This window comes from Planococcus citri, chromosome 4 (assembly GCF_950023065.1).
Source record: "Planococcus citri chromosome 4, ihPlaCitr1.1, whole genome shotgun sequence".
NCBI classification, from domain to species: domain Eukaryota; kingdom Metazoa; phylum Arthropoda; class Insecta; order Hemiptera; family Pseudococcidae; genus Planococcus; species Planococcus citri.
Genome location: NC_088680.1, coordinates 59,962,572 through 60,106,173, shown reverse-complemented (window position 1 = coordinate 60,106,173; position 143,602 = coordinate 59,962,572). Strand labels below are relative to the sequence as shown.

The window sequence follows — 143,602 nt, the reverse complement described above, 5'->3', positions numbered from 1 at the left end:
AATCTTCCATATGGATTAGGCTGTGTTCTTGAGCGACTTGACGTATCTGTAGGTTCTCAATGGCACCTTCAGTGTATTCCCACGTTTGTTCAAATAACGATCTCAACGGATTGTCAATTTGAACGTCAGTGGAAATTTCAGGTCGCTTGACTTCGATTTTGGATTTACCTTGTTCCACGGTTTCGTCTCTATATTGCTTTAGATGACGTACTCTTACTGGAGGTGGATCCGGAAGATCTGAGCCATGAACCATGTGGTTTGGATTTTGAGGTACGTAATCGTCATCTTCTTCATCTTCGTCATCTTCATCGCTGAATTCTTCAGTCGAGAATACCGGCGATGGATGACTACTGAATAACGATTCTGCCAAGTTTTGCGGACTCGTTTGTAGATCACGTTGTTCTAATTCAGGACCTTCTTCAGGAGAATTCTTACGATTCTTCCTTCTAGGTTTACTGTTCGGTTTTTTCCACGTTTTGCAGGACTCTTCATGATTTTCACCAGTGCACATGCAGTGGATTTGGTGTTGCAGTAGAGCTCCAGTCTTACTTCTGGTGCTCGCTGCTGGTCCTGAAGTTGCCATGATGTTTGGCTTGAATCTCAGCTTTTTTGGATGGTATTTCAACGAATACTGTCCGATTTGTGACGATATTTATTCTAAACATCTAGTCACAAATTTGTAGTGCAATGCTGGTTTTGATTCACGAGTTATTTCTGCAAGAAATCTCTTCGTCGCGTAATATTCGCGATTCGTTGATGCTACGTGTGATTAGTTGAGTTATGCAAATCGCTAGATTACTTCAGCGAGTAATCCTGACAAGATAAAAAGCGATGAGTGTGTTTCAACTGAAGACACACGTGCTCGGAAGGTTTTACTTAGTGAGTTTCAGGTGCAAGTTACCTCAGCGGGTAACTCTGACAAGATAAAAGCACTGAAATTCAACTAAGATGAGTTTCAAGTACCAAGTTACCTCAGCGGGTGACTCTGACAAGATAAAAGGTATTGAATTTCAATTAAAATGAGCTTCCAAGGTGTCTTGATATATCGCAAAGAGTGACGCTGTTGACGGATTCAGATGCTAAAAATACAAGAGCACTGAATTAATATTAAGCTGAGTTTTTTGGTTTGAAAATTTTATATAAAAAGATACTTGCGTTTCGGTGGTTGTAGTTAAGACCACACTCGCGATCGTAAATAGTAATTTTTAACTATATTACTTACCAGATGCTGCTTCAAAATATAATTTTATAACGAAAAAACGTGGTAGCGATTTCACACGTGAGGTGTGAAAAACCGAGGTGTTAGAAATCACCTAAAACGCTATTGAAAAATTTTACGTCAGTAAACAGTTAGTTCACTTTAAAAATTTAAATGTGAACAACAATTTATTGACTGGACACACAATAAAAACGCGCGCAAAATTGAACACGATAAAGCTGAGAGCTACTACACGGAGGAGCGTTGCTATTACCGTTGTCGCACTTTGAAAGAAAAACTTGGAATGAGAGCCGCGGTAGCTATCAACTCAGCGGTTGGTGGCTACCAGAGTTGGCGCGATTCCTCGGTTCGTCAGAATCGGATTCCTGAATTACGATTCCCATACCTGAGAGAATCGGGATTCTCCACTCTCGATTCTTTCACAGAGTGAATCCGGTTCTGAATCCGATTCTTTAGCGGTTCTCGATTCCCTCCGATTCCGATTCCCAAATACTAATTTTTTTCAACTTCAGGACTTGACAAATGAATTTTAAATGAAATCAGTAATTTCCCCAACTAGGTATATGATCATTTTTCATGTTCTATTCTTTCGTTTGTGGCTGTGAGTAGGGAATTGCAGAGAATCGCGAGGGCGCGATTCTCCATTAAAGAGAATCCGATTCTTGCATTGCGCGATTCTTTCACTGCATAGAATCACTGATTTGCAATATTATCACACAACAGCCAATCTTTAAAAAAATGTCACCAGTCTCAAACTACAAAATGCAAATGCATCACTAAAAGCCATTAAAAACAGTGCATTTTACTGTTTCAACACGTGAATAATACCTGCAAGGAATCGCAGGGAATCGAGAAGGTGCGATTCTCTATAAAAGGGAATCGGATTCCTGCGTTTTCCGATTCTTTCGACTTGAAGAACCGCGATTCGAATCCGATTCGAATCGTGAGAATCGGATTCTTTCTCGATTCTTTCGCGCGATTCGAATCGCGCCAACTCTGGTGGCTACGCAGCTGCTGCGGCAACATCAAAAGATGGCGGCTCGTGCGGCGTGTGTGTGTCTGTCCTTGGGTGGTGGTAGGGGTCACGCAATGATGTGGCGGACAAGCTGGAACTCGTTTTTCACGTTTCAACGAACGGATTGAGTTCTGAGAAATTTCCAACGGATTTTTTATCCATCGGTGGATTTCATCATCTACCACCACGTTTACATAAGTGAAAACGTGTTCGTTTTCGTCAAATTCCAAGTAATTTGACTTGGTGTGTGTGTGTAAGATATAATCAACTTAATACTTTCGTGATCATTTACGTTGAAAAATTCACAAGTATTCTTTTCGTTCCTATTCTCGGACACGTTGATCCGATAATATTCCCGAAGTGAATTATGGCACAATTATAATCATACTCCATGTATGATTTTCCAAAGTTCGGTCGCGATCTGAACTTTGTACTCGTCATAATTTACTTCCTCCAAGCTCAGATTTCAACGAATCTGTGCTCTTTGGACACTCGGAAGGGCGCCAATGTAAGAGGGGGTAATGACTTAAAGTACTGATTGGATTGTACCATAATTTGCATTGCTACTGGCACACCCAATCATACTGTTGTGTTGTTTCCCAGAAATATTCCTTAAAGTCTTTCTACGAAATACTTACCAGAATACCTCAAATGCTCGGCTAGGGCGTGAGGTAGGAAAGGTTGACATTACACTCTTAACAAGATGTTCACACTCACCATAAATAACTACAGTTGTACACAAAGAAATATATAATGAGCATGAGATTAACAACACTTTACATGACTTATTCAATTAACACACGTTGGTGTACATGAAAGGGGTTAACATGATAAATGGTTACTTACATTTACATACGTCGATGTAGAATAAGTGTCAACTCAATGCACCTTTCGCACATTGGCGAGGTTTCATTCGCACATTGGCGAGGGGGTGGTCTTACAGTATCCCTCAACGGAGATTCCGGTACGTTCGTCGACGTAATCTAACCGTGATGGCGGCGAGTAGATCATCAATCCTTCTCGCCTCACTCCGACGACATCGTGAGTGCATCGACCTTAATGAATAAGTAACCTAATTAAAACTAAATGAAATTATTAACACTACACTTAATACTCGAGAATAAAACTTATATACTAAATGACTGCATTAACCGATTGACTGTGAATAACATACCCGCGTGCACTCGAATACGTTACTGACGATCGCTACTCTCGTTGCTTGGCTCGTATGGCTAGCTGACGAGAACGCGACGCAGTGTTGCCTTAGTGCAACGCAGTGTTACCATGTGGGCGTGCCCTAAACATACCACGTACGGCATAGTAGTATATCACACAATTAAGTATACTCAGTCCAGTAGTGATGTGAGAATTCTCCTAATATATATTTTCTGTTAAAATAGTTCATGGTGGGTATATTCAAAAGTTATAGGTACTTGTAGTTTTGAAATTTTGAATTCTCTCGCATATTCTCACATTTTAGGGCGAATGAAGGAAAGGGTGGGCTCATTAGCACATCTTATACGAAACTAGATATTTTTTTACGAGATGTAGCAACTTTTGGGATTACACCTAATTCATTTCTTTTCAGTTATACCGTCAGAAATCGACAAAAACATAGCAGAAGATACTCACGACCGAACACGAAAAATTCATTCTTCAGAAAAATCCCAGGACAGGTCTTGTAATACGGAGGCACTACCTGAAAAATATTACGAAAAAGGTTAGTACAGGAATTTATGAATTCGTAAGTAAAAGAAGCACGTTAAAAAGTAATCAAAAATGAAAGGGATTTAAAAATAAGGTGAAATATAATAATCAGTACCTAGGTTAGGTACCTACTCACAGGGGAAGCTCTTGAGGTTTCACCATCCGATTTAAACGGGGCCGCGATTTTTAGAAAGAACATGGTCTAAAACCTTCAAAACCAAATTTTCAGCTACCCAATTTCATTTTTCGATTTTTGGCCAACGAATGCATATGCAAATTCAAAATTGACTGTTTTTGGTGATTTACCTATGCTTTTTAAAAAAAAAAGTACGTACCTACTTACATGATCAGTAAAAATGATCAAAATAAGTCCTAAAAGTGATATTAATTCCCCAAATCCAAATTTCACCATTTCCAGCAATTCTGGAGCCTCCAGTGCAATTTTTCAATTTCTACGGAATTTTGAATTTGCTCCAGAAAGCGTGAATATGAAGTTGAGGCCACTAGAATCAAAAGTCTACTTCTCCATTTTCGAACATTTTGAGAAAAACGCAAAAAAACTCCCTGGCATTGATCGTGACATAAAATACCGAGGTAATACGTCGAATATTTTCGTACCAACATGACATGAATAGGGACCCACATGTTTGTTTTACCCTACGCGTTGCCGTAAGAGTTCCTAAGCCGGTTCAAGTTTGGAGAAGTGAAGTTTTCACTCCAACCTTACACTTTGTACATCTTTGTAGGGTACTTCATCAAAAATTTTTCTAGTAATATGGTGCTAAAAGTTGAATAAGAAAGCTTGGAAAGTTTGAGAAATTAAAATAATATTGCATTTTTAGACCATTTACTTGGAAATTGAAATAATTTTCCTTTTTTTTCAACGTAAAAAAAAATAATTTTTATTAATAAAAATGAAAGATGTTTTTTGGGGAAAGGGTCCTCACTTGATCGGATGCGGCACATGTTGTAGTATACCAAACCATGCTTAACTCATTTTCAAAAAGAAGTGGAGAAGTAGACTTTTGATTCTAGTGGCCTCAGTTGGCCAGCTAAAAATCGAGTTGTTGTTGAAGTGATATTAGGAAAGACTGACTATGGGGATTATTATCATAACTTTTGCCTTGGGGGAATTCCAATAAATATTCCTTAGAGAAGTAGTATTTATGAGTAGGTACCTATCTAGCTCAGAGAAGAGGCTTTCAATCTTTCTCAATTCAATTTAAACACCAGTTCTAAATCTACCTATGAAATGAAACACAGTAAACAAACCATATAAAATGACTTAGCGTAATATTATACCAAATAATCTGAACTAGGTTAATATTACTTTGTGTTGACACGGAATACTGTCGGCAGCATAATCTGCCCAGATTATGCGGATGATGTGAAACTATCTCAGGAATAAACCTGGCTTGTAGTTGATTAGCAAATTAGTCCAGTTGGTAAGGAGTTGGACCCAAACAAAATTGCTAACAAAGGTTTTTTTGCTTTAAGATCTCTAGGAGGGTGTCCTAAACAACATATCTCGACCCGTCCCCGATCCACGTGGAGCTTTCTCCCCCACAGTGGATTTTAGCCCCCCAAAACACGTTTTTCGCCATTTACTCCCCCGCATTGCATTTTAGCGAAAAATATGTGGTTACATAAAAAAATCTACGTCAAATTTCCGATCTAATGATGTATCAACTTTCCTTGTACGCTCAAGGGGGGTGGAACTACGGCCATTTAAAAAGGGGGGTTTCTTGAAAAATACATAATGGCTATAGGTGCCTAAGAGGGGTGAAATGGTCTCCGAAAGCGTTCGAGTTGATATTAGCATGTAAGGTGAGTACCGTAGAGAAACTTCCGCATGAAAAATTTCAGATCCACACCCCCTCCCCTTTTTGGAGAGACCCCCTTTTCTGAAATTTCAATTACACTTTTCTCAGCCCCATGTTGACCGATTTTGAAAATTTTCCAGTATGTTATGTATATCCTTATAGAGGCAACACCAACATAAAGGATGTTAGCCCAAATACCCATTTCGGCATAAGGGTACGCGTTGATTTGTACGCGATACCACCACGAGCGGTTATACGACTCGATGATGATGTATATCCTTAGTACGTATCCCCACAAAAATTTTCAACCCCCTCCCCTCATATTTACCCCTCAAAATAGCGTTTTTTAATTTTTTTATGCTTTTCAACAGTAGTGAAAATTGAAGGGACTAAGTGCTCTGGAGAGAGCTAGATGAGGGTAGCAAAAAATCTGATGTCATATTCGTGCTCAGTGGTATCGAATCATGAGAAAAGGACACCCTGCTTATTGATACTTGTTTATTATCCCCAAAATTCCCATTTTACCCCAACCCTCCTTAAGACACATTTTTACACCATTTTGAGGGGTAAATATGAGGCGAGGGGGTTGAATTTTTTTGTGGGGATACGTACTAAGGATATACATAACATTCTGAAAAATTTTCAAAATCGGTCAACATGGGGCTGAGAAAAGTGTTATTGAAATTTCAGAAAAGGGGGGCTCTCCAAAAAGGGGAGGGGTTGTGGATCTGAAATTTTTCATGCGGAAGTTTCTCTACGGTACTCACCTTACATGCTAATATCAACTCGAACGCTTTCGGAGACCACTTCACCCCTCTTAGGCGCCTATAGCCATTATGTATTTTTCAAGAAACCCCCCTTTTTAAATGGCTGTAGTTCTACCCCCCTTGAGCGTACAAGGATAGTTGATACATCATTAGATCGGAAATTTGACGTAGATTTTTTTATGTAGCCACATATTTTTCGCTAAAATGCAATGCGAGGGAGTAAATGGCGAAAAACGTGTTTTGGGGGGCTAAAATCCACTGTGGGGGGGAAAGCTCCACGTGGATCGGGGACGGGTCGAGATATGTTGTTTAGGACACCCTCCTGGACATTTTAAAGCAAAAAAATCATTGTTAGCAATTTTGTTTGGGTTTGCCCTCATAAAGTGCTTTACCGACTGGACTAAATGGTATTAATTATAAAAGTGGGGTGCAATTACAACTATTTCATAATTAATAGGGCTGTGAAGGAAACTGGATAAGATTTAGGGTACATCTCTTACCTCAACACTGTACACGTTCCCACCTCGTCAGGGTGCCCCTAATACTAGGCGCTTTGGTAGGTATTGGATAAAAGTACAGATTTCCATGGGTCAAACCCCAAAGAGTTGACACAAATTGGGGTTCTTCCAAAATTCCGCGGACGAATCAGCATAACGTCGAATGTGTAAAATAAATACTAATTAACCACACAATGGTAACATTATAAAATAGGGAGAGTGGAACTGGGCTACTCCAGCCTTTTGTAGTATTAACTCTGTGACATTAGAACAGGCGAGCTTGAGTTACTTGAACCAAGTGATTTAATGAGGTTCATGATCAGAGCTTGGAACCTCGGATAGAGAATATATTTGTACATGTAACCTTCGGTCCCCACCAAGTAGTAAGTTTAATAATCTTTGCTGCGAGAGTATTATACCTATTATGAACCATCTAAGGTGGTTGAGCCATATCTCATCCTCACATTGTGTGTTATATTTGATCTGTTTAACGAGTTTATATATGCCCAAATTTCCTGACATGTGGGCCACTCGAGATCCCTGAAATAAATTTTTTTGAAAAAATTTTGGAAAATTTCCGAACTGATTTAAATTTTGAGTGAATAAGTATTCATATCATATAATAGACTGACTCTTATCAAAATGTTCGATTATAATAATTCTGCCATGGAGCAATAAAATACGGAGAAATCACAAGTAAAATTTTTTGTCTTGTACACACAATTTTGGTATGATTACACATACTTACCTCAAGCAGTGTTTCCCATTCTACAGGCTACACATTAATTGTAGACTCGACACTCATCTCCGCGACTCGATTTTTAAACTGTGCGCCACCTAGCAGAAGTTGATGAAACAGGGTGGGCCACTTTGTATGTAGCCTATACATTTGACAATCTGGCCCTGGGCCACAATACGTCAAAAGCCTTATTGTCGACTGGGCCAGATGTTATGTTACATTTACACGTAGCATGGGCCACATGGAAGGAAATCCAAACCTATCCGCATTCTAGTGGATTTTGAGAGTGACACCTCAAGCCAAAAAAAAAAACAAAAAAAACACAATAGGTAGGTAAATCAGGCGACTCAGTAGTGTTGCCCCCCCCGCTGGTGGCGGTAAGGCAACACCGCGGAGTAATATTCTCAAACTATTTTGGACAGTTTTGGACACCTAGCCAATGCAATTTTCTCGACAAATATGAACTTATTTAAAAAAGTAAGAAGACCAATGTTTTTATTTTTTAAAAACCTTTCAGAAAATATGTATAACAATTGTTATACGACAAACAGTTGCAAAGTGTCAAGCATCATTTTGGCAGTGTCAAGCAGCATTTTCGCTGTTTTTTTGGTAATTTTCTTTGTCAACACTTAACTCAATACCAAGAGATTGGTCGAACCAAATTTTATGAAATTTGAAATGTAGACTCCATTCATAATTTGTTATACAGTATAACAAAAAAATTGTCAAAATCTTGAAAATTCAACCTTCACTCCCTCATTTGGCCCACTATAAATGTTAAAAATGTGTTGAAAATATCAAAAGGAGCTAGCTCTATCTTCAAAGCATATATACCTATTTAAAATTTCAGCGTTTTCTGATTTGTAGTTTTTGCTGTAGCCTTGTCTAAAGATTCAATTTTTCATGTATTGAATCATGAAATCAGTGTTGTCTCATATTGAACCAAAAAACATTGAACTGTCCAACCTTTTTTTAATTTTATTTTTTTTATTAGAAAATATTAATGTAGATTTTTCTACACATAACAAATTTGAATCATATATATTTATCAATCAATTATAAGAATTGTTTTATTTTCTTTGACATTAAATTCATCATTTATGCAGTCATTATTTTACTGAATTACATTATTAAAATAAATATTCATAATTAAATAATTTTGTAATGCCTTAAATGGCAGGGTCACACTCTCTTTAAGTATATCAGTAAATTTTATATTGAAATTTTTATCTTTTTTCATTTTTTTTTTTTTTTTTTTTTTTTTTTTTGAAGAAAGGTATTTACTGAAATGTTTTCTGTTAATTTTTAAGGTCATGAATATCCCTCAAGTGGGTGGGCGGGGGTAAGAATTCTTTTAAAAGATTTTTTGGTTATTATTTCTTTTAATTTTCAGTTGCGATTGCAAGCACAGAAATGGTCAGAAATGTTACAGAAGTTGTTTGTAACGCAAATTTGACCATGTTTTCTGAAGCAGAGTGTAACGACAGTCTTTCTAATGCAGAGGTGGAGAAGCCTAAAGACCATCCAGAAAAAGGTACCTAATTAGATAATGGATACCTACTTAATACTGTACCAAGCATCAATAGGTACATTGACAAATGTATAGCGCATTTTATGATTGAATTTCAGAAAATTGTTTCATCGGATGAATATGTACTTGTTTGATCGTCTGAACAGGGCAAAAGAAAAAATTCCGAACTTCATAATTTTACCCTGTCTTTTGAACAGCTGTTTTGATATTTGAACACCTTCATACTCGAGCGTTCCTAATTATGTTTTTCAGTTGCGCTCGTAGAATCTGTCAAAAGGATTGCCGAAGATGGTTACTCTACAGATTCAGGTATACTACTCCTGGAAACATCGAGTCGTGACCTTCATCGTTCGGAGGATTTACTTGAACAATTTGCTGAAGAAGAATGTAGTAGATACTCAGCACAAGGTATCTAAATTATACGTAATTTAGTATGTGTTTTTTTGTTTCAAAAAACAGTACCTACCTATCTACCTAAGACAGTGCCGATTTTTTTACTCCTAAAAAAACAATTCTTAGCTCATAAATTCATTTGTTTTTCAGTTGCGCTCGTTGAATTTATTGAAAAGGTCACTGAAGATTATATTTCCGCAAAGTCGTTCATGCTTCCTCTAGAAATATCGAGTGACGATCTGCATAACCCTGAGAAACAACTTGAAAATTTTTTTGATGAAGGTTGGTAATTTCATAATATTTTTATTTTTTAGTGAAACTGACATTCTCTTGCACTATTTACATGTAAGTATGTAATTTAAACGCAAAATCAAATGATGGGAAAACTACTTCGGACTCATATACCAGTACCTAATTTTGTTTTTCAGTTGCGCTCTTAGAAACTGCTCATGATGTTGCCGAAGATGCTTGTAACACAAATTTGAGTACCTTTTCTCAAGAAAAGTCGAATGACAGTCATGATACGAATACAGCACCTGAACAATATTCTACAGGAGGTTAGTAAGTCTGCTCAATACCCATTCACGTAATTTGGTGTTCATATATTTTCCTTCTCTATTCTTCGACCGAATTAGAGAGTATAAAATTACTTCTCACATCACAAATGATGTTGCTTATAACTTGAAATTCTCCAAAACTAAAAAGGCTCTTCCAATGTAATCCAGTAAAAATTACCAGAAAGTTCCAACTCTCGCTGAAATTAATTACCTACTAGCTTACTTATTTCTGCAATAATCTCTAACTTGTAATGTTACTGTACCAAAATTAATTGTGGTGGTATCCCTAGCCTTAGTAGCTGATTTTTTGTCAAAAATTCGGAAACAATAATTTCTAATTTTTCTTAAATTGGTTGTTTAAAAAATATATATATAAAAACTAGACATGTCCTGAACAAAAATCAAGAATTGTGAATTTTTGAGAGCTATTGTCCTCGTTTCACTCGGACCTTTATTCCTATTTTTGAAAGAATTACCATTTCCTGAGAGCTATTTTCAAAATAGGCCTATTTAAATTTTGAAGCTATGAAAATCAACTTTTTGCATCATTTACTTATTTTACGTTTCGAATTTCTCACCAATTCTTTTAAAGCTTTTGCTCTCGCATCGCTCGGGCAGATTTAAGTGCCCCTGTGAAATTTTTCAAATTCAAACTCAAAAAACGTAACCCAAAGGAATAGGTATCTACTTAAGTTGATACCGGTGCAAAGAAGTGCCAAATAAGGAAAAAAAGCGCGAAATTTCATTCCAAAATACTAAAAAGTACAAAATGTTGGCGTTGAAACTTCTTATATGTATTGAAAATGATTTTTTTGGTACCTCACAAGTTGTAACTTTTCTGAGGCTTTCACCATCGCTTCGATCAGTGAAACTATTCCATTCTCTTTTCAAATTTGATTAAGTAACAAAGACAAAATTCTAAAAAAAAAAAAGTAAACACAAAAAATAGGTAACACTAAATAATGGAGAATTTTTGAAATCAGTGCCAACCTTGCAATGGAACAATTTATTCAATTCAAATATCATTGTAAATTAAAATATTTAAAACTATTCAACATTTTGGGAAAATTTCAGTCATCATGCCTGCCTCTCAATACATCAATTCTTAACTCCTCTGAGTAACGTTTAGGTACCTAGTACCTACCTATCCCATTGAATTTTGTATTTTTATTTCTCAGCAGCACATGTGGAACTTGTTGACGAAGATAGTCAATTTTCCGATTTGACCGCTCTCTTCCCACAAAAATTGAATGACAACGGTCCTTGTAACACAGAAGCGCAACCTCAACAATGTTCTGAAAAGGGTAAGTAGAGTCGGTTCATTTTTCATTTTCAGAGTAAATAGAATGATTTTGTTTCAAAAAAATTATAGTATGAAAAACTTAGCTCGTAGGATTTCATACCTATCATACTTAGGTTCATTTTTAAATTTTCACGAAATTGTTTTCTAGATCCCGCTTCAAAAGATTCACGGAAACGTTTCTCTGATCCGACTAAAGGGACCGATTATACTATGTTCGAAAATGCACCTATTTCTGTCAGTCGTCAAATTAACTGCCAATTGTAAGCGATACTTACATACTCTACTCGGATTAAGTACATGTTTTTATATTGAAAACCTAAAACATAATAAATTACATTTATAGCTTTTTAATTTTTTCCACAGAAGTACGAGTGATACCGCTGCCAGTTCAAATAATGAACATTTTTATAAAGCATATGTTGGGCGATCACTGCGGGTGAAACTAGTGAGAGTGACATCCCAACAATCAAACTTTAATGATGCGGTAAATGTGAGCCAGGTTAGAGTAACTGGTATGTTTTCAATTAGCCTTAGAGCAATTACATTTTTAACACAACATTTACGTTGAAAACTTTAGCGCAATGGGCAGATTTCTTCTTCAGCTCAGTGTTCAAAACGTCGAAAAAATAGTGGTGGGGACCGGATAACTCGATCTGCCAAAAAGAAAAAAGAACTTCCTAACGTAGCTACCATGACACACACCTCAGAAAGTGTTCCAAAAAAGGTCAGTATATTTACATATTTATTGTACCTTTAAGAAGGTATCTTTGTGTGATGTGTTTAGCACCACCATGAAAATACGCTTCACACCAAGTAAATAAACACTTACGAACTATGCTGGTATTGCTGGTGCACTTAGTGTTATTAGAAAGATTAGAATACCTATCCACATATACATAGCTCCATGAAATACCCTTTATTTCACATCAAATAGGTAAGCACATACCTACTATGCTGATCCACTCTCATACTTGATATGCAATACATAATAAGATACGATATGCATTCATTTGTATCTTTCATTTCCATAAAATCGGTAGGTAGAAAGCACAATTTTTCGGTTTTAGATATTATCTGAATCTCTGGAGAAAACGTTCAAAACATTGGGGTAGAAATTTCATTTTGAATGCTGGAAAAACTTGTTTATACCTAATTGAATCTTTCAAAAGAACAATAGTTCAGAGGCAAAATGTATTTTTTGGGCGATAAACGGCAAATTATGATAAAGCTTTGAAATTTGGTATGGTGAACAAGGACACCAAAAGAAAATTGTTAAGCCCGGGAGGCAGTCGCCAAGTCCCATAGGAGGGAAATGGGGGTGATTTGGGATGCGTTTTTATTTTAATAATAGGTACCTAGTCATTTCTATTTATTTTCACTGAATACCTAATTATTATTCATTATCATTATGAATGGTACGCATGGATACGAATCCACTTGTTGCCTCGAATTTAAACAATAATTAGATCGTGACTTGAAAGGTATTGTGACATGGCATGTGGTTTTAAATCTCAACTATTAGTCCAGGAAAAATAACATTCCATAGAGAAAACGTGAGGTAGAAAGCTGAATTTTGGTATGATACATTTTTATGTGCTGAACACAAATCCGATGAGTCCCCGCGCGTCCCTGGTGATCGTTCTCCCCTATTGTGGATCTAAGTTCCCCAAAGTCAGTTTTTTGCAATTTTCTCCCCCGCATTGCATTTTAGCGAAAAATATATGGGAAGATAACAGAATCTACTTCAAATTTCCGATCTAGTGAATAGTGATATATCAACTTTCCTTCTACCCCCAAGGAGGTGGAGCTAGAACCATTCAAATGAGAGGGGGTTTCTAAACAGCTATTGGGGCATGGGAGGGGTGAAATGTCCCCCAAGAGTGTTCTAGTTGATACCAGCATGGAAGGTGGGTACCATCGAGAAACTTCCACTTGAAAAATTTCAGATCCACACCACCTCGTCTTTTTGAAGGACCCCCCTTTTCTGAAATTTCAATAATACTTTTCTCAGCCCCATTTCAACCGATTTTGAAAATTTTTCCTGGAAGTTATGTATATCCTTAGTAGGTATTCCCACAAAACTTGTCAACCCCCTCCCTTAATATTTACCCCTCAAATTGGCGTTTTAAACTTTTTTATGTTTTTTAACAATAGTAAAATTTGAAGGGGCGAAGTGCTCTGGAGAGGGCTAGATGAACGTAGCAACACATCTGACGTCATATTCGAGCTCAGCGGTATCGGATCATGAGAAAACAACACCTTACTCATTAATACTTAGTTATTTTCGCAAAAATTCCCATTTTACCCCAACCCTCCCTAAGACACATAGTTCTTTTACACCATTTTGAGGGGTAAATATGAGAGGAGAGGGCTGAAAGTTTTTGTGGGGATTCCTACTAAAGATATACATAACTTCCAGAAAAATTTTCAAAATCGGTTGAAATGGGGCCGAGAAAAGTGTTATTGAAATTTCAGAAAAAAGACGAGGTGGTGTGGATTTGAAATTTTTCAAGTGGAAGTTTCTCGATGGTACCCACCTTCCATGCTGGTATCAACTAGAACGCTCTCGGGGGAAATTTCACCCCTCCCATGCCCCAATAGCTTTTTAGAAACCCCCTCTCATTTGGATGGTTCCAGCTCCAACCCCCCTTGGGGGTAGAAGGGAAGTTGATATATCACTAGATCGGAAATTTGACGTAGGTTCTTTTATCTACCCATATATTTTTCGCTAAAATGCAATGCGGGGGAGAAAATTGCAAAAAAACTGACATGGGGGCTTAGATCCACAATAGAGGAGAACGATCACCAGGGACGCGCGGAGACTCATCGGATTCGTGTTCAGCACATAAAAATTTTTTAGTCTAATTTTCCTGGACTGTATTATTTCGGATTTGGTTTATTACCTACTTGTATCCATATCATTTGTATCAGTTGTAAATACTCATCTTCAGGTACTAATAGCTTCAGCTGCTGCAGATCAAAGATCTCATTAGGAGAAACAAACTTGAAGCTTATACATATGTACCTACATGTACATATGTACTTACCTACTTATTTATGTTTATTAGTTGCGCGCTCAGAAACTCCCAGTAATATTACCGAGGATGATCGCGACGTTTTGACTGTCCCTTCTTCAGAAAATTCGAATTGCAGTCCCTGTAATACGGAGACACAATCTCAGAAAAACTTCAAAGAAGGTTAGCACCTGTTCATTGATTTTCAAAACTGGAGGGATGGAGAAAACACACCTTATCCATCCTATTGTAATAATTTGTATTTTTATTTCTCAGAAGTGTATGTGGAGCATGTTGATGAAGATAATCAATTTTCCAATTTGACCTCCCTCTTCCCACAAAAATTGAACAGCACAGGCTCTTGTAACGCAGAAGCGCAATCTCAACAATGTTCTGAAAAGGGTAAGTACAGTAGGTTCATTTTTCAGCGTAAACAGAATGATTATTTTGTTTCAATAAAATGTATGAAAAACTTGACTCATAGGATGTCATGTTATAGGTTCTTTATTTTATAAATTTTCATGAAATTGTTTACTAGATCCTGCCTCAGAAGACTTACAGAACTGTTTCTGTGATCCGACAAAAGCGACCAATGATAGCGGTACTTCTGTCAGTTCTCATATTAACTGCCAATTGTAAGCAATACCTATTCTACTCAGATTCAGTAGCCTACATACTTTTATATTGAAAATTAAACCATTTTAATAAACTATTACGCTAGGTGGCGTGATGGGATGAGCCATGGCTTTCTGAACAACAGGTTGTGGATTAGAATCCCACTACAGACGCAAGCGTTAACATTTACCCTATTGACAAAAATTGTGCATACAACAAGCTGAAATGCATGCTTTTTTGCATATCACACTCATGCATGAATTTGGACTTTTTCAAAAAATCGCACAATATTCAGCTAGAGAATAGCATGCTTAAAAGTAAACCAAAAGTATGTATGTACATTGTAATAATAATGATGAATAAATTTGAAATTTGAAAAATGCGGGAATTTTAGCAGAAAAATTGCTCATACTAACTGGCAATACTTTCTACCGATTAATTGTGAATCTTGAAGACATTCTAATAAGTAGGTATATAATTTTTTCAAAAAAGTTGAAAAAAAATTTAAAAATTTCTGGCGGGTGCGGGGATTGATCCCAGGTTCCTGCGATGTGCGGCCACATAACTCACTCGGCCACCTTGCAGCTTAATAGATTAGAGGTTATTTTTGCATAAATGTTATCAATTTTTGGACTTGAAAAAATTTCTACTCACTGGTGCATTTTGCTGAATGCTTCTGTTTAGCATGTGAAAATGTACATTTTTAACGCGATAATGCACACTTTTACACCAGTCCAAAATCACGCACTGTTATGCATGATTTTCAGCATAATTTTGTCAATAGGGTAACATCTATTACAGTATTACACATTAAAGCCCCCGAGCACCAGAACAGCAGATGTAACAGAAATGCATGCAATCTGTTGCCAGTATTGAAAAGCGGCAACCTTGTGGCTGTAAAAACCTGGGTAGCGATGTGTCAATTACTCTATAGATAGCATAGAAAGCAACAGGAAACTACTATGTGAAAGCTCATAAAACGTTGATTTCTTAAGGCTCGTTTACACTATGACAGCACTGTCTGTCGTGACAGCAACTTTCATAATGTAAACTGAACTGTCAGCACTTTCACTGTCACTGTCGCACTATCATGCATGCATGATAGTGTGACAGCACTGTCACATAAGTGGAAGGTGTTTGAGTTTTCTTCTTATCTTTATAAATGATGAATTATGACTAATGTAAAATGAATTCAAATGTTTAATATTTTCATATTTCTGGTCATATTTTATGGTTTAAAGACAAAACAAGCTCGTTAGGTCAGATTGAAGGATTGAAAGTGTACGTTGTGTGTAAACACCTCTGTCATGAGAGCATGAAAATCAACAGCTTTCGCGAAAGCACTATCACAACAGCGCTGTCATAGTGTAAACGAGCCTTTTGAATAATGCTGTGGCATAGGCATTTGCCTCACCCTGTCAGGGTACCACTAAATGCGATTTCCAATGTCCTGAAAAGGATATGGAACCCCGACGATGAATAAACTACATGTACAGCTATTCAAATTTTTCCACAGGTGTAGAAATGATATCGCTGCTAGTTCAAATAATGAACAATTTGATGATGCACACTTTTGGCAAACACTGAAGATGGAACAAGTGCAAGTGACAACCCAACAACCAAACTGTAACGATGAGCTACATGTACGCCAGGTTAGCATAGATCATATGGTTTCAATTAGCTTTAGGGCAATTACATTTTTAGCACAAATTTTATGTTGACAACTTCAGCGCAATGGGCAAGGCTTTTCTTCAGATGGATGCTTAAAACGCCGAGAAAATAGAGGTGTGAGCCAGATTACTCACTATGCAAAAAAGACCAAAGAAATTCCTAGCATAGCTACCACAGTACAAACCTCAGATAGTGTTATTAGAAAGGTTAGTACCTACACACATCCACACAGCTCTATGAAATTCCCTTCATTTCACATCAAATAGGTAAACATAAACACCTACCTACTATGCTAGTCCACATACTTGATATATTATAATACATAATAAGGAGATACGATATGCATACCTTTGTTTGTATCTTTCATTTCCATAAAATTGGTGGGTAGGGAATACAATTTTTTGGTTTTAGATATTTTCTAAATCTCTGGAGAAAATGTTCAAAACATTGAGATATAAATTTCATTTTGAATGCTTGAAAAACTTGTTTATAGTTACCTAATTGAATCTTCTTTTAATAGAAATTTGATGCTGGGTAAAAATTGTTCTATTATCGTGCGAGTTCTCGATCTCAATTATGTACAATTATGTAGGTACATGGAACAATCAAGTAGGTAGTTGATCAACGTTGTTATGAATGTCTACTGGGAATTGTTACAGAAATATTGGTCAATATACATACATCTAGTGTAGAATATAGAATTATGTAGGTAGATGTGCAATATGTATTAGTTTCTGATATTGTACCTACTTTTTGAATAGCTGGGAATAATTTTTTCTCACAATAAGCTGCACAATCGTTCAAAAGAACGGGACTTGTAACTTATTGCGAAATGATGAGGACCAATAAAATTTATACAATCGTTTTCCCCTGCAGGTACCCGTACGAGAAGTATTGATGGGTGATATACCACCATACTGTTGCAAAATTTGTGGTAAATCGTTTTCATTAAAATCTCATTGGACAAGACACCAGCTGAAACATGATGAAAAGAGACCATACAAATGCGGTTTTTGTGACGCACAATTCAAGCGCAATTACAATAAATTGCAGCACGAACGGAGTATGCATACGGAAGTCTCTTGTTTTGAGTGCGCTATTTGCGGGAAAATGTTTAATCATAAACGTTCTCTTATTCCCACCTGCAAATACATTCTGATGATAAACCGTTTCGTTGCCGAACATGTTGCGCAAGATTTTCTTGCAAAGACCACCTCGTTTCACATCAAAAGATGCACAGTGAAGAAAAAAACTTCAAATGCAGCATATGCAACAAGCTATTCAAACACTGACAGAGTAGGATAACGCACGAACGTTTACATGTGGAGGGTGCTCGTTTTGAATGCGCCCTATGCGGCAAGAAGTATCCCCGGAAGCAGAATCTAGCCCAACACATATCATACAAACACAATAATATTATACATGTGGTGGGTGCTCGTTTTGAATGCGCCTTATGCGGCAAAAAATGTCGTAGGAAACAGAGTCTAGCTTATCACATATTATCATCCAATGTGCACAAACGTTTACATGTGGAGGGTGCTCGTTTTGAATGCGCCCTATGCGGCAAGAAATATCGCCATAAATACGGCCTTGCCTATCACATATCACATGATTGCTGTTAGATTTCAATAATTAGTATTTAAACGCGTGCAAATTTGAATTTTGATTTCCTTTGTTTTTTGTGCTTCTGAGTTTATACTCAACCATGGTGAAAGAATCGAAAAATTGTTTCCAAATTCTTGTATTGCAATGGTAGATACTTAGACTTGCCTATGTGTTCTTATTTTAGTAATAGCCGTAATAGGTATTTACCTATTTTTATTCATTTTTACCTAATTGGTACCTACTTAAGTATACATAATTGAGGAGCTTGGAATCAAAACTCACTTTTGACACCAAAAATCGATATGCGTTTTTTTTTTTGCGGATTCGGATACTTCTTCGATTTCTCTATCACCCTACAGAATCCATTTTTCCGAATTCGGCCCCAGGTCTTCACAATTTCGTGTTAAAAAGTATCCTTGGAATCAAAACCTGTATTTTCAAGGTCGCATGGCAGTCTACAAAGCCAAAATAATCCAATTGCAACTTCGGAAGCATTTTGTAATAGTGGAAATTGTGAAAATGGTCGTTTTGAATTTGGAAGTTGTACAACTGAGGAGGTAAAAAATTGGAAGCATTGAGCGCTCAAAACTTTTAAAGCTCTCTGGAGGCGGAACAAAATACTCCACGAAAAATGGAGCCGAGGAAAATTGTAGAGCATTAAATTTCCAATATGTCCTTAGTTTTTTTCTACACTGAGAAAAATTTATGTAGTATAAAGTGCTATAGTTGAAGCAAATCACCTTCATTTGTGGCATCATAGTTAAAAGAACTATACTTGTAGTTTCTGAAGTGCTATACTTGTAGTACTTCCAAATCATTTATAGTATTATTTGCTATAATTGAATCGGTGGGTGCAGAAAGGGGCTGAGTCCATTTTCGCACTTTTCAGGAATAACAAAAAACTGATTCATTTGAAAATCAAAAATTTTTGATAAACATGCTTAAGGTCATTGAAAGAGGACCCCGAGACACAATTTTTAGCACTGTTTAGAAAAAAAAAAAATATTCAAGTGCGCCGGCCCTGTTGCTGCCTAAACAAATGGGACTTAGACGACCCTTTCTGCACCCAATCCACAAAATTTCTTTTGAAATTGCTCGGGCACGAACGGGGCTTGATTCTACATCTAAGTACATCATTTAGACTGCTATCTCGTTTAAATTGACCAAAAACCCCCTGAGGTATCAGACTTTTTGCCAAAGTTGTCAATTTTTTCATCATTTTTTAGTTCCGAGATTCACTTAAATTTCAAAAAATGGTCTTCTCAAAAATGTTAGTTATTTTTCAAGGAATTTAAAAAATTTTACAAAAAAGTCATAAATGCGGATCCGCCCTTTTTCTGAGCTCAAATACCATTTTCCCGGCAGTTTTGCGGAAATCTGACATCACATGTCGATCCGCCGTACTTTGAAACCCCTATATCCGTGGAAAAAAAATTTCCAAAAAGGTGACTTGGTCCCTTTCTGCTCCCACCGATTTAATTATACCATTTTGTACTACAAGTACCTATAGTACTTTCAATCACTACACTTATAGTAAGTTTGACTATAATGTCACAAATGAAGGTAAATTGCTACAATCTGTGGTGCTTTGTACTACTTATTTTTCTCAGTGTAGGATGCTTAGTTTTAGATATACTTGCAGAAGAAAGTACAATTTTTGGAAAAATTCAGCGCTGAAAACTTTTAAAGCTCTCTGGAGGCGGAATGAAGCATTCTACAGAAAAATTTGTAAAGACATTATTTTGCGCTTCGTGCTAATAAGCTCACATGGTCCAACTTTACCCTACGATTGCGTTGGACCTATACCTAGTGCTATGCACAGATAGGCACTGGCGATTTACTGCCTCGTATAAGGGTAAAGTGCCCTGTTGCGGATGCCGACCAGGTGCCTAAATCCGACCACCAGCATATCTCGTCCAATAATGCCTTAACTATCCGGGAGAAAATGTTTTCTTATGTATTTTTCACAGATAAAACGATTAAGACTAAAATCACAACCCAAAACCCAAAACTCGTGAAATTATTGCCAAAAAATGAAATTCAGGAAGTGAAAATTAACTTTTCCGGCAACTTCAATCGCCTGTTGCGTAAATGTGTGATTCTTCCTAAAAAAAGCTCCGATTAATTTTAAAAGTTCCTAGTTTTATGAATAAAAGGTGATAATTAATTTTTGGATCGATTAAAGGTAAGTTGCATAAATTTTCCATCAAATTTATTTTCATAGGGTGCCCTAATTCCGACCACCAATGATTTGGCTATGTACTTGAAATTTTTATTTTCCTGGATTTTCGAAAAAAAACGCCAAAATGTAAAAAATGGTGTGCTGATGCAATGAACAAAGCTGTAAAAGCTGTAAGGAAACGAGAATGTGGGTATCTAAAGTTGTATAAACAATTTCCAAGTGTTTCAAATGGGGACATAAGATTTGTGATGAGGGGTCAGAAAAATGTAAAAAAAAATTGAATATTTGTTCCCCTTTGCTTAAATAATTAATTGCCTTTCTATTTGTGTCATTTCAATTAATAAACAAGGATGTTGACATATTATTTACCTTCTTTTTTTCAATTTTTTTGGGGTGGTCCGAATTAGGACACCATTTTTGCAATTTTTGATTTTCTCTGTTTTTGGAAAAAACGTCATAAAAAATTTGTGGGGGGGGGGTTTAGGTTTAGTGGCTTTATGGCATTAAACTAGAGGTATGTGGCTATCATTTAAGCCATTGTGCGCGCAGCTACGTCAATTACAGGTCTCATAATTCCAAAAATAAACTAGGTGGTCGACAATAGGGCACTTTACCCTTACCTACTCTTCGGATATAAGAGTATAAAATATTTATGCACACTGAATAATAATAAATAAACACTCGGACGACTATGTATTGATACTTGCTTTATTATTCATTAAGCTATTGTATTCACATAGTCTAATTGTTTAAAGGTTACGTAATAGAATTACGATTATAACAGGAATCGAATACTCAGTAGGTATTTGTATTTGCGTGTAAAAACACCACCCAGGGAAGAAGGGCATTTATGCCAGATAGGGCAGGCCCGTCATTTAAAGATGACTGCAGTTCATCTTGAGTAACCACGGCCACAGCTTACGATCCGATTAATGTTACGTAAGAGAATATAATATATTCTAGCAACCGATAGGTGGAAAGTACACACCCCATATTTAGAATGTACTGATAGGGCTCCGCACTTCGACCTATCTCTCGAATGGAAACCAAGCTTCCGCTTAGTGAGTCCGTGATTGACTAATGAACTGATCGGATAACGTGAAACACTTCACTGACGCGAACTAAACCGCTAGACAGCGTGGTTACATAATAGAACTGAACTACATTTGAAAAGAATAAAAAGAGAACAATTTTCTCTCGCCTAAGCGATAGAAAATGGCGCAATTCCTCCCTTTACAAATTAAATCGAGTAGTAGACCTAATGCCGTTAGTTTTCTTCTAGGAGGCATATTTTTTGATATATTTGCAAAAGAAAGTAAAATTACCCTACCTTAGAATCAAAACTCACTTTTGCCAAACTTGATAGCCATACCACAACGATATGGCAACTTGAAAAAAAAAAAAAAATTGGAATCCTATTTAGTAGTCTTACTCAAGAGCTCGACACACTTTGTGGCGTTTTTTTCATCAACGCACTAGGCGAAATCAGTTATTGTCCATTTTATCAAAACTATTGTCCGATGGCAAAAGTGAGTTTTGATTCCAAGCTCCTCAATTGTCTAACAGTCTGGTAAAATAATGTACTTAATTAAGAATTAGTAGCGTTGATTATTGCATTATCTTCATGTTAAAAAACTGGGATAAGTAATACATATACTTACCTACATTATAATGTTTGTAGAAACTATAAAGTCGACGGATTTTGACAAAATTCTTAAAAATCCTTAATTTTAAGTTGAAAGTTACCCAGAAAAATGTTCAGCTCTGAAGGTTCCCTTGGATGAAAGATCCAAGCCCTCAAAGAGAGAGCATATCCAAAAAAAAAATCGCGGTTTATTTCGATAAAATTTGAAAATGTAACAAAACGTATTTTCGTCCAATAATCAACACTCATCTCTTCTTAATTCAATTTTTATATGGAAGACACGCTTCAGAATGATTTGGATCACAATTTGAAACAGAAATTTCGTGATTTGATTCGTGATTAGAATCATTCTTCTACATAGCCCCGATTTATTAATTGAGATTCATAACGATAAACCATGAATTTTCGAGTATCACAGATATGTAGGTATTTTAAATGATGCATCAAGCAATAATTGTTATCAAGTTCACACAATAAATGTTCTCCAATTTATGACAACGTTTAGTCATTTCTATGCCCATTTCACAGATTCCAACTGCATGAATAAGTTTTGACAAATTCACTTTGATGGCGTTCAATCAATATTATTGGGAATGTTTTTCATCATGTACACAATTTTCAGAAAATGTCGTTCAAATTCTGAGATGCTTCATCAATTTCAGGTCATTTTTAGCTTTGCAAAATACAACAAAATTTCGTCAATTTGTTGGTTGGAAAATTGCCTACCTTCAAATCAGTAGGAGCAAATTTGATTCAAAATTTTCAATTGTGAGATGCACAAATATTGACGATTTCAAATTTTTAAACTGTGTTGGTGCCTTTAATTGTAAAGACAGGTAATTAGTCATAATAATATGTTTTGTTTGTCCATTCGAGCACTATAGGTTACTGAAGTCACCATGTATCGCTGCTTCAAAATCTGTAAAAACTTCCGCGCTGGGGCAAAACTGAGATTCAATGTAGAGCAATAATGAATGACTGAATTGAAATCCAGTTGTAGGTGGGTTTTTGTGTTTTGCTATTCAACAAGAAAAAAACGAGAGGTACGAATACTGAGTTTTTGTACTTACCTAAGTATCCATGTGAATACTTCATAATAGTGAAAATCTGAGGAAAAAATTTCGGTCGGGATTTACGTGGGAATCAATTCGTACATCTGTCAAAACGACAGGGGAATTAACTTACGAAACGTTATGCTACGACAGAAGTGCTAGATTTGTAGAAACGATGCGAGCTCCGCAAGTGGTGCACAGATGTGTAAATCTTTGCGTAATTTCTCGAACGAGAAGTTAATGTGTAAAAGACCATGAGCATTCGCTGCCATTCATTCAGTAGTGAAAAATGCTTGTTCGGAAGACGTTAATTTGAAACAGAGTAGAATCGTTGATTCGTTGTGTAATTCTATCGAAGTTATCATGTTTTATCAATATGAATTTACTAATAAATACCTTAGTTCGTTGAAAGAAGAATCCGCGAGACGAGGACTTGACATCGGCTGTTCTACCTCACATCCCTTTACAAACCATACCGAGAGGAAGTTCAAAGAAGATGATGCTTGTTCATCTGATCTTAAGAGGTATGTAAACCCGATTTTTAAAAACTAATCGTCACCTATTAGGTACCTATTCAATATTTTATTCCGACATTTTGTTTGCAACTGCGCATAATTTTCACAGTGAGAATTGTGAGGCTGAAAGGGAAACTCTCATATTAAGAATCCGATGTTCTCTTCTCGAAGACACTGTAGCCGAATTGAGAAAAAGAATCGAGCGACTGGAGGAGAGATGCTTTGGTTAGTACCTATCCTAAGTATGATTCTTCTACTTTTCGTGAACGGATGGATACGTTTATTCGTTCAATTACTCAGTCCAGCAGTGATGTGGAGAATTCTCCAAATATACCTATTTTCCGTTGAAATAGTTCGTGATGTTTACATTGAAGGATTATAATTTTGACTTGTCTCGCTTATTCGCACATTTCAGGCCGAGTGAAGGATTGAGTGGGCTCATTAGCACCGCACCTTTCATTTGGAAGTAGATAATTTTTCACAAGATGAATCAACTTTGGGATTATATTATTTCCTTTTTTTCCCCAGTTGTACTAGCAGAAATAGACAGAAACGTAGCAGAAGATACCGGTGACCGAGCACTTACCATTCGTTCTTCAGAAAAATCGGAGGACAGCTCTTGTAATACGGAGGCACTACCTGAAAAACATTACGAAAAAGGTTAGTAGGTATGGAATAATTTATTTGTAAATACATAAAAGAAGCACGTTAAAAAAAATCAAAAATCAAGGGTTTTTAAAATAAAGCGAAATAAATAATAATTAGTAAGTAGGTACCTACTTAAAGGTATTCTAACAAAATATATTTCATGAACTACTAAATTTATGAGGAACAAGGAAATATTAGGACGGGTCGCCCATAAAAATTCATTTTAAATAAAAACGTAATGAAAAATTGCTACGCAAAGTTTCATAATCCGCTAATTTTTCCTCTTTTTTTTTTGTATATGTGACCGTCCGCGATAAAACCGACCATCCGTCGCAAAAAATCAAAAATGTTTTTTCGCCTATTTTTGGGCCTTGTATGGTTTAGGGAACAAAAATTCGCGAAAAAAAAATGTTCGATTTTTTGCGACGGATGGTCGGTTTTATCGCGGACGGTTACATATTTCAACTACCTTATAGTCCGGCATATGACAATAGGAGTAATTGCACCCCCCCCCCCGTCGATCATCCGGGACAACTTTTTTCTTAAAGGGGACATCCTAAGGAACATTTTAATGCAAAGTTGCCAAAAAAAAAGTTGGCCTTACTTACAAAATTGCGGCCATTTTGATTTTCAGGTCAGCCGAAATCGCAGATTTTGCGTTTTAACATAGGACTTGCACAAACTTTCTCAAACTTTACAAAGGTAGATCGAAAGAACATGCAAAAATTTATCACCTGTCTAAATTTCAAGTGCTAAAGTGCGTTTTTCGATTTTTGGTTAATTTTTGAAAATCGAATTTAGGCCAAAAATGAGGGAAAAAATCAAAATTTCACCAAATTGACCAAGAAAGCTGAAATTTGGGATATACCCTATTTTCGACATGCCAAAACGATTGGAAACGGTTTCAACCCGTTTTGAGCAGTTCTGGAGCCTCCGCGGCAGATTTTTGAAACTCGAAATTCCCACAAAATTCCATCAAATTGGAGTTGTAAAGCTAAAATTCATTCTAAAAACTAGTTTCAATACGCTACGAAGTACTGCAGGTGAATTTCAAGTTGTTTTGGAGCCTCCAGCGACTTTTTGAAAATTCCTGAAGCCTCCAGCAGATTTTGAAAACTTTAAATTTTCACAAAATTTCATCAAATAGAGATGGAAAGCTGACATTTACTCTACACTCCAATTTTAACACCCTCTGAAAACGACTTCTGGTGGATTTCAAGTCATTTTAGAGCCTTCAACGACTTTTTTGAAAATTACTGGTGCCTCCAGTAGATTTTTGAAACTTGAAATTTCCCCAAAATATTGTCAAACCAAGATGGAGAGTCGAAATTTATTCTGCACACTAATTTCAATACGCTACGAAGTTTACTGCTGGTGAATTTCAAGTCTTTTTGGAGCCTCCAGCAACTTTTTGAAAGGTTGTATGACGTTTTTTATTGAAATTTCCTAAAAGTAGCTGGAAGCTTCAAAACCATTTGAAACCACCATGTGTAGTCTGCGAAGTAAATTTCAGCTTGCCAACTCCATTTGATAAATTAATGTTGGGGAAATTTCAAGTTTCAAAAATCTACTGAAGGCCCCAGTAATTTTCAAAAAAGTCGCTGGAGGCCTTAAAATGACTTGAACCCACCTGAAGTCGTCTTCAGAGAGTGTTAAAATTGGAGTGTGGAGTAAATTTCAGCTTTCCATCTCCATTTGATGAAATTTTGTGAAATTTTAAAAGTTTCAAAAATCTGATGGAGGTTTCAGGAATTTTCAAAAAGTCGCTGGAGCCTCCAAAACAACTTGAAATTCACCTGCAGTACTTCGTAGCGTATTGAAACTAGTTTTTAGAATGAATTTTAGCTTTACAACTCCAATTTGATGGAATTTTGTGGGAATTTCGAGTTTCAAAGATCTGCCGGAGGCTCCAGAACTGCTCAAAACGGGTTGAAACCGTTTCCAATCGATTTGGCATGTCGAAAATAGGGTATATCCCAAATTTCAGCTTTCTTGGTCAATTTGGTAAAATTTTGATTTTTTCCCTCATTTTTGGCCTAAATTCGATTTTCAAAAATTCACCAAAAATCGAAAAACGCACTTTAGCACTTGAAATTTGGACAGGTGATAAATTTTTGCATTATCTTTCGATCTACCTTTGTAAAGTTTGAAAAAGTTTGTGCAAGTCCTAAGTTATGTTAAAACGCAAAATCTGCGATTTCGGCTGACCTGAAAATCAAAATGGCCGCCATTTTGTAAGTAAGGCCAACTTTTTTTTGGCAACTTTGCATTAAAATGTTCCTTAGGATGTCCGCTTTAAGAAAAAAGTTGTCCCGGAGGATCAGCGGGGGGGGGGGGGGGTGCAATTACTCATATTGTCATATGCCGAACTATTACCTTTAAAGTATGCCCTCGCTTTCCTCTTTTGATGAAATTTCCACTTTCATAAGTTATATAGATATGTATACTTAAGTATGAAAGGCTAGAGATCCAACCATCCACCAGAAAATTAAATTCAGCATCCCAAAAAGCCCATAGGTATATTCATAATTTCATACCCATGTTGAATTTTTCGTAATTTCATGTTTTGCCCCCCTCCCTCATTTGAAGATTCTTCACTCATAAACAATTTTTTTTGCTCAAAATTGTTATTTATTTCCTTTTTGAAGGTTTCTCCTTCTCTTCCTATACCTACCTACTTGAGAAATTTCTGAAAATTTTATAGTAAGTGCACCTTGATCGTCAACGCACCGCGTACCCTTCTCCGGTTTGCTCATTGAGAAATTTTCTGCTCAAAATAGCAAAATTTTTGCATTGCTTAGGAATTAGGAAATATTCGGCAACGAATTGAAAGCACAAAGTCAAGTGACGTCGCAAAAACATTGAAGCTTAATTACAGCTTTTTGCGGGCCCTAATAATTGCAAAACGAATAAAATGTATGAAAAACTCGACTTGCAGGATTTCATATTAAATTTATAGGTTCTTTCTTAAATTTTCACGAAATTCTTTACCAGATCCCGGCTCGAACGATACACGGAACAGTTTCTCAGATCCGACAATAGCAACTGATTATGTGTTCTCGAACATACTCGACGATGATAACATTTTCAATGGAATTTCTGTCAGTTCTCAAATTAACCGTCAATTGTAAGCGATACCTATTCTACTCAGATTAAGTAGGTACAATGTTCTTTTATATTGAAAATTAAATCATTGTAATAGGTATTCAATTTTTTCCGCAGCCGTAAAAATGATATTGCTCCCAGTTCAAGTAATGGACAATTTGATGAAGCACACGTCGGGCAAACCCTGAAGATGAAACAAATGCAAGTGACAACCCAACAACCAAACTGTAATGATGAGCTAAATGTGTGCCAGGTTAGAAAAACTGGTACCTATGACTTCATTTAGCTTTAGGGCAATTACGTTTTTTGTACAACGATAGGTAAATATGTTGAACATTTCAGGATAATGGGAAGGTCTCTTCTTCAGCTGGGTGCTCAAAACGCCGAGGAAATGGAGGCGAGAATCGGATTTCTCGATCTACGAAAAAGAAAAAAGAATTTCCTAGCGTAGCTACCATGATACAAACATCGCACAGTGTTCCAAAAAAGGTTTGTAGCCTACATCTACATTTATACCAAACACAAATACATATTACTTAAAAAGGAAATGACAATTTTTCCAATTGAAGTAACAAAACCCGTCTATAAATAGCCAATTCACCAGACTAAAAATTAATTTTTCAAAATGGACATAGGGCGTTTTGGAATATCCATCCTCAATTGTTTTTCTACAAGTTATACAAAAAGTTGAGTACACCAATGTGTTCCTGAGACTTAAGGCTACAAGTTGAGGACACAAGCTATACTCAATCAGTGAACTAGTCTTTCCGCTACATTGAGCGCTACGGATAAGGACATGAAGGTTCCTCTTGTGACCCAAGATTTTTTAGACCTCATTTCAAACCAAAATTTCACTATCTTCTAGAAAGTTGAAAGTTCAACGTTTCCAGTCGTGTATTTACAATCCCTGTACAACAACATTTCTCTCTGCGTTAGAGCACAATGTGACTAATTTTCTGGACAACATTTGTATGTAGGTAGTTGTAAAATATGTACATAGATACATACTACAAGGCTGTGATATTTTATTTACATACTTTTTGAATACCTAGCTAGGAAATATATTTTTCTCTCATTTAGGCTACACAATCGTTCAAAATAACAGGACTTATGCAACTTGCAAAATTATAACAACCACAAAATTAATTCAATCGTTTTTTTCCTACAGGTAAAAGGAGTATTGACGCGAGATTCGCCTCCGTACTGTTGCAGAATTTGTGATAAATCGTTTTCCTATAAATCTAAATGGACAAAACATCAGCGAATACATGGTGAAAAGAGACCATACAAATGCGGTTTTTGTGACTCACGATTCAAGCACAATTGCAGTAAAGTACTGCACGAACGAGATATGCATACGGAAGTTGCTTGTTTTGAGTGCGCTATTTGCGGGAAAATGTTTAATCATAAAAGATCTATCATTCTCCACCTAACTATTCATTCTGGTCAGAAACCGTTTCGTTGCCATACCTGTGGCACAAGATTTACTCGCAAAGATCATCTCGTTTCACATCAAAATATGCATAGTAAAGAAAAAAACTTCAAATGCCGCATATGCAACAAGCTATTCAAATATAAATACAATAAGGCAAGGCACGAACGTTTACATGAGGAGGGTTCTCGTTTTGAATGCGCCCTATGCGGCAAGAAATATCGTCAGAAAAGAGGTCTAGCCTGTCACATATCTCGTGATTGCAGAGTTAGATTTCAATAATCAGAATCAAAATCAATTCGGTTTTTCTTTGTGTTTTTGAGCTTGTGCTTAGGTAACGTAATAATTAGATACGATAAAACTATGAATACCTTTGTACATATCTTTTATTTCCATAAAATTGGTAGGTAAATACAATTTTTCGGTTTTAGATACCAATTTCTGAATCTCTGGAGAAACTGTTCAGATCACTGGGAAAGAAATTTTATTTTAGAGGCTTGAAAAACTGTACATAATTGAATCTTTTTTTTTTAGAAATTATGGTGATCGGTATAAATTGTTCTATTATGGTGCGAGTTTTCGATCTCAATTACAAATTACGATTATTTAAATTGGTCATTCCATGTCAATTCAACTAAAAAAAAGCGATTTTGAAAGACATGTCTTTCATTTTCGCTCAAACTTCTTTTACAATATCTATACTTACCCACCCAATGAGTAAGAAACCCGCAATCAGTTTGGTCCCAGGCCCTTCGGGGGCGGGTGGGGGCTTCCATTATTTTCACATTGTCTCGAGGTACTCAACTTCAGCAGCACATTCCTCCGAATCTACGAGTATGATACTTTGATCGAAACTGATTTCCAAGTTCAAAAGGGCATTGCATTTTGAACTTTTTAAGCATTTTGAAATTTTCAAAAGTTGAATTTATAGACACTGGACCTGCGTATAAGACAACCAACTGGCAGCCATCTTGGCAAAATATCCTGTGTAACGCCAATTTATCCCGCTGGGTGCTCTTTGCAGCGCTGTAGTCGATTTTGCTGGCAACAGGGAAAAGGGAGGGTTGTGTAGTCCGCGAGGAACTCCTGACTGCGCGCGCAAGCAGCTGAAAATTTTGTGGTAGACTATGTTCGATGTCCTCTATCCAATGGTGCAAGAATCATTAAAATCGGTGCATGTCACCTGGGGCACCTCCCTTGTTAGCTATATTTCATGATTTTTCTGGTAGAAATAATAATTGAGGCGGTAAGGGAGTTATCAATATTGGGGGGTGCGCCTTCGGGAAAGGGGGAGGGGTAAAGATTGGAATACAAGCAAAGTTTACTTATTTCAACGTGAAATGTAATTCAAGCGCTTGTTGCAGGGGTTAGCGGGGGTCAAATCAAAAAACCAATTACGCCATTCGATTCGTCATCTCAAATCGCAACTTTTGAGTGCTACCCGTTTTCGAAAAAAATGGCTATTGGTACTTTTAAATTCGAAAAACAGCGTTTTTTTCCAAAATGGCCCTACTTTGGGGGGCCACAGTTCCACCGCAGGGGCACGTGGGTGGCTGAAAATTTTTTTGGGGTCATTTCAACTCAAAATCTCACACATACTTCAATTTCAGCGAAATCGAAGACTATAAATTTTTTCCGCTCCACCCTAGTACACACCTATTACTCATACAACATCTACCTCTTCCTTTAAAAAATAAGTGACCTCACTTATCAATACTTAGTCTATTATTGTAAGATTCTAAACATCTTATGCCAAGTTTTTACAAACAGTTTACATTTTTTGATGCTTATGGGTAAAAAAAATGCTTATAAAATGAAAACAAGAATATTTAAAATGAAACAGTGTTTTTCTGGTCAGTTTTTGAACATTATTGTTTACAAATAATGAGTAAATAAATGAATATTGATCAAGTTTGGTTCTATACTAAAAATTATAGGTTGAATAATTTCTCAAGCTATTATAATTTACCAATTTATAAAATGTGACCAGTTTTTTTTTTTTTCTCAAAGAAATAACTATATACAATGGATAGGTACTAAAAAATATTACTTAGTAACCATATAGGCATATTTACAACTTACAATCTGATTTCTGATCAGATGACCTTCAGGGATTGTGGTAATAGGGTACTCTACTTTTCCCCTAGTACCTCCCTTCTAGTTCATACTGTCATGGTAGGGCCTCAGATGGTCCATACCATGTCCCTAAGGTTTCTTGATAGGTAGGTATTTTGTCATATTTGAGTAAATTTCTACACAAACTTATAGTAGGTATACTAAAGTTTCTAATAGGTAGGTATTCTAATTTTTTCTCTCTTTGTCATTTTTCTTTTTTCTTTTTGCTTTTTTCACCTATAAAGGTGGGTAGCTTTTTCTCTCTAATTTTTTCTCTTATTTCTCTCTTTATTTCTCTCTTATTTCTCTCTTTATTTCTGTAGGCCTACATTTCTGCTGATTTTTCTTATTCAAATTTTTTATAATTTTAAAATTCTATTCCTATTATAATTCTAGTCTACTTATTCTATCCACACTGCGCATTATGTGGAGCCTTATTATAATATAAAATAAAAATTCTTAACCTATTTGTAATCCTATTTATTTCTTATCCTATTTTCTCAGCAGTTTTGATTTGGATTTCTCTGAATATATTTTTTCAATCTTCGTACATGTACTGTATCTTCTTTTCCATCAACTTCAATTTGGTAATTTAATGGAGTTATTCTTTTCAGTACTGTATGAGGTCCTGTGTATTTTGTTTTCAATTTTCCCAAGTGTTTCCATGGTTTTTCCAAGAGTACGAGATCACCAGGGTTGTATAAAACCTCCCTATGTTTTTGGTCGTAACTCTTTTTGTATTCATTCTGATTTTTCAAAATCAGTTCAGGAATTTCTTTTCTGATTTTTTGGATTTCATCTATCTGGGCTTGTCTGTCTTTTTTATCTTTTGTATTCAATCCAAGCTTGTTATCAATTGGTAAATTTGGTTGTTGGCCATATAAAATGTAATATGGACTCAATCCATTAAATCTAGCTACTGGAGTGGTATTGTAGGAAAATACTACAAATTTTATAAATTCACTCCAATTTGTCCTATTTTCATTTACGTAATGTGAAAGGGAGCTACAAAGTGTGCCATTTTTCCTTTCTACTGATCCTTGGCTCTGAGCTGAATAGCTAGAGCTATAAATTAACTCAATTCCTAATTTTTTGCACACTTCTTGAAATTTTGAATTTTTAAAATGAGTTCCATTATCGCAGGATATTTTTTTCGGGCATCCATAGATACTTATGAGCTCATATAAAAATTTTATCACACTCTCAGCTGAAGCACTGCATACAGGCTTTGCTATGGCAAATTTTGTAGCCTGGCAAGTACCTACTAAGATGTATTCATGACCTGAGCTTTTTGTGAGTGGGCCAACAAAGTCCAACTCCAGGTGTCCAAAAATTTCACAATTTTTCACTTCAATTGGTTTCAATAATCCTGGTTTTTTCCCAGTATCCTTTTTCCTTAGCTGGCAGGAATGGCAGCTTTTGATGTAATTTTTTACATCTGATATCATTCCTGTCCAGTAGTACTTTTTCTGGATTTTTTCAACAGTTTTATTCATTCCATAATGACCTCCCCCAAATGGGTTATCATGGAGAGCTTCTAGTATTTTTGGAATTAATTTTCTTGGAATAACAATTGATTTAATTAGGCCATATGGTGTTTTTTGGTGAAATACCAAAATTCCATCTTCATTTATGTCATATCTTCTACTGGCTCTCATGTATTTTTTGTAATCTGGATTTGTGCTTTTCAGTTTTCCTAGTTTGGCTTCATATTTTTGGATATTTTCTCTCAGTTGTTTCAAAGTTCCATTTTCTCTCATTCCAATGGCAGAAATTACCTCAGGTTTTAGGCCTTTTAGGATAAACCTACAAATTCTTCTTTCTTCCATTTTTTCTTCACAAATTTTGCACAATTTAATCACATCTGTCAAGTATTCCAAAATACTTTCATTTTCTCCTTGGCTTCTTTTCATCAATTTCATTTCAGCCAAATCTTTACTTGCACTGCCATTAAATTCTGATAAAAATTGTGCTTTTAAATTTTTCCAGTCTTTCACTTCATTTTTGTCCATGTTATAGTAAACATTTAATGCCAAATCTGTTAAATAGGCAGGAAAGTATTTGAATTTTTTCACATCATCCCAATCATTTATACTGGCATATAGTTTAAATTTTTGAATAAATTCATCTGCAGTATTTTTCAGGCCAGAAAATGAACCTGGATGGAAAATGAGAGTTTTGGTTGTGGTTGGTGTATCTCCTATCATTTTTATAGAAAACTTGAGCTTTACTGATCCTGGATTTTGCTCAAAATTTCAGAAATGTCCTTGGTTGGTTTCTTGAAAATTCACTTTTGGTGCTTTTTCTTCACTTATGATTAAAATAATAATTACGCGAATGGTGCGAATATAATAATATCACTCAATAATTAATTAATTCAACGAATTATTTACCATTGTTCTCGGAGTATTTATACCTTGGTTCTTCCTTGTTGGGTGCCAATTCTGTCGTATGAAATAATAGGCAGGTTCTATCCAAAACGATGTATTCGTCAATATGTACAATATTCAACTGTTAAACTGTCTCAGTACATACTTATGGTCTAGCTTGCTATGTACTAAATTAATAAACGATATAGAATTGTCATGTTTGAGTGTCCTACTTTTCATTCTCTCACTCCTCAACCTATTCCTCGAATTCTGACTCATCCAACTAGCTCACTCTCTGTACACACCTATTACTCATACAACAGAGTCCTACGAGTTTTCGAAAAAATTGGGAACTGGTGCTTTTCAAATTCAAAAAACAGCGATTTTTTCCAAAATGGCACCACTTTGGGGGGCCACAGTTCCACCGCAGGGGCACCTCGAGGGCTGAAAATTTTTTGGGGGTCATTTCAACTCAAAATCTTCAACATACTTCAATTTCAGCGAAATCGAAGACTATGAATTTTTTCTGCTCCACCCTACTACATACCCATGTGTTCTTGTTATTGTAATACTTCTTTTTATTCATTTTTACCCAATACTTACATACCTACCTGATGCATAATTATTCAACAGTTGGTAAAATAATTTAATTAAAATTTAGTACTGTTGATCATTGCATACTACACTGATTTAAAATTCGATTTTTACTTTTGGAGAGAAAATATATCTTCATGTTAAAAATCTGGTAATATGTCGGTAGGGTTGTGGAATTTGTATTTATCTAATAATGTAAGTGGGTACCATTACATAGTTCGTTAAAAACTTCACATAGGTATTCGTAAGATCACACAACACGACATTGTGTTTCATCTTTCATGATTTTGTAAAATGCAAATATCAAGCTCAATTTAGTAGGTGTGGGTAAGTACACTAATTGCATAGAATTCATGTAATAAAGTTCAATACAGCATACAACACCCATATCGCACCTCGGAAGTAATAAGGTGACAGGCATCTCAAAAAAAATTGATTTTGATGATTTTGCATTTTTGGGGCTTGTATGACCCCCCTCAACCAAAAATAACACTTTGAGTTGGGTATCATCTAGATCTTGTAAAAAACGCAAATGGCCTAACTCAAAATCTCAACAACATTGCAAGTTGTTTGGAGTTATAAGGTGACATCTCAAAAAACTCCACCTTTTTTGAGCAAATTTCGTACATACAAAGTGTTAACAAACAGTTTTCATTGTTTTGAATGTTTGTCAGTTAGAAATAGTCACAAGGAGTGCATTTTTTATTGGTTTGTACCAAACGGAAAAAAAATTTTAAATTGATCACTTTTCAGAAAAATGAATTTGCACACATAATGAAATTTTAGTTTTTTGAGAAAAACTCAAAAACTAAGCACTCTAGAAAAAAACTAACGACATTATGTCGATTGGAAATTTAATTCTCTACAACTTTGTTAACATGAAATTTTTTTGGAAGCTTCCTTTCGCCTCCACATCAACTTTAATGAAAGGTTATAACTCAAAATGTTTTCCAAACATTGAAATATTTCCTCTTTAAGATTTTATTTTTCAAAGTGTTCTTATGCTAAATAAAGGTAGGATACCAGATCTTTAAAATGAGGTGCTATTCATTCCTCACAATTAATTATAAGTTGATAAAAATAATGAATAAAGTTTAAAAAAAAAATAAAATCACTCTCCTGTAAAATTTCACTTTTTTGAGATGTCACCTTATTACTCCCGAGGTGCGTTACGTGCTTGCAGATTTTATTGTAATGAGTAGACTCGCTCCGTTTTCTCAATAGCGCTTTACGCGATGAATGGATCATCTATCTTGATAACTTACTGGGTGGTCAATAACATCAAACATGTACCTATACAATTTCTTCGACTAAGAAAATAATAGAATTAGATTTCATTTCACCTCTTCCCCTAACACATTTCAATAAACACCTCTTTTAGATAATTTTGTATCCTCCATCGAGTTTTCAATTTTGTCTAAACAATCATTTCAAGTTGCTTTAAAGGGGCCAAAGAATCAACTGAAGTGCCTGTAATTTTGGTTGGTGCTCATTGAGCATCTTCTCGGAAGGTTCACGAAATTACCATGAAATTTCAAGAACTGCACCAATAAATAAATATGGTAATGAAATTTTAGAGTTTGGACTAATTTGTAGGGTAAATTGCAGAAAAAATGGACAAAATGATGCATAACCATTTTCAAAACTAGCACACCATGAGCAGATTTTTTTCATTAAGATATACCGTACTCGTATTTTCGTATCAATAAATGACTTCCCTCCCCTCTGATTCAATTTCGGTATGTAGAAGCAATGTTTAAGGACGACTTAGATCACAATTCGTATCAATTCGGATCAGAAACTCATAAGAAAGTAAGTAAGTAAAAGTAATTGATGAAATCGGGCTTATTTGAAAGGAAATCTTCTGAAACGTAGATGAAATGATTTTGTTACATTCGTAATTGGAGTGCTACAAAAAAACATCCAACAAAATATATTGGGTTGCCCTAGTTATGAGAGAAGAGCTAGAATTGTAGAACGATGCGAGCTCCGCAGATGATGCACAGATGTTGACTACCTATCTATAAGAAATTTCTTTAACGAGAAGTTATGTAAAAGACCACGTGCATTCGCTGCCATTCATTCAGTAGTGAAAAATGCTTGTTCGGATGATGTTAACTTGAAACAAAGCAGAATCGTTGAGTCGTTGCGTAATTCTATCGACGTTATCATGTTTTATCAATATGAATTTATCAAATAAGTACCTTAGTTCATCGAAAGAAAAATCCGCGAGATTAGGGCATGACATCGGCTGTTCTCCCTCACATCAGTTTACAAGCCATATCCTGAGAAAGTTCATAGATAATGCTGGTCCACTACCATCTCGTCGTAAAAGGTATGTGAACCCGATTTCAAAAACTACCTATCATTGTGATTCAATAGATATTTTATTCCGATATGTAATTTGTTTGCAACTGTGTATATTTTTCATAGTGAGAATTGTGGAGCTGAAAGCGAAACTGAAGAGCTATTCAAGAAACATGAAGACCTACGCCGATCTGCAAAATGCGTAGCTGAAACAAATAATTATGTCGGCGACGTTCCTTCTAAAGCAAAAAAATTGGCGTTGAAGAGAAAACTCAAAGTTGAACAGAGTAGACAGCAAACAGAATGTCTTCGATCTGAAATTCTCAGATTAAGAACCCGATGTTCACTTCTCGAAGATACAGTAGCCGAATTGAAAAAAAGAATCCAGCGACCAGATGAGAAATGCGTTGGTTAGTACCCTATGATATGATTCTTCTACTTTTCATGACCAGATAACTTTATTCGTTCAATTACTCAGTCCTCCAGTGATGTGAGAATTCTCCAAGTATATTTTCTGTTAAAATATGTATGTAGTTCGTGGTTGGTACAAATATTGAAGGATTATAATTTTGAAATTTTGAATCCTCACACCTGAATGAATGGTAGGGTGGGCTCATTAGCACCTTTCTCCTGGAACTAGATAAGTACCTACCTATTTTATTAGAAGATGAATCAACTTTGCGATTACATTTTTTTTTCAGTTGTACCAGCAGAAATGGACAGAACCTTAGCAGAAGATACTGGCGACCGAGGACTTACCACTCATTCTTCAGAAAAATCGGAGGACAGCTCTTGTAATACGGAGGCACTACCTGAAAAACACTACGAAAAAGGTTAGTAGATAAGTACCTATAGGAATTTATTAGTATGTACATAAATGAAGCACGTAAAACACAATAAAAAAGAAGGCTTTTCAAAATAAGGTGAAATATTATACTTATTAGTAGGTACGTATAGGTATCCTAACAAAGGAGAGGAGAAGGTACAAATATGGATCCCCTCTAGCTTTTTGGCTTTAAAGGGTAGAAAAAATTATCAACAATTTTTTTCGAATATACCATTCAAAAGGCAAAAGACTTTAGTATATTGTGTAATTTTGTTTTTTTTTGTTGAAAACTCACGGAGAAATTTTAAATTTGGAAAAGTGACATAAAGTGGTACAAATATGGACTCGGGTACAAATATGGACCCTCTCAAAAAATGAATAAAAATTTCAGAAAATTGTACAAAAATTTATTTAAAGATGTTTTTCGATGCTTTGGACTTGTCTTCTTTTCTTGGTATTCGAAAAACCATTGAATCAAAATTAGATGGGAAAAAAAATTTAGGGGCCCATATTTATACCCATGCAAAAAATTGGCTAAGTTGATGAAAAATGAAAAAAATTATGAAAATCAGTTGAAGTAAAGACAAATGGGCAAAACGCGCGTTCCAGGTTGCATACACGCGCCTTGTGAATGGTAGGCTAAACCTTACAAGTCTAGCTGTAAACAATGCCGTTCACTTCTACTTTTCAGCTTGTCAAGTCAATTTTCTGGAGGACGACCTTTGAGGATTTCAAAAAATGTAGCACCGTTGGAAAGGGAACAAAATTCTCTACAATTTTGAGCCATAAAATAATGGGGTCCTCGAGATTGTGGTGTCTTTAGATAATAAAATTTGGATAAAGTTTTGGGACAAGGAATGTAGGTTTCGGAGATATAGGAAATTGAGTGGATTTAACCAATAGGTAATAGAGACATAGAAGATAGGTAGATGAAGAAGTATGAGACAAGGGAAATAGGAAACGAGTAGGAGGAGACAAAACCTTCAAGACAACACATATACGACTATCAATATCAAATCTCATCTAATTAAAAGATTCTTCTACATTTTAAATAAAAAGAATTTTGGTAGGTATAACCAAGAAGGTACGAGTTAAACTCGTATGCAATTTAGAATATCAAAGATATCACACAACGTATGATCCATTACAATTCTCATTAGTTCCAAGAAGGGTTTCTCAAAATCTCATAATTGAGATATATCAATTCAATTTAGATAAGTAGGTAAACCTACTGGAGATTTGTAATTAAACCATATCGAGACAAGTGAATATTCTAAGTCCTAAATTAGACTATCTCATATTATACAAATAGGTAAATCATGTCGCATATAAATAAATGCATATCAAACCTAATGAAGGCTTTGGGGTTCTCACTACATATCGTATACCATTGGCACCTCTGTGCTAGGCTTTTAAGCTGCCATCATGATACACATATTGAAATAAAGAATATTCCACCAAAACACTTCGCGGTAATTCAATTCAATAAAAAGTTCAATTCAACTAAATCATTGTAATAATTGATTTCATTTTACAATGATCACACTATTCATTTTACACATTTTAAATCAAATATAATACACAAAAAATAGGAACGCATAAACAGACGTTATTTCATTACAACGGAAAATCAAAAGTTAGTTGATCTGGTTTCTGACATATGAGTATCTCAATATAATTTAGCCAGAATCAACTAACGAACTCTGGTATCGTTTTTCTTTACCTATAGGAATCCTATATAGGCAGTCTAGATAGGTATCTATACTACAAGATGGTTTAAAAGTTCTGCCGCCTCAAAGTTCAAAGTGGATGAAACAATATGTTAAATTGGCTACCTTTTTTAACTTGTCAAGTCAATTTTCTCAAGGAAGACTTTTGCGGATTTCAAAAAATGTAGTACCGTTGGAAAGGGTATAAAATTCTCTACAATTTCAAACCATAAAATAATGGGGTCCTCAAGATGGTTTAAAAGTTTTGCCACCTCAAAGTGCAAAGCTGACAGAACAGTGAGTTGAATTTTGCCGCATTTTTCTGCTCCTTAAGTAAATTTCCTCAAGGAAGACTTTTGAGGATTTCAAAAAATTTATTACCATTGGAAAGGGCACAAAATTCTCTACAATTTAGAGCCATAAAATAATGAGGTCCTCGAGATGGTTTGAAAGTGTTTGCATATCAAAATGCAAAGTGGACAGAACAATCACTAGCTTGAAGCCTACAGAATGTAAGGGGAATCAAGATCCGCAACCACTTATACGCTGTGTGACGTCAGAGCGGTTTGCCCTATATGAAAGTATATTTTGAAAGTACTCATTGTAAGCTACTTACTTCGCTAATAATTTTTTTTCCAAACTTTATTTGAAGTTGATGATTTGCCGAATGAAAAGCTTGTAAAATTTTCCATTGGGAAGAAAATAATGCGCAAAAAAAAAAAACAATTGCTGATGAGAGACACCCAAGTATGCATGGATCCGAAATAAGTACTTGGATCATCGATACTACACTACTAGTATAATTTTTGAAGTCACTCGCTTATTCGAAAATTTCAGGGCGAATGAAGGATTGAGTGGACTCATTAGCATCTTCCATCTGGAACTAGATATTTTTTCACAAGATGAATCAACTTTGGGATTACATTATTTTTTTTTTTTTCAGTTGTACCAGCAGAAATAGACAGAAACGTAGCAGAGTATACTGGCGATCAAGGTCTTACCATTCATTCTTCAGAAAAATCGGAGAATAGCTCTTGTAATACGGAGGCACTATCTGAAAAACATTACGAAAAAGGTTAGTAGGAATTTATTGGTACATCAAAGAAGCACGTTGAAAAACAATCAAGAATGAATGGTTTTCAAAATAAGGTGAAATATTATATTAGTAGGTACCTAAGTATCCTAACGAAATATAAATTTCATGAAATAATTCATGAGGAATACTATTACGGTACACTCAGAGTATATTGGACGATTTTGTACATATCAGCTAAAAAAAAAATGTAGGTGAGAAGTAGGTAAATTTATTTTTCAGGAAATTGCCGGAAATGTTACAGAAGTTACTAATTTTGTGAAACAAAATTTATCTATGTTCTCCAAAGTTTGATAGGACGAAAAAACTTGTCTTATTATGTGAAATTATATCATAGAAAATATTTATAAGTAACTATTTGATTCTAGGTACATAGACAATGAGCAAAATACAGAATTCATCTTTTGTGACACGTCGACCCTCATACTTAAGTGTTCCTATAATTCTGTTTTTCATTTGCGCTCGTAGAATCCGTCGATAAGGTTGCCGAAGATGGTTATTATACAGATTTGAGTATGGCTACCATAGAAATATCGAGCGACGGCCTCCATACTTCGGAGGAACCACCTAAACAATTTTCTGAGGAAGGTTGCAGTAGATACTCAGCACAAGGTACCTAAATTATAATTTTAGTAAGTGCAAGTTTTAGTTTCAAAAAAAAATATCTACCTACCTAACAATAGGACATAGCCGGTTTTAAGGGGAAGAGAGATGACGTAATATAGTTTTCCATTATTTTCGTATAGAAGCTATACTACCTGATTCGAAAATTTGAAAAATAATGCTCTACTCGAAAGAAAAAGAAACTAAGGTTTTTTTCTTCCTGAGAAGAAACAACTTTGAGCTCATAAATTCATTTGTTTTTCAGTTGCGCTCGTTGAATTTATTGAAGAGGTCACTAAAGATTATATCACCGGAAAGTCGTCCATGCTTCCTCTAGAAATATCGAACGACGGTCTGCATAATCCGGAGGAACAACTTGAAAAATTTTTTGATAAAGGTTGGTAATTTCATAATTATTTTCATTTTTTAAAGTGAAAATTATACATTCTCTTACATAGTTGTAGATATACTTATGTAAAAAATAATGGGAAAACTATACTTTGGTCTCATGCCAGTAACTGTTTTTTTTTTTTTTTCAGTTGCGCTCGTAGAAACTGCTCATGATAATGCTGAAAATGCTCGTAACACAAATTTAAGTATCTTTACGCAAGAAAAGTCAAGTGGCAGTCATGATGTGAATGCAGAACCTGAACAATATTCTGAAGGAGGTTAGTAGATACCTATTTATGTAGGGTTCACACATCGCTTGACTCTGTGCTAAAAAAAAAAGTGATTCTGAATACCTACTTAATGTGTTTGCTCTCGCTTCGTAGCGCAAATTTGAATTCTACAGTGTAATTTTTCATAAATTGTTCATGAACGAAAAATTGACTTCATAAATTTAACAAATAGGTACATATAAGTACCTATCCAAATTAATACCGACAGGGTTGGTACTGGTGCGAAAAAGGACAAAATGACGAAAAAAGAAGAAAATGTATCACTTAAAAATACCAAAAAACACAAAATTTTGGCGTTGAAAATGATTACCTACATTATTGCAAATGATTTTTTGTACCTCTCAAAATTGTAAAATTGCTGAAGCTTTCGCTCTCGTTTCACTCCGGCAAAATCGAAGATGTTCTGTTCTACTTCTATTTTTGAATTTGACTTTCAAAAGCCAAAAAAATGAAAACAAAAAATGTCAAATTCTGAGTTTTTGATTCAAGTAAGTAAGTACCGCAACCTTGCAATGGAACAATTCAAATTTTTTGTCTAGTAGGTATAATACGTAAAAGCATAGTTTTTGAACATTTAAAATTATTCATTATTTTTGTTTCGAACTCCTGTTCCAAAATCTGTAAGATTTGTTCGAACTACATACATATGGCTTATTGGCATGAAAAATACTGTAGAGGGGTGGTTTGGAGGTAAAAAAGTGGGAAAATCTGTCGAATAAATTTAGGAAATTTAAGTCACCCTTGTGCCATCCCCCCACCCCCCCCCCCACAATACATCTCATCGTCATGCCTCTGATGAGTAAAGTTTTAAGCGAATAATGGGGTGTTACTCGAACTAATATATCTCAGTCATAATTTATGTAAATGCTCCTTAGACACAAGTTTTTAATTTTTTTTTTAAACAGCTGAAAGACTCGTAGGATTTCATTTATAAGTAAGTAGTAAGTAGTAAGTACACTTCATTTTTAAAATTTTCACGAATTTGTTTTCTAGATCCTGCCTCAAAAGATTCACAGAACTGTTTCTCTGATCCGACGAAAGATGCCGATTATGTGTTCTCGAACGTACCTGACGATGACGAGGTTGTCAGTGGTATTTCTGTCAGTCCTCAATTCAACCACCAATTGTAAGCGATGCACATACATAATATACTACTCAGATTATTTTTATACCTATGTATTGAAAATTAAAGAATTATTACAGGCAAACACTGCGAATGGGACAAGTGAAAAATATAGTGACAACCAAACAACCAAACTGCAATGATGATGAGCTGAATGTGTGCCAGGTTAGAGTAACTGGTATGGTTTCAAGTAGCTTCAGGGCAGTTAAATTTTAGTACAATTTTTATGTTGATTACTTTAGCGCAATGGGCAGGCCTGTTCTTCAGCTGAGTGCTCAAAATGTCCAAAAAATGGTGGCGAGGGCCTGATTACTTGCTCTGCGAAAAAGAAAAAAAAAGAACTTCCTAGCTTGGCTACCTTGATACAAACCTCGGATAGTGTTCCAAAAAAGGTTAGTACACCTACATATACTTACCTCTAAGTAATGGTGTGTATTGAGTTTAGCACCATCATGAAATATACTTCACAATTCACATCAATTAAGTAAATACCTAGGTACCTATACAATTATACATATATGTGAACCCGCCTGACAAAATCGACCATTTCGACAAAATTTCAAAAAATATTTTTTTTTTCAAAAATCTGATCTTGCAATCCTTAAGATTCATTTTAAACGTCATTAGTATTTTGGGTACTTTTTTTTGTCGAAATGGTCGATTTTGTCAGGCGGGGTCACATACCTATACTGATGCATTTTCATACTTGATATGTATTAATAACAATATATGATACCCATGACTTTGAATCTTCATTTTTTAATTATTTTTTCCTGTAGGTACCAGTAGTATTGAAGCAAGATTGGCCTCCATACTGTTGCAGTATTTGTGATAAATCATTTTCCTATAAATCTCTTTGGACAACACATCAGCGTAAACATAGTGAAACGAGACCATACAAATGTGGTTTTTGTGACACACGATTCAAGCACAATTGGAATAAATTACGACACGAGCGATATATGCATACGAAAGTCGCTTGTTTTGAATGCGCTATTTGCGGGAAAATGTTAAGTCGTAAAACTTCATCTATTGTTCGCCACCTGCGAGTACATTCTGGTGGAAAACCATTTCTTTGCCAAACCTGTGGTACAAGCTTTTGTACGAAATCAGATCTTGTTAGACATCAAAATGTGCATAGTAAAGAGAAAGAATTCAAATGCCGCGTATGCGACAAGCGATTTAAACACCAATGGTCTAAGACAATGCATGAACGTTTACATGTGGAGGGCCCTCGTTTTGAATGCGCCTTATGCGGCAAGAAATATACCCAGAAACATAGTCTAACCAATCACATATCATCTAATTGCAAAACGAGTAAAAAAATGGTTTCCAAATTATTCCATTGCAATGGTAGGTATACCTAACAGATCTTATCATAGTAGTACCTGGGTAATTCTCAAAAAAAAGGTCAATTTTGATGTGCATAATTTTGAAAAACAAAAATCATTTTTTTTAGAAATTTTCAAGTGAGAATCATTTGTATAGGTGTCCCAGGTCCCAGATCCCCATTTTCTAGTGTTGACGCGAATTCAATCCCCCCCCTGTGGGCCCTGACAACCCTAAAGCGGTTATAATTAGGATTCAACCTTCATTGATGTGTAATATGTCGATTGATATGTTTTCGAGGTCGTAGAATTCGAATCTGGAGTTATTTTTTATGTAGAGGTGGAGGGTGAGGCGTGGGGAGAGGGAAAATGTCAAATTTTGCTTCTATTATCGTGTAAGATGGCGATTTCTGTTTTCTAGGCTGCAGAGTTCGAATCTGGACTTATTTTTTTGGTAGTGGTATACAGGTGAGGCTCGCAGTTCTCATGGTAAACGGGTAGATGGCGCCGTGTGACGATTTTTAGGTGATTGTACTATGTATGTACTTACTGTTGAAACCCCGGTAGGAAAACCAAGAATATCACCGGACCGGATAATTTTCTGATCTGTGGCTTGCTTTTTTGTAAATTTGATGCCAAAAAAAAAAAAAAAACGTCATGTTAAATTGATCACTGTTTGGAAAACTGCTGTAATTTATAATAAGGGCAAAAAAAATCATAGGAGATATGTTTCCTGTAGTAAATTTAATGCAGATTTCAATGCGATAAACCGTTTTTTGTTATTTCTCAAAGTATGTATTGAAATGTTGAAAAATATACAGACGTACCAATGTTGAAAATTACGCCACGTGCCACTTCAACAAAACACTCTTTCAGGACTTTCACATATTTGTACAAAATGCTAAGAAATAATTTCTAATGATGTTTTTGTCAATAATTTTAAATAATTTTTTGGGTTGAGGGGGGGAATGGCGGAATTACCTGCATATGTTGATGATTATGCTACTTTGGTGAATAATTTTCAGAAATGGACAGTTGGGAAGGGGGAGGGGTAATGGAAAATGTTTTTTTTTTTTTTTTTTTAGGGAAAGGTAGCCAATAAGATGTACTTTGAGGTGGTTCATTCACATTTTGTCCAAAGATGCATTTTAACCCCACTAAATGACTTCAAACCTTAGCGTAGCGTAATTAGCTGCACTTACCTTATGTCGACTTGCTCGATAAAAGTACAGCTGTCTGAAATTTGGTAAAGTCGAAGGACAATTTCAACGTTTTTTCGTTTCTAGCCTTACCTACTGGACATTATTCGATTTTTAACACGTAATAAATGTGTACTTATGTAGAATAACTTCCCTTTCTCAATTATCGTTTTTGGCAGGTTCATCAGGATAAATAAAAAGGCAAGCCGAAGGACACCGATTTTTCTAAATATCAAATTTTCATAGATAAGTACGATCAGAACGAGCCGTTGCGTAGGTTTTGAAAATAACATTGCGGGGTAACATTTCTATGAGAACAGTGAACCAGTGCAGCCACTCACCAGAAAAAAATGTTGGATTGGAAAGCTACCAAAAATAATTGAAAGTTGTTCTGAAATTTGTGCAAAAAGTGTGTGACAGTTTTCCAATGTGAAATGTGAGCTTCCTATGGACTTATTGCAATTGCAATTTGCACAATAATGGACCTTCGTGTCCTATGATAATGAGAATGTGTCAATTTTTCCCAAAAAAGATGAAGTTCATGACACTTTATAACATTCATTTTCAAAAACATGGCGTGTGACAGCCAAGTTGAAGGACATTTGGGGTATAAAATCGAATGTACACCAATGAAAGGAGTGGCTAAAAATCTGAATACCATATGTGAAATGTGTGGGGATGATCCTTGAATGGACCAAAAAAAAAAAATTTCAGCCCAAAACCTTTGAGAAATTTGCCATGTACACGATTTTTACCTTTTTCTGAGAATTACCCATGTACACGATTCTTACCTTTTTTTGAGAATTACCCACCTACTTATTTTTATTTATTTTTATTTAGTATCAAATAATTGTTCATTATGAATGGCACGCATACGAATCCACAATGTTGCCATGTATTTAAACAATTAGGTTGCACACTCAGAAACTTCCAGTAACGTTACGGAAGATGATCGCGACTTTATAACGGTCTCTTCCTTAGAAAATTCGAATAATAGTCCATGTAATACGGAGATACGATCTCAGGAATACTTCGAAGAAGGGCAGTTTGGATTGTGTGTTGATCACCTGTTGATTGATTTTCAAAACGGGAGGGATGGGAGAAAATTGTAGAAAATTGTAAAATAATGGTCTCTTTATTTTCTCAAAAGAAGGAACAAGGTTAGACTTCTACATACCCACCATATTGTAATTTGTATTTTTATTTCTCAGAAAAGTATGTGGAACATGTTGATGATGATAATCAATTTTCCAATTCGACCGCCCTCTCCCCACAAAAATTGAATGACAACGGTCCTTGTAACGCAGAAGCGCAATCTCAACAATGTTCTGAAAAGGGTAAGTGCACAGTAGGTTTATTTTTTAGCGTAAATAAAATGATTTTGTTATTTTTGTTTCAAAAAAATGTGTGAAAAACTTGACTCATAGGATTTCATGTCATAGGTTCTTTATTTTTAAAATTTTCACAACGTTGTTTACTAGATCCTGCCTCAGCAGACTTACAGAACTGTTTCTCTGATCGGACTAAAGCGACCGATGGTGTGTTCTCAAACATACTCGGCGACAATGACATGTTCAGTGGTATTTCTGTCAGTTCTCAAATCAACGGTCAATTGTAAGCGATACTTACCTAGATATAACCAATTCTACTCAGTGTTTAATATGTACCTACTTTTATATGAAAAATCAAAGCATTATAGGTCTAATTACATAGGTATTTACATTTATAACTTTTCGATTTTTTCCACAGGCTTAAGAATGATACTGCTGCCAGTTCAACTAATGAACAGTTTGATAAAACACACGTTATGAAAAAACTGCGGATAGAACTTGTGCGAGTGACAACCCAACAACTAAACTGCAACGATGAGCTAAATTTGTGCCAGGTTAGAGTAACTGGTATGGTTTCAATTAGCTTTAAGCCGATTACACGTTTAGCATAACATTTACATAGGTACCTATCTATCTACTCGTATGTTGAAACTTTAGCGCAATGGGCAGATTTCTTCTTCAGCTGAGTGCTCAAAACGTCGAAAAAATGGTGATAGGGGCCGGATAAATTGCTCTGCGAGAACGAAAAAAGAACTTGCTACTCGTAGCTTAGCTACTACGATAGAAACCTCGAACAGTGTCCCAAAAAAGGTTAGTACCTACATCTTTACATAATAATAAGATTCGATATGCATACCTTTGCATCTTATCATTTTCATAAAATCGGTAGGTAGGAAAATACAATTTTTCGGTTGTAGACATTTTCTGAATCTTGGGAAAGAAATTTTGTTGTAAATTCTTAAAAAAAACTTGTGTATGGTACCTGTGTAGAATGCAGAAGTATGTGTAGGTAGATGTGCAATAATGTACAAGTTTCTGATATTTTACTTTTTGAGGGTAGCTCAGAATAATTTTTACTCATATAGTTGCACAATCGTTCAAAAGAACGGCGCTTGTAACTTATTGCGAAATGATAACGACGAACAAAATTAATTCAATCGTTTTTCTCTGCAGGTGCTTGTACGAGAAGTATCGATGGGCGATATACCACCATACTGTTGCAATATTTGTGATAAATCGTTTCCCTACAAATCTCAATGGACAAAACATCAGCGAAATCATAGTGAAAAGAGACCATACCAATGCGGTTTTTGTGACACACGATTCAAGCACAAGAATGGTAAATTGCAGCACCAACGATATATGCATACCGAAGTCGCTTGTTTTGAATGCGCTATTTGCGGGAAAATGTTTAGCCATAAAGCTTCTCTCATTGACCACCTGCGAATACATTCTGGTGGAAAACCGTTTCGTTGCCAAACCTGTGGCACAAGCTTTTCTCGGAAATCAAATCTTGTTGCACATCAGAATTCCCACAGTGAAGAAAAAACCTTCAAATGCCGAATGTGCGACCAGCTATTCAAATATCGACATCAGAAGACAGAGCATGAACGTTTACATGTGGAGGGTCCTCGTTTTGAATGCGCCCTATGCGGCAAGAAGTATCAACAGAAACAGAGTCTAGCCTATCACATATCACGTGATTGTAGTTAGATTTCAATAAACAGTACCTATTCAAATGTATGCAGATTTGAATTCTGGGTTTCTTTGTTTTTGTGTGTTTCTGAGTTCTTACTTACCCATGATAAAAGAGTCCAAAAGTTGTTTCCAAATTCTTGTATAGCAATGGTAGATAGATGTATCTGTATGTTCTTATTTTAGTAATAGGTATCTATATATCTATTGTATTCATTTTTGCCTATGTAATTGGCACCTAATGTATAATTATTCAACTGTTTGGTAAAATAATTTAATTAAAAATTAGTAGTGCTGATCATTGCATTCAACACCGATTTGCAGTTCTATTTTCTATTTTATTATGTAGGAAAGATATCTTCATGTTAAATAACTGGGATAGGTATAGGTAATATACATTATATGGCGGTAGAAAGTCGACGGATTTTGACAAAATTCTTCAAAAACCTTAATTTTAAGTTGAAAGTTACCCAGAAAAATACTCAGCTCTGGAGGTTATTCCCTTGGATGGGAGATACAATCTCTCAAAAAGAGAGCATATTTCTGGAAAAAATCATGGTTTTTTTGCTTTCAGGTTATTCTTTCATCGAGTTCTGAGAACAACTAGGCTTATAAGACGTGATAGTGGAGCAATTCCCGAATGATGCTCATGAATTTGTGGCAGAACAAAAAGAATTGAAGAGCTCTATTCCAAAGTGGGTTAAGTCAAATTTAAAAAAAATTGAGTTAGCACCGCCATCTAATAGTTCAGAGAGGTACTTACAAAACATAGGTATCAGAACTTTCATACCTACCTCATATCAGTGTTGCCAGCCCTTTAAAAATTCACATTTTTCCAAAGTGGGTTAAGTCAAATTACTTTTGGTTTCCAAAATGGGTTAAGTCAACACTGCGTGAGATTCAGCTAATTCGGATTCAACCCTCATTGATGTGCAATACGTCGAATAATACATTTTCGAGGTCGTAGAATTCGAATCTGCACTTATTTTTTTTGTAGGGGTGGGGGGTGAGGCGTGGGGAGCGGGAAAATTTGAAATGTTGCTTATATTATCGTGTAATATATCGATTAATATGTTTTCGAGGTCGTAGAGTTCGAATATGGAGTTATTTTTTTGGTAAGGGTGGGGGGTGAGGCGCGGGGAGGAAGGAATTTCAAATTTTGCTTATATTATTGTGTAATATGTCGATTGATATGTTTTCGAGGTCGTAGAATTCGAATCTGCACTTACTTTTTTTGTAGGGGTAGGGGGTGAGGCGTGGGGAGCAAGAAAATTTCAAATTTTGCTTATATTATTGTGTAATATATCGATTAATATGTTTTCGAGGTCGTAGCGTTCGAATATGGAGTTATTTTTTTGGTAGGGATTAAAACTGAGGCGTAGAGAGGTGAATTTTGCTCATTGTGTCGTTTAATATGCCGTTTGTTATGTTTTTGAGGTTTTTTTCATTGTTGATTTGAAAAAATCATTTTATAACTCAAATAATGTATTTCAATCAAAATTGAATCGAGTATATCATGTTTCGATCTTAAAATTGCGATAGGTATATCCGCAATTCTGAAGAAAATTGATGGATTTTTATTAGAAAAAGGAACCTGCAAAGCAATGGGGCAATTTCGGGCAAAAAATCGCTAAAACATAATATACACTACTCCTAAATACACATCACTATGCAGAAGAGAACACACGATATTGCGCGATTATATGAGTTTTGTTCCAAAATGTGTTCTGATTTTGTGTAAAAAACTGCAAACTTTAAAAATCAGTGGTATAAGAAAACATCAAAAAGTAAATTTGGAATTTTTCACTCCCCCACGCCTCACCCCTCACCCCTACAAACGAAATAAGTGCAGATTCAAGTTCTACGACTTCGAAAACATATCAATCGACATATTACACAATAATATAAGCAAAATTTGAAATTCCTTCCTCCCCGCGCCTCACCACCCACCCCTACCAAAAAAATAACTCCATATTCGAACTCTACGACCTCGAAAACATATTAATCGATATATTACACGATAATATAAGCAACATTTCAAATTTTCCCGCTCCCCACGCCTCACCCCCCACCCCTACAAAAAAAATAAGTGCAGATTCGAATTCTACGACCTCGAAAATGTATTATTCGACGTATCACATCAATGAGGGTTGAAACCGAATTATCGCCGTTTTTGGGGGTCTGTGGCCCACTGTGCGACGATTTTTATTTCCAAAGTGGGTTAAGTCATTGATGTTTCAACTTCATATTTGACAGTACAAAGTTGTGAAAGGAAGACTTGACCAATTTCAGAAGAAAAAAACACGAAATGTGCAGTTTGTAGGGTTCAAAACGGCGGATTTCATTCTTACGGCGATTCTTATTTCCAAAGTGGGTTAAGTCATTGATTTTTCAACTTCAGTGGTGCAAAATGGTCGAAAAAATAACTTTTTCTACGATCGATTTTTTTTGTCCAAAGAGAGGAAGGATGTATCAACCTTCTACAATTGGTGCCACTTCAGGAACAGAACAAATTCTACATCAAAAATTTCAAATGCGTTTTATGAAAAATGAAAAAATTTGACTTAACCCACTTTGGAATAGAGCTCTTCAATTCACAATGGGGTCAACACAACCCATCAGTTGTCATTGACAAAGCATAGCCTTCATATCCTGCACTTCTCACAACAATGCTTTGAACGGCGGAATATAATTTTTTTTTCAATCTTTGAGGAATTTTAAAAATTGGCCGAAGTAGCGCATCAACCACATCAATTTTTCAAAAAAAGAATGAACGAAACAGAAATTTGAAAAAGTTTAAATTAAAGCAGGTACTGAGGCTTCGAGGTGACAAATTGAATTTTATTTTCGAAGTTTAAAAAAATCTCAAGCGAACAAATACTCTCCGATTTGAGCGAAATCAGATTAAACCAAAAGAGCACACATATATCAAAATTTCAGATGCTGTATTTGACTTTTAAAATTTTGATAAATTTTTACAAAATTGAAAAAAAAAGGTTTTTATAGTGATTTTTTGCCTTAGAAAATGTAGGACCATTTGCATCACAATTCGAATCAGAAATTTTGTGATTTGATTCGTGATTCGAAGCATTTTTTAAAGACTGGATTCATGATTCATGAATTGAATCATTTTTCTTCATAGCTGCGATTCATTATTCGAAACATGTAGGTACCTATTTTAAATGGTGCATCATTTGGGAACCCCTGGAGCACAAAAAATGGTCATTTTGGGTTGACTAACCACGGATTCGTATTTGGGACATTTATTACAACATTTTAAGAGTGGTTGAGTCGATAACTGCCCGGCACCCAAAAAACGGCCTAATCGGGACTCCTCCTGTATGAAAATATTATAAAAATAACGTTCAATTCATGTGACAAGGTTCAGTACAGCATAAAAATACCCATTTATGTACATTAGGTACAGGTAGGTTTGTATGTACATATGAGTGGAATCGCTTCGTTTTCTCCAAGCTTCCATTCAGCTATTTACACGATGAATGGGTCAGCTATCAGATTGTACCATGTTCTTATCACTGTAATATCTTATCAGTCCGTGCCCCAAAAGTGATTGTATATATTATGGTTGCGTAGGTGATACAGAAAACTTCTATTTTGTAAACGTATCTATGTCCAATTCCTTGACAAGAAGTTGTTTAAAAGACTATGCGCATTCGCTGCCATTCATTCAGTCGTGAAAAATGATCGTTCGAATGACTTTAATTTGAAACCAAGTAGAATCGTTGTGTAATTTCCCCAAAGTTTTCATGTTTTATCAGTATGAATTTATTAAATAATTTTTCGAAAGACGAATCCGCAAGACGAACGCATAACATCGGCTGTTGTCATTCTTCCTCACATCAGTTTATAAATCATAACTCGAGGCAGTCCCAAGATGATGCTTTTCCATCTGATCTTAGAAGGTATGTGAACCTGATCGAAAAACCATTCTTATAGGTACCAATTCATTATTTTACCCGATAATTTGTTTGCAACTGAGCATAATTTTCACAGTGAATGTTGTGGAACTGAAAGCGAAACTGAAGAACATTCCAAGAAACGTAAAGACCTATCCGAATCTGCAAAATGTGAAGCCAAAACAAGTTGAGTGAATGTTACTTCGAAACGTGTGTAATGTAGTTTAATACCAACTTTGAGACCACCCTCATACTTATAGGTGTTCCTATTTTTTTTTTCAGTTGAGCTTGTAGAATCTATCGGAAAGGTTGCCGAAGGTGGTTGCTCAATAGGTTTGAGTGTGCCTTCCCTAGAAATATCGAGCCATGATCTTCATCGGTCGGAGGAACCACTTGAACAATTTTCTGACGATGGCTGTATTAGACACATAACACAAGGTACATATATCTAAATCATAATGACATAATTTTTTAGTTTCTGTCCGTGGGAAAACTTGATCCCTCATCCCCTCATCCCTCACCCAAAAATGAGATGACAAAATCACTTGTTTGGCCGAAATTATTCCCACTCTACCCCGTTCTTCTTCTAAGGAAAATACGCCGAAGAAAATACAGACTTTTCCAATCAAGTGCAGCAAATGAATGATGTAATACCTACGAGCTAAATGTGTACAATTTTGTCTTATCAATTTGATGAGATATTATAGGATGAGCGTCCTGAGAAGAAACAAACTTTGATCTCAAAAATTCATATTTTGTTTTTCAGCTTCGCTCGTTGAATTTATTGAAAAGGTAACTGAAGATTATCGCTCTACGAATTCGTTCAGGTCTCCCCTAGAAATATCGAGCGACGATCATCATAATTCGGAGGAACAGCTTGAACAGGTTCCTGGCGAAGGTGGGTAATTTCATAATATTTTCATTTTTCATTTTTGGAAACTGACATTCTCTGGCACCATTGAGGAAACAACTTTGGGGTCATACGAATAATTTTGCTTCTCAGTTGCGCTCGTGGAAACTGCTCGAAATATCGCCACAGATGCTGGTAACACAATTGTTGCACCGACTGAAACTTCCACGTATAATCATATAACTGAAAATGCTTCCAATACTTTCATCATACTTGTACCTTCCGCAGAAAACCCCAACAACATCCTTCATAATTCGGATGCACAACCTGCACAAGATTTTCAAGGTTAGTATACGGTCTAGCGATAGGTACCTACTCACTTTGTCACAATGTACTTACACTGTTTAAAACTAGTGTTTGAAACAGACACTGTTTACACCACTGTTTAAAACCAGTGTTTGAAACAGATACTGTTTACACTGTTTGAAACCAGTGTATGAAACAAACACTGTTTGAAACCAGTGTTTGTGACAGACACTTTAAAACCAGTGTATGAAACACACACTGTTTAAAACCAGTGTTTGTGACAGACTCTGTTGTTCAAAACCAGTGTTTGTGACAGACACTGTTCTTCAAACCCAGTGTGTGTGACATACACAGTTCTTCAAAACCGGAGTGTGTGACAGACACTGTTCTTCAAAACCAGTGTTTGTAACAGACACTGTTTAAAACTAGTGTTTGTGACAGAAACCATTTGAAACCAGTGTTTGTGCAGACACCGTTTAAAACCAGTGTTTGTGACACTCACTGTTTAAAACCAGTGTTTGTGAAAGACACTGATTAAAAATAGTGTTTGTGACAGACATTGTTTAAAACAAGTGTTTGTGACAGACACTGTTTAAAACCAGTGTTTGTGACAGACACTGATTAAAACAAGTGTTTGTGACAGATACTGTTTGAAACCAGTGTTTGTGACAGACGCAGTTTGAAACCAGTGTTTGTGACAGACACGGTTTGAAACCAATGTTTGTAACACACGCTTTTGTTCAAAACCACTGTTTGTGCCAGACACTGTTCTTCAAAACCAGTGTTTGAAACAGATACTGTTTACACTGTTTGAAACCAGTGTATGAAACAAACACTGTTTGAAACCAGTGTTTGTGACAGACACTTTGAAACCAGTGTTTGTGACAGACACTTTAAAACCAGTGTATGAAACACACACTGTTTAAAACCAGTGTTTGTGACAGACTCTGTTGTTCAAAACCAGTGTTTGTGACAGACACTGTTCTTTAAACCCAGTGTGTGTGACATACACTGTTCTTCAAAACCGGCATGTGTGACAGACACGGTTCTTCAAAACCAGTGTTTGTAACAGACACTGTTTAAAACTAGTGTTTGTGATAGAAACCATTTGAAACCAGTGTTTGTGACACTCACTGTTTAAAACCAGTGTTTGTGAAAGACACTGATTAAAAATAGTGTTTGTGACAGACATTGTTTAAAACAAGTGTTTGTGACAGACACTGTTTAAAACCAGTGTTTGTGACAGACACTGATTAAAACAAGTGTTTGTGACAGACACTGTTTGAAACCAGTGTTTGTGACAGACACAGTTTGAAACCAGTGTTTGTGACAGACACGGTTTGAAACCAATGTTTGTAACACACGCTTTTGTTCAAAACCACTGTTTGTGCCAGACACTGTTCTTCAAAACCAGTGTTTGTGGCAGACACTGTTTGGAACCAGTGTTTGTGACAGAAACTGTTGTTCAAAAGATCAAAACCAGTGTTTGTGACAGATGCTGTTGTTCAAAACCAGTGTTTGTGACAGACACCGTTCTTCAAAACCAGTGTTTGTGACAGACACTGTTTGAAACCAGTGTTTGTGACACACACTGTTTAAAACCAGTTTCCAAAATTTGTTCGAACCATTTCTACCTAATTAGCAACAAAATGCGATTTCCGATGTCCTGTAAAGGACAAGGAACCACGACGACGACTAGCATGAAATATACTCCGAAGCGCAGGTCTAGGGGGGTAAAAATTGGGGAAATTCTGGTGAAAATCGTGAAGAAAATTTCAGTCATTCTTTTTTTCATTTCTTTAAGAGAAAGTATTATAGAGAGACTCGTATTGCTGTTCATATTTTTAAAACTTCAGAAGCTTATACCTAGAACTAGATAAATAAGTACCTACTCATGTTTTTGTTTCTCAGTTGCACGTTCAGAAACTTCCAGAAATATTACTGATGATATTCGCGACTATTTGACTATCCCTTTCCCAGAATATTCGAATAGCAGTCTACCTAATACAGCGACACGTCCTCAGAAAGAATATAATCAATTTTTAAATTTGACCACCCTCTCCACACAAATATCGAATGACGAAGTTCGTTGTAACGTAGAAGAGCATTCTCAACAACCATCTGAAGAGAGTAAGTAGGTTCTTATGGTGCAGCGTAAATAGAATGATTTTGTTTCTAAAAAAAAAGTAAGGTTATGAAAAACTTGACTTGTATAGGATTTCATAATATAACTTATAAAATTTCCATGCAATTTTCTTCTAGATCCGGCCTCAGAAGATTCACAGAGCTGTTTCTCTGACTCGACGAAAGCGAACAATCGTGTGCTCTTGCTCGTACTCAACGAACAATTTGTTAAAACACACGCTAGGCGAACACTACGGATAGAACAAGTACAAGTGACAACTCAACGCCCAAACTGTAACGATGTGCTAAATATGTACCAGGTAAGAGTAAATGGTATGGTTTCAATTACCTTCGTGCCAGTTACATTTTTAGCACAACATTTATGTTGATCTGCACTTTAGGGCAATGGGGAGACATCTTCTTTAGCTGGATGCTCAAAAAATCGAGAAAGTGATGGCGAGGGCTGGATTTCTCGCTCTGTGAAAAAGAACAAAGAACTTCCCAGCGCAGTTACCTCGATACAAACCTCGGATAGTGTTCCGAAAAAGGTTAGTACATACAATTACATATCTACCTTCATGTAATGATGTGTTTTGTGTTCTGCTCCATCATGAAATGCGTTTTACTTTAACACCAATTGAGTAAATACCTATACCTACATATGCTGATGCACTCTAATATTTACGTCTTGATACCATATGTAATAATAATAAGATACTCGCATGATGAAAAATTTGAAAAAATTCCTTTACACGATGAAATGAACTCACCACAAAAAAATTGAAATTCGAAAAAATTCAAAAAATAAATGAATTTCAATTTGTTTGGTATGAGTGTAATTTTTATCAATTTTTTTCATGTAATACGTCAGAAAGAGGTCAAAATAAGACAACTGAATAAATTTAAACTTTTTTTGATGTTTGGAATTGAAAATTGAACTTTTTCGAATTTTGATTCTATTGTGATGAGTTCATGCATTCATCGAGTATTTGGGTTTTTTCAACTTTTTCAACGGATACGTAAGAATAGGGGACTAGGGGTCAAATGGGTCAACTTCACCACTCAAAACTGATAACAACCACAAAATTAATTCAGTCGTTTTTTCCCTGCAGGTACCCAAAGCATTGACACGAGACTCGCCTCCATACTGCTGCAATATCTGTGATAGAACGTTTTCCTACCAATCTGTTTGGAAAAAACACCAACAAGAACATTTGAAGCCATTCCTGTGTCCAAAATGTAACATACCGTTCGCTGAAAAACAGTATCTCATTGAACATCAAGCAACTCATCGTGAAAAGAGACCTTACAAATGCAGATTTTGTGATGCACGATACAAGCACAGCCGAGGTAAATTAAAGCACGAACGTCACGTGCATACAAACGTCTCTCGTTTTGAGTGTGCTGTTTGCGGTAAAATTTTTGCATTGAAAAGTTCTCTCATTAACCACCTGCGAATTCATTCTGATCAAAAACTGTTTTGTTGCCAAACCTGTGGCGCGAGCTTTTCTCAAAAATATAGTCTTGTTAGGCACCAACAACGGGCTCACAATAAAGAGAAAAACTTGAAATGCCGCATATGCAACCAGCTATTTAAATACCAAAAGGCTAAGGCACAGCACGAACGAGTACATTTGGAAGGTCCTCGTTTTAAATGCACCTTATGTGGCAAGAAATATCAACAGAAACAGGGTCTAACCCATCACATGTCCAAACACCATCAAGACAGTAAAGTAATGCATGAACGGATACATGTGGAGGATCCTTGTTTTGAATGCGCCCTATGCGGCAAGAAATATAACCAGAAAAAGGATCTAACCAATCACATATTCAATCACAAAGAAAGTCAAGTAATACATGAACGCCTGCCAGTGGAGGGTCCTCGTTTCGAATGCGCCTTATGCGGCAAGAAATATCACCAGAAACAGGATCTAACCAATCACATATTCAATCACAAAGACAGTCAAGTAATGCATGAACGTCTACCTGCGGAGTCTCCCCATTTCGAATGCACCTTATGCGGCAAGAAATATCACCAGAAACAGGATCTAACCAATCACATACTCAAACAAAAAGATGGTAAATGTGATTGGACAAGACATCAGCGAAAACATCTGAAGCAGTTTCACTGCCAAAAGTGTGGCAAACATTATGCTTTCAAAACCCATCTCATTAGGCATCAAGCAACTCACTGTGAAAAGAGAACCTACAAATGCGACATTTGTGGCGCAAGATTCAAGCACAACAACACTAAATTACGTCACGAACGCTATATGCATTCGGAAGTCACTTGTTTTGAGTGTGCTGTTTGCGGGAAAAAGTTTAACCATAAAAGTTCCATCTTTCTCCACCTGCGAGTGCATTCTGGTCAAAAACCATTTCGTTGCGAAACCTGTGGTAAAAGATTTTCTTGCAAACCCGAACTCGTTTCACATCAATGGACGCACAGTAAAGTAAAAAAATTCAAATGCCGCATATGTAACCGGTCATTTAAGCACAAACACACTAAGACAACGCACGAACGTTTACATGTGGAGGGTGCTCGTTTTGAATGCGCCCTATGCGGCAAGAAATATCGCCAGAAAATTGGTCTAGCCTATCACACATCCAAACAGGTTTGCAGCAAGTCAGTAGAGGACCTTTATTTTGAATGCGCCCTATGCGGCAAGAAATATAGCCAGAAAGTTGGTCTAGCCTATCATATATCCAATCAGGTTTGCAGTAAGTCAGAAAAGGAACGTTCAAATGTGGAGGGCCCTCGTTTTGAATGCGCCGTATGTGGCAATAAATATCGCGAGAAACGTTATCTAGCCAAACACTTATCCAACCAAGTTTGCAGTAAGTCAGCGCAGGAGCATTTACATGTGAAGGGCCTTCGTTTTGAATGCGCCCTATGCGGCAAGAAATATCGCAAGAAATATGGTCTGGCCTACCATATATCACATAATTGCAGTTAGATTTCAATAATCAGTGTCAACATGTGTACAGATTCAAATTAGGATTTTTATTTGTGTTTTTCGGTTCTTGCTTAACATTGGCAAAAGAGTTGAACATTTTTTTGCAATTTTTTGTATATTGCAGTGTTAGACATACCAGATGTGTTCTTATGTTAGTACTTAATAGGTACTTATTTCTATCATTTTTACCCATACATAATAATATGTAACTGCTTTGGCAAATTATATTCCACTTAATTGGCGTTTGATCAATTTTTGGGGATTGTTTCAATATGTACCCAATTTTCTGAAAATTTCATTCAAATTCTGAGATGTTTTAGATTTTACAGTTTTTATTTATCGTACTATTTTTTAAATATTTAACACAAATTTTATGATAAGTACTTCATCTAGTTTTAGCGTTTTCCGCGCAATTTTCATGACATTTCAACAGTTTGTTTTTTGTTTTCATCGATTAGGATATGTAAACCTTGTTAAGTTGAAGAATATTTGATATTTTCTGAAAACTTCTCAATATACTCATGTGATAAGGTTCAGTATCTACATAGCATACAATACCTGTACATATGTATGGGGAGTTGAAGGGCGGAGCGGAGGTGGGGTATTTCGCCTAGGAACTGCGCAACTCATACTGAGTGTATGTAGATATGTTTGCCTAACCTGCAGGTCACAATGGCTGTATGAGACTAGATTGACATTTTCTGGTTGTATGAGACTCATATACAACAATAGCTAAAGGTATGACGAATTGAATTTTTTTTTTTCAAAGTTTAAAAAATTCTAAAAGAGCTTACTTGTGCAGCAAAGTTCTCGCATATTTCTTTACCTCTCGGATACACTCTTGAATGAAATCAGACTTGAATCAAAAGAGCACTCACAATCAACATTTTAGGCGTTGCACTTAATTTTCATAATGTTGGTGAATTTTCAAAAATTGAAAAAAAAAGGCTTTCATTATGATTTTTAGCTCTGGAAAAATCAGCACGGATAATTATTTAATTTTACCTCTCCTCCTAATAGTCCGGCATATGACAATAGGAGTAATTGCACCCCCCCCCCGCCGATCTTCCGGGACAACATTTTTCTTAAAGGGGACATCCTAAGGAACATTTTAATGCAAAGTTGCCAAAAAAAAGTTGGCCTTACTTACAAAATGGCGGCCATTTTGATTTTCAGGTCAGCCAAAATCGCAGATTTTGCGTTTTAACATAGGACTTGCACAAACTTTTTCAAACTTTACAAAGGTAGATCGAAAGATCATGCAAAAATTTATCACCTGTCCAAATTTCAAGTGCTAAAGTGCGTTTTTCGATTTTTGGTGAATTTTTGAAAATCGAATTTAGGCCAAAAATGAGGGAAAAAATCAAAATTTTACCAAATTGACCAAGAAAGCTGAAATTTGGGATATACCCTATTTTCGACATGCCAAATTGATTGAAAACGGTTTCAATCCGTTTTGAGCAGTTCTGGAGCCTCCAGCAGATTTTTTAAACTCGAAATTCCCACAAATTTTCATCAAATTGGAGTTGTAAAGCTAAAATTCATTCTAAAAACTAATTTCAATACGCTACGAAGTACTGCAGGTGAATTTCAAGTTGTTTTGGAGCCTCCAGAAACTTTTTGAAAATTCCTGAAGCCTCCAGCAGATTTTTGAAACTTTAAATTTTCACAAAATTTCATCAAATAGAGATGGAAAGCTGACATTTACTCTACACTCCAATTTTAACACCCTCTGAAAACGACTTCTGGTGGATTTCAAGTCATTTTAGAGCCTCCAGCGACTTTTTTGAAAATTACTGGAGTCTCCAGTAGATTTTTGAAACTTGAAATTTCCACAATATTAATTTATCAAATGGAGTTGGCAAGCTGAAATTTACTCTACACTCCAAAATGGTTTTAAAGCTTCCAGCTACTTTTAGGAAATTTCAATTTTCCAAAAAAACGTCATACAACCTTTCAAAAAGTTGCTGGAGGCTTTAAAACGACTTGAAATCCACCAGCAGTCAACTTCGTAGCGTATTGAATTAGTTTGCAGAATGAATTTCGACTCTCCATCTTGGTTTGATAACATTTTGGGGAAATTTTAAGTTTCAAAAATCTACTGGAGGCTCCAGTAATTTCAAAAAAGTCGCTGGAGGCTCTAAAATGACTTGAAATCCACCAGAAGTCGTTTTCAGAGGGTGTTAAAATTGGAGTGTAGAGTAAATGTCAGCTTTCCATCTCTATTTGATGAAATTTTGTGAAAATTTAAAGCTTCAAAAATCTGCTGGAGGCTTCAGGAATTTTCAAAAAGTTGCTGGAGGCTCCAAAACAACTTGAAATTCACCTGCAGTACTTCGTAGCGTATTGAAATTAGTTTTTAGAATGAATTTTAGCTTTACAACTCCAATTTGATGAAATTTTGTGGGAATTTCGAGTTTCAAAAATCTGCTGGAGGCTCCAGAACTGCTCAAAACGGGTTGAAACTGTTTCCAATCGATTTGGCATGTCGAAAATAGGGTATATCCCAAATTTCCGCTTTCTTGGTCAATTTGGTAAAATTTTGATTTTTTCCCTCATTTTTGACCTAAATTCGATTTTCAAAAATTCACCAAAAATCGAAAAACGCACTTTAGCAGTCGAAATTTGGAAAGGTGATAAATTTTTGCATGATCTTTCGATCTACCTTTGTAAAGTTCGAAAAAGTTTTTGCAAGTCCTATGTTAAAACGCAAAATCTGCGATTTTGGCTGACCTGAAAATCAAAATGGCCGCCATTTTGTAAGTAAGGCCAACTTTTTTTTTGGCAACTTTGCATTAAAATGTTCCTTAGGATGTCCCCTTTATGAAAAATGTTGTCCCGGTGGATCGGCGGGGGGGGGGGTGCAATTATTCCTATTGTCATATGCCGGACTATAACATACTTCAAAAACCACCTGTTTTAGACCATTCCGAAGTCTCAAACGAGTTTCAAACTATCGCCTAACATTTAAAGTTGCTTAATAGGGGCCAAATATCAACTTACGCGTCTGTAACTTTGGTTGGCGCTCGACGGCTCATTCAAGCAAATCGACTAATTTGTATGGTAAACTTCAGAAAGATTCAGTCCATGGTGAGCTTGCAGTTTGGGTCACGAAATGGTCGGAAAATGTGGATTTTCACATTTCGATAAGTTTTTTCCAAAATTCCGTTTGTTTTTGGAAAATTTAAGAAATTTTCATATGCGAATTACGTACATAACATTTTTCACTGCATTCGTGATGCCTCAAGTTTAGATGAAATGTACGAGTATTTCTTGCACTATTCAACATCGAGATCATCAGAATTTATTTCAACTCTGGGCTGCTATCGTTTCTTATTTCTGTTTGTTTTGTAAAAATATTTTTTGCATTTTTCCAAAGATATTTTAAACAGCTGATTTATGAAAATGAGTAGGAACAAAGCGTTCCGTTTCGTCAGAGGCATTAGACCACAATCCATACGCGAAAAAGTGCTAAAACGCGCTGCCAAAATAAAGGTACTATGTGCCCCATTCAGAAAAGTGCAATTTTGAAAATTTTCCCTAGCACAAATGGAGGGTGGACCCTCAAAAAGGTGATTTTGGGGACATGGTCGGAACCACAAAAACTCGACGGGGTTGTGTTGGGGGACTTCTCCCGATACCAAATATGTGATTTTTTTCCGTGACATCCTGCACAACTGCATATTTTATGGCACTTTGAATGCGATTTTTATGCATTTTTGGCCAATTTCGACGATAAAACGGCTCTTATGACCAGAGTATGGCCTCGAACCAACGGATTCTTGGACGTGTGTTAAACGAGGATATTTGAAGCCCAACTACGCAAGAACGGTGAAAAAATACTTGCACAACGCGATTTTATGCGCACTAATGGGTTTATCAGCTACCCCCCACCACCAGAATTCAACAATGCATTATATATCCGATAATATCGATGCGACCTATCAAAATGGTATAAAATTTCGCGCTGAACTCTAAAATCGCAGACTTTTTTCATTTCCATCTCCGCATGATGACCTTTTGCCCCCCAAACTGAATCCAACTATGATATTGAACATATTTTGCATATTTCGCGTTGATGGTGAGGATTTATGTGTACGCAATCAAAATGAATCTCATATTCGTTATTTGGGAATATTTTTGCTTCAAAATTTTTCATTCAACCTTCACCCCCACCCCTCCCATTTCAGGACTATGTTAGAACATAGATTTTGAAACATAGACATGACCCATCGAAATGGTATACAATTTTGCGCTGAGCTCGAAAATTGCAATCATTTTTCATTTGCACCTCCTCGGTGCAGTTTTGCCCCCTCCCTCCATAAAGCAAACTATGAAATTGAACACTTTGCACATTACGCGTCAATATATGAGGATTTATGTGTACCTAATTCAAGTGATTCTCACATTCGTTATCTGGGCATGTTTGTTTTTTTTTTCATGTTTCATTTTTGTTCCAATTTTCTTATTTTTTCGTATTTTCTCTCGTTTTTCTTAATTTTCTGTTTTTTTCTCGTTTCATTTCGTTTTTTCCGTTTGTATTTTTGGAATTTTTTATTTATGTTCCATTTTTTGTTTGTATTTTTAAAATCACTTTTTTCTACTTTTGTTTTTACTCATTTCACTTTCACATAATTTTTTTTTTCATTTACATTTTTTTGTATCTTTCACTGTTGTTCCATTTTTTGATTTGTAAGTATTTATTTTTTATTTTTCTATTTTTTCTGATTTTATATCATTCTTTTTCATTTATACTTTTTTCATCTTTCATTTTTGTTCCAATTTCCTTATTTGTTTGTATTTTTTTCTCGTTCTTAGTTTTCAGTTTTTTTTCTCATTTCATTTCGTTTTTTTCGCTAATTTTTTTGAAAATTAAGAACAACGAGAGAAAATACGAAAAAATAAGAAAATTGGAATAAAAATGAAACATGAAAAAAAAAACAGAAACATGCCCAGATAACGAATGTGAGAATCATTTGAATTAGGTACCTACACACATAGTACCTTCATTTTGGCAGCGCGTTTTTTTGGTTCCCGAAAAAAAATACAAAATCAACTTCTAGAGCACTTTTTCGTGTATGGATTGTGGTCTACATAAGCTGGACCGAATACCCGGATTAGTGGCATCGTCTTCATCAAACTGATAACCCGGAAATATTAGTGACTAACGTGTAAGATTTGCTTCAGCCGATTACTTAAGGTTACATACCCGTCTCTGTCCGAGCTCTGCTAGGTACCCAGATGAGTAAATATGTACATGTTCTTATCACTGTAATATCTAATCAGCCCGTGTCCGAGGGTGATTGTATTATGGTTACATAGGTGATACAGAAAACTTCTTTTTTTTGTAAACGTACCGTGCCCAATTTCTTGAACGAGAAGTTGTGTAAAAGACTACCTACGTGCATTCGCTGAAATTCATTCAGTAGTGAAAAATTATTGTTCGGATGACGTTAATTTGAAACGAAATAGAATCGTTGTGTAATTTTATCAAAGTTTTCATGTTTTATCAGTACTAGTTATGAGTTCATTAAATAATTTTTCGAAAGAGGAAACCGCGAGACGAACGCGTAACATCGGCTATCGTCATTCTGCCCCACATCAGTTTAAAAACCATAACTTGAGGCACTTCCGAGATGATGCTTGTCGATCTGGAATTGGAAGGTATATGTGAAACTGATTAAATACTCATTGTTACCAATATTTTACTCGATAATTTGTTTGCAACTGCGCATAATTTTCACAGTAAATGTTGTGGAACTGAAAGCGAAACTGAAGAACGTTCCAAGAAACATAAAGACCTATCCGAATCTGCAAAATGTGAAGCTAAAACAAGTTGAGTGAATGTTATGTTGAATGTTATGTACTTCGAAACGTGTGTAATGTACTTAGTTTAATACCAACTTTGAGACCACCCTCATACTTATAGGTGTTCCTATTTTTGTTTTTCAGTTGAGCTTGTAGAATCTATCGAAAAGGTTGCCAAAGGTGGTTGCTCTATAGGTTTGAGTATGCCTTCCCTAGAAATATCGAGCCATGACCTTCATCGGTCGGAGGAACCACTTGAACAATTTTCTGACGATGGCTGTATTGGACACATAACACAAGGTATCTATCATAATGACATAGTTTTTTAATTTCTGCCCATGGGAAAACTTGATCCCTCTTCACCACTCACAAAAAAATAAGATGACAAAATTACTTGGTTTGGTCCAAATTATTTCCACTCTACCCCTCTCTCCCTCTAAGGAAAAGACGCCGAAGAAAATACAAACTTTTCCAATCAAGTGCAGCAAATGAATGATGTAATACGAGCTAAATGTGTACAATTTTGTTTTGTCTGATCAAATAGGTGTAGTATCACTCCTATTTGATGACATATTATAGGATGAGCGATGAGGAAACTCTTTTGAATGAGGTGATGTGTGTAGTTTTCCATTAGCTATGATTATAAAATTTGAAAAATAAAATTCATCTCGAAGAGAAAAGAAACCAATGGATTTTTCCCTCCTGAGAAGGAACAACTTTGAGCTCATAAATTCATTTGTTTTTCAGCTTCGCTCGTTGAACTTATTGAAAAGGTTACTGAAGATTATCGCTCTGCGAAGTCATTCAGGCCTCCCCTAGAAATATCGAGCGACGATCATCATAATTCGGAGCAACAACTTGAACAATTTCCTGACGAAGGTGGGTAATTTCATAATATGTTCATTTTTCAGTGAAACTGACATTCTCTGGCACCATTTAAAATCTTAATTAAAACGCAAAATCAAATATGTAATGGGAAAACTATTTTGGGCTCATACAAGTAATTGTGTTTTTCAGTTGCGCTCGTAGAAACAGCTCAAAGTATTGTCGAAGATGTTGGTGTCACAAATGTTGCACCGATTGAAATTTCCACAAATACCCATATTACTGAAAATACTTCCAACACAAGTTTCATCATAGTTGTACCACCTTGCGTCGAAAACCCGAACAACATTTTTCATAATGCGGATGCACGACCTGCACAATATTTCGAAGGTTAGTGTATGGTCTAGAGATAGATACTCAGTAAGTACTGATGCCCAAAAAATTATGGTGGAGGGAGGCAGAGAGTCAGAGGCGAGCTGAAGAAAGAATGGGTGTATTGAAATTTATTTTGGGAAAAATGTAAAGAAATAGTGTAATCAAAGAATTATACCAAAAACAATGGGGTCTTGCTTCTTAAATTATGAATTTTTAAAAGTTTTCGCAATCGTTTCTCATTATTCTTTTCCTTTCTCCGCCAAAAGGCGGAGAGAAGAAAAATTACTTCTCACATCAAAAATAATGTTGTTTTACTTGAAATTTTTCCAAAAAAAGGCCTCTCCAGTGCATTCTAGTTAAAACTGCCAGAAAGTGCCAACCTCTGCTGAAATATCAAAAAATGCCCAATTTTTCACCAAAAATTCGGAAATAATAATTTCAAACTTTTGCCAAAATGTGTCGGATTTGAAAATATAAAAATTATGTGCTGAAAAAATGAAGAATTTTTAATTTTCGACAGTTTTAGGCCTCGCGTTTCCCTTCAGCGTTTATTCCTATGTTTGAAAATAAGTATTATCATTTCCCAAAAATTATTTCCAAAATTTTCAAATAATGAAGCAATGAAAATTAACTTTTTTGCATCAGTTATTTTACTCTCCAAATTATCAATTCTTTCGAAGCTTTTGCTCTCCTTTCGCTCTGGCAGATTTGAATTCCACTGTGCTATTTTTCAAAAATTTTCACGCGATGCAAAAAATTGCAAAATAACGAAGAAGGTTGCAAAATTTCATTCAAAAATACTAAAAAAGCACAAAATTTTGGCGTTGAAACTTCTTACGTATATTGAAATTGATTTTTTTTTTTTTGTAGGTACCTATACTAGATACACAAATTGTAAATTTTCTGAAGCTTTCGCCCCAGCTTCGCTCAAGAAACATTCAAGGTGTTTGTTTTCAAGTCCTCCTTTCAAAATTTGTTCGAACCACATCTGGCTTATTAGCATGAAACATACTCAAAAGGGCAGGTCTGTGGTAAAAATTTGAGAACATCTGGTGAAAATAGTCGGGACAATTTCAGCCACTCGTTTTTTTTTGTTTTTTTTTTAAGAGAGTATAGAGAGACTTGTCTTGCACTTCATATTTTCAGATGCTTATATGTACTAGATACCTATGTACAAAAGTACATGTATTTTTGTTTCTCAGTTGCACGTTCAGAAACTTCCAGAAATGTTATTGAAGATATTCGCAACTATTTGACTGTCCCATTCCCAGAATATTCGACTAGCAGTCTATTTAATACACCGACACGTCCTCATAACGAAGATAATCAATTTTTAAATTTGACCACCCTCTCCACAGAAATATTGAATGATGAAGATCGTGTAACCAACATGACGATAAAAAAGTAAAAATCGTCATTAGATAAATTCATTTAAAAAGAAAATATGAAAAATACATGAAAAAATAGACATTTATAAATTTCGCGAATTTGCGTACATAAAAAATTATAAGAAAAAATTAAAGAACATTGAGGTACAATGAATTGAAAAGGAATGAGAAAAAAAGACAAAATTTTAGCGAGTACATAAACAAAAATCAAAAAACCAAGCGCGGCCAAATATTATTGAGAAAATTCGCGAATGCCTCGAAAAATTGGAAAATTTATCGGATAAGTTTGGAATCACAATTTTGGCCGTTGCAATCGTTGTAACGTAGAAGAGCAATCTCAACAACCATCTGAAGAGAGTAAGTAGGTTCTTATGATGCGACTTAAATAGAAAGATTTTGTTCAAAAAAAAAAAAAAAAAAAATCGTATGAAAAAATTGACTTGTAGGACTAGGACTTCATATTATAACTATGTATATTAAGTACTTCATTTTAAAATTTTCACAAAATTTTTTTTCCAGATCCCTCCTCAAAAAATCTACAGATCTGTTTCTCTGACTCGACGAAAGCGACCAATGATGTGTTCTTGCTCGTACTCAACGAACAATTTGTTAAAGCACACTCTGGGCAAACACTCCGGATAGAACAAGTACAAGTGGCAACCCAACGCCCAAACTGTAACGATGAGCTAAATGTGTGCCAGGTTAGAATAACTGCTATGGTTTCAATTGCAGCTTTAGGTCAGTTACATTTTTAGCACAACAATAATTTATATTGAACATTTTAGCGCGATGGGCAGACCTCTTCTTCAGCTGGGTGCTCAAAAAGCCGAGAAAATGGAGGCGATGGCAGGATTTCTCGCTCTGTGGAAACGAGAAAAGAACTTCCCGGCGAAGATACCATGATACAAACCTCGAATAGTATTCCAAAAAACGTTAGTACATTTTTACATAGGTACCTACCTTTAAGTAATGATGTGTATTGTGTTCAGCTCCATCATCAAATACGTTTTACTCTAACAAACCTTCAAAAGAACAATATTTGTAGGTACTTACCTTGGAAAATGAAAACAACCACCAAATTAATTCAGTTGTTTTTTTCTTACAGGTGCCAGCAGTATTGATACGAAATCCACCTCCATACAGTTGCAATACTTGTGATATAACGTTTTCCGATAAATATGATTGGGGAACACATATGCGAAAACATCCGGAACCATTCGTGTGCCCAAAGTGTAACAAACCGTTTAGTAAAAAAGCTCACCTCATAGAACATCAATCAACTCATAGTGATGAGCGACCCTACAAATGCGGAATTTGTGACGCACGATTCAAGAACAGCAGAAGTAAAACAGTACATGAACACACCGTGCATGCGGAAGGCACTCCTTTTGAGTGTGCTAATTGCGGGAAAATGTTTTCCTATAAACTGTTACTCATTGCCCACCTTCGAGTTTATCCTTCAGGAATGTGCTCAAAACGCCGAGAAAATGGTGGCAAGAAAAAAGAACTTCCTAGCATAGCTACCAAGATAGAAACATCGGGCAGTGTTTCAAAAAAGGTTAGTAAATTTACCTACAACTTACATACATACAAGGCAAAAAAATTTGCGATTTCTTCTGCTCCCAATCCTCAAAGTAGTGATCTCTGCAGATGAGAAAATAATTCCCTTTCTTTTATTTTTTCCATTTTTGAAAAATTCAGGCTGCGGCGGGCTTCTCAATTTTCAAAAATTCAAGTTATAACACCTCTGAAAAGTCTCTTTTGAGTGTAATCATGACGATATTGGCCCCCTCCTTAGAAAACCAAGTTGGTCCCCTAAAATAGCCGAAATTAGTAAATCACATTGAGACATGTGACCCTCTTCCCCCTCCTCCATCATCATTATAACGAGATGTTGATCTTGAAAATAAATGTGATAATTTGGTAAAAAATTAAATAATGAACAGGATTTAAAAATTCATTAAGATGAATCTGTTTATTATTAATAAGGGAGAGAAATTTATGAAAAAATTTTTGGTGTAGCTGTAGGGGATGAAAAGGCCCTCATAGAAAATCACTACTAGCGACTTCAAAAAATTACTAGCGTTTCTGAAAAAGTTACTAGTGATACCGAAAACGTTACTAGCGCTTGTACTGACGCTACTAGCGACCAACTCGACACTACTAGCGACCAGCTCGACACTACTAGCGACCAACTCGACACTACTAGCGACCAGCTCGACACTACTAGCGACCAACTTGACACTACTAGCGACCAGCTCGACACTACTAGCGACCAGCTTGACGCTACTAGTGACTGACTCGGCGCTACTAGCGATCAGCTTGGCGCTACTAGCGACTGTCTCAACATTACTAGTGAATGATTTAACGCTACTAATGACCAAGCCCACACTAGTAACGATTAAACTGACGCTACTAACAGCTATGGCAGGTACCTACAATTGGTGAAAAATAAAAATTAAAGAATTCCCAAAAACCATGTTTTTTTTTGAAATTATGAATTATTGAAAAGTTTCCGCTTGGGCCAGATCATTTTCATTTTTTTTTTTCTCCGACCAAAATTAGATAGTAGCAAAATATGACTTCTCACATCACAAATAATGCGATTTTTTTACTTGAATTTTTTTTTTTAAAAAGGGTCCTCTGCTGCATTTCAGTCGAACTACCAGAAATCCTCAATCTAAAACTTCCTTTTTTTCACCAAATATCTGGAAACAATCATTTAACATTTCAATTTTTTGCATATAGAAATTATATCCTGAAAAAAATGAAGAATTGTCAATTGTCACGAGCTTTTGTCATGGCTTGCTCAGTCGCTCGGGCCCCATTTATATTTTTAAAATTCGGAGAGGAAGGGGAGGGGAGAGGAACGGAAAAAGTCCATAATTTTTGCGAATAAACCCTAAATTCCAGTCGAAAAATGAAAAAAAAATTGAGGTACCAGCCCCCTCAGAGGAGGAGAGGAGGGGAGAGGAGGGGAGAGGAACTGAAAAAAGTCCATTTTTGCGAATAAAGCCTAAATTCCAGGCGAAAAATGAAAAAAAAATTCGAGGTACCAGCCCCCTCGGAGGGGGAGAGGAGGGAAGAGGAGGGGAGAGGAACGGAAAACAGTCCATTTTTGCGAATAAAGCCTAAATTCCAGTCGAAAAATGAAAAAAAATTCAAGGTACCAGCCCCCTCGGAGGGGGAACGAGGGTAAGGGGACGAGGAAGGGTCCATTTTCGCAAAGAAATATCGAATACGAGTGTATGATATCCATTTAATTTTTATCTAGAAATATTATAACACACCAAAAACTCAGTTTCAATTTTGTAAAAAATCATCAAACTTGAAATATTTATAAGTCCAGAGTGCTAAAAAGTGCATATAAATGTTTCAAACACCTCATCTTCCAACTTCCACAGTGGCCTAGTTGGTTAAGCAGGTGACTACAGAGTGAGTAGTGGTGGGATTATATCGATATTTGCCACCATCGATATATATCGATATTTGGAATCAGATAATCAATTATCAGAAAATTTTTAAAAATTATGCAAAAATTCCGCAAATAAATTGTGCGAGGTGTTTTTTTGCTCTTTTTGAGCATTTTCAGAGTCTTTTAGAGTAAAATAGTGATTATCACAGGTATTAATGGTAGCCATGGGCCGTATCTGTAGAATGATGAAATGTTGACATTACGTCATCAATGTCATCTGTTGTATGATATTTGGGTGTAGGTGTGGTGAGTTCTTCTACCAATTATTGAAACACAAGTGTACTCTCGAATAGGTTTATTCATGATTAAACTGAGTGTATAAAATGATACAAAATGATAAATTAAGCTATGAATTAGCTTATATTTATATCCCTGTGAATGCACAATTTTAAAATTGATACTTTTTCAAGATTTTCCTGCGCTGGACTGACGAGTGACATGATATCATGGCTACCTGATACATGTACATAAATGTTCACCCTTTCATTTGACATGTTTGACACATTGCCTACTTTCATATTTTAAGCCCTCATAGAAAATCACTACTAGTGACTTCAAAAAATTACTAGCGCTTCTGAAAAAGTTACTAGTGATACCGAAAACGTTACTAGCGCTTGTACTGACGCTACTAGCGACCAACTTGACACTACTAGCGACCAACTCGTCACTACTAGTGACCAACTCGTCACTACTAGCGACCAACTTGTCACTACTAGCGACCAGCTCAACACTACTAGCGACCAGCTCGACGCTACTAGCGACTGACTTGACGCTACTAGCGATCAGCTCAACGCTACTAGCGATCAGTTTGGCGATACTAGCGACTGTCTCAACGTTACTAGTGAATCATTTAACGCTACTAATGACCGAGCCGACACTAGTAACGAGTGAAAATTAAAGAATTACCAAAAACCATAATTTTGAAAATTTTCCGCTTGGGCCAGATCATTTTCCTTTTTCTTTCTCCGACCAAAATTAGATAGTAGCAAAATTGACTTCTCACATCACAAAATAATGCGATATTTTTAGGATTTTTTTCAAAAAAAGATCCTCCGCTGCATTTCAGTCAAACTACCAGAAATCCTCAATCTAAAACTCCCTTTTTTTCGCCGAATATCTGGAAATAATCATTTAACATTTCAATTTTTTGCCAAATTGGTTATTTGTGAAAATATAGAAATTATATCCTGAAAAAAATGAAGAATTGTCAATTGTCAAGAACTTTTGTTGTGGCTTGCTCAGTTGCTCTGGCCCCATTTATATTTTCAATATTCGGAGGGGGAGGGGAGGGGAGAGGAACGGAAAAAAATTCATGAATTTTGCGAATAAAGCCTAAATTCCAGTCGAAAATTAAAAAAAAATCGAGGTACCAGTCCCCTCGGGGGGTGAGAGGAGGGGAGAGGAACGGAAAAAAGTCCATTTTTGCGAATAAAGCCGAAATTGCAGTCGAAAAATGAAAAAAAAAATTTCGAGGTACCAGCCCCCTCGGAGGGGGGAACGAGGGTAAGGGGACGAGGAAGGGTCCATTTTCGCAAAGAAATATCGAATACGAGTGTATGATATCCATTTAATTTTTATATAGAAAAATCAACACACCAAAAACTCAGTTTTAATTTTGTAAAAAATCATTCAACTTGAAATTTTTTTAAAGTCCAGAGTGCTAAAAAGTGCATATAAATGTTTCAAACACCTCATCTTCCAACTTCCCCAGTGGCCTAGTTGGTTAGGCAGGTGACTAGAGAGTGAGAGGTTGCAGGTTCGAACCCCACCCCAGGCATGAATTTTTTTTTAATTTTCAAAATTTTTTTGGGGAGAATTCGTTGTTCTAGGAGGGTCTACGAGTAAATAGCTGCCATTAACATGTTTTTGCCATGATTTTCAGTGCAAAATGCGCAAATTTGCGCGTGTCACTACTATTGACAAACGTTACTAGTCATTAGTAACGTCTTTCGGTAGTAGTGACGCTACTTGCCGAAAAAGTTACTAGTGTTTTTTTTTAGTAATGACGCTAGTAGTGATTTTCTATGAGGGAGGGGCACAACTTTTAGAAAAAAATACAATTTTTTCAGATTTTTTGATAATTTTTTGTGGCTAATCAAAAGTGACTGGAATGAAACTACCGCCTGGTAAATATTTATGTATCCATGCTCTACTAATTTATATACAACAACTTGCCTATCTTTCTCATTTAAGGGGCAAAAAATTCACAAATAATTATTATTTCACTCATTTAAAAAAAAATTTGCCCCTTAAAATAAAAAAGTATGCAATATGCTCAACAGCGGAATTGAAGCGCAAGACATACACACACATGTACCAGTAGTCGCTACCACCGGAGCACTCTTTCCTTCCAGCGTGACGCAACGAGAAACATGGTGTGGTGAAATTCACCACTTATGCACTCTGAGGGGGTTAATTTAGGCTTACAACTAACAGTTGTTGTTTTATTGTTTTGAATATCTTTTCTCGCCTCTAGTCACGAACCTAACAAGTGCATCGTATACCTATGCCTTGTTTTGGTTCGTTGGCCTTCTCTCTACCTATTCGTTCATATTTGCATACTGCATCATCATTATTTTAAAAATCGCCAAATAGGTAGCTAGATACTGAAAAAGCAAAAAATAAGGAATAGAAACAGCTTAGAGATGATTCAGTTTCTCTTTTCTTCAAAAATCAGTTGTTTTATGGTATTTTTATGAACGTCAAAAACATCCGATATATATCGATATTATCGATATGAGACCTCCGATATTTTGACGATATCGATATCCCGAAATATCGATAATATCCCATCACTAAGAGTGAGGGATTGCAGGTTCAAACCCCATCCCAGGCATGAAATTTTTTTTGATTTTCAAAATTTTTTTGGGGAGAATTCGTTGTTCTAGGAGGGTCTACGAGTTAATAGGTGCCATTAACATGTTTTTGCCATGATTTTCAATGCAAAATGCGCAAATTTGCGCGTGTCACTACTATTGACAAACGTTACTAGTCATTAGTAACGTCTGTCAGTAGTAGTGACGCTACTTGCCGAAAAAGTTACTAGTGTTTTTTTTAGTAATGACGCTAGTAGTGATTTTCTATGAGGGGGGTTTGTCTACAAATAAATAAGTAGGTATGTGAATTACGATGAAGGGTGACGAAAATGAGGTAAGATAGGGGGAGGAATGTCGCTATTACTATATTCTATTAAATAATTTTTTTTTGAACATTTATTCATTGTTAATGTAGAATATTTCATATTATTCTTTCGTCTGCCCCATTTTGAATTTCTGTCTTCAAATTTTTATAATATTTTTTCTCTTTGATAAACGATGTTTTAATGTTATTACGATGATAATAGGGCCGTATCTATAGTGGAGGGAGGGAGCATGGAAGGTCAACCTGTTCACTACTGCTAAAAATTTGAAAAAATATGTGTGTCAAGTTGAAAAAATTGTGATTTTTTGATAAATTACAGAACTGGTTGGTGAAACGATAGGGGACAGCCTGCCCCCGAGTATTCCACAAAAGTTGGGAAGAGTTGGGAAATTGTGAGAAATACAAGAAAGTTGGGAAAATACAAAAATTCCAACAATAAGTATTTTAGGTTTGGAGTTTTCAAATATTACAATTTTTTACAATCATCAAAGTTAAAAAATTTCCCAACTTTTGAAGCCAAACCAGTTTCTAAATCTATGATTTTCCCAGCTAAAATTCACATTTTTTTCAAAAAATTGTGCCCTTTCACATCAACATTACAACTGTTTTGTTTCTTGAAATTACAAATTTTGAAAATCTTTTACCCTCGCTTCGCTCGGACCAATTTGGTTTTTTTTTCACACTTAAAAATTTCAAGAAACTATTGATCAATTTCTTAAGAAGTTGAGATCAGAAAACCCGAATTTTTTCATTAAATTTGATATTGTTCTACTTTTTGAATTACAATTTTTCCAAAGCTTTTAGTCTCGATTCGCTCGGGCCAATTTGATTCACTTCTCTAAGTTACAATTTCAAGAAACGTATGATTGAATTTGAAAAATATGTTTTGAGACCAGAAAAACTGGATTCTTTTATTAAAATTGTTGTTCTATTTTTCCATTTCATGTCACATATTTTCCAAAACTTTTGCCATTGCTTCACTCGGGCCAATTTGGCTCTTTTTTTCACACTAAGAATTTCACAAAACCATTGATGAAATTAAAAGAAAGTTGAGATCAGAAAAACCGAATTCTTATATTAAAATTGATGTTCTACTTTACGAACTACAAACTTTTTATAGTTTTTGACCTCGCTTCGCTCGGTCCAAATTGATTCTCATCTGCAAAGTTACAATACATTAAAAAATCTATGATTGAATTTGAAAAATGTTGAGATTAGAAAAACCGAATTCTTTTATTAAAATTGATGTTATTCTACTTTTCAAATCATAAACTTTCCAAAACTTTTGCCCTCGTTTCGCTCGGGCCATTCAAAATGCTGTTTTAAAACATTTTAAGAATATGAAAATTAACAGAAAAATTCCAGAAATACTCATAATATTCAAAGCTTATTTAAAAAAATGCAAATTTTTCATTTATTTCGGAACAGAACCACTAGCTTTTCAACATTTTTTAATACCAGAATGTTCAGCACGTTAAAATTTTGATTATAGTCAGCAAAGTTACAATTTTTTGGCTACAAAATGTCGTGATACAATCCCCTCACTACTTGTAACTCAAATACCCTCTTTTTTCATCCAACTTGGGAATTTTCAGTCGAATAAGTTGGGAATTTTCAGTCAAATTAGTTGGGAATCTTAGGATTTTTGCACCCCCAGCAAAACCACTTCGCTATACGTCCCCGGGACAAACACACAACTCTTTTTGGAACTTGAATTATACATTTTTGAAAGATTTTTCCCTCGCTTTGATCAGGTCTAAATAGTTGTCTAATTTTGAATTTCTCCATCAAGAACATATGTGAGCCCGCCTGACAAAATCGACCATTTTGACAAAAAAAAAGTGTCCAAAATAATGACGTTTAAAATGAATCTTATGGGTTGAAAGATCAGATTTTTGGAAAAAAAACATTTTTTGAAATTTTGTCGAAATGGTCGATTTTGTCAGGCGGGGTCACATATACTTATTAAGGACGAAGAACATTGTGGTGGTTTGGGAGGTCTTTACTTTGAGGGAGACCTCCGCAAGACCAGCGTGCATATAGTAAGCCCAGGGAACCTAAACTTGCCCGATATCCTTGCGAAAGATATCAAATTGCAGTGATGTTGAGACACCTCATAAATGATCATAAGACCGCTAAATGTTCGTAATGTTTTATTCACTTCTCTGGTATAACACACGCGAAGAATTATAATAAAACACACTACACATTATTGAATAAAATACACTTGTAGTATCGACTACAAGCGGAAGCTCTGAACTTGCTACCTTACGCTAGCACCAGTGAAAATATACCTAATGAGCTTTCAAAGCTCGGAGCTCGGAGTGGCGCATCTCGAACTAGTTCGATAGAGTGCACTACTCGTAAGCAGTGCTGCCACTCTGACAGGAACACAACTTCCCTCTAGGTGGAAGCTGCGGGCGCATCCCCTACCGGTACATATGCCCCGCTTCCATTGAAACAGCGTGGACATCGGAGATGCTGGTACATTGAAGCCAAAAATTGGCCAATCGGACAACTGACGGTAGGGCCCCTCTGCCCCGCTTCTATGAACCCGCAGCTTCCAAGATGTTGAATAGCTAGGTTCTTCGGCATCCATCCATGACTTCCAACAAGTCGAATTTTCAATTTTTTTTTTTTTTTTAAACATCTCTGCTGTTTTTTCACGGCACTAGCGACTTAAAATTACCTTAGATGCAAACAATTTGTCATATAAATATTAAAACAGGTTACATCTTAGTCGCTAAAGTGCTACAAAATTCACAAACACAAAATATTTACATAAAAAGCAGAGAAATGTACAAATTCAAAATAGATAAAAAATGAATCAAAATCTACAATTGTGCAAAAAACACGCGCTGAGCTGCGTATCAACTGGTTCGATGTAAGGCCAAAACTGCGCCAAAAGCTTTGCCAACACGAGATCGATGAACTCTTCTGCTGGAGCAATTAACAGGTACTTTTTTAATTAATTACGCGTTCCGAATCGTATTTCTTGATGTTGAACTAAACAGGGACTTTCTTCTCTTTCTACAGCAACTTTCCCAGATTCAATCAGCATCGAAATAAGCTCACTGGAGCCAAACGGGGATGACTGTTTTCACCAAGGGCAAACGATCCAAAGTTCATTGGTAATTCCAATTGATCAGAGATGCCGGAAAATACTCCGATGACCGGAAAAGCATCAGAGAAATTACAGGTACGTTAAATCTTGGTTACGATTCATTTTATTTTCTCTAACATGTTGGCGATATTTTTCAACCTCTCTGTTATCAGCCAGCTGACATTTTTCCAAATTGGAAGTTTTCGGAGCTGGAACCGGAATCCTTTTTTATCATCTCTGCTGCAGTAAGTACCCCGTTTTTTCATCTCTATTTTCGCGTACCAAATGATCTTGTTAGCTTTAGATCGTGTCGCGTTCGTTTTCTCTCGTGTTGTGTTGCGTTGATTCTGTGTTATCGTCACGGACAGCTAGCCGCTCGTCGCTATCCCCACACACAGCTGGGAACGTTTGTCTATGTACACTGACAGCTGGCCGGTTGCAAATTTTCCAAGTTCAAAAATTGCGATTTTCTCTCATTTTTTCGCAATTGAAAACCTTCTTGCGCCTTTCTCGACCTGTGATCGAACCTGGATTTTGAACATCTCTATTTTTTGTGAAAAATTACTCGTTCAAAATTCCCCAACACATGCTCACGCGATTTTTCAACTTCTCTTGGAAAGAAAAAAATTTACAATTATTTACAAAAAATTCTAAACCTATGTGAACTAATAGTTACGATTAGTCAAAATAAATTAAAATAAAACTAGTCATAAATTAAACAAGACTAAATTTTATCCGAAGTGCAACTTTGAAAAAAAGAAAAAAAAATTCTAATAACAAAATGAATAACAACGCTTAAATTAGCACTAATTCCCAAACTATCGCGAAAAATACACAGTACTACTTAATCTGAGCACATCAAATCAACGAATGAAAGCTCTAATGCTACAGTTGTGTATCGGAAATTCCATAACAATAGATGAGTTTTTCAAAATGGCGATTTTAAAGATAAACTTTCACATAGCTAAAATTATCTTACTTTTAATCTCATCAAAAATGTTGCACTCGGAGATGAAAGTATATTAACGCTACATGTATGCTAAAAGTAGTTGGCCATGAACGTAACAAAAGCTCATTTCTCACTTAGTTTGGCCTTGGATTGATATTTCGTGAAAGCTTTCACAAAATATGCACGTTCGAAACTTTCCAACATCTCTAAGTGAATAAAATTCAAGGTCTTTTTTCGCTTCTTTTTGTTACGAGGATTATCATGGCCGTCCGGTGCATTTTTATCTCGCAAGTTCGAGCTTTCAGCGTTGGTAGGTACCTGCTTCGTTCTCGAACGCGTTTCATATCTCTCCCGCGCCGCTTCCCTCTTCTCTTTGTACTCCTCTTCGTCCGGAAACGTTTGTTTGAGACAATCTTCGAGCTTTTTCTCTAGGAGGGGGGGGAGCTTTTTTCGTAATCTCTTTTTTATCTGGCGGAACTCTGCATCGTGTTTTGTAACATCTCTTTTAGGTCTCTCTGCTTCGCAATTTTGGCGAATTTTTTCCAGGGTTTTTTCAGGCTGCTTTCGCGAACCTCTTGGTAAATATACCGGATCTCTGGGGTCATCGACCTCCTCCTCATCAGTATTTTCTTCTTCCATTTCAGCATTTTGACTTGTGGTTTTTTTCTTCGAAAAATCTCTGATTTTTTCCACCAAATCTCTGTTGTCGAATTTTGATCTCTGCTTTAGGTCATTTTTGAGCTCTTCCAACTGGTTTTTATTGAGGTATGACGTCATTTGGCGAGTGTTAACAATCTGCTCGTCAGTAGGATCAGCTACATTTTTGACCATGTAACAATTGCTACCTACATGCTGTTCGACTGTATATGGACCATAGCGTTTTTGAAATAGCTTTTTTGAAAGTCCTTTTTCATATGATGACAGACGATGAGAAGTTAACATGACCAATTCACCATTTTCAAAAATGGTAGGGGGCCCATGTAATTTATTGAAAGCGACCTCATTATTTATTCTCTGCTGCATTCTTTTTTCGCGAATGAAATTCACTAAAGCCTGCTGCTGGGTCATATTTTCAATATTCTCATCAACCACTTCTTGGGTATATACAGCCTTTCTGGCCAATTTGTCAGCTACAAAATTATTATGATCGTATTTTCTCGCCCTTACATGTCTCAACTCGAACTCCTTGAATTTTTTAGAGAGTTCAATGACCTGCTGGAATGCTGCTTTGTGATGAACTGGTTTTTTGTTGGTGTTTTTCCAGTTATTTTCTACCCATCTCTTTGAATTGTGATTTACTGCAGTGACCAAGTAGTTAGAATCCGAAAATACTTTGAGCTTCTCTATCTGGTTTTTTAGGGCAATTTCCATCGCTTTTATCAACGCAATGATTTCTGCCAAATTATTCGAATTTTTGTATTCTGGGTGCACAACTCTTTCCGAAACGTTGAAGTCTCCACTAGGTGTCCAACTGATTCCGATACCCGCTATTGCTTCATCTGTGCCATTTTGGGAACAAGCTCCATCTACAGCTACCCAGACAAATCCTTTTTTATCAACAATGAGCTTTTTTTGATCCATTTTGAGTTTTAGAGCTTCTTCTGATGTTATAGATGGAACATTATTGGCACGTTGCTCTTCTCGTAATTTACTCAATTCGAATTTGGCATTTATTCCAATGTTAGGTACTGGCAAATCTTGAGCCAAGTTATCAGGAATTCCCCAAACTTCATTTGGCTTCACTCCGAATTCAGTAGGTGTATTATTTATTTCATTTTCCACCTGCTTGGCATATTTGTGCCAACCATGATGAGTATAATCGAAGTCCTCTGCTGATTGGTTGATTTTTACTCTCAGCCTATCGCCAATTATTCTCATTGTTCTTTCCACTAAGCTCGATTGTGGATTGTACTTGGTGGTGTGGCCTATTTTTACACCATAGGATTTGAGCAAATCATTCCAGGTATCACTCACAAACTGAGTGCCATTATCAGTGATTACTTTGCGCACCTTGTGCCCCAGTTTCTTTATCTCTTCGAGTATCTCTTTCATCGCTTTTGAGACCTCTTCTTTAGTAGCCACAATCAGGGTTTTGAGCCACACTTTGGCAGTGAATACACACTTTACTACTAGCATGTATTTTGGGTCCTTGGCTTTGTTGGCGATTTGGCCAATTAAATCAGCTGACAAGACATCTGCTATGCCATAAGACTCAATTTGAGCATACTCTAGCTTCTTTTTCTGCCCAAAGTTCTTATTATGCTTGCAATCGAGGCATTCGCTTGTGGCCAATTTTGCAGATTTTGGCACATTTGGCGAATAATACATGCGTCGAAATATCGAGTCAATTTTGGCAGCTCCCACATGACCATATTCTTCATGTAAGTACATTATGGTATCTTTGTACAATTCATCAGGCATGCATGGCACTTTAGATCCATCTTCTCTGATTCGATACAGTATTTTGACACCTTCTTCTTCTTCCAAAATGACATATTTTTTCTCGAGCTGTTTCTTCGCTTTTCTCTGCTTGGAAGTCATGTCAATCTCGTCTGCTTGAAGTCTCCGAATGACTTTTGACCAATTTTCATCTCTGTTTTGGTACAAGTCCAGCCTCTTAAGACAATCAATCAACTGCTCCTTGACCAAATCTTTGTAAACAACGCCAAGTGGCACCATATGAGTCCAATTCGTGCTGTATAGGGTCAATTCAGGTGCTTGTCTATCCCACCATTTTCCAACTCTTTTTGGCAGGTCATAAACAAGGTCGTGGCAGTTAAAATGCGTTATCCACGCCGCTGCTTTGCGATGTATTTGAGCCAATGTGTTAAATCGGTGCACAACTGACATTATGTCCTTTCTGACATGCACAGTATATCCATGAAGCCACATTTCGAGTTTTTTTAATGCATTCGCGAGTGAGTACATCTCTTTCTCTATTATTGTGTACTTCTTTTGGTGCTCTTTAAATGTGTTGCTCACAAACAGCACAACGTGATCTACGCCATCTTTGTCTTTCTGGTATGCCACCGCATTCATGGCATCTTGGGTGAAACTCGTTTCTAGGTAGAAATCTGCACCATCAATGGGAGTGGCTAATTTGAATTCTTTACGATACTCGTTTTCCAACATCTCTAATGCATTTTGCTGCTCTTCACCCCACTTGAAGTTTTCTTTTCGAGTCACTTCATAAAGTGGCACTGCTAGCTGCTGATAATCTGCAATGAAGCGCTTGTAGAATCCAACAATTCCCAAAAATGCCATAACTTCTTTTTCATTTTTGAGTTTGAATTCGCCTTTCTTGTTGGTGTGCTTCTTTTTGAATTCATCAAGCTTTTGGAGCTTTTTATTTTGCTTCAAAATTGCCCCAGGCTGGAGTTGAAAACCAAGATGGCTGATACTTTTCTTGAAAAACTTTGATTTTCTTGGATTGAGCCTAAGTCCATTGTCTCTGATTATTTTCAGTGTATCAACTAGTAATTCCATCATCTCTTCGAAAGTCATTGCCTTGAGTAGCACATCGTCTACTTACTTCGTTCTGCCTTTTTTTGCTTTCATGATAGTATTTATCATTTTCACAAATAACGCAGATGACACTTTCAATCCATATGGCACCCTTATAAACTGGTGGACTTCTCCATCTACTATGAAAGCACAATACTTCCTATATGCTTCATGTAGTACCATCTGCCAAAATCCTGCCACAAAATCGAGGCAACAGTACATTTTGGCACGTCCGTCTGTTGTTATAATTCTATCAAGCAATGGAGCTTCATTGTAGTCATTTTCGAGTATAGGGTTCAATTCCATAGGATTCAAGCATAATCTCACCTCGCCATTTTTCTTGATATTTGCTACCAGCGCATTGATGTAAGGTGAGGTCGAAGGTTCAACGATCTTTTTGGCTATCATCACTCTGAGAGCTTCTCTCACGAGTGGCATCTGTTTGTTAGATGGAGTATACTTCGGACCATGGAATCTTTTGATATTCTTGGGATCCTTGAATCTCAATTTCATCGGCGGTCCTGTCCATTTTCCAGGATATTTGCTGAACACACAGGCAAACTCTTTAAGTATATCAAAAGCTTTTTTAGCCTGTTTCTTCGTAATGGTTTCTTCATTTACAGCTTGCTCCAAATCCGATCTCAGTGTTTCCAAAAATATTTCTGGACCATCGTCCACATCTTCAGGCTCCATTTCCTGGTACTTATCAGCTGTGTTTGCTCTTTTGGATATGTGATCAATTTGCTCAACGCTCTTTTTCTTTACTCTGATTCGTCTGAGTGTAATCTTCTTTTTGTACTCCTCCTCAGTCATAAAGTTGAGTGTTTCAATCTTCTCTTGGCCTGGAGGGCAGCATGTGGCTCTTTTATTTTCCACATCGGTCTTAATTCCAAGTACCTTCATGGTTTTGGTACCAATTATAAAAGTCTGGTTACACCCTTTCATAATGTAAAATGGAATTTTGAGCTCGCATTCTCCAAATTTGAGTTTTGGCACAATCACATATCTGTATGTCTCTACCTTTGAATCGTCAGCCAAACAGCACACAATAGGTTTTTTCAGCATGATATACTGCACGCTATCATAGTGATCTCTGAGCAGGATGTTCGCAGTTTCTTCTGATATTACATTAGGGGTAGCCCCGGTATCGAGCTGCGCTGGGTAGGTGGTGCCATCCATCGTAAGTGGCACTACACACGTGTCAAATTTGCCTTTTTCTCTGAGGATTTGCTCTCGAACTCGAGCCTCAATTTCCTCTCTGCGCAGCGGAGGTTTAGGTGTAAGAGGTTGCTGGATTGAATTCATCGAAGTTCCTGCTGTCGGTTGTGCACTCTGAGTTGTGTTTTGAGGCACATGTGTTGAATCTTTAGATATACGTGTTGTGTTGGGGGGCTCAGGCGTTGCCCCAGTCACGTGATTGACTGTTATTTTTAACTTCTCTGATGCCCCAGCGGATTTAACAGGTGTTTGTAACGTCTCTGATAAGTTTCGTTCCTCCTCATGGGGGGAGGGGATTCCTATCTTGTTGAGTAGCTTTTGGAGCGCTTGAGGTTTCATGAACTTTTTTAACTTCTCTATTTTCTTTACAGCATCAGCGACTTCCTTTTCGATGTTTTTAGGAATGTCTGAGTTTTTCTTTTCGATCAGGGTTTTCTTCTTTACTACTTCATATTGCAAGCCATCTTCCTCAGTTATAACTTCTCTACTCTCTTCAGTCTGAGTGCCATGTTGCTCAGTGCCATTCTCAGGAGGTTTCTTCTGATGCCAATCGTAATTGTACATTTTATCCATCTCTTGGAACAACTCTGTTTTGCGTGCAAATCTTGGATAATATCTGCCATTTTTTCTGCTCAAATGGAATTTATGCATCACTGGCATCATGTTGTAATCTTTATCAACTCGAAATTGACGCTTATATCGATCTTGTGAGTCTCTTTTCAAGTCCAAAAATAAGGCAGCAGGAGACCACCAAAATGACACAACATCGTCTTCCAGTGACTCTAGCGCTCTTCTGTAGGCAAAATACTTGTCCATTGATACTGGATTACTTGCAGAAGTTTTTGGCTTTACCAGTGGAAACAGTAAAATAATTTTCTCGAACCCTTTCTGCTTTAAATTCTCCATAATCTGCTTCGCATAATTTTTCACAACACTCGAAGCCGTGTCTGAGTAGTTCAGTTCATATTGAGCCAATGATAGAATGGGTTTTTTCTTCGTAAAGGTGGCTGCTCTGATGGCTGTTTTCAGATCGCTGATGTTGATCTGTTCTTTGAGATAAGGCTGAGTGATTTCAGGCCTTTGTTGTGGTATTATATTTGCTAAGAATACAGCGAGTGAATCTCCAATGAGTTCAAACTCTTCTTGTGGTAGCTCATGGAATTGCTCCACTTGTGCTAATTTGCACGCGTCAGCTACTCGTTTCCCGACGGCAATCCTGCTGAATCAATCGATCCCTCAGGTGAGGTAGGGGGGGGACTGTTGCTCCTCTGAGCTTTCATTCTCTGATGGTGTTTCTTCCTTGTTCATTTGATTAACACCATGTGTCTTTTCCTTTGGTTTTTTATACTTAGACTCATCTTTTCTGTCTTTTTGGTAGGTTTTGGTAGTCTCTGATTTGGGCTGACTTTTGTTTTTATCGTAGCTAGGCTTTTTATACTTGTCAGTTGTGCGCTCGCCTTTGTTTTCATTGGTATTATTCCGCACTGTTTGTGAATTGGAACGCCTATCAGTGCCGCCAAAACTGGATCGACGATTCTCTGATCTTTGTTGCACATTTCGAGTCTGAGTAGCAGGCCTTTCTGGTTCAGGTGGTCTCTGAGCAAACTCTTCAACACGAGTCATTCCATTCAGTCTTTTCTCGAAAATGTTGATATCTTGCAATTCAATCTCAGTAAAACGTGGTCTGAGACTGGGTGTCATTTTGTAGTATATCATCATAATGATATCCTCGAATGGTGAGTTCGTAGTTTTGAGCACTTTCAGCCATATCATCAATTCTGAACATTGTGTGGTCGAAGATGTTTTGCACACTGGCATATTTCTGAAGTGATTTCTAGCCTCATTTTGTCTCTGAGGACCCCAAGCACAATCGATGAAATCTTTTCTCAATTGGTAATAATCAGTATTATTTTCTTGCAAATCTTTCCAAGGTGCCATATGAATCAGCTTATCATCAATTAGGACCATTAGGGCATCGCAGTACTGACTTTGGGATACTTGGTATGGCTGCATACGTCTTTCAAATCGGTGCAAAAAGTTGTAAACTTGGTACTTATTATCTTCCGAATATCTTACCCCAAATTCACGTAATCTGTCTGGTCTTATGTTGAAATTTGAATTTCCAAACTTGATTCTATAATTTAATCTGCGTTCTGGGGGGTTGTTTTGTTGCTCATTTTCAGCCTGAATCCATCTAGGATCAATCTGCACTTCTTGATCATCGTCGTTTCCGTGTCGATCATTCGCTCGATCATCGTGTCGATCATTTCGTCGATCATCTCTGTTATCGCGATTATAGTTACTACTATTACTGCTGCCGTCGAAGCTGTTACGATTGTTGTTGTTATAATCACTGCTTCGGTCGCTATTTCGATTATCTCTGTTATCTCGATCATTTCTGCTGTCTCGTCGATCACGGCTGCCTCGATCGCTGTTTCTATTATCTCTGTTATCTCGATCGTTGTTTCGGTAATCTCTGCTATCTCGATCATTTCGATAATCTCGATCGTTGTTTCTATCATCTCTGTTTGATCGTGATTCTCTTGAAGATGATCTATCGCGATTATGTCTGTTATCATTTGTACGATAGCCGTTGTTGCTGCTACCGTTATTGCCACATCTCTCGTTACTGCGGCTGTCATTATCAGTGTTGCCCCTGTAGGGGGCGGGGGACCTTGATCGATCTCTAGATCCTCTCCTTCCTCGGAAAAGATCTGCGCCTTTGCCTGGATTTACACTGCTGCGACTGGCAGTGTTATCGGCATTGATACTGTTTATGTTGTGCACAACTGTAGGCACAACAGGGGGCTGGTAGGGTGGTTCTTCTGGATCATGAAACTCTGCTATGAAACCGTCAACGTGATCTTTCCATGATAAATATTCTGCTCTTTCGATCTGCATATTTTCTTGATCTTCCAAGTACTGCATTTGGATCTGATGCATTAGGTTACTCATGTACATATTTCTCTCTTTCATTTTATTTATGATGAGCATGTGAGAGGTGAGTACCCGATCAGTAGTTTCCCTGTAGGCTCTGAAGGTTGTTCTCATCTCTGATCTTAGATCATTGATCTTTTTCTCATGATCTTTTTTGAGATCTGATTTCATTCTGGCCATTTGAGCACGTAGCTCGAGATATAGGTGACCTACATCTTCTCTGGTTCTTGAAATCGCCTTTTCAGAGTCAACTACTCGACTGCTAATGGTGTCTTCATTTTTATCGTGATTATCAGATGCAGCATAGGCCCATTTTCGAAAAATTAACTCGTCCTGAGACAATGGCGCTGGATATTGCTCATCAGGCTTTTTCTCAATTTTCAAATCAATTTTCTTCTCAAAATTCACAGGGTCAAAACTGCAAATTTGGGCCATTTTGGATTCAGCAATATTTTTTAAACATCTCTCTGATCGGTTTATTTCATCTTCGAGTTCATATTCCAGTTCATTTTGGTTTATCGATGCATCAGGATTTTCGAATCCTGTCAGTAGTGCACTGCTTCCAGCTACAGCTTCGTCAGCACCATTCGAATCTATTTCGTCTAAGTCAGTTTTTAGAAAATCCAAATCACCATCCTCGAGTGCCTCCTGATATTCCTGGGAATCGATCCGAATTTCAGCACTCCGCCATTCCCTTCTCTGATCCAAAATGTTCTCGTGCAAGCTGCGCAATAATTTTCGATCTCTAATTTTAGGTGGCTTCGATTTAGGTGTTTTTTGAATTCCTAATTGTTCTCGGCGTCGAAAATCAGCATCTTTCGCAGCATTTCTGGTCGAACGTCTCAGCTGCTTTTTACCGTTATTCTGATTTTCATTTAAACATCTCTGATTTTCATTTACACATCTCTGATTTACGCCGTCACTGTCATATTCTCTGATTTCAGGTCGCAATTGTGTCACACGTGTATCCAAGTTGATCGATGGAAAACTGGATCGTCGCGAATTGTCAATTCCAGGATTTGGAGAATTATTTTCAGCCGTCATCTCATATAGTCGTCGCATCCGTTCAGGTAATAATTCAAGAAATTCATCCGATAAATATTCCAAATTATTCGTAGCCATTATCGAACTTTGTAACTTCTCTGTTTCAGGTACGTGGTACAAGCTTTTACAACGTTCGGCGCTTGACCTTGAGCTTTCGTGTCAAGCTTGTTCAACTGTGCTCGGTTTTTCCAAACCAAAGCTTGTCGAACTTGGTATGAAAGCTCTATTTATTACGCGATTTTCGACACTTTTTCGCGATTTTTTCGAGAATAAAAACTCACGTACCTGTTCTGATGAACGTTGCGGTCGCCAAGTTGACCGTTGGTTGCTTGTTGCAGTCGCCTGGTTGACTGGTTGGTCGCCTCGTTGACCAAATTGGACCGAAATTTTTCCGAATAAACGATAAAAAAAAATTCGCGATTTCTTCGAATCGTCTCTGTGAGGTGAAACCTCAAATGGAAAACTAGTTTCCAATGCAATAAATTGCAATTTGCGTCTTACGAGCGCAATTGTAGGCTAGGCCTGAGAACACGCGGTGTGCCTCGTTTTCGACTAAAACGTCTCTGCTTGCGCCTAAATATTGCAATAAATGCAATTTTGAAAAGCCCTGGGTTAGAGAACCACGCTTGGGCGCCAAATATGTGGTGGTTTGGGAGGTCTTTACTTTGAGGGAGACCTCCGCAAGACCAGCGTGCATATAGTAAGCCCAGGGAACCTAAACTTGCCCGATATCCTTGCGAAAGATATCAAATTGCAGTGATGTTGAGACACCTCATAAATGATCATAAGACCGCTAAATGTTCGTAATGTTTTATTCACTTCTCTGGTATAACACACGCGAAGAATTATAATAAAACACACTACACATTATTGAATAAAATACACTTGTAGTATCGACTACAAGCGGAAGCTCTGAACTTGCTACCTTACGCTAGCACCAGTGAAAATATACCTAACGAGCTTTCAAAGCTCGGAGCTCGGAGTGGCGCATCTCGAACTAGTTCGATAGAGTGCACTACTCGTAAGCAGTGCTGCCACTCTGACAGGAACACAACTTCCCTCTAGGTGGAAGCTGCGGGCGCATCCCCTACCGGTACAACATATTCTTTTGCATAATATATTTTTCTGAGCTATTAGATAGGAAATATCCAACATGTCTTTGCCAATCAGGAGATTTCGAGTCAAATGAGCCCATGTTACTTTGCATATTTTTGCAGATTTCGACCACAAATGCATTTTAGCATATTTTTACCTTTTTTAGCGTATATATGTCAGCATATTATTTATTCAATTTTTACAGTTTTTCTTTATTTTCAGGGAATATTTTTAAAAATCTTCAAAATTTGACTTTTTTCATAATTTTTGACTACAAAATTTGAAAAGGAAAAATGAGAATTTTGAAAAACAGAAAATGTGAAAATTTTTAAACTTAAAAAATGATATTTTTATCGCTTATAGTTATTTCACTTTGAAAATACACCGTTTCATTCATCCACAAAATCGGTAACTCCCCTCTTCCTTACCCCCAACAAATCAACTCTAAAACTTTTTTTTAGAGAAACTGAGGGCCAGTTGGAAAATTCGTGATACTTAGTTGGGAGTTTCCTCCTCCTCCTCCTCCTCCTCCAATAAGAAATCATTAGTCACGACTACGAGTGATAAGTAGGTAGGCCTAGATAGGAAAATAAAATTTGTCAGCGTTAGATAATTTCCTAAATCACTGGTGGAAAAGGAAATATGTTTTCCATACAGGCTGCACAATCATTCAAAAGAACAGGACTTGTGACTTGCAAAATGATAACAACCACAAAATTAATTCAGTCGTTTTTTTCCCCTGCAGGTACCCACAGCATTGGCACGAGATTCACCTCCATATTGTTGCATTATCTGTGATAAAACGTTTTCCTACTTATCTGTTTGGAAACGACACCAACAAGAGGGACATTTGAAGCCGTTCCTGTGTCCAAAATGTAACAAACCGTTCGCTGAAAAACAGTATCTCATTGAACATCAAGCTACTCATCGTGAAAAGAGACCCTACAAATGTAGATTTTGTGATGCACGATACAAGCGTAGCTGCAGTAAATTATTGCACGAACGTTGCATGCATACGAACGTCTCTCGTTTTGAGTGTACTGTTTGCGGGAAAATTTTTGCCTTTAAAAGTTCTCTCACTACCCACCTGCGAATTCATTCTGGTCAAAAACTGTTTTGTTGCCAAACCTGTGGCAAAAGATTTTCTGGCAAACGAAGTCTTGTTTCACATCAAACAACCCATAGTGAAGAAAGAAACTTCAAATGCCGCATATGCAACAAGCTTTTCAAACATGAAAGCAGTAAGGCACAGCACGAACGTTTACATGTAGAGAGTCCTTGTTTTGAATGCGCCATATGCGGCAAGAAATATCGACAGAAACCGGCTCTATCCCGTCACATATCCAAACACCATCAAGACAGTAAAGTAATGCATGAACATCTACCAGTGGAGGGTCGTCGTTTCGAATGCGCCTTATGCGGCAAGAAATATCGCCACAAAAACGATCTAGCCAAACACATACTCAAACAAAAAGATGGCAAATGTGATTGGGCGAGACATCAGCGAAAACATTTGAAGCGGTTTCACTGCCAAAAGTGTGGCAAACATTATGCTTTCAAATCCCACTTCATTGCACATCAAGCGACTCAATGTGAAAAGAGGCTCTACAAATGCGACATTTGTGGCACAAGATTCAAGAACAAGTTCAAAAAAGTACAACACGAACAATATATGCATATGGAAGTCGCTTGTTTTGAGTGTGCTGTTTGCAGGAAAAAGTTTATCCATAGAAGTTCCATCATTCACCACCTGCGAGTGCATTCTGGTCAAAAACCATTTCATTGTCAAACCTGTGGTACAAGATTTTTTCGCAAACAGCATCTCATTTCACATCAAAAGACCCATAGTGAAGAAAAAAACTACAAATGCGGCATATGTAACCGGCCATTCAAACACCAAGGGCATAAGACAACGCACGAACGTTTACATGTGGAGGGTCCTCGTTTTGAATGCGCCCTATGCGGCAAGAAATATCGCTCGAAACCGAATCTTACCTATCACATATCCAAACAGGTTTGCAGTAAGTCAGCGCAGGAACGTTTACATGTGAAGGGTCCTCGTTTTGAATGCGCCCTATGCGGCAAGAAATATCCCTCGAAACGGAATCTAACCTATCACATATCCAAACAGGTTTGCAGCAAGTCGGTAGAGGGCCTTTATTTTGAATGCGCCCTATGCGGCAAGAAATATCGCTCGAAACGGAATCTAACCTATCACATATCCAAACAGGTTTGCAGCAAGTCGGTAGAGGGCATTTATTTTGAATGCACCCTATGCGGCAAGAAATATCGCTCGAAACGGAATCTAACCTATCACATATCCAAACAGGTTTGCAGCAAGTCGGTAGAGGGCATTTATTTTGAATGCACCCTATGCGGCAAGAAATATCGCTCGAAACGGAATCTAACCTATCACATATCCAAACAGGTTTGCAGCAAGTCGGTAGAGGGCCTTTATTTTGAATGCGCCCTATGCGGCAAGAAATATCGCTCGAAACGGAATCTAACCTATCACATATCCAAACAGGTTTGCAGCAAGTCGGTAGAGGGCATTTATTTTGAATGCACCCTATGCGGCAAGAAATATAGCCAGAAAGTTGGTCTTGCCTGCCATATATCCAAACAGGTTTGCAGTAAGTCAGCAAAGGAACGTTCAAATGTGGAGCGCCCTCATTTTGAATGCGCCCTATGCGGCAAGAAATATCGCACGAAATATGGTCTTGCCTATCATATATCACATAATTGTAGTTAGATTTCAATAATTAGTGTCAACATGACTGTGCACAGATTCAAATTAGGAATTTTATTTGTGTTTTGTGTTTTTCAGTTCTTGCTTAACATTTGCAAAAGAATTGAAAAATTGTTTCCAATTGTTTGTATTTATTGCAGTGTTAGACATACCAGCCCGGTAAACACATAGTACGCGATACGCCAGCGAATAGAAGGCGATCATCGTATTGGCAGCCGGCGTATCGCCGGCGGGAATCGCGTTCGAATCGCCGGCGAAAATGTCCGCTTTTTCCGCAGCGAAATCCGAAGGCGATACGCCGGCGGGAATCGCAGCGATATCGCTGTTGAAATAGAACGCGATTCGAAAGCGGTTCGTCGGCGGAAATCGCAGCGATATCAGAACGCGATTCGAAGGCGATTCGAAGGCGATAATCGCAATGATGTTTTGCTTTGGTTTTTTCCTAGTTTTTTCTCCCACAATAGAATCAGAACGTATTCTTCAATTAATTTTACGAGTAATTTACTAGTTTACATAATTAAAAATCAAGAAAACAAAATAAATAACGAGTAAATTAAATGAAGAATGCTTTCTGATTCCGATGTAGGAAGACAAACTAGGAAATAACAAAAGAAAAAACGATGAAGTACCTATGCTTGGGTAAATCACTTCACACAAGAATGCAACAACATCAATTGTAATTTATTAAAATAACCAAAAACACAAAAATTGAATTATGGAGATTTAGAATAATTATTCTAAGTCACCATACAAAATCCATTTGAAATCATCAAAAATTTATCAGAATTCATCACTAAAAAACAGTTCAAAATCACCATGAAAAATTCCAAGCTGAATAAAAAAATTAAATTTGAATCGATACAGTGAAAAATTTATTTTAAAAATCACAAAAAAGTGTCAAAAATTGCTAAAAAAAAATTCATTAGAAATAATCACAAAAAAATTCCAATCTGACTCATCGCCGAAAAATTTATTCTATGTACACACCACGAAAAAAAATTGTTCGTTATCACTCCAAAAAAATTAATCAAAATTCAACACCAGAAAACCAATTTGAAATAAACACGAACGAAAAGATAAAAAAAAACACAACATTCTGCTCGTTATTGCATGCTTGCGTAAGAACATCTGAATGCTCACTCGATTGAACGCGAAACAAATGCGAAAATCGCATGAAAAATATTGTACAAGAACTCTACTAAATTCACCTTCTATTCGCCGACGAATAGACCGCGGAAATCGCGCTGAAAAAAATGAAAAAGATCGTTGCGAAATTCGTAGGCGTATTGCCGGCGGATTCAGCAGTGTTTTTTTCAAATTTTTTCAGCGCGATTGTCGCGTTCGATTCGCCGGCGGATAGAACGCGAGTATCGCGTTCAAAATATCACTGCTGAATCCGCCGGCGATACGCCTACGATTTTCGCAACGAGTTTTTTCATTTTTTTCACTGCGATTTCCGCCGTCTATTCGCCCGCGATACGCCTACGATTTTTGCAACGAGATTTTTCATTTTTTTCACTGCGATTTCTGCCTTCTATTCGCCGGCGAATCGAACGCGATTTTCGCGACCGCGATTTCCGCCGGCGATTCGCGTTCGGTGTGTTTACCGGGAGATGTGTTCTTATGTTAGTACTTAAGGGCCGATTTCGCATACTTTATTGCATAAGCAGCAGGCAGAATCCTTGACTAAGATTCACACGTTGCAAGTTTACTTAATTCAAGTACATTCACTTTTAAGTACTTGATCATCTCTGATCAAATAAACTTACTTGTATTTATTATTTTTCGTCGTGAAATACATAGAATGGACAATCTGTCAATTAATTAAAAAATCAAGTTACAGTAAAAATCGCTTATTATTATAATGGTTAATGTTATAAATCGCTTTATGTTATTAAAATCGTCCAGTCCCGATCTTTTATATCTCATTACATTGAAATTCCATCGGTTATTGTAATTAGAGCATCGGATAATGTTATAATTTTTAAGTGATTTTTAAGCGTTTTTTGCATTTTTATGTACTTTTAAAATGTTTTTAACACTTTTTCACCCAGTTTTTGCCTAATTTGTTTGAAATTTCAGACTTTTTTCTGATTGACATCATTTTTTGATACTTTTTTCATAACTTTTTGAAGTTTCAACCTATTTTCAACACTTTTTCTTGCAATTTTTGCAAAATTTTAGTTCAAGGACTACATATTTAGTAAAAAATTTACCATATAAAAATTTTTGGAAAAAATCACTTTTTTGTTCAATCGGTTTGTGTTATAAGTCGCTTAATGTTATTAAAATGAGATGGAACAAACGTTATAACATTAAGCGATTTTTACTGTACTTGCAGTAGTTGCGGTTGCTTGAATTGAATAAACTAGCAGCGTGTAAACCTTGCTTATGAGCATGCATCTTCAGATCTGGAGATCTACTGAACAGAATTAGATGAAATTTGAAATATATATACTTTGAAACAATTAAAAGAAAATGTCGGAAGCGATTATCATTTGATTGAGTATTTTTCGCAGAATTTGAAATTGAAAATAAACGAAATTTGAACACTTTTCAATCATTGATAATTCCAGATCTATTCAAGTAATTAAAAATCCCATCCGACATTTTTTTCTAATTGCTTCATAGTATCTATATTTCAAATTTCATCGATTTTCGTCGGATAGATCTCGAGATCTCAACACTCGAAAATCAGGCGGACCGTGTATGCAATCGTGTATGCGAAATCGGCCCTTAATAGGTACTTATTTCTCTCATTTTTACCTATACATAATATGTAATTACAGCATTTGTTGCAAATTATATTCCACTTAATTGGCGTTATTTGATCAATTTTCTGATCAGGGATTGTTTCAATGCATGCACCCAATTTTTTGAAAATTTCGTTCAAATTCTGAGATGTTTTAGATTTATTTATTGTACTATTTTTTTGATATTTAACACAAATTTCATGATAGGTAGGTACTCATACTTTATCTAGGGTCATTTCACGTAAATTGGACCAAGAAGTGGTAGGTGGGTTCGGCGATTTTTTCGAAATTTTTCCTGTGGAAAGACCTTTCGATGGGATGACCAATGGCGCAAATCGCAGCCCTCTAGCCCATTTTTAACGGCAGCCAGGGGGTGTCAAAGTTTTCAGTGAACCTAAAATATCATCCATTTTAGCAGTGGATGACTCGATAACCGCGATACATACCAAAATGCAACTTTTTCCCGTAGTTAGTGATTTTGAAAGGCTTTTTGGTGATATGTATCATAAAAATCAGTGTTGCCACTTTTTTTCGTACGAAAAATTACCTCAGAAAGTTTCAAAACGTAGTTTTCCTGTCGTTTCGACTTTCAAAATTTCTGAAAAAAATATATTATGGACAACTTTTCATGCTGAACAACATATTACAAAATTGGGATGGTAACTTGTCGCATGCGATTTTTTGATTTAAAACACGAAAAAAAGTTTCAATTGGTAAAGTTGACCCATTTGACCCCTATTTTTACGTATCCGTTGAAACAGTTGAAAAAACTCCTTCACGCGGTGAAATTAACTCATCACAAAAAAATCAAAATTCGAAAAAAATCAAGAAATAAACAAATTTTGATTTTTTGCTGCGAGTGTGATTTTCATCATTTTTTTCATGTAGAAAGAGGTCAAAATAAGACAACTGAATATATTTAAACTTGTTTTTGATGTTTGAAATTGAAAATTGATTTTTTTTAAACTTTGAATTTTTTGTGATGAGTTCATTTTATCAAGTGAAAGGGGTTTTTCAACTTTTTCAACAGATACGTACACCTACGTAAAAACAGGGGTCAAATGGGTCAACTTTACCAATCAAAACTTTTTTTCATGTTTGAAATCAAAAAATCGCATTTTTTCGCAAACTTAAAATTTTTTTAAATTGACTTTGGGATAAGTTACCATCCCAATTTTTTAATATGTTGCTCAGCATGAAAAGTTGTCCACAATATATTTTTTTCCGAATTTTTGAGAATAGGAACGATATGAAAACTACGTTTTGAAACTTTTTGAGCCAATTTTTCGTACGAAAAAAAGTGGCAACACTGATTTTTATGATATCACCAAAAAGCCTTTCAAAACCCCTAACTATAGGGAAAAGTTCCATTTTAGTAGGTATCGTGGTTATCGAGTAATCCACCCACTGCTGAAATGGATGCTATTTTAGGTTCACTGAAAACTTTGACACCCCCTGGCTGCCGTTAAAAATGGACTAGAGGGCTGCGATTTGCGCCATTGGTCATCCCTTCGGAAGGTTTTTCCACAGGAAAAATTTCAAAAAAAATCGCTGAACCCACCTACCATTTCTTGGTCCAATTGACGTGGAATGACGTTCTAGTTTCAGCGTTTTCCACGCAATTTTTACGACATTTCAACAATTTTTTTATCGATTAGGGTGATTACTGTGCTAATTTTGCAGTTTTTATAATTGGGTTGTATAAATTGTATTTATCCAATAAAATGTATGTATATGTACCTAGTTCCTTAGAAACTTCACCCCATCCCCCCTATTCAAATATGTAAACTTGGTATGTTGAAGAATATTCTGAAAACTTTCAATACTTATACTCATGTGATAAGGTTCAGCACCTACAGCATGCAATACTTATACTTACGTATGTACGGTGTGTAATGGGGTGGAGTGGAGGTAGGGTATTTCGCCTAGTAACTGTGGAACTCATACTGAGTCTATGTAGATATGTTTGCCTATAACCTGCAGGTCACAGTGGCTAGACAAGACTAGATTGAAATTTTTATGTTGTATGAGACTCATAAACAACAATAGCTGAAGGGATGACGAATTGCATTTTTTTTTCAAAGTTTGAAAAAATCTAAAAGAGCTTATTCGTGCAGCAAAGTTCTTACATGTTTCGTCACCTCCCGACAAGGGGACCTTTCGAACAGATACACTCTTGAACGAAATCAGACTTGAATCAGAAGAGCACTCAAAATCAAAGTTTTAGACGTTGCACTTAATTTTCAAAATTTTGGTGGATTTTCGAAAATTGGAAAAAAAAGTTTGTATTATGATTTTTAGCTGTAGAAAAAATAATAGGTATGTTTTCTTCAAACAAAATGAATCAGTACGAGTAATTATTTCATTTTACTCCTCCTCTTAACACACTTCAAAAATCACCTGTTTTAGACTAGGTATTCCGAAGCTTCAAACGAGCTTTCAAATTTATCTCCAAATATTTAAAGTTGCTTAAAAGTGGTCAAAAGTTAACTTGGGCGTTTACAACTTTGGTTGGTGCTCATTGAGCATCTTCTCAGACAGTTCAAGCAATTACCGTGACATTTCGAGAGTGCTACTTCAAAATCAATTTTAGACCAATTTATGAATGGTTTTTCTCTATAAGATTCAGTCTACTTATGGTGAGTTTAACATCGACTGACTTGAACATTCTGAACCCTCCAGAGCAGTTTGAAATTTCTGAAGAAAATTGAAATCACGCTGGAGGCTATACAAAATAGTCGGGAAATGTGCATTTTCACATTTCGATAAGTTTGAAAATGTTCTTTCGCCCAGATTTTAAGACACCTCAACTTTTAATCCTTTTCCAAAATTCCATCAATTTTTGTAAAACTTGAGTGATTTTTATAATTATGCGAATTACATAACATTTTTCACTGTATTCAATATTCATGATACCTCAAGTTTAGATGAAATGTAGGAGTAGGTATTTCTTGCACTATTCAACATCGAGATTATCAGAATTTATTTTAACTTCGGGCTGCTATCGTTTCTCATTTCTGTTTGTTTTTTAAAAATACTTTTTGCATTTTTCAAACGTTGTTTTAAAAAGCTGATTTATCAAGACGAATACGTAGCGTTCCTAACTGATAACCCAGAGATATTAATATTCATTTCAGCCGATTACCCGTCTCTGTTTGAGCTCTGCTCCGTACCTAACTATAGATGAATAGATATTGTACATGTTCTGATTGCTGTAATATCTAATTAGGCCGTGACCGATGATGATTGTATTATGGTTGCATAGGTGATACAGAAAACTTCTTTTTTGTTTTATTAACTAATTTTTTGAAATAGGAATCCATGAGACGAACGCATAACATCGGCTGCTGTCATTCTGCTTCACATCAGTTTAGAGATGATCCTCCACCTGAACTTAGAAGGTATGTGAACCTGATTGAAAAACTGTTGTTGCCTATTCAGTATTTAAGTCCGCGATAATTTGTTTGCAACTGTGCATAATTTTTACAGTGAATATTGTGGAAGTGCAAGCAAAACTGAAGAACTTTCCAAGAAACATGAAGAACTATCCGAATCTGCAAAATGCGTATCTAAAACCAGTTAAGTAAATGTTACTTATTCAAATTGATTCAAAAAACTCATTAGTAAAGCCTTCTCCACAAGTTTTTTTCATCTGAAAATATTATTTGAGCATTTTTATAAACATCGATTTCGAGCGCAAAATCATGGTATGATCTTTCCAATTCTTGAAAAAATGACATCTAACCTATTAAATTGGGTAAAAATTTCACGGAAAATTCGAAATAATCCAACAAAAATGTTTCTTAAGCCGTCGTCGTCGTCGTCGTTTCCTTATAAGCGGTAGGCCTATTGGCCTGTCTGCTGCGGTGTGGAACCTGTTGAGGATGAGCCTGAGGTATCCGTGAGTTTCCTCCTTGGTCTCCCTCTGCTTCTCTTCCCCGTTGGTGTATATTGGAGGACCTGTTTTGGTGATCTTGTTTCCTCCATCCTTTTGACATGATTTCTCCAATCTTTCCTATACTGTTTTATCTTCTTCATGACTGGCTTCACTCCGAGATCTGCTGTTATTTTCTCGGATGGGACTCTGTCTCTGAGAGTCACCCCTGCCGTTCTCCTCATGAACTTCATCTCTGCTGCCATTATTCTTCTTTTATCAGATTTCTTCAGTGCCCATACCTCGCTTCCATACGTCATCATTGGTATTGCTAGGGTATTGTACACCTTCAATCTTGTTTCTTTTCGCACCTTACTGCTTCTCAGGGTCCTATTTATCAGTCCTGTGACTCTCAGGAACTTTGCAATCTTTCCACCAACATCTACTTCTCCCTGGTACGATATCGTGTTTCCCAGGTATTTGAAATTGTTGACCTGTTCAATGATTTTTCCATTTATTACAATCTTGCTTCTTACTGGCTCCTTTCCTTTGAAGGCCATTGTTTTTGTTTTCTCTGAAGATATTCTCATATCATACTTTTCTGATGTCTTTGTTAAATTATACATTGATCTCTGCAGGTCATCTTCTGTTTCGGCTAGTACTGCTTGATCATCTGCGAATAATACTGTTGATATTTCTTGCCTTCTGTCTGTCTTGATTCCGTTTGGCTTCATTTTCTGCCATTCTTTTACCATGTGATCCATGTACATGTTGAATAAAACACAAGACAGTGGGCATCCCTGGCGAACTCCTCTGTTTATTTCTGCTTGTTCTGAGAGTTTATTTCCAATTCATACTCTTATTCTAGTGTTCTTATGTATGCTGTTTATCACCTTTCGCATTTTATATGTTATCTCTTCATCTTTTAGGACTTCAAACAGTTTTTTTCTATTAACCCTATCATATGCTTTTTCCAGGTCTATAAAGCACATGTGTGTTTCTAGGTTGTATTCGATCCGTTTTTCCATCAGTAGTTTTACTGTATAACTTGCATCAGTGCATGATCTTCCTTTTCTAAATCCGTTTTGACTTTCTGACAGCTTTTCTTCTGCATGCTCTGCCAGTCGTTTAGCCAGTATTTTCACATATATCTTGTAGCAGGTGTTGAGTAGACTTATTCCTCGGTAGTTTTTCAGGTTTGACATATCGCCTTTCTTGGAACAGTGGTATTACAATTGCTGTTTTGAAATCTTCAGGTACCCTTTCTTCTTGGTACATCCTATTTAGGAATTCCAGAAGTCTTCTTTTAAATTCGCCACTTGCATATTTGTACAATTCTATTGGTATGCCATCTTCTCCTGGAGCTTTTGCATTTTCTGCTGTTCTCAAAGCTTCTTGAAGCTCTTTAATTGAAATTCTGTCTTCTGTTTCTCCAATTTCATCTTCTATCTTTGTATCTTGTGCATTTTCATCACTCCAGAGTTCTTCAAAATATTCCTTTGCATCATTGATTTTAATCTTTGGCAAACCCACTCTTTCGTTAAAATTTGTGTCAATTCTTCTTATGATCTTGTACACCTTTGGCCGTAACTTGTATGTGTCATGCTCCAGGAATGTGATGAAATTTTCCCAGCTCTCTCTCTGTAATTTCCTGGACTTTCTCTTGACTTTTGCCGACTGTTTTTGATATTCTTCACCATCAACCTCGCTTTTTGTGCTCATGAATTTTCTGAATGCCTGTCTTTTCTTTTGTATGAGTTCTTGGATTTCGTTGTCCCAATTCTTTATTCGCTTTGCCCCAATTCTGCAAGGAACCATTCCTAAGCTTTCTTTTGCCGCTTTTGTCACAATGGATTTGATATTTTTCCATTCTTCTTCTATGTCCTGGCTTGCTGGTATCTCTTGACTAATGATGTTCATCCGTCTTTGGTACAGCCATTGGTTGGTTGGGTCATCCAGGGCTCTTGTGTTGATCTTCTTTTCATTTTTCCTTGCTGGTATTCTTGTTGTTTCCATTCTCATTACTCCTTGAACAAAATGATGGTCAGTGCCTATTTCTAGGCCTCTGTATGTTCTTACATTCAAGAATTTCTTTGCGGCATTTTCATTGGCTATGAAATGGTCGATCATTGAGCTTTGTCCTCTTGTATTGCTCCATGTCATCTTGTGATCTTTCTTGTGTTGATAGAATGTGTTCATGATTCTTAATCCGTTAAAAGTGCAAAAATCTGTCAGTCTCTTCCCATTTGTATTCATTCCTTCTGTTCCATACATACCAGTTACTGTCTTTACACCCTTATCTCCTACCTGAGCATTCAAGTCTTCTGCTATTACCAATTTATCTTCTGGATTTACTGCTTGTACTGCCCTCTGTAGTTGCTCGTAGAACTCTTCGCTTTGTTCCTCTCTTCCCTCTTCTGGTGCATATACTCTGATTATTGTAAGAAAGTCTTTTTTCAATCTCATCCTTGCTGATACAATTCTTTCATGCCATATGTTGTATGAGTCGATGTTTTTGCGGTGTTTATTATGTATGTGTAACATCACTCTGCCTGCAGCTCTGGTTTTCTTGTTGACTCCACTGTAGATAACGATGTAATTTCCAGATTCGATTGTTCCACTTCCTTTCTTCTTTGTTTCAGACATCACAGCAAAGTCTATATTTCTGCTGCTTAGAATTCCATTTATTTCTACTTCCTTGGCTGCATATCCTCTTACATTCCAGTTTCCGAATTTGTATTTCCTTTCGTTAGCGTGCGTTTTTATTTTAACCAGGGGTTCACCTCCGCCTGGGATCCCATAGTTCCATCCATTTCCTGTTGTTTGTGAGTTTTGAGTAAGGTTGAATTTCGTCTGACTTGGTTACCAGCCATGCCAGATATATCACGGTGATAGGGCTGCTATCTAGGCCTCCGCGCTTGCCTGGTCCTCTTTTAGTCGCCTTTTACGACAGGCAGAGGGTACCATAAGGATATTCTTGACCCGTCCCTACACGGGGGATGTTTCTTAAGCAGTTTTTGAATTTATGTCAGGTACCATACAACATTGTACCATGATTTTCATGATTACCTACTACACAGAAATGGGTTTAGAAAATCGCGCTCTTGTTTTGTGCTCGAAACTTGTGTAATAGTTCAATGTCAACTTTGAAATCACACTTACACACTTGAGAATTTCTATTTCTGTTTTTCAGTTGCGCTCCTAGAATCTGTCGAAAAGGTTGCCGAAGGTGGTTGCTCTATAGGTTTGAGTATGCCTTCGCTAGAAATATCGAGCCATGATCTGCATCGTTCAGAGGAGCAACTTGAACAATTTTCTGGCGAAGGTTGTAGTAGAAACATAACACAAGGTACCTAAATCATGATTCGTATGTAGTTTTTCATTATTTTCATCAAAGCTTTGATTCGAAAATTTGAAAAATAATGTTCAACTTGAAGAGAGAAAAGAAACCTATGGATTTTTTTCCCTCCTGAGAAGAAACAACTTTGGAGCTCATAAATTCATTTGGTTTTCAGCTTCGTTCGCTGAACTTTTTGAAAAAGTTACTGAAGATTATTATCGCTCTGCGAAGTTGTTCAGGCTTCCCCTAGAAATATCGAGCGACGATCATCATAATTCGGAGGAACAACTTGAACAGTTTTCTGATGGAGGTTGGTAATTTCATAACATTTTCATTTTTCAGTAAAACCGTGGGTTCTGGGACCAGTTATTTTCAATTTAAACGCAAAATAATATTAGGTAGAAATGGGAGAACTTTAGGCTCTTACGAATAATTTTGTTTTTCAGTTGCACTTGTAGAAACTGCTCAAAATATTGCCAAAGATGCTCCCAACACAAACATTGCACCGATTGAAACTTCCACGAACACTCATATTGCTGAAAATGCTTCCAATACAAATTTCATCACGCTCGTACCTTGCGTAGAAGACCCGAACAACATCCTTTATAATGCGGATGCACCACCTGCACAATATTTTCAAGGTTTGTGTACGATCTAGCGATAAGAACATTTTTTCAGTAGTATAAGGTCAGAGGCGTACCGAACGAGGGGCGTGTTTGTTAAAATTTGGGCATCAAGTTGGAAAAAATTTAATGACTTGAAAAATTCGTTGTGATGTAGAAGAGCAATCTCAATAACCATCTAAAGAGATGTAAGTAGGTTCTTGGTGAAGCTTGTTAGATAGAATGATTCTGCTCAAAAAAAAAAAAGCATGAAAAACTTGACTCGTAAACTCGTATGATTTTGTCAGGAGGCATCATGCCTTGCGACATTACGTGTTGCATCCTATAATATCTGTCTATATGTCTATGTGTATAATTACTCATAAATGAGATACCTCTACTAAAGGTGGGAGCGACTCGATCATCTAAGAGATGGAAGATGCGAGCATCAAGCCATCGAGATCGAGCAGCTCTCACTTCTTCTATGCAATTGCTCTCGCTATGTAAATATCTTCTTTAAGGTTAAGATAGGGGACTTTGTGTATGTCCATTCGCAGTGGGTGCTACTTTGCTGAATATAGCTAAGTGCATTCTTCGAGCCTGATCAACTCGCGGAAGCCCAGCTCCGATTCCAATATTCGTGTGCGTTTTATTAGAAATTATCAAATAATTCCTTCATAAAAGGATTATTCAGTATTTATATTTTATCGGTTTAATTAATTAATACAACCCACGGGCTTATTCGTTATGCTTCTCGCGAACGCGTCAGCTATAACAAACCTGGTGTCGTAAGTAAAATAGTCATTATTTGTTATTTACTTACGTATATTATGTACAGCATCATAATTTATTATAAGGTACAATTAGTTAGCATTATCATTGTGTGTAATTTTAGGGTGTGTATTTTAATTATATCGAATACACGGAGTCAGACATAAGTGTTGGTCTCGTCTTAATTTATTTATTTACCTCCGAACGCCGTAAATAGGTTAATTCAGGAATCATCCCTTATCTCTCACTCTAGTACCCATTTGATCCTCATGGTCAAATGGGCCTAATTTTGTAAGTGTTAGAAGTAGTTAATAGTCCGATTTAGCTATCCAAGGCATCCAGGAAAGATTGGATTAAAGCCCCAATCTTACAAGATCTATCTTCTTTACATTGGCACCTGTCAAGTTGAATTTATTCCCCTAGGTGTTGATGTTATTCCTCATTGATCTATCCTATTAATTATTATCTATCTTTTTACAATTTCATAGTATTATAACTTATAAGATGTACCTACTTCATTTTAAAATTTTCACGAAATCGTTTTCTAGATCCCACCCCAAAAGATTCACAAAGCTGTTTCTCTGATCCGATGAAACCGACCAATGACGTATACTTGATCACACTCAACGGACAGTTTGTTAAAGCACATGATGGGCAAACACTATGGATTGAACAAGCACAAGCGACAACCCAACACCCACATTGTAGCGATGAGCTAAATGTGTGCCAGGTTAGAGAATAACTGGTATGGTTTCAATCTGCTTTAGGCCAATTACATTTTTAGCACAACAGTAGTTATGTTGAACATTTTAGCGCAATGAGCAGGCAGCCGATTCTTCAGCTGAGTGCTCAATACGCCGAGAAAATGGTGGCGAAGGCTGGATTTCTCGCTCTGTGGAAATGAAAAAAGAACTTCCTAGCGTAGCTACCATGATAGAAACCTCGGACAAAGTTCCAAAAAAGGTACCTGCGGAAAAGAAAAAAGAACTTCCCAGTGTAGCTACTATGATAGAAACCTTGGACAGTGTTCCAAAAAAGGTTAGTAGGTACCTACCTTTACCTACATTTTAGCGTAGTCCTTAACTATGTACAAGGCAAAAAAGAATTTGCGATTTCTTCTTCTCCCAACCCTCAAAGAAGTGATCTCTGATGAAAAAATAATTCTCTGTCTGTCATTTTTTCCATTTTTATTATACAAATTTTTTAAAACTTCAACTTGCGCTAATAAGTAATCATTTTTTTCAAAAAACACTTTATTGAAATGACTATTAAATCAATTATTCAATCGTTTTTTTCAACAGGTACGAGGAGTATTGATGCAAGATTCACCTTCACACTGTTGCGATTTTTGTGATGCAACGTTTTCTGATGAACATGCTCGGACAAGACACCAGGGAGAACATATTTTGAAGCTGTATCACTGCCGAAAGTGTGGTAAACAGTTTCCTTTCAAATCCTTCCTCATGAAACATCAAGCAACTCATAGTGAAGAGAGACCCTACAAATGCGGTATTTGTGACAGACGATACAAATACGCTGAAACTAAATTGCATCATGAACGATATGTGCATAAGGTAGTCGCTTGTTTTGAGTGTTCTGTTTGCGGGGAAAAGTTTCTCTATGAGCAGTCTCTCATTAGCCACCTGCGAATTCATTCTTCAAGTGGGTGCTCAAAACGCCAAGAAAATGGTGGTAGGGGCCGGATTTCTCGCTCTGTGGAAAAGAAAAAAGGACTTCCTAGCGTAGCTACCATGACAGAAAACTGGGACAAAGTTCCAAAAAAGGTGCCTGCGGAAAAGAAAAAAGAACTTCTTAGCATAGCTCACATGATAGAAACCTCGGACAAAGTTCCAAAAAAGGAACCTGCGAAAAAGAAAAATGAACTTCCTAATGCAGCTACCATGACAAAAACCTCGGACAAAGTTCCAAAAAAGATACCTGCGGAAAAGAAAAAAGAACTTCGTAATGTAGCTACCATGACAGAAACCTCGGACAAATTTCCAAAAAAGGTACCTGTGAAAAAGAAAAAAGAACTTCCTAATGCAGCTACCATGACAAAAACCTCGGACCAAGTTCCAAAAAAGATACCTGCGGAAAAGAAAAAAGAACTTCTTAGCATAGCTCCCATGATAGAAACCTCATCGGACAAAGTTCCAAAAAAGGTACCTGCAAAAAAGAAAAAAGAACTTCTTAGCATAGCTCCTATGATAGAAACCTCGCACAGTGTTCCAAAAAAGGTTAGTACCTACCTTTACCTGCATTTTAGCGTAATCCTTAACTATGCACAAGGCAAAAAAAAATTGCGATTTCTTCTGCTCCCAACCCTCAAAGTAGTGATCTCTGATGAAAAAATAATTTCCTATCTTTTATTTTTTCCATTTTTGAAAAATTCAGGCTGCGGTGGGCCTCTCAATTTGAAATTTTTTTAAAAATTCAACTTCAAAGAAAAATTTTTTAAATTCTCAAAATTTCAAGTTCCAACACCCATAAAAAGTCTCTTTTGAGTAAAATGAACTCTCATGATATACATATCAGGCTCCTTTTATGATATTTATTACTTTTTGATAAATGATGTTTTGATGTTTTTGTGATGGTGCCGTATCTAGCGGTGGGGTGGGGGGAGGCAAGGCAGGTCAACTTGTCCCCTATTGCTTAAAATAATTGGAATAATGAGTTGGAAAAAATTATAAGTGCCTAAGTTGGAAAAATTGTGATTTTTTGATAAATTACAGAACTGGTTGGTGAACAATAGAATACATATATGAATGTACAGTTGAAAAATTTCAATCTAAACTGGAAAATTTTGTCTAGGACCAGCTGAGCAAATCGGCAAAGAGACCACTTTTTTTGGAACTTGAATTACACATTTTTGAAAGATTTTACCCACGCTTTGATCACGTCTAAATAGTTATCTAATTTTGAGTTTCTCCATCGAGAACATATCAGCTATTTTAAGTTTTGAAAATATCAAAGGCAGAAAAATCAATAAAAAAAAGTAATGGGTAGGTACTACATAATTCATTTCTTGATAAATGAAATTTTTGGAAACTTCTGCTCTCACTTTGTTCGCGTCTTTTTGTTTATCTTTTTCAAAATTGAACTTTTGAATATCCATAAAAAATTTTTGAATCAATAAACTTCTCTCATTAAAATAAATCTCTTTCTCAAAACACAAATTTTTGGAAGCTTCTGCCCTAGGTAGAAATTTATGAAAAAAAGTTATTCAAAGTCGAAAATTTCAAAGCCGTCCCAAAAAACTTCTCGCTTAAAAAACATTGTCCTTCTTCCCCCCCCCCAAAAAAAATCAACTCAAGAACTTTTTTTTAGACAAACTGAGAGCCAGTTGGGAAGTTTGTGGGTACTTAGCTGGGAATTTCTGGCCTACTCCCTTCTCCTCCCACGACTCCGAGTGATGAGTACGGACCCAAAATCTGTTCTCAGAAGCTATTGAATTTCAAATACACCAAGTTTACTCTGCCCATTATTTTTCTAGTACATAGGTATACATTTTTTAAAAATTCAACTTGCGCTAATGAAGATTTTTAAAAAACTCTTTATCAATAGTACCATTGAATTATTAAACTGCTAGTATGCATGTGAACATATCGCACCTCGGGAGTAATAAGGTCACATCTCAAAAAAGTGAAATTTTACAGGAGAGTTAATTTTCTTTTTTTGAAAAACTTGATTCATTATTTTCATCAACTTATAATTAATTGTGAGGAATGAATAGCACCTCATTTTAAAGATCTGGTATCCTACCTTCATTTAGCATAAGAACACTTTGAAAAATAAAATTTTAAAGAGGAAATATTTCAATGTTTGGAAAACATTTTGAGTTATAACCTTTCATTAAAGTTGATGTGGAGGCGAAAGGAAGCGTCCAAAAAAAATTTACGACAACGAAGTTGTAGAGAACCAATCGACATGATGTCGTTAGTTTTTTTCTAGAGTGCTTAGTTTTTGAGTTTTTCCCAAAAAACTAAAATTTCATGATATGTGCAAAATCATTTTTCTGAAAAGTGATCAATTTAAAAAAAATTTTCCATTTGGTACAAACCAATAAAAAATGCACTCCTTGCGACTATTTCTAACTGACAAACATTCAAAACAATCAAAACTATTTGTTAACACTTTGTATGTACGAAATTTGCTGAAAAAAGGTGGAGTTTTTTGAGATGTACCCTTATAACTCCAAACAACTTGCAATGTTGTTGGGATTTTGAGTTAGGCCATTTGCGTTTTTTACAAGATGTAGATAATGTACCCAACTCAAAGTGTTATTTTTGGTTGAGGGGGGTCATACAAACCCCAAAAATTCAAAAACGTCAAAATCAATTTTTTTTGAGATGTGACCTTAAGTATTACTCCTGAGGTGCGATATTTGCATCAACATATCAGTAATGACCAAAAACAATTAATTTTAGGCGGGCCTTGATAGGAAAATAACATTTTTCGGCTTTAGATATTTTTCTAAATCTCTAATGGAAAAGGAATATTTATTTTTCCATACAAGCTGCATAATCATTCAAAAGAACAGGACTTGTCACTTGCAAAATGATAACAAATACAAAATTAATTCAATCTTTTTTTTCCTGCAGGTACAAGGAGTATTGATGCAACATTTGCCTCCTTACTGTTGCAATATTTGTGATGAAACGTTTTCCGATAAATGTTATTGGATGAAACACCAGCAAGACCATTTAAAGAAGTTTCGCTGCATAAAATGTAAAAAATGGTTTGCTAGAAAACATCACCTCATTAAACATCAAACCACTCACAGTGAAAATAGACCCCACAAATGCGGTATTTGTGACAAACGATTCAAATACGCTGAAACTAAATTAAAGCATGAACGATTTATGCATATGGAAGTCGCTTGTTGTGAGTGTGCTGCTTGCGGGAAAATGTTTCCCAATAAAGATTCTCTCATTTGCCACCTGCGAGTTCATTCTGGTCAAAAACTGTTCCATAGCCAAACCAGTGGTACAATCTTTCCTACGAAATCAAATCGTATTAGAAATCAAGGGGTGCATAGTAAAGAAAAAAGCTTGAAATGCCGCATATGCAACCAGCTATTCAAATACCAATATAATAAGGCATGGCACGAACGTTTACATGTGGAGGGTCCTCGTTTTGAATGTACCTTATGTGGCAAGAAATATCGCCAAAAACATGGTCTAACCTATCACATATCCAAACAGGTTTGCAATAAGTCACCGAAGGAATATTTACACGCGGAGGGTCCTCGTTTTGAATGCGCCGTATGTGGCAAGAAATATCGCCAGAAACATGATCTAGCCAAACATTTATCCAAACAGGTTTGCAGTAAGTCAGCGCAGGAACGTTTACATGTGGAAGGTCCTAGTTTTGAATGCACCTTATGTGGCAAGAAATATCGCCAAAAACATGGTCTAACCTATCACATATCCAAACAGGTTTGCACTAAGTCAGCGCAGGAATGTTTACACGCGGAGGGTCCTCGTTTTGAATGCGCCATATGTGGCAAGAAATATCGTGAGAAACGTAATCTAGCCAAACACTTATCCAAACAGGTTTGCAGTAAGTCAGCGCAGGAACGTTTACATGTGGAGGGTATCCGTTTCGAAACCGCCTTAAGCGGCAAGAAATATCGCCGGAAAAACGATCTAGCCTGTCACATACTCAAACAAAAAGATGGTAAATGTGATTGGGTGAGACATCAGCAAAAACATTCGAAGCAGTTTCACTGTCAAAAGTGTGGCAAACATTATGCTTTCAAATCCCGCCTCATTAGACATCAGAGTAAACATAGTGAAAAGAGACCCTACAAATGTGACATTTGTGGCACAAGATTCAAGCACAACAACACTAAATTACGTCACGAACGCTATACTCATTCGGAAGTCACTTGTTTTGAGTGTGCTGTTTGCGGGAAAAAGTTTAACCATAAAAGTTCCATCATTCTCCACCTGCGAGTGCATTCTGGTCAAAAACCATTTCATTGCCAAACCTGTGGTACAAGATTTTGTATGAAAATAGATCTTGTTAGACATCAAAATGTGCATAGTGAAGAAAAAAAATTCAAATGCCGCGTATGCGACAAGCTATTCAAATACCATCGATCTAAGACAAGGCATGAACGCTTACATGTGGAGGATCCTCGTTTTGAATGCGCTTTATGCGGCAAGAAATATCGCCAGAAACATGGTCTAGCCTATCACATATTATTCAATCACAAAGACTGTAAAGTGATGCATGAACCTTTACTTGTGAAGATCCCTCGATGCCCTCGTTTTGAATGCGTCTTCTGCGGTAAGAAATTTCGCCAGAAAGAGGGTCTAGCCTATCACACATCCAAACAGGTTTGCAGTAAGTCAGCACAGGAACATTTACATGTGAAGGGCCCTCGTTTTGAATGCGCCCTATGCGGCAAGAAATATCGCAAGAAATATGGTCTTGCCTATCATATATCACATAATTGCAGTTAGATTTCAATAATCTGTATCAACATTTGTACAGATTCAAATTCGGATTTTTATTTGTGTTTTGTGTTTTTCAGTTCTTGTTTAGCGTTGGCAAAAGAGTGGAAAAATTGTTTCCAATTTTTTGTATATTGCTGTGTTAGACATATGTATTTGTATGTGCTCTTATTTTAGGTACTTGTTTCTTTCGTTTTTACCTATACATAATACCTACAGTAATTTTTGGCAGATTATATTCCACTTCAATGGCGTTTGATCAGTTTTTGGGGATTGTTTCAACATGTACCCAATTTTCTATAACGTCAATTAGATCAAGAAGTGGTAGGGGGGGTTCGGCGATTTTTTGAAATTTTTTTGTGGAAAGACCTTTTGAAGGGATGACCAAGGGCGCAAATCGCAGCCCGCTTTCTCATTTTTAACGGCAGCCGGGGGGTGTCAAAGTTTTCAGTGAACCAAAATTATCATCCATTTCAGCAGTGGACTACTCGATAACCGCGATACCTACCAAAATGGAACATTTTTCCATAGTTAGGGGTTTTGAAAAGCTTTTTGTTGATATCATAAAAATCACGAAATGGCCGGAAGATGTGGATTTTCATATTTTGATAAGTTTTTACCAAAATTCCATAAATTTTTGGAAAATTTAAGTGGTTCTTAATATGCGAATTAGGTACATTACCTTTTTCACTGTATTCGTGATACCTCAAGTTTACAAGAAATGTACGAGTATTTCTCACACTATTCAACATCGAGATTATCAGAATTTATTTCTACTCTAAGCTGCTATCGTTTCTTATTTCTGTTTGTTTTTTAAAAATATTTTTGGCATTTATCAAACGATGTTTTAAACAGCTGATTTATGAAGACGAGTAAGAACGAAGCGTTCCGTTTCGTCAGAGGCATAAGCTGGACCGAATACCCGGATTAGTGGTATCGTCTTCATCAAACTGATAACCCGGAAATATTAGTGAGTAGGTATTTGCTTCAGCCGAATACTTACGGTTACATATCCGTCTCTGTTCGAGCTCTGCTAGGTACCCAGATGAGTAAATATGTACATGTTCTTATCACTGTAATATCTAATCAGCCCGTGCCCGAGGGTGATTGTATTATGGTTACATAGGTGATACAGAAAACGTCTTTTTTATAAACGTACAGTATCAAATTTCTTGAACGAGAAGTTGTGTAAAAGACTACCTACGTGCATTCGCTGAAATTCATTCAGTAGTGAAAAATGATTGTTCGGATGACATTAATTTGAAACGACATAGAATCGTTGTGTAATTTTATCAAAGTTTTCATGTTTTATCAGTACTATGAGTTCATTAAATAATTTTTCGAAAGAGGAAACCGCGAGACGAACGCGTAACATCGGCTATCGTCATTCTGCCCTACATCAGTTTACAAACCATAACTCGAGGCACTTCCGAGATTATGGTTGTCCATCTGGAATTGGAAGGTATGTATAACTGATGGAAAATCAATTGTTATCAATTCAATATTTTACTCGACAATTTATTTGCAACTGCGCATAATTTTCACAGTGAATGTTGTGGAACTGAAAGCGAAACTGAAGAACTTTCTAAGAAACATAAAGAGCTATCCGAATCTGCAAAATGTGAAGCTAAAACAAGTTGAGTGAATGTTACTTCGAAACTACCTACATATATGTAATGTAGTTACTTCAAGACCACCCTTATCTTACTTAGGTGTTTCTATTTTTGTTTTTCAGTTGAGATTGTAGAATGTATCGAAAAGGTTGCCGAAGGTGGTTGCTCTATAGGTTTCAGTATGCCTTCCCTAAAAATATCGAGACATGACCTTCATCCTTCGGAGGAACCACTTGAACAATTTTCTGACGATGGCTGTATTAGACGCATAACACAAGGTAGGTGTCTACATCATGATGAACATAGTTTTTGCCCGCGGGGAAACTTGATCCTCCTCCTAACCCCTGACCCATAAATGACATGACAAAGTTACTTGGTTTGGACCAAATTATTCCCACCCTACCCCTCTCACCATCTAAGGAAAAGACGCCAAAGAAAATGTTTACACTCTTTTCAAATCAAGTGCTGTTAGCAGATGAATGATGTAATACGAGCTAAATGTGTAGAATTGTGTCTTATCAAGTACCTAGGTATCTCCTATTTGAAGACATATTACACGGAAAAAAAAATTATGGATAATTTTTGCTAATACAATCAGTAACCGGATCCCATTCAAAAATATTGTGATTTTTACTACCTATAAGATTAGTAAATTTTACTATGAGAGTAATAAATTTTACCTAATTCTATAGGTAAAATGTATTTTTTGGCTGAGTAAAAATTACTATTATTTTTGAATGGGATCCGGTTACTATACTAAAATAGTAATTTTTATTAATTTTTTTTTCGTGTATAGAATGAGGGATGAGGAATCCCGTTTGTATCGTATTTTCAAAAAAACCATGATTTGAAAATTAAAAAAATAAGGTTCAACTTGAAGAGACAAGAAACCTATGGATTTTTCCCTCCTGAGAGGAAACAACATTGAGCTCATAAATTGATATTTTGTTTTTCAGCTTCGCTCGTTGAACTCATTGAAAAGGTTACTGAAGATTACTCTGCGAAGTCGTTCAGGCTTCCCCTAGAAATATCGAGCGACGATCATCATAATTTGGAGGAACAACTTGAACAAGTTCCTGACGAAGGTGGGTTATTTCATACTTAATATTTTTATTTTCAAGTGAAACTGACATTCTCTGGCACCATTTTATATTTAACTTAAAGCGAAATCAAATTATGGGAAAACTACTGTGGGCTCATACGAGTAATTTCTTGCTTTTCAGTTGCGCTCGTAGAAACTGCTCAAAATATTTCCGAAGACGCTGGTAACACCATTGTTGCACCGATTGAAATTTCCACAAATACTCGTAATATTACTGAAAATACTTCCAACACAAGTTTCATCATACTTGTACCTTCTGCAGAAAACCCCAACAACATCCTTCATAATGCGGAGGCACGACCTGCACAATATTTTGAAGGTTAGTGTAGGTACGATCTAGCGTTACTCGGTAGGTAGTTAGGTACCGATGGCAAAAAAAAAATTATAGTGGGGAGGCAGCAGAATTTAAAAACGTTTTTCAATAGTAATAAAGTCAGAGGCGTTCCAAACGAGCGATGTGTGTGTTAAAATGTACTTAAGCGAAAAGTTGGGAAAAATTGAATTACTTACTTGAAAAAAGTTGAAAAATTTGACCAAAACTAGTGAGTTTTACTTCTTGAATTCTGAATTTTCAAAAGTTTTCACCTTTGCTTTCTCTAAGTAATAAAGTTGGAGAGTAGAAAAATTACCTACTTCTCACATCAAAAATAATGTTCTTTGAATTTTTCCAAAACAATGAAGGTATCTCCATTGCATTCCAATCAAATGTGCCAGAAAGTTCTAACTTCTGCTAAAATATCACAAAATGTCCCATATTTCGCCAAAAATTTGGAAAAAATTATTTCAAGCTTTGGTCAAAATTGGTTGTTTTTGAAAATATAAAAATTATGTCCTGAAAAATATGATGAATTTACAATTTTCGAGAGATTTTGACCTCGTTTCGCTTCGGCCTTTACCTATTCCTATTTTTAAAAATATTACCATTTCCTGAAAACTATTTTCTAATATTGAAGCTATGAAAATGAACTTGCAATAGAACAATATAATTCATAATTCCTGTAAAATATCGAAGCATCGTTTTCGAACATTTGAAATTATTCAACATTTTTGTTTCCAAATCCTCCGTACAAAACTTGTTCGAATCATATCCAGTTACTTAGCATAAAACATACTCCAAAGGGCAAGTTTGGGGTAAAAATTTGGGAAAATATGGCGAAAATAGAGAGTAGAGAGACTCGCCCTACACTTCATATTTTTAGAAGCTTATAGATACCTAGGTAAGTACATGTATTTCTGTTTCTCAGTTGCACGTTCAGAAACTTCCAGAAATATTAGTGAAGATATTCGCGACTATTTGACTATCCCGTTCCCAGAATATTCGCATAGCAGTCTATGTACGAGTAATACAGCGACACGTCCTCAGAACGAAGATGATCAATTTTTAAATTTGACCACCATCTCCACACAAATATTGAATGATGAAGTTTGTTGTAACGTAGAAGAGCAATCTCAACAACCATCTGAAGAGAGTAAGTTGGTTCTTGGTGCAACTTAAATATCTTAGATTGATTTTGTTCCAAAACAAAAAAATTAAAAACATAACTTGTAGGACTAGGACTTCATAATTAATTATAATAACTTATAAGTACCTACTTCATTTTAAAATTTTCACGAATTTCTAGATCCCACCTCAAAAGATCCACAGAGCTGTTTCTCTGACTCGACGAAAGCGACCAATGGTGTGTTCTTGCTCGTACTCAATGAACAATTTGTTAAAGCACACGCTGGGCAAACACTACGGATAGGACAAGTACAAGTGGCAACCCAACGCACAAACTGTAACAATGAGCTAAATGTGAATCAGGTTAGAATAACTGGTATGGTTTCAATTATATCTTTAAGTTAATTACATTTTTAGCTCAACAATAATTATGTTAAACATTTTAGCGCGATGGGCAGACTTCTTCAGCGGGATGCTCAAAAAGCTTGGAAAATGGTGGCAAAGGCAGGATTTCACGCTCTGCCAAAAAGAAAAAAAAACTTCGCAGCGCAGCTACCATGATACAAACCTCGGATAGTGTTCCAAAAAAGGTTAGTATATATGATATGAGGAAATATGCCTTCATCGCCTTAGCGATGATTAAATTAATATCTCCCTAAGACTGCAAGTATGGTAATGTGAGAACTCCTACTACATCTCTATGACGTTTCAATGACGTAGTCGTCCGCGGCACACAGCTCGAAGGCTTGTGCATTGGACCTTTTACCAGCAACGTTACTCTTGTTTTCTGTCGTCGCGAAAATAGGATCTTGGTCAAAAGTAGCATAATGAAATCTATTAGATGTGATAGACAGAAGAGGACCCCTAGTGTGGCGCCTCTTGCCCTTTTTATCCCATGTTACCCACTACATTAAAGTGGTTAATTTGAATTTCTATCGTGAATTAAATAAGTATACCATTTTATCGCGATATCATTGGGTATTACATTTCTGTCGATGCTGACTATTATTGGGGTACAGCCACCGAAAGAGACAGAAAAAGCGTACAGTTTCAAGGGTAAGTGATTGCCCCCTATGGCCCCTAATGTTTATTAATTAAATAGTTTTACTTCATCGCCACTTAATAATAACACTTTTCATTATTATTAACATTATTCTAGCAATTAACGTGTATTGTAAGGTAGAAGCCAGAGCTTGTACCCATTATAAAATAATTCAACAATTATTTTATACTAAATTTATCCTCGATGTGTATTTTTCTATTATTCTTTACTATCAATAAAACACATAAAATAACACTTGTGTCGAATGTGTATATTGAATTGATAATTTAGAATGATTAATGTGAAGAGTAGATGGTATTGATTGAAACCTCTCCTAAGATCTGAGCTATCCATGGCAAGGCAAATATTCACTACGTAAGGGAATATTTCTAGACTCAACCAAGTAAATGCCTAGGAATTATGGTAATTTCCTTCTATCCCAATCATTCATGATCTCACTCTATCATATTTACACATGCCTACCTTCAAGTAATGATGTGTATTGTCTTCAGCTCCATCATGAAATACGTTTTACTCTAACAATTTCTAAAGAACAGCATTTGTACCTTGCAAAACGAAAACAACCACAAAATTAATTCAGTTGTTTTTTCCTACAGGTGCCAGCAGTACTGATACCTCCATACAGTTGCAAAATTTGTGATAAAACGTTTTCCGATAAATATGATTGGGGAAGACATATGCGAAAACATCCGGAGCCATTCGTGTGCCCAAAGTGTAACAAACCATTTAGTAGAAGAGTTAACCTCATAGAACATCAATCTACTCATAGTTATGAGCAACCCTACAAATGTGGAATTTGTGACACACGATTCAAGACGGACAGAAGTAAAAGAATGCACGAACACAACATGCATACCGAAAGCGCTCGTTTTGAGTGTGCTGTTTGCGGGAAAATGTTTCTCTATAAAAAGTTACTCATTGCCCACCTGCGAGTTCATTCTTCAGGAAGGTGCTCAAAACGCCGAGAAAATGGTGGCGATGGCTGGATTTCTCGCTCTATGAAAAAGAAAAAAGGACTTCCCAGCGTAGCTACTATGATAGAAACCTCGGACAGTATTCCTAAAAAGGTTAGTACACTATTACATTAGCGTTTAGCGTGTAGCCCTTAACTGCAAGGCAAAAAAATTTGTGATTTCTTCTGTTCCCAATCCTCAAAGTCGTGATCTCTGATGAAAAAATAATTCCCTATCTTTTATTTTTTTCATTTTTGAAAAATTCAGGCTGCGGTGGACCTCTCAACTTTTAAAATTTTTTAAAAATACACCTTCAAAAATTTTTTTTTCAATTCTAAACTTTCAAGTTGTTCATTTTCGATGATTATATGTAATTGAGACATGTGACCCTCTTCTCTCCCCCCTCCCCCAACACATTGCCCTTAACACGGGATGTTGATCCTGAAGTTGATTTGATATAACTATGGTAATTTCGTGTAAGTAAATGAAGAGTGATATTCCAAAACTCGCTTTGTCCATTTTCACAACTTTTCAGGAGAGAGGAAAAACAGATTCCCTTTAAACGGGTAAATTGGCTTTTTAGGCGAGTTTAGCACTTCATTTGGATGGATTTATGATGTAGGAGTGTAGGTATACATTTCATCCACTAAATACTGCTGAAAAACATTTTCAATAAAAGTGGACAAAGCGCGTTTTGGAAGATTATTTTTTTTTAAATTTTTAGTGAATTGGCTATTTAGGTGAGTTTAACACCTCATTTTGGTAGGTTGATGATGTAGGAATGTGAGTTAATACTTCATCTACCAGGTACCACTGAAAACCCAACTTTGATAAAAATGGACAAAGCGAGTTTTGGAATATCACTCTTCAAATACATAAAATAGGTACAATTCTTTATGGAAAAAAATTGTAAAAATTCAATGAACCAGATTTAAAAATTCATGTTAAGATGAAGCTACTTTTTAATTGATAGGTAAGGGAGAGAATTTGATGGAAAAAATTTGGGTGTGGCGGATGAAAAGGGTTTGTTTACAAATAAATAATTATGTGAATTACGATGAATTATGATGAAGATGGGGTAAGAGGGAGGGGGAAGGCACGATATATTCCTATATTTTTTTTAATAAGTTGATGCAGAATATTTCATGTTTCTTTCTTCTCCCACATTTATAAATTATGCCTCCAATCTTTAATGATATTTTTACTCTCTGATAAAACGATGTTTTAATGTTTTTACGATGATAACAATGCTGTATCTAGGGGGGGGGGGGGTCAGTCTGTCCCCCATTGCTGAAAATTTGACCAATATGAATATGAGTTATAAAAAATATGTGCCTCAAGTTGGAAAAATTGTGATTTTTTGACAAATCACAGAACTGCTTGGTGAACTATAAATTATATGTAGTTGAAAATCAATTTCAATCTAAATTCGAAAATTTTGTTTCGGACTAGTTGAAGTTGCAAGATGTATACTCGACAAATCGGCAAAGAGACATTTTTTTTTGGAACTTGAATTATACGCATTTCTGAAAACTGTTGCCCTCGCTTCAATCGGGTTTAAATAGTTGTCCAATTCTGAATTTCTGCATCAAGAACATATCAGCTGTTTTAACTTTTGAAAATTTCGAAGGCAGAAAAATTGAATTGATCTACCTATTCATATGAAAAAAAGTAATAGGTAAGTAATTAATTTCTTGATAAATGAAATTGTCGACAACTTCAGCCCTCGCTTTGTTCTGGTCTTTTTACTTTTGTTTTTCAAACTTGAACTTTTCAAATATCCATAAAAAATATTTAAACCGATAAACTCCTTTCATACAAATTTTTGGAAGCTTTTGCCCTGGATAGAAATTTTTGTAAAAATGTTATTCTAATTCTAAAATTTCAAAGCCCTTCAAAAAAACTTCTCGCTTAAAAACATCGTCTTAAACATTGTTTTTTCACCCCATAGGCTACTTAAAATACAAATTTTCGAAAGTTTTAGCCCTCGTATCGATCAAGAGCCTGTTTATTATTTTATCTTTTTTAAAATCGAAATTTCTAAAAAAAAACATCATTAAGTAAAACTTCCGAAAATTTGAAAAGGAAAAATGAGAATTTTAGAAAAAGTAAAACGTGAGAATTTAATTTTAAGTGCTTAAAAATCTTGTTATTACCTACCAGCTACTTCAATCTTCTTCTAGAAATATGGTGCTTGGTAAAGATTTTTCTATTATCACACGACTATTCAATCTGAATTATTTGTATTGATGTTTATTTGTATTTATGTAACAATCAGGTGGGTGGTCATACGTTGTTATGAACGTCTCCTCCTAGGAATTGTAACAGAAATATTAGTCAATGTATGTTTCATTTTCATAAAATAGATAGGTATTAGGTACTGCTAGGTAAGTAAATAAAATGTTTCGGTTTTATCATCGTCATCATAATATATTTTCTGAATCTCAGTAGAAAATGTTCCAAACATTTGTTCATACAAGGCTCTAGTATTTCACTTTTTGAATAAGTACATAGAAAACATTTTTTTTTTCAATGTTGCACAGTGCACAATCATTCAAAAGAACAGTAACCTTAGTAGTACTTGTGACTTGCAAACGGTTAACAACCACAAAATTATTTCAATCGTTTTTTTTTTCAACAGGCACGAGGAGTATTGTTGGGAGATTCACCTCCATACTGTTGCAATATTTGTGATAGAACGTTTACTTATCAATCTGTTTGGAAAAGACACGAGCGAGAACATATTTGGAATGTGTTTGAATGCCGAAAGTGTGGCAAACAGTATCCTTTCAAATCCTACCTGATTAGACATCAAAAAACGCCTTGTGAAAACAAACCCTACAAATGCGGCTTTTGTGACACACGATTCAAGTGCAATACGTATCAATTAAAGCACGAACGACGTGTTCATAATGTGGAACTAGAAGTCATTCGTTTTGAGTGTGCTGTTTGCGGGAAAATGTTTAAGCAAAAAGGTTCTCTTGTTGGCCACCTGCGATTACATTCCAGTCAAAAACTGTTTCGTTGCCATGCTTGTGGCAAAAGCTTTCCTAGAATATCACATCTCGTTTCACATCAAAAGGCCCATAATGAAGAAAAAAACTTCAAATGCGGCATATGCGACAAGCTATTCAGACACCAACGCCGGATGATAACGCATGAACGTTTACATGTGGAGAGTGCTCGTTTTGAATGCGTCTTCTGTGGCAAGACATTTCGCCAGAAACAGAGTCTAGCCTATCACACATCCAAACAGGTTTGCAGTAAGTCGATACAGGAACGTTCACATGCGGAGGACCTTTATTTTGAATGCGCCCTATGCGGCAAGAAATATCGCCAGAAATATGGTCTCGCCTATCATATATCACATAATTGCAGTTAGATTTCAATAATCATTAATCAGTATCAAAATGTGTACAGATTCAAATTTGGGTTTTCTATGTGTTTTGTGTTTTTCAGTTCTTGCTTAACCTTGGCAAAAGAGTTGAAAAATTGTTTCCAATTTTTTATATTGCAGTGTTAGATAGACATACTACCTATGTGTTCTTATTTTACTCGTAGTACCTAACAGGTACTTATTTTTTTCATTTTTACATATGTATGTAGTACCTATACCTACTGTAATTGTTGGCCAATTATAAGTATTCCACTTCGATGGTGTTTGATCAATTTTTTTGGGAGTGTTTCAACATACGAGTACATGCAATTTTTTGAATATTTTATTCAAATTCTATGATGTTTCAGATCTCACATTTTTTTTTCCTAATATCTATGTAGTATTTCACGTGACTTTTGCAAAATTTACACAATATGATAGAGTTAAAATGGTAATTATTGGTATTGGGAGGAATTATTTCAACTTCTTCAATAGGTGGTTTGGCCAATAATTATTCCTTAGAGAAGGAATAAGGGAAGGAATAATTACTCGGAGTCATTAGAAAGTACATATCAAATAAATACACACATTTCACAAATAGGTACTATTAATAATGTGATTTATTGTTACTAAAGAACAACTAGAAAATACACGTAGAGTTAAATCAATATAAAATAATGGCGAGATTATTTCATAATAGACAAATAGACACAAGCTTTTGCTTGGATCTTACAACTCCCCTTAATGAATGGAAAAACCTTAATAATAATGATAAGTAGGTATACGCTTATTAATTATTAATTAGTGATGAAATAGTGCAAAATTATGAGAGATAGTTAGTTAACTTACTCATACTAAAACACTGTACGCATTTTCTGCCTCTTTCATGGGTATTCCTAATACTAGACACAGCGACAGAAATGTATTAAGCACAGAAAGTCCCATTTAATCGAGAGATACTTCTGATGGCTAGCAGGATCGGAGAAATATCCAAAGTTCTGTAATTAATAATAAACATAATTATTAATCACGTTGACAGCACAAATTATCCACTTAGAAAGTGGGCTTAAACAGGAAAGAGGGGCGGGGGGAAATCTCCGCTGACTATGGGTCTATAAGTTGATAAAGAACCAGACCTCCTGAGTTGCCAAAACTTAGTGAAGAAAGAGGTTAATGATCTGCTGCAGGAAGCCTTAGATTGTAAAAGAGTCTCCCACATTACCATACTTCCAGTACATAAAGATACATAATATACTTATTATTAATTTTAGTAACCGCTAAGGCGATTAAGGCATATTTCCTCACATCATTATTCAGTTGTGTTTTTTTTTTGGGTGTTTGTAACTGCATGATATTAAGTATTTTTGTTCAACTTTTGGTAATTTTCCGATAATTTTTTGATGTAGAGGCATTTTTCAATATTGAACACCGTGATACCTAATCTAATTTCAGCTATTTCCACACAATTCTGTGATAATTTCAGTTTTTTATCAGGCATCCATAGTTACATAAGGTACTGGTCTACTGGTGCCCTATTAACGCCATGCACTCAAAAATTGGAATTACTCAGTCACAATTAAACTTATTCCCATTCTGATTCGTGTATGATAAAGGATACATGAAGGTATATTTTGAGTGAATGTTTGAATTTTTATAATCTTTTCCCCTCGAGCTATAACAGTTCAAAGTGAGGTCACCGTTTTGGCGTTATCAGGAACTGGGTGCCTAACAACGCCAACATTTTTTTTTTTAATTTTAAATGTAGAATTTGGTGATACATATAACCAATTTTGAGTGCAATTATTGAAATCTACAATAAAAAATGTATACCCTACCACCAAAATTATCTGCAAAAGTAAATTTTAACCCCCATCAAAATGCATTTTCAAATTTCAAAAAAGTGAAAATCTGCAAAAGTGAATTTTAACCCCAATCAAAATGTATTTTCAAATTTTGAAAAAGTGATTTCAATTTTAAATCTAAAATTTTGCAATAAAACCAATTTTTAACACAATTATTGAAATCTACGTTGAAAAATGTATACCCTACCACCAAAATTATCCGCAAAAGTAAATTTTAACTCCAATAAAAATGCATTTTCAAATTTTAAAAACAAAAAAATTAATTGTAAGAAACATAAAAAAAATGTATTGAAAATCAATAATATTGAACTAGGTAATTATTACTTATTAATCACCTCTACTTCTTTTTGACATTTTTGAAAAAAAAATTGAAAAAAATTACGTTGGCGTTGTTAGGACACCCCAATGTTTAACTTTGAAGAAAAATTTTAGCATGAAAAAATGCATAAAATGGATCATCTATTAGCTTGACATGTAGAAAAAGGTACAAATATTCATTAGAAAGCGGATGAACTTGCCAAAAATATTTTTTTCTTCATCTATTTTCAAAATTACGTTTTTGATATTTGCACCGCACCACCAATGAAAAACTTTGAATGCAAAATTTTTGGATTTCCACTTTGAAAATCACAACAAGATTTCGCTGGTCATGTTGTTTTCATTTATAGAATACCTGCGTATGTGTTATAGCCCAGTATGACTTTTAGTTTTCGAGATATTAGCTGCTGGCGTTATTGGGCACCTGGCGTATTAGGGCACAGTACCTTACTTCATGTGCTTTTTTCATCATTTCATTCCATATTTGAGCTTTGCGTGAACACAGTTCCGCGCCACAATTACATGGTGGAGTATCACCAGCATTGCACGCTCTGAATTTCAAAATACGAGGGATAGTCAGTATGCAAGTTTCACATACCTGAAAAATTATGAACAAGTGTACTTTTTTTAACCAAAATTGGAGGAAATATAATTCAAACATTCGACCAGATCTGACAAAATTTATTTCGCATTTGGGTGCGATGTTTGTATTTTACAGCGTGATTAGTAGAGTGCTGATAAAAACATGGCATCCAAAAATTATATTTTAGAAAAAATTAAAAATTTATCAGAAAATTGATTGAGAGCCATTCAAGACATAACATACTAACATTATTTTGATTCAATCAAAATCCAAGTGAAGTAGATTGTTCAGTGATAATCTGCTGAATGCCTGCATTGTCAAAAGTCACTCAGCGCCAGAAATTTTGCAACCATCACATGAACAATTTACAGCGTCAATGAGTAATTCTTGATGAATTTTAGTCATAATTATTACAACTTCAAATACCGCATTTGGATGGCATGTTTTTATCAGCACTTTACTAATGCTTTTGCCCTAGATAGAAATTTCTAAAAAAAAAAAGTTACTTATTTAAATTCTAAAATTTCAAAGCCTTCCCAAACAAACTTCTCGCTTAAAAAACATTGTCTTAAACATGTTTTTTCACTACCTACTGAAAATCTTTCTTACATATGAATTATCAAAAGTTTCAGCCCTCCCATCTGTCGAGTCTGTTCATTCTTTCTTTTTAAAAATTGAAATTTCAAAAAAAAAAACATCATTAAAAACTCCGATTTGAAAAGGAAAAAGTGGAATTTTTAAAAGTGGGAACCGTGAGAATTTTTAAACCTAAAAAAATGACGTCTTCATCTCTTATTTCACTTTAAAAATTCAGCATTTTTTAATTCATCCATAAAATTGGTAGTTCTCCCCTCTTCCTTCTCCCTGAAAAATCAACTCAAGAACTTTTTTTTAGACAAACTGATGGCCAATTGGGAAGTTTGTGATACTTAGTTGGGAATTTCTGTTCCTCTGTCCCCTCCTCCTCCAATAAGTAAGCATTGGTCACGACTCCCGAGTGATAAGTACGGATCCAAAATCTGTTCCCAGAAGCTACTGAATTTTAAATAAACCAGATTTAATCTGCTCATTATTTTGTACAACTTTTTTTAAAAATTCAACTTGTGCTAATGATGATTTTTAAAAAACTCGTTATCAAAAGTAGGTACCATTAAATTATTAAATTGCAAGTTCTGCATGTGAACAATTTGCATCAACATATCAATAATGACTAAAAACGACTAATTTTAGGCAGGCCTAGATATGAAAATGAAATTTTTCAGCTTTAGATAATTTTCTAAATCTTTGGTGGAAAAGGAAACATTTTTTTTTTATACAGGCTGCACTGCAATCATTCAAACGAACAGGACTTGGACTTGTAACTTGCAAAATAATAACAACCACAAAATTAATTCAATCGTTTTTTTTCCAACAGGTACCCAAAGCATTGACACGAGATTCGCCTCTATACTGTTGCAATATCTGTGATAGAACGTTTTCCTATCAATCTGTTTGGAAAAGACACCAACAAGAGCATTTGAAGTCATTCTTGTGTCCAAAGTGTAACAAACCGTTCGCTGAAAAACAGTATCTTATTGAACATCAAGCAACTCATAGTGAAAAGAAACCCTACAAATGCAGATTTTGTGATGCACGATTCAAGCACAGCCGCGGTAAATTAATGCACGAACGATATAGGCATACGAAAGTTGCTCGGTTTGAGTGTGCTGTTTGCGGGAAAATTTTTTCCTATAAAAGTGCTATCATGCTGCACTTGCATGTACATTCTGGTGAAAAACCGTTCTGTTGCCAAACCTGTGGCGCGAGCTTTTCTCGAAAATATGGTCTTACTAAACACCAACAGACTCACAGTAAAAAAAGACTAAAAAGAAGCTTCAAATGCCGCGTATGCAACAAGCTATTTAAATACCAAAAGGCTATGGCACGGCACGAACATTCACATCTGGAGGGTCCTCGCTTTGAATGCGCCCTATGCGGCAAGAAATATCGCCAGAAACAGAATCTAACCTATCACATATCCAAACACCAAGACGGTATAATAATGCATGAACGTCTACATGAGGAGGGTCCTCGTTTTGAATGCGCCCTATGCGGCAAGAAATATGGCCAGAAACAGAATCTAGCCTATCACATATCACATAAATGCTGTTAAATTTCTACAACCAGTATCAAAATGTGTACAGGTTCAAATTCGGTTTTTCTTTGTGTTTTTCAGTTCTTGCTCAACCTTGGCAAAAGAGTTGCAAATTGTTTCCAATTTTTTGTGTATTGCATTGTTAGATAGAGATACCTATGTGTGCTTATTTTTAGTATGTAGGTACGTAATCAGTACTTATTTGTTTCAATTTTACCTATTAGTGGAGGCAAATTAGCATCATGGCCTATTTCAAAAATAAAAACATTTTTGGCCACCCAAGCTTTTATGATGAAAAATTGTCAAGGGTGGTCCCCTGAATAATCCCTGAGAATTACCACCCCACAGACCCCTTGCTAATTTTTTTTATGGGGTGTTGAACCCCCCAAAATGGGTTTTTTGCAGTTTTATCCTCCGGGGATTGATTTTACGTCAAAAATAGCTTTATTTTTGAGTTCTACGTCAAATTCCCGATCTAGTGACATATCAACTGTCCTTCTACCTCCAAGGGGGGTGGGGCTAGAAGCATTCAAAAAAGGGGGGTTTCCTGAAATATACATAAAGGTTATAGGCGCCTAAGAGGGGTGAAATGGGCCCCGAGAGTGTTCGGGTTGATACTAGCATGAAAGGTAGGTACCATTGAGAAACTACCACGTGAAAAATTTCAGATCCACACCACTTCCCCTTTTTGGGGAACCCCCCTTTTCTGAAATTTCAATAACACTTTTCTCAGCCCCATTTCAACCGATTTTGAAAATTTTTCAGGATGTTATGTATATCCTTAGTAGGTATCCCCACAAAAATTGTCAACCCCCTCCTCTCATAGTTACCCCTCAAAACGGTGTATGACCAGTTCAGCATTTCCCAAACTGGTGATTTCACCTTTACTGAGGAGGGGGTATAAAGTTGTCAATTTTATGAAAATTGTTTTAAAAAATGAAAATCGACAATTTAAAACGTGAACTCGATTCACGGTAGACCCGAAAATATTATGACCAAAGTTGCACACCGCAACTTGTCCACTCCCCCTCCCCCCTGCAAGAGGTCATTAACCTTTGTCACTCTACGTTTTTTGGCTATATCGCCGAAATGAAGGGTCGGAGGGGAGAAAGTGATTTAACTAAATTTATTCTACGTCAAATTTTCTATAGGTAAGCGTGGCAAGTTCAGTTGAAATATTTTTTTCGATTTTTGGTGAATTTTTGAAAATCAAATTAAGGCCAAAAATGAGGAAAAAATCAAAATTTTACCGAATTGAGCTATAAAGCTGAAATTTGGGACATGCCATTTTTTCGACCTGTCAAATCGACTGGGAACGATTTCAACCCATTTTAGCTGTTCTGAAGCCTGCAGCACATTTTTGAAAATTTAAATTCCCACAATACCTATTTTATCAAATGAAGTTGGAAAGCTAAAATACATTTCAATGCGCCGCTAGGTAGTCGACTGCAAGTAGATTTCAGGTCGTTTTGGAACCTTCAGCGAGTTTTTGGAAATTACTGCAGCCTCCAGTAAATTTTTGAAACTTGCAATATCTACAACATTTCATCAAATGGAGTTTGAAAGCCGAAAGTTGATTCGGATAGATTTTTTGGCATTTTTTGAAAAACAGAAAATTCTAAAAATCTGCTGGAGACTTTAAAACAGATTGAAACTGCCTGTGATCCACCTCATAATTAATAATGTCAAAAACGGGGTGTCTCTGTTTGGTAAATTTTATGGAAATTTCGAGCATTGAAAAATCTGCAGGAGGCTTCGGTAATTTCCAAAACGTTGTTGGAGGCTCCAAAACGACTTGAAATCTACCGGTAGTCGACTTCATAGCGTATTGAAATTAGTTTACAAAATGAATTTTAGCTTTCCAACTGCTTTTGATGAAATTTTCAAATTTCAAGTTTCAAATATCTGCCGGAGACTCCAAGAATTTTCAAATAGTCGCAGATAGTCACAAAATGACTGAAAACCAACAGAAGGCGACTTAATAGCATGTTTAAATTTAATTTCAGCATAAATTTCCGCTTTTAAACTTCATTTGATAAAATTTTGTGGGAATTTCAAGTTTCAAAAATACGCTGGAGGCTCCAGAACTGCTCAACATTTCAACTAAACTGGCCATGCTTATAGGAAATTTGACGTAGAATTATTTTAGTTCATCGTTTTTTTCTCTCCGACCCTTCATTTCGGCGATATATAGCCAAAAAACGTAGAGTGACAAAGGTTAATGACCTCTTACAGGGGGGGGGGGGGGTGTAGCAGACAAGCTGCGGTGTGCAACTCTGTTCATAATATTTTCGCGTCTACCGTGAATCGAGTTCGCGTTTTAAATTGTCGATTTTCATTTTTTAAAACAATTTTCATAAAATTGACAACTTTACCCCTCCTCAGTAAGGGTGAAATAATCGCCATTTTGGGTCAATGACCTCTCACGGGGGTAGCCGGCAAGTTGCAGGGTGCAACTTTTGATGGGTTGTTTTAGAGACCAATCTGAACAAATAATGTGAAATTCAGCTTTCCCACGATTTTTTCGAGGTTCGACTAAAAATTTTGCTAAAATGACTGGACTAAAATGTTTTTACCTAAGATGAATTTTTTATTTTTATGCTTAAATTAATTTTGAGCAAGAGTTATCCTAATCTTAAATTAGATTTTTAAAAAAATTCCCCATTCAAAATACATATTCCGATTTAGAACGATATTTAATGTAATGCCCGATGACTTAATTGGCCCATTTTTTCCCCCTCGATTGCGTATAGGTAGATAGAGATTAATCCAATTCTCCATACCCTTTTCTAGATTTTGTCTAACAATAGGTAATTTTAGTCATTGATGGAAAAATTTATATTATGTAGTACAATTGCGTTTAGTTGGTACCTATTTAAAAATTTGAACCATAGTTCCATGGTTGGAACACACGCAGGTAGTTAAAGAATTTTTCTACCTGAATGTATAATTTTATAAAACGGTGCAAGTTTGCGAACATTCACTGACGTTCAAAGAGAATTGGTTGTGAATTGTGCACTGCTTCATCGTTAAAAGTACCTACGTAAATAGGTAGGTTCAGGTACGAGTACTTAGATGAGTAGATATCATGTTCTTATCATTGTAATAGTTATAGCCCGTACTCCCATGCAAAATGTTGTTTAGAATATTCAAAGAGTGATTGTGTATTGCGGTTGCGTAGGCGATACAGAGAACTTTCTTTTTTTTTGTAAACGTATCAATGCGTATTTAATTTCTTGAACGAGAAGTTGAGTGAAAAACTATGTGCATTCGCGGCAATTCATTCAGTATAGTGAAATATGATTGTTCGGATGACGTTAATTTGAAACAAAGTAGAATCGTTGTGTAATTTCATCGAAGTTTTCATGTTTCATCAATATGAATTTATTGAATAGTTTTTCGAAAGAAGAATCCGCGAGACGAGGGCAAGACATCATTGGATTTTCTCCCTCTCATCAGTTTTCAAACAATTTCTTGAAGAAGTTCAGAGAAGATGATGCTAAAAGGTATGTAAACCCAACAAATTTTTTAGGTAAAGGGTTACAAATATCAGAGCAGGCATTCGATATATTGACATGTTTTAATATTGTGACAGACACTGTGAACCTGAATCATTGACACATACAAGTGTTCCAACATTGCAACCAAAACTGAAACATGGCTCCACACCTTCGATTAACAATAGTTTACAATCTAGTGCAAATTTCATCAACGTTTCCCTCATAGAAAATCACTACTAGCGACTTCAAAAAATTACTAGCGTTTCTGAAAAAGTTACTAGTGATACCGAAAACGTTACTAGCGCTTGTACTGACGCTACTAGCGACCAACTTGACGCTACTAGCGACCAACTCGACACTACTAGCGACCAGATCGACACTACTAGCGACCAGCTTGACGCTACTAGCGACTGACTAGGCGCTACTAGCGATCAGCTTGGCGCTACTAGCGACTGTCTCAACATTACTAGTGAATGATTTAACGCTACTAATGACCAAGCCGACACTAGTAACGATTATGGCAGGTACCTACAATTAGTGAAAAATAAAAATTAAAGAATTCCCAAAAATCATGTTTTTTTTTTGAAATTATGAATTATTGAAAAGTTTCCGCTTGGGCCAGATCATTTTCCTTTTTTTTTCTCCGACCAAAATTAGATACTAGCAAAATTGACTTCTCACATCACAAATAATGCGATTTTTTCACTTGAATTTTTTTTTAAAAAGGGTCCTCTGCTGCATTTCAGTCAAACTACCAGAAATCCTCAATCTAAAACTCCCTTTTTTTCACCAAATATCTGGAAACAATCATTTAACATTTCAATTTTTTGCATGAAGAAATTATATCCTGAAAAAAATGAAGAATTGTCAATTGTCAAGAGCTTTTGTCGTGGCTTGCTCAGTTGCTCGGGCCCCATTTATATTTTTAAAATTCGGAGGGGGAGGGGAGGGGAGAGGAACGGAAAAAAGTCCATGATTTTTGCGAATAAAGCCTAAATTCCAGTCAAAAAATGAAAAAAAATTTGAGGTACCAGCCCCCTCGGAGGGGGAGAGGAGGGGAGAGGAACGGAAAAAAGTCCATTTTGCAAATAAATCCTAAATTCCAGTCGAAAAATGAAAAAAAAAATTTTCGAGGTACCAGCCCCCTCGGAGGGGGGAACGAGGGTAAGGGGTCGAGGAAGGGTCCATTTTCGCAAAGAAATATCGAATACGAGTGTATGATATCCATATAATTTTTATCTAGAAATATTAACACACCAAAAACTCAGTTTTAATTTTTTTTTAAATCATCAAACTTGAAATTTTTTAAAGTCCAGAGTGCTAAAAAGAGCATATAAATGTTTCAAACACCTCATATTCCAACTTCCTCAGTGGCCTAGTTGGTTAAGCAGGTGTCTAGAGAGTGAGAGGTTGCAGGTTCAAACCCCACCCCAGGCATGAAATTTTTTTTGATTTAAAATTTTTTTTTTGGAGAATTCGTTGTTCTAGGAGGGTCTACGAGTAAATAGCTGTCATTAACATGTTTTTGCCATGATTTTCAGTGCAAAATGCGCAAATTTGCGCGTGTCACTACTAGTGAAAAACGTTACTAGTCATTAGTAACGTCTGTCAGTAGTAGTGACGCTACTTGCCGAAAAAGTTACTAGTGTTTTTTTTTTAGTAATGACGCTAGTAGTGATTTTCTATGAGGGTTCCAGTAAAATAGATACATAATTTTTTATTATACTTTGGTACATCGACTATCGTCTTTGATGACTATGATAATTTGATAATTTTGGTTTTGATTCAGGTAATACTATCACCGATGTTTCAAATAAGCAATTCCGTAGGAAGTTTGGAGATATCACAAATAATTATGACGATGACGTTCCTACCAAGGGAAAAAAATTGGCTTTGAAGAGAAAACTGAAAGTTAAACAGAGTCGACAGCGAACAACAAAATGTTTTCGATCTGAAATTTTCAAATTGAGAACACGATGTTCGCGTCTTGAAGACACGGTGGCCGACTTGAAAAAAAAATTCGAGCGACAGGACGAGAACGGTATGATTTTTATATTTTTTATGATCGAGTTCGTACTTCGTAGTAACTTAGGTATATCGAGGGATTATAATTTTGAAATTTTGAATTTCTCGATTATTCGGCCTTTTCTGGGTGAATCAAGGATAGTCATCTGGAGCTAGATATCTTTTCACGTGATTGAAGCAATTTGGGATTAAAAATAATTCTTTTCTATTCAGTTGTACCAGCTAAAATTATTGACAGAAACGTAGCAGAAGATACTTGCGACCGAGGACTTACCATTTATTCTTCAGAAAAGTCGAAGGACAGCTCTTGTAATACGGAGGCATTACCTGAAAAACATTACGAAAAAGGTTAGTATAGCTACATACTTAATAAGTTGATGAATTTAAAAAAATAAAAATTTCATTCGTCGTCCCTGCACGTGACGTGTGCAATAGTTTGATTACCAATTCGAGTTTACCCTTTATGCTTAAAGTTTTCCTATTTCTGTTATTCAGTTGCGTTCGTAAAACCTGTCGAAAAAGTTGCCAAAGATGAAGATGGTTACTCTACAGATTCGAGTATGCCTCCCTTAGAAGTATCGAACGATGACCTTCGTAGTTTGGAGGAACCACTTGAACAATTTTCTGAAGAAGGTTGTAGTCAATACTTAGCTCAAGGTATACTTAAATCACAATTATACCTTATGTAGGTATTGTTTTCGTTTCAAAAAACAATATCTTCTTACGACAGAGCCGGTTTTAAGGGAAGGAAATAGAATCCCTTTCTTCAGACAATTCGTTTTTTTTTTTTTCAAATTTTGATGGTGAAAGGTGGTAATTTTTCGAGCATTTCTGTGCTCTTGTTTCACATGGTCGGATATCGATTACACACCTCTGTCTGACTTGTTCTAAAATTGTAAACAAATCCAGGAAATTCATCGAAATTTTTAGTCCTTCTTTCACTTAGGGCATATATCACTTCATTTTTTCGTCTTTTTTGAGAGAAAATGACTTTTTTCTTCTTCTTAAGCCTACATTATTGGTATATATTCGTACACTATTTACTCGAAATACTACCTTCCAGACAAATTCAATCTTCAAAGACCCCCAAATCAGTGTGAGTAAATGGCATAGTTTTTCTTTTTCAGTTTCTGCCCCCTCGCTCAAAAAATGAGATGACAAAATTAGCTTTTAAAAATATCATAATTTCTTGAAACCTGAAATGCTGAAGTCATGAAAACCAAGTTTTTTCATCATCAAAAATTCAAGAATAATGTTGCCTTATAGTCTTTTATTTTCTCGGACCGAAGCTTAGGAGAGTTGAAAAATTGAATTTTCACATAAAAAATAATGTTGTTTTACTTTAATTTTCAATTAATTCTGTTGACTTCGCTTTGCTTGGGTTTTTATTTCTACTTTTGAAAATATCATAATTTCCTAAAAACTATTTTAAAAATTTTCAATAATTTTGAAGCCATGAAAATCAACTTTTTGCATCAGTATTTTATTTTTTGAATTATCAATTTTTTCAAATCTTATTCTCTTGCTTCGCTCGGGGCAGATTTGAATTCTAGTGTGCAATTTTTCAAAAATTTTCAAGAATGAAAACTTCGATTTTTGAAATTTTAGAAACATAACCAAATCAATATCTACCTATAGGGTTGGTAGTGGTACCTACCGATGCAAAAAGTGTAAAATAACAAAAAAATATGCAAAATTTCATTCAAAAATACCAAAAAACACAGAATTTTAGAATTGAAACTTCTTATGTAGAAAACGATTTTTTTATATCTCACAAATTCCAAGGTAAAAAGCTAAAAAAGCAAGAAAAAATTGCGAATTTTTGATATTGAATTTTAGTATCACTACCAACCTTGCAATGGAACAATTCATATTTCTTGTCAAGTACATATAAAAGAATCGTTTTTGAACATTTGAAATTATTCAACAATATGTTTCCAATCCTCCGTTCAAAATTTGTTCGAAACACGTTTGGCTAATTAGCATGAAAAATCCTAGAAAGGGCGGGTCTGAGGTAAAAAATTGTGGGAATCTGGCGAAAAAATAATGGAAAATTTTAGTCTCACCCCCCCCCCCAAATAACCTATGTCAAATCAATTCGTCACACCTCTGAGGAGTAAAGTTTTGGTGATGAAGAAGGAATGTCACTCAAGGATCATTCCACGTCAATTCGACCAGGAAGTGGTAAGGAGAGGGGGGGGGTCGGCGATTTTTTTGAAATTTTTCCTGTAGAAAGACCCTCTGAAGGGATGACCAATGGCACAAATCGCAGCCCTCTAGCCCTTTTTTAAAGCCTGCTAGGGGGTGCCAAAGTTTTCAGTGAACTTGAAATATCATCCATTTCAGCAGTGGATTACTCGTAACCGCGATACCGACCAAAATAGAACTTTTTTCAATAGTTAGAGGTTTTGAAAGACTTTTTGGTGATATCATAAAAATCAGTGATGCCACTTTTTTTCGTACGAAAAATTAGCTCAAAAAGTTTCCAAACGTAGTTTTGCATATCTTTCCGACTCTCGAAAATTCTGAAAAAAATATATTATGGACAACTTTTTATGCTGAACAACATATTAAAAAATTGAGATGGCATTATTTCGTAAAATGGATTTAAAAAAATTGAAGGTTTGCGAAAAAATCTGATTTTTTGATTTAAAACATGAAAAAAAGTTTTGATTAGTAAAGTTGACCCATTTGACCCCTACTTTTATGTATCCGTTGAAAAAGTTGAAATAACCCCTTCTCTCGATGAAATAAACTCATCACAAAAAAATCAAAATTCGAAAAAATTCAATTTTCAATTCCAAACATCAAAAAAAGTTTGAATTTATTCAATTGTCTTATTTTGACCTCTTTCTGACTTATTTCATGAAAAAGTTGATAAAAATCACACTCATAGCAGAGAAATTAAAATTCGTTCATTTTTTGAATTTTTTCAAATTTTGATTTTTTTGTGATGGGCTTATTTTGTAGAAAGAAAAGGGGATTTCAACTTTTTCAACGGATACGTAAAAGTAGGGGTCAAATGAGTCAACTTTTTCAATCCAAACTTTTTTTCATGTTTTAAATCGAAAAATCACAGTTTTTCGCAAACTTTAAATTTTTTTAAATCGACTTTGCAACATGTTACCATCCCAATTTTTTAATATGTTGTTCAGCATAAAAAGTTGTCGATAATATATTTTTTTCAGAATTTTTGAGAATCGGAACGATATGAAAACTACGTTTTAAAACCTTTCGAGCTAATTTTTCACACGAAAAAAAGTGGCAACAGGGCAACACTGATTTTCATGATATCACCAAAACGTCTTTCAAAACTCTAACTATTGAAAAAAGTTCCATTTTGGTAGGTCTCGCGGTTATCGAGTAATCCACTGCTGAAATGGATGATATTTCAAGTTTACTGAAAACTTTGACACCCCCTAGAGGCTTCAAAAAAGGGATAGAGGGCAGAGGGCTGCGATTTGCACCATTTTGGCCATCACTTCAAAAGGTCTTTCCACAGGAAAAATTTCAAAAAACTCACCAACCTCCCTCCCCCTTACCATTTGTTGGTTGAATTGACGTGGAATGATCCTCAAACTAAGTAATTAGTTTTTTCAAATTCTTATTTGGTTATTTGAATGCTATGAGAAAAAAAAATGTTCTTGATAATTTATTCGGTTTTTCACAATACTCCACATCAACTTGGGGTGTAGGTACCTACGATGATACCAATGTTTTTCTATTTTATACAATTTTTTATATTTTTTTTAAGAGAGAGTATAGAGAGACTCGTCTTGCATTGCATATTTTTCCTCCGAAGAAAAATAAAATTAAATACTTACCTACTTAGATATCTATAAGTGATTTTGAATTCTTTTCTCATTAGGAGAACTTACACATGCATACTTTTTCTTTCTCAGTTGCGCACTCAGAAACTTCCAGAAATATTACTGAAGATAATCGTGGCAGTTCGACTGCCTCTTCCGCAGAAAATTCGGGGAGCAGTCCATGTAGTACGGAGACACCTACCAGGATAGGTATAGCATATCGAATTCTCTCCGTATCACTATAGTGTAAATACATTACTAATATCTACGTGTTATTTTTTTATTTTGCAGACCAACTGTTATCGAAAAAATTTATGGAAGAGCACATTGTAAAAATCGGAAAGTCCAAGCTGACATTACAAGAACTACATGACGAATGCGCCAAAATAAACCTTAAGTTGGTGTTGAAAGCGGGAAAAGGAAACGAAGCAGTGTTCAAATCGTTGAAGAAAGTGCCGAAACCGTAAGTACCGAAGTACCTATACCTACATATGTATTTTAGTCCATCTCCATACGCGGTGTCAACTCCAAAAACCTATACTTTTTTCTCGATTTACATTGTTTTTTGTTTTTTGTTTGTTTCAGTAAAAACTTCGTATGCGACTATTGCGAGGAGGCAAACTTTAAAGAGGGGAATGCCCTATCGTGTCATTACCAGACTCACAAAACCGATGGTTTTGCCAAGTACGTGGTCCAGTGCTCATTTTGTGTAGCGAAGCCCATCATTGGACTGACAAATGAACACGTTGAATCGCATATAAAGAACCAGCATCGTCAAATGAGTGCCACCGCTAGAGCTCGAGTACGCGATCGACTTCACAAGCTGGCGCTGTCAAAACAAAAGCTGAAAAGGCCCGATTAGCAAAAGAAACGATGAAAGGAGAAAAAGAGTGGAAGTTAGTCGTGTTATGTTTGTTTATATTTTATCCGTCAAATTATTTATTTGATTTCGATTTTTGATTGTGTTCATTTATTCGTCTACCTATTGGTATTTATTTGTGCTTTATACACCAAATTATTTCTTTATTATAATGAATAAATTCTTGTTTTTTCTCCAATTTTGTTCTTTTTGTAGCTTGTTCGCATGCTTAGTTGTCGTACCTAGAAAATTGAAAATCTTGAAAATGGGTTTTTGTTTACTAGCTCACTTGTTTCAAAGGATCGTCATCGTGTGTGAATATGTGAAGCACATACCAGAAGGAAATTGTCTTGAAAATGAAAACCTGGTGTGAATTAGGTTGACTATTCAGAAGTATGCAGGAAGAGTTTTTTTTTACCGGAAGTATCAAAGGGTGTAAGTTTGCGAATTCAGGCGTTCGAAGAAAACTGGTTGTGAATTGTGCACTGCTTCATCGTTAAAAGTACACAAATAGGTAGGTTCATGTACCTAGATGAGTAGAGATATCATGTTCTTATCATTGTTATCGTTAGCCAGTGAATATTCGAATAGTGATTGCATTGTGGTTGCATAGGCGGTACAGAGAACGTCTTTGTTTGTAAACTTATCCACGCGTAATTTCGTTGAGTTGAAGACTGTGTGCATTCGCTAAAATTCATTCAGCAGTGTAATTTTATCGAAGTTTTCCTGTTCAATCAATATAGATTTATTGAATAGTTTTTCGAAAGAAGAATCCGCAAGACGAGTGCATAAGTTTACAAACCATAACTCGAGGCAGTTCAGAGATAATGCTTGTCCATCTGGACTTAGAAGGTATGTACACCCAATTAAAACAACTATTGCTATTTAATATATTGAGAAAAGTAATTGTACCTAAGTAAATTTGCTTGAAAAATGAAAAACGATCGCTTTTTTCATATGTTTCATTCGGATCGGTTGTTCTATAACGATGCATTATTTCAGTGAACCTAACGAAAATGAAGCCGAAATTGAAGAGCTATTCGAGAAAAATGAAGACTTATGCGTTGTATGTGGATTTGTCTCAGTCAACGAATTTTTTAGGTAAGTAATGGGTAATTTGTGTAAGCACGTGAACTGATGTGTAGATTCAAATAGATAAGCATCACATCAAAAAGGCAGGCATTCGATTTTTCACACGTTTTAAAATTATTCTAGTTTTCCAAGTGATGTTGACACTCGAAAGAAGTGGGCTACCTTCTGCGACGTACCTCTTGACAAGATAAAACCGTATTTTCGCCTTTGTGACAGACACTTTAAACCTTATGATTATCGAATTCAACGCAAATTATTAATACAGACAAGTAGTGTTCCAACATTGCAACCAAAACTGAAAAATTCCATCAACATTTCCAACTCAACGTCGAATGAAAATACATCGAAAAATGCGATATACAGCCCTGTCGTCCAAGGTAAAATACGTAATTTTTTATCATAATATGTAGTAGGTACCTACCTACCTACCTACTTTGATTACCTACTATAACTTAACATTATTTGATAATTTTGGTTTTGTTTTAGGTAATCTTCGATCTGAAGTTCTCAGATTAAAAACCCGTTGTTCACTTCTCGAAGACACTGTAGCTGAATTGAAAAGAAGAATCGACCGACAAGACGAGAGATGCTCTGGTTAGTATCTCATGATGTTTCTACTCTTCATGATCGGATAAGCTTATTCTAATTGAAATTTTGAATTTTCTCACTTATTCGCATATTTTAGGGCGAATGAAGAATTTTCATCTGGCACTATACGTAGACATAATTATTTTCACGTGATAAAGCTATTTTGGAATTAAACTTAATTAATTTTTTTACAGTTGTACCAGCTGAAATTGACAGAAACATAGCACAACATACTCGTGACCGAAGATTGACGATTTATTCTTCAGAAAAACCGGAGCACAGCTCTTCTGAAGAAGGTTAGTAGGTATTTTCATTTACTTACTTAGTACAGATACAGACAGAGCATATTGTCCAATATTTACCTACCTAAAAAAAGCCATTGGTAAGAAGTAGGTAACATTTTTTGGATTTCAGTGGCAACTGCAAGCATAGAAATCATCGGAAATGTTACAGAAGTTACTTGTCACGCAAATTTGACCATGTGTTCCGAAGTAGAGTATATGAACAGTCTTTCCAACGCAGACGCGGCGCGGCCTGAAGACCATTCGAAAAAAGGTAATTGTTTCATCACCCGAGCAGGGTGAAAGAAAAAATTCTAAAGTTCTGAATTTCACCCTATTTTTATATTTTTTTTAAACGTTTCTCGATTTTTCGGTGTATTTTTATCTATTTTGAGTTGGATGTTCATCTTGAAATTCTTTGGTGGGAAGAAACTAAGTTAGGTACTTCATCTCATTAATGTGTTTTTGTTTTCCACATGCGCTGATGGAATCTATCAAAAATGTTCTCCAAAGATTTTCCAGGAATGTCGAATGACGATCTGCATAATACGCAAGGAAAACTTGAACAACATTCTGAAGAAAGTTAGTTTGTACTTCCTCCTCGTTCTCAGTACACCACATAATTTCGGGCCAAAATTGAAACTTTTCAAAAGTAGTGGGATTAGAGGATTGAACACGTATATGGAATTGTGTCATAGAATATCTGCATTTTATTCCACATGAACAATGAGCAGAATAAAGATTTCTTATGTGACACGTGGTCACAAAAGAAGTCTTTACGGTGGTTTCTCCAGGGGAGGTGGCAAAATTTTTAAAAATACCAACTCTTGTGACATATCAAAATTTTCCACTTCACCCACTAAAATTCAATAGGTGTTTTTTTTGCTTCGTGAGCTTAAAAATAAGGTAAAATATTTTCAATTTTGGAAAAGCAAACGAATTGGCTCAAACGAAGCGAGGTCAAAAACTTGAAAATTTTAATTTCTATATATATTTTTTAGGTACCTATGTGAGCGAGGAGTTTACCCTATATTTTTTTGGCATCAAAGATTTAAAAACTTCAATTTCTACGTTTTTCTTTAGAAATTTAAATTTTCAATTTTGAAACATCATTTAAAAATTCATACTTTGAGGAGTGAAAAAAAAGATATTTTTTATGTGAGGAGTTTCGTCTATATTTTACTCATTTTCCTCATTTTTTTATAACAAAACTGCAAAATATTTTTATATTAACTTTATTATTCAGAATTTGTATTGTTTTTGTTTTGGAAATTGAAATTGTGAGACAGAAAAGGAAACAGGCCGGAGTGAAGTGAGGGCAATTAAAAGTTTCAGAAAATACCTATTTCGAGAAGTAGGTAAAAAAAATTGTATTTTCTGGGTTTTCGATGAAGGGGCCTTTTGTTTGATAATTTTTGGATCCAAAATTTCAGAATTTGAATGTGGATTTTTTTAGAATTTTCTTTTAGGTAAGTATATAAGTAACTCAGAAATTAAAAAATGGAACATTTTTGTTTCAAAAGAAGCAATAATGAACGACATTTTTTATGTAGGTGCTTAGGTTTATTTTGCGTCGAATATTTTTTGAATTTGAATGGCAGTTTTTTAGAAATATCAATTTGGAACAAGATTACGTATTTAAAAAAATAAGAAGTCAATTTTTCAACCATTGGAATTTTTAAAACTTTAAAATTCATATAAATTTTCCTGCTTGTCGAATTATTTTTAATTTTCAAAACTTTGTTTACAATTTTTTATAATTTTGTCGACAATCTTTCAATTTTTCAATTTCTTTTTGAACAATTTCGCGTAAGTGAAACGTTTAAATCATAAAATTTGTCAATTTTTGTTGTCAATTTTACATTTACATGCGTTGAAAAATTTCACTCAGATCGTCAGTTGACATTTTCAAACGATTCTAAACAGTTGGAAATTCTCATAAACTTTTAATAGGTAATTAATTGTGTTAATTTATTTAGTTGGTTTTTATTTGCTATTTCAGAGATTAGTAAAATGTCAACTTTGCCATACTTCAAACAAAAAAGACAAATTTGACAACTTTTCCAACTTTCTAGATGCCCAGGTGGCATGCTGTCCCTGCTGACCCTCGGTTTCGTCACCGCACAAAACTTGTAGCAACTTTGAGCTAACCCTTATATTTAAGTGTTTCTAATTCTGTGTTTCAGTTGCGCTCGTAGAACCTGTAGAAAAGGTTGCAGACGAAGATGGTTACTCAGGTTACTCTACAGATTCGAGCATGCCTCCCCTAGAAATACCGAGCGATGAACTCCACACTTCGGAGGGACCACTAGAAACATTTTCTGAAGAAGAGGGTAGTAGATACTTAGCACAAGGTACCTAAATCATAATTAAGTATAAGTACGTGTTTTTATTTCAAAAAAAAGTATCTATCCAAGACAGTACTAGGTTTATAAGGGTGGAGAGGGGATGGGGGGAGGTGAGAATGCGCTTTCAACGATTCAGTTTTTTTTTTTTTTTTTTAACATTTCGATGGTAAAAAGTAGTAATTTTTCAAGTATAAAATTGCAAAAAAGTCTTGAAATTTCTTCAACATTTTATGTCCTTCCTTGAAAGGAAGTGGCGTTTTTCTTTTTCTTAAGACTACATTAGGTACCTATTCGTAAATCCGTACACCGTTCACTCGAAATACTAGCTTTCAGACAAATTAAAATCGCCCAAGTCCCTCTTTTTTCGAAAAAACAAATGAATAAATGACGTGATCCCCCCCCCTCCATCGGTCAAAAAATGAGATGACAAAATTACTTGCTTTTGCACCCAATATGCCTATTTAATGACATAATACAGGATGAGCGATAAGGAAACTCGTTTCCGCCATTTGTCCATATTTTTGAAAAAAAACGTAGAAAACGTGGTTTTTTGAGAGTTTTTTGAACTTTTGAGCTTGACCCACCACTCCAAACAGCTGGGTGATGATTTCTATAGAAAGTAGACCTAGAGATACATATTTGACGAAAAAATCGTTTTGGTATGTTTTTTCGTTCCAGAGTAATGTCGACTTAAAGTTTTCTTTTGTCCCCCCTTCTCCCCTCATGCGATGAAAAATTCTGAAAAAATTCAGGAAGGTACCCCCATGTATCCTCTAACTATATTCGTTTACAGAATAAATTTATCTCAAGCACGCGCTGATGCAGAATTTTTCCCCTGAAAAACGCGTTTTTTTGGCCCCCCTGGCTGAGGGGGGATGGGGTGGGGAGCGGGCTATGGGCCCAATTTTTTTTTGGGGGGGGGGTACTAAACCTACCCTGTGAGTTTCATCGAAGTGTATGAAAAAAATAACTTGTAGAAATTCAAATTAGGTATAGATATTTCATTTTTAAATTTTCACGAAACTGTTTTTTAGATTCCGCCTCAAAAGATTCACGGAACTGTTTCTCTAATTCGACAAAAGCGACGGATGATGTGTTCTTGAACGTACTCGATGACAACAAGGTTGTCAGTGGTATTTCGGTCAGTCCTCAAATTAACCGTCAATTGTAAGCGATACCTAATACATTTTTTGAAAATTAAAGTACCCATTGCAATACATTAATAGCTTTTTGATTTTTTTCCACAGGCGTAAGGATGATACCGCTGCCAATTCAAATAATGAACAATTTCATAAAGCCCACGTTGGGAAAACAGTGCGGAAGGAACAAGTGCAAGTGACGAGCGAACAACCAAACTGTAATAATGAGCTGAATGTGTGCCAGGTAATGAGTGACTGGTATGGTTTCGGTAGCTTTTGGGCAGTTAAATTTTTAGCACAATATTTATGTTGATCAATTTAGCGCAATGGACTGGGATCCTCTTCTGCTGAGTGCACGAAACGTCGAGAAAATGGTGATGAGGGCAGAATTACTCATTCTGCAAAAAATAAAAAAGAACTTCCTAGCCCAGCTACCACGATACAAACCTCGGACAGTGTTCTTAAAAAGGTTTGTTCATCTACATTCTACATAATATGTACCTTTAAGTAATTATAATGATGTGTATTTGATTAGCTCCATGAAATTTTTCATACTTATTGATATGCAAGTAACAATAAGATATGATTAGCATACCTATCCTATAAGCTTTCATTTTTATGAAATAGGTGGGTACGTAAATGAAATTATTAGATTTAGATGTTTTCTGAACAATCTCTGGAGGAAATGTTCAAAACATTGAGAAAGAAATTGTATTTTAGCGCTCAAAATACTTGTAGGGATTGTACTCAGAATTTTCTCGAAAAAGGTAACTTTGGTGACCAAAAAAAAAAAACAGAAAGTAGTATAACCAAAAAATTTTTTAATATAAAAGAAGGAGGTGACTAAAAAACTTTAATACGAACAAAACATTACATTTTATTTTAGATTAACAAAAAAAATCTCAATAAGTAGGTATCACTTTTATCAACAAAAAAAAAATAATAATAATAATAAAATCATCAAAATTTGAATAAAAATTATTTTTTAAAAAACTTATAGCGAAAGCTCAAAACAGAGAGGAGGGAGCCCACCGAAATATGGAGGAAAAAAATTTAATCGTTTATTCAAAATCACTAAAAAAAATTGTGAACACAAAAATACCCATTATAAAATTGCAGAAATTTTGACATGAGGGAGCATTTGAAGTAAAAAGAATCGTTTCAGAACGGGAAGCATTAAAATTGAACGTAAAGAAGGGAGGGGGAGATTGTTATCCAAATGTGCAAAAATAGTGATTTGTGAAAATCATTTTTGAAATTCGAAGACGAAAAAAATACACCGTTGTTCAAAAAGAAAAAAAATCCTCAAATTTCAAAATATAAATGAAAAATTCAACGAAATTAATTAAATTGAAAGAAAATAACTAAAACAGGAAATAAAGGAAAGATCAAGATCCGGAGAGGAAAAAAATTAGTCAAAGAATAATGTTGAAAAACCTCCACGTGCTCTTCTTTCAAAATCAAAATCATGAGTCCCTAATAATAAAATTCAAGAGGAAAATTCGAAATGAAAAAACATTCTTTAAAAATCAGAGAATTTCTGTTAAAAATTTTAAAAGCTGAAAAAAATTACGAGGATTTCAGAATAAAAATTTGATTAAAAATAGAAAAACTCCGCCGAAAAAATTAGAGGAAAAAGCACTTGACTAAAATTCAAGAAAAAACATCATCACCCTGAAAATTCACGATAAAATTTTAGAAACTTTACAAAAATTTATGCATCAAAGAAACATGAAAATTTGGGGGAAATTATCGAAAAATCAAAAAATAGGATCTATGAGAATTGAGAATTCAAAGGAATAAAACGCGAAAAAAATCAAGAAAGTTGAAAAAATTCGAAATAAAAGCATCAAGTCTCAATGTTCAAAACAAACACTCAAAAACTCAAAAATCTGTAAAAAAGGAAATTTCGCAAAAATTCAAGCAGAGCAAATTATTAAAATTTGGGGCAAAATTGGAAGAAAATTTAATAAAAAACACGAAAATTCAAGAAAACAGATTTCGCCGAAATTAAGAACAAAAATTTGGGCAAAAAAAACGAATCAGTAAAATTTGATACAAAAACGTGAAAATGATGAAAATGGAAAACTCGAAAATTCAGTTCAGGAAAATCACTGAGAATTCGGAACAGACAACTCACGAGAATCAAAAGTATAAAAACGTGGAAAAAAAATCGTGAAAATTCATAGTTGAAAAAAGTCTGTTAAAACTGGAGATATTCGCCAAAATTTGAAGAAAAAAAGTGGAAAAAGGTACCGGGAAAATCACCGAAAAACTAAAAAAAAAAAGAACTCGCGAAAATTCAAAAGACTGATAATAGGTACCCGTCAAATTGGAAAAAATCTACAAAAATTCAAACGAATAATCACCAAATGGGGAAAAAAGCTCACAACATTCAAAAAGTCATCAGACAAATCCCGACTAAAATTTGATCAGCAAAATCATACAAGCTCAAGGGAAAATTTAAATGAAAAAATCACAAGAACTTGAGTTGATAAAATTCAGCAAAAATTCAGGCGAAAAAAATCATCTAAGTTCAGAACAAGATCATGGAAAAATTATTTTGGAAAAAGATAACCAAAATTCAAGATGTAGGTAAGTATAAAAATCGATCAAAACAGGGGGAAATAAACCAAAGCACAGAGAAATTCAAAAATAATAAGTAATTGAAATTTTAAAAAGAATTCTGGTTATAATTTTGAAAAAAAAAAGGAATTTATGAAAAAACTCGGAAAAAGTAACTTTTAGCAATCACAATTTTTAAAAAGTAACCAAAAGTTACTACATATTAGTAACATTAGTAACTTAGTTAGGTAGGTACCTACTTAAAAGGTAACCGAGTACTTGTTTTTATACCTTCTTGAATCTTTTTTTTTTTGTAAATGTAAGTGCTTGGTAAAAATTGCTCGTATTTGTAGATGTAACAATCAGGTATAGGTAATCAACATTGTTTTGAATGGCCTCTGGAAATTGTTACAGAAATATTAGTCAATATGTGTGCATCCAGTGTAGATTGTATAGAAGACGTACTTATGTAGGTAGATGTATGTACAATATGTACAAGACTCGGATATTACACTTTTTGAATAGCTAGGAAACATTTTTTCTCATATAGGCTTCCTACACAATGATTTAAAAGAACAGGAGGCGTAACCAGCAAATTGATAACAACCACAGAAATTAATTCAGTTGTTTTTTTCCCTGCAGGTACCAGAAGCATTGACACGAGATTCACCTGCATACCGTTGCAATATTTGCGATAAAACGTTTTCCAAGGCATGGCGTTGGTTTCAACACCCGCGAGACCATTTGAAGCGGTTTCAGTGCCGAAAGTGTGGCAAACGGTATGCTTTGAAATGGTACTTCATTAAACATCAAGCATCTCATACGGAACAGAAACCCTACAAATGCGTCATTTGTGATGCACGATTCAAGCACTATAAAAGTAAATTAAAGCACGAACGACGTTTTCATGCGGATGCCACTTGTTTTGAGTGTGTTGCTTGCGAGAAAATGTTTAACGATAAAAAATCCATAATTTACCACTTGAGGGTAGATTCTGGTCAGAAACCGCCGTTTCGTTGCCAATCATGTGGCAAAAAATGTATCTTCATGGTTAAAAAACCCGATATTACATCTCGTATATAGGGTTGTGAAAATTGTATTTATTTAATAAAATGTATCACCTAGTTCATTAGAAATTTGTACCTATTGTATCCCTTCCTATGGTGTAAAAAATTGAGGTACCTACCTATATTTAAAAGATAAGATTATTCGAGAGATCTGTTCAACTTTTGGAGGTTTCGATATACTTAGTTTGATTTTATTCTAGTAAGAGTACAGTCGTTTTACAATTTTGTACCTGCTATGTGTACTTAATATTTTTTGTGTATTTTTAATATTTTTATATGTTTTGAATTTCGAGTGTTTAAATTCGAGTTAAATGATTTATTTGATTTTTCGAGTTATGAAATAAAAAGATTTATGATTTGAAGAAACTCTCTTAATTTATTTGAGTTTAATTGACATATCAAGATTTTCCAAGGACTTCGATATCAAGAGGATCGCAGGGGCGAATATATTCGCTTCCCTAGGAAAGTTAACCCCCTTTTAGAATATAAGTTTTGAGAGATGGGTAATTTGATTATAAGTAAATTGATCTAAATTCTTGATATTTCGAGATATTGTTTCATTATGAACATATTAACGTAATTCAAGATAATTTTTTAGTTTAATCGTTTTTCTTATATTATTTGAATTAAATTTATAAAATGAGGTTTTCTCATTCCCTTTTGGCTTATTTTTCAAAAGTACCTGTTATCCTGATACCATTTAATTAATCTGGATAATGGAAATTTAATAAAACATTGAGCAAAATAGTAAGTATATGTTTTACTTAGTTGCTAGGTTTTCTCTCCTTATTTCCTACAATTTGTACATTTTCCTTTTTCCCTGTAGTCTCATTCTATTCATTATCCCTTAATTCCTAATACCTACTTATCTTACGAGTATACCCACATCCTACTTGCTCAAGACAAGCATCCACTTTCGAGTGGAAAACCTTTATTAGGTAGCCCCATTAACATGTGATCAATAATCACCTCCATCTCCCTATTTTAATTTTGATATGGGAGCCATGCTTGAGGACGATTTGAATCAAAATTTTGATCAAAAATTTTGCGATTTGATTTGTGATTCGAATCATTTTTCTCATGTAATTTTTGACAATTTTTACGACATTTTAGCGATTTTTTTTTTTTATCAATTCGGGTGATTATTGTGCTAATTTCGCAGTTTTAAAAATACTTCATGCGTATTTTTCATCATTTCGTTCCATTTCAATAATTAATTTGATCACCTTTTCGTAGTTTTCACTAATTTTTTTAGAATATTTGAGCATTTTTGTAATATTTCGCCCAACTTTTGGGATGATACATCAATTTTCAGTTCATTTATCTACCTAAACTATTTTTATGACGCGACGTTTTAATAACGAGTTTTCAAGCAATTTTAACAAAACTTACCTTAATTTATGATGTTGGTTTAAAAAAAATTAAATGGTGGGTTTCAATAATCTACGTAATTAGACAGTTTTTCGCAATCTTTCGTTTAGATTTTGAAACATATCTCAATTTTTGATTGTTTTCTAAAATTCCATCAATTTTTTAAAGATTTGAGACATTTTTACGCGCGTATAAATAACAACATCATTTTTCACTGTATTCATGATACTTTAAGTGATTATGTATTTCTTGTACTATTTACCATCGAGAACAGAAAAATTTATTTCAAATCTGGACTGATTCAAGCGCTTTCTGAATTAATCCCTCTACTGCAGCATTGAAAAAAAATCAACTCCTGCTGGAGACCTCAAATACGCTCGAAAGTAGTTGAAATCGTGTGTGTGTGTGTGTGTGTGTGGGTGGAAGGAAGGGTATAATGCCCCTTTTTTAAGTTTACCTAAATTATATTTTCACAAGGAATTAATGCACTAAACCTGCACTAGGTAGATACCTATTCCCTCGATTCAACGTTGACTAGTAGCTCAAAATTTGGTGTTGAGGCGTGGGAGATACCTATGATATGCTTTTTCAGCTTGGAAAAGAGTTATCCCAATCTCAAAATTTAGATTTAAAAAATTCTAAATTTACAAAATACGTACTTATTTTTACTTAGAACGATAGTTAATGCGATGAGGTGATGACCGATGCCTTACTTTTTACATTTTTTTCGTCGATTGCATATGCAGATTAAACCACCTCACCATACCCTTTTCTACATTTTGTCTGCAATATTTTCAGCTATTGATGGAGAAATTAATATTATGTAGTGTTGCATTTATTTGGTACCTATTTAAAAATATGAGCACACCACAGGCAGTGAAAAGTCTAGAAAATGAGAATTTGGTGTGAATTATGTTGCCTATGCAGAAATAATTATGCA

General features: G+C 35.7%; 6 protein-coding genes across 13 annotated transcripts; all 6 read left to right on the top strand.

Annotated features, from left to right (window-relative positions):
* The first annotated feature begins 51,581 nt into the window (after nt 1–51,581).
* Nucleotides 51,582–58,522, top strand: LOC135842590 (zinc finger protein 84-like). The gene is made up of 9 exons (XM_065360120.1): nt 51,582–51,930; nt 52,022–52,110; nt 52,207–52,362; nt 52,691–52,822; nt 52,928–53,119; nt 54,992–55,210; nt 55,343–55,524; nt 55,606–55,752; nt 56,317–58,522. The coding sequence occupies exons 1-9, from the start codon at nt 51,788–51,790 to the stop codon at nt 58,159–58,161; spliced, it is 3,105 nt and encodes a 1,034-aa protein (XP_065216192.1). The 5' UTR covers nt 51,582–51,787; the 3' UTR covers nt 58,162–58,522.
* A 4,926-nt stretch (nt 58,523–63,448) lies between these two features.
* On the top strand, nt 63,449–90,954 carry LOC135842591 (zinc finger protein 135-like). Of its 3 annotated transcripts, none has more exons than XM_065360122.1 (10): nt 63,449–63,825; nt 63,908–63,996; nt 64,114–64,269; nt 64,717–64,848; nt 64,987–65,184; nt 66,372–66,573; nt 67,077–67,258; nt 67,343–67,489; nt 67,663–68,115; nt 87,769–90,954. In XM_065360122.1, the coding sequence occupies exons 8-10, from the start codon at nt 67,457–67,459 to the stop codon at nt 89,773–89,775; spliced, it is 2,493 nt and encodes an 830-aa protein (XP_065216194.1). In that variant the 5' UTR covers nt 63,449–63,825; nt 63,908–63,996; nt 64,114–64,269; nt 64,717–64,848; nt 64,987–65,184; nt 66,372–66,573; nt 67,077–67,258; nt 67,343–67,456; the 3' UTR covers nt 89,776–90,954. The 3 variants fall into 3 exon arrangements, with proteins under 3 accessions (XP_065216194.1, XP_065216193.1, XP_065216195.1); XM_065360121.1 differs by having other exon boundaries at nt 66,372–66,914; XM_065360123.1 differs by lacking the exons at nt 67,343–67,489; nt 67,663–68,115; nt 87,769–90,954 and having other exon boundaries at nt 66,372–66,914; nt 67,077–67,252.
* A 4,725-nt stretch (nt 90,955–95,679) lies between these two features.
* On the top strand, nt 95,680–107,826 carry LOC135843353 (zinc finger protein 62 homolog). The gene is made up of 9 exons (XM_065361206.1): nt 95,680–95,926; nt 96,015–96,103; nt 99,593–99,748; nt 99,915–100,049; nt 100,186–100,380; nt 101,661–101,842; nt 101,926–102,150; nt 102,414–103,349; nt 105,714–107,826. The coding sequence occupies exons 1-9, from the start codon at nt 95,847–95,849 to the stop codon at nt 107,580–107,582; spliced, it is 3,867 nt and encodes a 1,288-aa protein (XP_065217278.1). The 5' UTR covers nt 95,680–95,846; the 3' UTR covers nt 107,583–107,826.
* A 473-nt stretch (nt 107,827–108,299) lies between these two features.
* LOC135843354 (zinc finger protein 354B-like) lies at nt 108,300–122,330 on the top strand. Of its 3 annotated transcripts, none has more exons than XM_065361208.1 (10): nt 108,300–109,035; nt 109,121–109,209; nt 109,309–109,464; nt 110,143–110,271; nt 110,410–110,607; nt 111,533–111,757; nt 111,911–112,092; nt 112,176–112,319; nt 113,389–113,859; nt 121,299–122,330. In XM_065361208.1, exons 1-10 carry the CDS (start codon nt 108,893–108,895, stop codon nt 122,034–122,036), a joined length of 2,475 nt encoding a protein of 824 aa, XP_065217280.1. In that variant the 5' UTR covers nt 108,300–108,892; the 3' UTR covers nt 122,037–122,330. The 3 variants fall into 3 exon arrangements, with proteins under 3 accessions (XP_065217280.1, XP_065217281.1, XP_065217279.1); XM_065361207.1 differs by lacking the exon at nt 121,299–122,330 and adding an exon at nt 116,387–117,400 and having other exon boundaries at nt 108,312–109,035; XM_065361209.1 differs by lacking the exon at nt 113,389–113,859 and having other exon boundaries at nt 108,302–109,035; nt 121,299–122,329.
* A 2,732-nt stretch (nt 122,331–125,062) lies between these two features.
* Nucleotides 125,063–132,410, top strand: LOC135843356 (uncharacterized). Of its 4 annotated transcripts, none has more exons than XM_065361222.1 (8): nt 125,063–125,524; nt 125,614–125,714; nt 127,308–127,559; nt 127,757–127,891; nt 128,039–128,176; nt 131,446–131,562; nt 131,644–131,815; nt 131,938–132,410. In XM_065361222.1, the coding sequence occupies exons 1-8, from the start codon at nt 125,397–125,399 to the stop codon at nt 132,212–132,214; spliced, it is 1,320 nt and encodes a 439-aa protein (XP_065217294.1). In that variant the 5' UTR covers nt 125,063–125,396; the 3' UTR covers nt 132,215–132,410. The 4 variants fall into 4 exon arrangements, with proteins under 4 accessions (XP_065217294.1, XP_065217292.1, XP_065217293.1 ...); XM_065361220.1 differs by having other exon boundaries at nt 125,070–125,524; nt 128,039–128,200; XM_065361221.1 differs by having other exon boundaries at nt 125,071–125,524; nt 125,614–125,702; nt 128,039–128,200.
* Nucleotides 132,411–132,903: 493 nt separating this feature from the next.
* On the top strand, nt 132,904–141,651 carry LOC135843357 (zinc finger protein 286A-like). Its single transcript, XM_065361225.1, has 12 exons — nt 132,904–133,063; nt 133,214–133,312; nt 133,427–133,680; nt 133,790–133,897; nt 134,086–134,187; nt 134,306–134,446; nt 134,686–134,754; nt 136,359–136,505; nt 137,555–137,687; nt 137,768–137,903; nt 137,982–138,128; nt 140,867–141,651. The coding sequence occupies exons 6-12, from the start codon at nt 134,371–134,373 to the stop codon at nt 141,305–141,307; spliced, it is 1,149 nt and encodes a 382-aa protein (XP_065217297.1). The 5' UTR covers nt 132,904–133,063; nt 133,214–133,312; nt 133,427–133,680; nt 133,790–133,897; nt 134,086–134,187; nt 134,306–134,370; the 3' UTR covers nt 141,308–141,651.
* Nucleotides 141,652–143,602: the final 1,951 nt, after the last annotated feature.

Coding starts and splice junctions, on each gene's coding strand:
- LOC135843357 (XM_065361225.1), top strand. CDS start 134,371: ATGTGTTCCGAAGTAGAGTATATGAACAGTCTTTCCAACGCAGACGCG. Junction 137,904..137,981: donor ATGAGCTGAATGTGTGCCAG/GTAATGAGTGAC, acceptor TGATCAATTTAG/CGCAATGGACTGGGATCCTC. Junction 138,129..140,866: donor CGGACAGTGTTCTTAAAAAG/GTTTGTTCATCT, acceptor TTTTCCCTGCAG/GTACCAGAAGCATTGACACG.
- LOC135843353 (XM_065361206.1), top strand. CDS start 95,847: ATGAGACGAACGCATAACATCGGCTGCTGTCATTCTGCTTCACATCAG. Junction 95,927..96,014: donor CCTCCACCTGAACTTAGAAG/GTATGTGAACCT, acceptor TAATTTTTACAG/TGAATATTGTGGAAGTGCAA. Junction 102,151..102,413: donor TGGACAGTGTTCCAAAAAAG/GTTAGTAGGTAC, acceptor TTTTTTCAACAG/GTACGAGGAGTATTGATGCA.
- LOC135843354 (XM_065361207.1), top strand. CDS start 108,893: ATGAGTTCATTAAATAATTTTTCGAAAGAGGAAACCGCGAGACGAACG. Junction 109,465..110,142: donor TATTAGACGCATAACACAAG/GTAGGTGTCTAC, acceptor TTTGTTTTTCAG/CTTCGCTCGTTGAACTCATT. Junction 113,860..116,386: donor CGGACAGTATTCCTAAAAAG/GTTAGTACACTA, acceptor TTTTTTCAACAG/GCACGAGGAGTATTGTTGGG.
- LOC135842590 (XM_065360120.1), top strand. CDS start 51,788: ATGAATTTATTAAATAATTTTTCGAAAGACGAATCCGCAAGACGAACG. Junction 51,931..52,021: donor TTTCCATCTGATCTTAGAAG/GTATGTGAACCT, acceptor TAATTTTCACAG/TGAATGTTGTGGAACTGAAA. Junction 52,823..52,927: donor TGAACAGGTTCCTGGCGAAG/GTGGGTAATTTC, acceptor TTTGCTTCTCAG/TTGCGCTCGTGGAAACTGCT.
- LOC135842591 (XM_065360122.1), top strand. CDS start 67,457: ATGATACAAACCTCGAATAGTATTCCAAAAAAC. Junction 67,490..67,662: donor CGAATAGTATTCCAAAAAAC/GTTAGTACATTT, acceptor TTTTTCTTACAG/GTGCCAGCAGTATTGATACG. Junction 68,116..87,768: donor CGGGCAGTGTTTCAAAAAAG/GTTAGTAAATTT, acceptor TTTCCCCTGCAG/GTACCCACAGCATTGGCACG.
- LOC135843356 (XM_065361220.1), top strand. CDS start 125,397: ATGAATTTATTGAATAGTTTTTCGAAAGAAGAATCCGCGAGACGAGGG. Junction 127,892..128,038: donor TGAAAAACATTACGAAAAAG/GTTAGTATAGCT, acceptor TCTGTTATTCAG/TTGCGTTCGTAAAACCTGTC. Junction 131,563..131,643: donor GGAGACACCTACCAGGATAG/GTATAGCATATC, acceptor TTTATTTTGCAG/ACCAACTGTTATCGAAAAAA.